This window comes from Callithrix jacchus, chromosome 17 (assembly GCF_049354715.1).
Source record: "Callithrix jacchus isolate 240 chromosome 17, calJac240_pri, whole genome shotgun sequence".
Taxonomy (NCBI): Eukaryota; Metazoa; Chordata; class Mammalia; order Primates; family Cebidae; genus Callithrix; species Callithrix jacchus.
The window spans coordinates 49,906,665-50,050,843 of NC_133518.1; the positions used below are offsets into that span (position 1 = coordinate 49,906,665).

The following is a 144,179-nucleotide window of genomic DNA, read 5'->3' on the forward strand; positions in this document are numbered from 1 at the left end:
CATGATCTCATTCTTTTTGTGACTGCATACTATTCCATGGTGTATATGCACAACATTTTCTTATCAACTCTGTCATTGATGGTTATTTAGGTTGATTCCATGTCTTTGCTCTTCTGAACAGTGTCTCAATGAACATTTGCATGCATGCGTCTTTATGGTAGAATGATTTATATTCCTTACTGGCATATACCCAGTAATGGGATTGCTGGTTGAACGGTAGTTCTGCTTTGAGCTCTTTGAGGAATTGTCATACCACTTTCCACAATGGTTGAATGAATTGACACTCCCTCCAACAGTGTGTAAGTATTCCCTTTTCTCTGCAACCTCACCAGCATCTTTATATATATATATTAAATTACATATATGTATATATGTATATTAAATTATATATATGTAAATGGAGGAAAGGGGTGATGTTCTATGGGTATCTGCTAGGAACACAGAACTGAGAACAGAGGTGGGAGGGCACCCCTGGGACTCTGAAAATTCCAGGTAGGATGAAATTGGAGGCTGCAGACCTGAGGAACAAAGGACTTGGACAGGGAGGACCTGATATAAACAAAGGTGGGTTTTCAAGTCAATTATACTTAAATTTCAAAAAGTGTCACCAGCCTTTTTGTGTGATATCATCACTATGGCAATAATGTGACAGATGTCTTCTATGGGTCAGGCAATGGGTTGGCTGCTTTGAATGCACAATCTCATGCCATCCTCTCCTAAGGCCTGCTACAGAGTTGGCATTACTGGATCCATTTACAACTTAGAACCTACCACTTACCTGGAGCCACAGAGTTGGAAGGGTCAGGAAGTTGGGGTCTGAAACCAGATCTGTCTGATTTCACTGTTATTCAGACTTCTCTCCTTTCCCTTAGATAAACTTTCAGCATTTCCCCATTGGCTCTAGTTTTCTAACTGTGGTCAAATAAAAAGCCAGATCCAGTCACAGGTCTGAATAAAAACATCAGTCTATTCACTCATTTTGCAGATTGGAAGCGGTTGCTCCAAGGAAGGGCAGGAAACAAGGAGGTCAAGGGAGCCAAGTGAACTAGGACGTTGCTTTTCATTGCAAGTCTAATGTCCCCTCCACTGCACCCGTTTCCCAGACTGGGCCTGCAGAACTGGTGATGCCGATAAGTGTGCCATGAGAAAAGTATCCTGCCATAAAGTAAGTCTGGGCATTATCGAGTTAAAGCTAAATAGAGCTTCTCACAATCTTCAATATATTACTGTGCATTTGATTTTCCAAAAGCAGGAATTAGTATGCTTGTTTCCCAAACGTATTAGACGAAGAGTTTGGTGGAGCAATGATTAGCCTCTTATCAAACTGGTGTGTTGTGGAACAGAGTTTGGGAACTCTGGCTTCCTTTGCAGAAGAATACTTGCTTTGAGGAAATACAGGCATTACGTTCAGCAGGGGTTTCAAGTAATGCCAACTGACCATTCATAAAGATGATATTTCTGGCAGGAAGGATGAGAAAATCCTGAAGTACTGCAGGAACTCTCATGTTTTTCCTGATAGATATGAGTAGAGACAGACTCCATGTAGAACAGATATTCTGAGTAAAAGACGGACTCTGCAGAACAGGCTTTGGGAGAAAGGACAGGATCTAGCTGAAGAATTCTGAGAATGAGGCCAGATATAAAAGAACACATAGTAAACAGATAAGGCTGCTTTACAGTACTCAAAGCACAAGGATGATATACCTTTATTTTTCTCAAAATCTGGCTTTGAGGCCCACCCACTGTGATCAGCAAGAAGTCATATACGAGATATATTTTTTATTTTTAGTGACTCTTTTTTTTTTTGAGACAAAGTCTCACTCCCAGGCCGGAGTGCAGTGGTGCAATCTCAGCTCACTGCAACCTCCACCTCCCAGGTTCAAGTGATTCTCATGCCTCAGCCTCCTGAGTAGCTAGGATTACCAGGGCACATCACCATGGCAGGCTAATTTTTTGTATTTTTAGTAGAGAAAGGGTTTCACTATGTTGACCAGGCTGGTCTCAAACTCCTGACCTCAAGTGATCCGCCCACCATAGCCTCCCAAAGTGCTGGGATTACAGGCATGAGCCACCCTGCCCAGCCATTTTCGGTGACTCTTACCCTTCCTTCTAGTCATACCAGCATCCGGAGCTTGTCTAGTCCAGAACAACTGGGGGAGAGCAAACTCTGCTCATAGTGGATCCCAAGAGAATCACTAGTGTAACTCCTGCTGTGTAGATTTGGACTCCAGCTTGGACTAGCATTGCCATTCCAGGCAGGATGCCAAAATGGCCCTCCCAGGGGTTTCATCACAGACAGGCCTCAGCTACAGGGACCCCTGAGGTAACCAGGGCCACTACTTGGTGTCCACAGACATCCAGCCTCCTTACAGTGGCTGAGATACTCTTCTTCCCAGCCTCAGTGAAGTTTTTTTGGCAGCTGGATACATCCTTTCTTCCCTAGAAGCCCAAACTTCAGGCCCACTCCCACTCCCAATTCATCCAATTTAGCTTCTTTAACCAAACTCCTGAAAGCAAGGGCCTGATAATGCTCTTCTGGGGTTTGGGGAGCCAGGTTGACCTTACACATTTAAGGAGAGCATGAGCTAAATATCCCCTGGAATCAGGAGGGAAAAAAATGCCTCTACTTTCTTTGGCTAATGAATCCATAGCAGGCACTCCTACCAGTTCCATTAAAAAAAAAAACGGCCGGCGGTGGCTCAAGCCTGTAATCCCAGCACTTTGGGAGGCCGAGGCAGGTGGATCACGAGGTCAAGAGATTGAGACCATCCTGGTCAACATGGTGAAATCCCGTCTCTACTAAAAATACAAAAAATTAGCTGGGCATGGTGGCGCGTGCCTGTAATCCCAGCCACTCAGGAGGCTGAGGCAGGAAAATTGCCTGAACCCAGGAGGCGGAGGTGGTGGTGAGCTGAGATTGTGCCATTGCACTCCAGCCTAGGTAACAAGAGCGAAACTCTGTCTCAAAAAAAACAAAACAAAATAAAACAAAACAAAACAAAAAAAAACGACCAGGTGCAGTGGCTCATGCCTATAATTCCAGCATTTTGGGAGGCTGAGGTGGGTGGATCACTTGAGGTCAGTAGTTCCAGACCAGCCTGGCCAACATGGTGAAACTCCATCTCTACTAAAAATACAAAAATTAGCCAGGTATGGCAGGGTGCACCTGTAGTCCCAGCTACTTGGGATGCTGAGGCACAAGAATCATTTGAACCTGGGAGGCAGAGGTTGCAGTGAGCCAAAATCATGCCACTGCACTCTAGCCTGGGTGACGGAGCCAGACTTGGTCTCGAGAAAAAAAAAAAGATGATTTTTCTCAAGAATGCATCATGTCACAAATACACAAGAGAGGCTATTATAATTGCTATGATTACATTTGCAGTAAAAGATAGGAAGATGCTAGAGACAAATTTGGTAAAGCAATGAAGTCAGAGAAGGGAGATTAATAAGACCCTGGTCCCTGTGGATCTTCCCTGCACGTGGGGCTGAAAAAGCCTTGGAGTGATTCGGACATATGAGTAAGAATGACTCTGTGTGATCGCCATTATAGCACAGGGGCCTGGGAAGTATTGTGTAGCTGAGCACAGGAGTCAACATGCTGTGAACTCACTTGACATCCACAATAATAAGTAACATAAATAATCACAAGCAGTAAAAAGGAAAAGGATAGAAAGACTGGCTGTGATGTTTAATTATTATTATTATTTTGAGACGGAGTCTCCCGCTGTCATCCAGGCTAGAGTGCAGTGACACAATCTCAGCTCACAGCAACCTCCACCTCCTGGATTCAAGTGATTCTCCTGCCTCAGCCTCCCTACTAGCTGAGATTACAAGCACCCACCACCATGCCTGACTAATTCCTGTATTTTTAGTAGAGACAGGGTTTCATCATGTTGGCCAGGCTTGTCTCGACTCCTGACCTCAAGTGGTCTGCCTGCCTCAGCCTCCCAAAATGCTGGGATTACAGGCATGAGCCACCACACCTGGCCCATGGGATGGTTAATTATATGTGTTGGCTTGGCTAGGCTATGGTGCCCCCTTGTTTGGTCAAGCATCAGTCTAGATGTTGCTGTCCAAGTATTTTAAAGACATGATTAACATTTAAATCTGCAGACTCTGAGTAAAGCAGATTACTTTCAATAATGTGAGTGGGCCTCAATCTAATCAACTGAAGACCTTAACAGCAAAAACTGGGGTTTCCAGAAGAAGTAATTATGTTTCAAAACCTCAACACAGAAACTCTGCCTGAACTTATAGCCTGCAGACTCAGACTCAAGACAGCAGCATCACCTAGTCTCTGAATTTCTAGCCTGCCAGCCTGCCCTACACTTTTTGTCCTTGCAATTCCCATAACTGCATGAGCCAATTCCTTGAACTCAATCTCTGTGTCCGACTGATCTGTTTCGAGGAGAATCCTCACTAATAAAAAAGGCTTATGCTATTTTGAATATTGTAGTGTCCACTAGAGATTAAGAATTAAAGAGATGAGAATGGAACCAAACTAGGTGCCCATATCTACTTTTTCTCCCCCAGCACCAAATTCCATAAAGTGGATGACATTTAAAAGAAAGGGGAGAATGGAGAAGAGATTCAGATGGAAAAGGAGGAGGAGGAGGAGGAAGAGGCAGTGCATTTCTTCATACAGCACAGTTCTTTGAGACAGGAATTGCAAAGATTTTTTTTCTCAGTTTGCCTCTTGTTTTCTGACTTTGTTTATAGTAGTGTTGTCATGCAGAAGTATTTTATTTCCTATAAAATAAATTAGAAAAATGAAGATATCCTCTAAAAGACAGAAAACAGATGGTATCAAATTAACAGAGAAGCAAGATCAGAGAAAACCACAGCCTAAAATACCCCAGAAAAGTCCTGCTTTTGGAATGGAAGTTGTTCTGGAACAGCTCCTAGTTCAGAGTCAATGGACCCAAAGAAAGTGACGGTACCCTGGGGCAACCACTGGGATATTCAATTTGGAACAACAGGCGGTGGAAACCCTTCCCTCTGCTGCTCTTATGCTGAGCAGGGGTTAGCAGCTGTGTTGTCTCTAGGTTAAAGCACTGACTTGGGCACTGAGGCCAGAGATGCAGAGTGATGTCCTGGCAGCAGGTCACTTCCAGGATAGACAAAAAACCCTCATGGCAAAAGATAAGCTAGAAAGGTTCCTCACACTCAGCAGAGGCACACTCTCATCACTATCCACAAAAATTAATATGGCTTCACAAAAACAAGGATGAGCAGATGATCAGTAGTCAGGAAGTATCTGAGGAAAGCCAATACCCTAAAAGAGATCAGTAGGCTAAGAAGCAGGAAGATTGGTGTCTGAGGAGAGAGTTGAGAGCAAAGAGAAGAGTTTAAATACCTCTAATCAATTGCTTCAGAATGGTTAAGAACATGGACTCAGGAAACAAACTGCCTGAAATCAATTTCTAGTTCTATCCTTCTCTAAGATGTATGGATAGCACTGGGGAAAGTTGTGCCTCAGTTTTCTAATCTGTAAAGTGGGATTTGAATAAGAGCAATCTCATAGAAATATTTTAAAACTTAAATAAGTAATTATGAAAAAACACAACTCAGTAATGAGCTAATAATAAGTACTCCAAACATGTTCAATACTGTATTATTGTTTTTTAAAAACAAGAACTGGCTAGAGTAGAGAAGCAAAAATTTGAGAATATAGAAATGAAAATAAAATGTATGGCAAATTTATAAACGAGAAAGATGAATGAGCAATATAATAGATTAAAAAGTGAATCTGTGACTGAGATTTTAGCCAGTGTGCCCAGGAGGTGGGGGTTTGTGTATGAGAGGGCAAGCTTTCTAACTGGCCTTTTCTTCTTTCCCTTCCCCTTCATGGAGGCAGAGCTTTTGACTGGCATGCCTGCAGGTGAAAGTGGGGGTAGAGATGGGAGGGCTTGGATCTGAGCTTTCAGTAGGTAGGGCCAGAAGTTTGTTTACCTGTGGGAGGATCAAGCAAATAAGCTGATTCATTGAGGATAATGGGAGCCAGGTTTTTGAGAAAATGAGGAAGGAATTGTGTGGCACTGGAATCAGAAGTACTGATGTGAACTCAGATTTTACAGATGTATACATGTATAGGTGAACATATATACACAGACATATACATGCATAAATACATTTGTTTCCTTACTTTGTCTCCTTAAAGGACCTACAAAAAAGTATACAATGAGCACACCTAGTTCCCAAATCTTGGCTTCTAAATGCCATTCTCTATGAAAAGAAACTGAGGCTGCTAAGAAAAAATGATTCCAGGGCTGGGGTAAAAAAGTACAAGAGGAGATAAAAATATTTTGTTTTTCTAAAAAGTAAGAAAATGCTCAGTGAATGAATACTAGAAACATATCAAAAGGACCCAGGAACCAGCTGCAAGGGGACCCACTGGCCAAATCTGGGACAACTCAAGCATAAAAATATATGTAATGATAGTAATAAATTATAATCCACCAAATAAAATTATCCATGAATTCAGTTGATATAAATATATCAATAAATAAATGGAAAAAAATGGAAAGTTCTCCCTTATGGTTAAATGCCAACTCAATATGGAAGAAATTCTAAAGTTAAAAAATCATCAGTGGGTAATCAAACTAGTAGATAAAAGTTTAATGAGGAACAGGAGATTTATGTAATCTCAAAGTGGTTCCCTCCAAATTTCTTATTAATTACAAGGGAAAATAACTTTACAGTGAGGAAATATATTGGAGAACACCTTAACCAAGTGTTTAAAGTTAACTCCACAGTAGTGGGCCAAGCCAATAGCGCATGATTCACTGAGAATATTATATCAATTCTACAATATTCCTGCCAAAATGTATAACCTGAATCTAATCATAAGGAAACATGAGGCAACATGGATTGAGCAACATTCTACACAATAACTGGTCAAGGACAAGAAATTTAAGCAAAACAAAGGCTAAGAAACTCAGATTAAAAGCAACTAAAAAGATATGACAAATAAGTGCAATTTATGATCCTGGATTAGATCCCGGACCAGGAAAAAACAGCTATAAAAACTTTATTGAGACAATTAATGAAATTTGAATGTGAACTGTGGATCAGAAAATAGTATTATATCAATGTTAACTGTCTCACATTTTGTTAATGGTACTAGGGTTATAAAAGAGAATGTCCTTGTTCTTATGAAATAAACAATGAAGTATTTAGGCTTGATGTATGCAACCTAGTCTCAAATAGTTCAGAAAAATGCCTATCTCCCTCTGTTCCTTCCTCCCTCCCTCCTTCCCTCCCTCCCTTCCTCCCTTCCTCCCTTCCTTCCATCTTCCTTCCTCTTTCTTTTTTTCTTTCTTCCTTTCTTTCTTTCTTTCTTTCTTTCTTTCTTTCTTTCTTTCTTTCTTTCTTTCTTCCTTCCTTCTTCCTTCCTCTTTCTTTTCTTTCTTTCTTTCTTTTCTTTCTTTCTCTCTTTTCTTTCATTTTAAAAATGGAGTTGAGGATTTCCTGGAGTTGCTGAAAGACACCAGTTCCAGGAATCTCAATATTTCCACTTTCATACATCCCAGAGAAACTGTAGATATCAGTTAAAAATTAAAAAAAAAAAAAAACTTTTAAAAATCCATAAGGAGGCCAGTCGTGGTGGCTCATGCCTGTAATCCCAGCACTTTGGGAGGCTGAGTTGTGTAGATCACTTTAGGTCAGGAGTTCAAGACCATCCTGGCCAACATGGAGAAACCCCATCTCTACTAAAAATACAAAAAATTAGTTGAGTGCGGTGGTGTGTACCTGTAATCCCAGCTACTACGGAGGCTGAGGCAAGAGAATCACTTGAACCTTGGAGGTGGAGGCTGCATTGAGCCAAGATTGCACCACTGCACTCCCACCTGGGTGACAAAGCAAGACACGGTCTCAAAAAAAAAAAAAAAAAATCAATAAAGAGACAGATAATGTATCAAAGTGGCAGTTAGAGTTACAATTAATTTTTCAAAAGCAATAATGGAAACCAGAAGACAGTGAAATATTTCAGTGTTCTAGCAACTCTGAATTCTGTAATGAGCAAAACTATGTTTTTTAGAACAAGATGAGGCATTCCTACTCAAATTAAAAAATGGAGAGCTTTAACTGCAAAAGATCACCATAAAGAAAAATTTCAGTCATAGATGAACTTCAGGCAAAAGGCAAATGATTCCAGAGAGAAGGTCTGAGATACAACAAGGAATGGTTGTAAGTGTAACTAAGCAAGCATTAACAAAATCAGGTAACAATAATAGTACTAAACTTGTGTGCATGTAGAAATAGGCTAGAACTAAAATTGTGGACAATAAGAGCAAATGGGTGGGGGTGGTGGTGGTGGTGATCATAAAGTGTTTTAACGTTCTCATGTTCTTCAGGAAGGGGGGTAAATATATCTATTAAATTTAGACCTTATTAAGTATGAGTTTAATATAACGAGAACAGATATTAAAAGAATAGGCATAAAGCATATGACTTTCAAAAAAAGTAAAGACAAAAAAGTGAAATGAGAAGGATAATCAATCCAAAGGAAGGCCAAACTTGGTTGGGGGCATGTGAGGAGAATAGCATAAGAAAGAAAATAGAAAATACGTAATGAAATAGTTGAAATAAATCCATATATACCTGTAGGTCCAATAATGTAGTGAACTGAATTCTCAAGTTAAAGACAAATATTGTCATATGTAATAAAACAAAATCCACACTTAACACATTGGGACACGGAACTGTTGAAGCTGACAGGATGTAAAATGATACATAGGCAAATGCTAACAAGAAGAAAGCTGGCAAGCTGGCATGGTTTTATTCACTTTAGGCAAAATAGACTCTAGGCAAAAAGCATCACTGGAGATAAAATGAGTCATACACAAGAATAAACAGCTCAAAATTTCCAGAAGACATATCACTTTAAAATTTCCATGTCACTAATAATATAGTCCCAAAACACATAAAGTTCAAACTGACAGAACTACAGGAAGAAATAAATAAATCTATTATCTTAAGGAGAAATTTGCATACAGTTCTCACAGTAAGAGATCAGGCAACAACACAAGAGAAAAAGAAAGAACATTTGATCAGCACAATGAAAATATCATTGTATAATGCATATTACATAGAACTTTGCTCCCAACTATTGTAGAGCATATATACTTTTCACAGGAAACATTTATGAGAATTAAATGACATGCTATACCATTAAGCTAGCTTTAACAAATTTTTAAAGATTGATATTTGAGCCTGAAGCTAATATCTGTGGAGCTTTTAGATTTTTTCTTTTGAGACAAAGTCTTGCTCTGTTGCTCAGACTGGAGTGCAGTGGCGCAATCTCAGCTCACTGTAACCTCTGCCACCAGGGTTCAAGCAATTCTCCTGCCTCAGCCTCCTGAGTAGCTGAGATTATAGGTGCCCACCATCAATGCCTGGCTAATTTTTATATTTTTAGTAGAGACGAGGTTTCACCATGTTGGCCAGGTTGGTTTCAAATTCCTGATCTTAGGTGATCCTCCCACCTCAGCCTCCCAAAGTGCTGGGATTACAGGCATGAGCCACTATACCAGGCCTTAGAATTTGACCTAGAGACAAAAACAGAACTGCCATGCTGGATTTGACCTAGAGATGAAAACAGAACTGCCGGCTGAATTGTGTCCCTCCAAAATTCATATGTTGAAGCTGTGGAAAGTTCAGTTTAGTTTCAACTAAAGAATTCCTAGAAAGGTTTATTGATCTGTTCTAAAATGAATTGTGATGGTGGTTGCACAGCTCTATAAGTATACTAAAACTCATAGAATTGTTCACCTTAAATACATGAATTGTGCCAGGCAAATTATATCTCAGGAAAGTTTATATATGTATCAACTTGAGAAGCTAGAAATCTATGGAAACCTCTCTGTTTCTATGAGGAATTTGAAAAACGTTCAGAAAGAGAATGTGAGCTAATAAAGCTAAACTATTTGGGGAGAAAAGAAGTCTAACTTTCAAGATCTCAAAGAAAACATTAGACTTAAGAGTACTGAACACAGCATAGAAACCAGGAGACATGACAAAGTGACATGCTGCGCTCAGTGAATTAATCATGCAATAGCTGAAACCCTGAAGGCTTAGAAGAGAATGAAATTGAAATACGGACTAATTCTGTTCCACAACAAGAACTGGAGAATCCCCAAGGTAAACAATTTAACACCTCAAAGATGTTGGACAAACAAACTCCATTAACTCTAACAGAAAGGGTTGGAAACCATTTCCAGTGCTAACTGAATAGTGAGATATCAGCTAGGCACAAGTGGGAGATCAAATTGAAAAGTTGTAATATGAAGCTCTTTGCTATATTCACCAGGAAGTTATAGTGAAAAATGCAGTGGACTGAATTGTGTCCCTCCAAAATTCGTGTGTTGAAGCTCTAACCCCCAATGTGACTACATACTTGGAGGCAGAGCTTTTTAGGGAAGTGATTAAGATTAAATGAGATCAGAATAGTGGGGCCCCTAATCCAGTTGAACTTCTATTCTTATAAGAAAAGGAAGAGACATCAGAGATTTCTCTTTTTCTGCGGGGACACACAGAGTAGACAGAGGTCATGTGAGGACACAGCAAGAAGGTGGCTGTCTATACACCGGGAAGAAAGACCTCACCCCAGAAACCCATCCTGGCAGCACCTTCTAGCCCCAGAACTGTGAGAAAATAAATTTCTGTTGTTTAAGTAACCTAGTTTATAGTACTTTGTTATGGCAGCCTGAGCTGACTAACACAGAAAGTAAATACAGACGCTTCTGATTAAAGATAGTAGACTAAGAACATGGAGTAATCTACAGTCCCTTCTAATATCCCTTTAAAACCACCATTAAGGCTGGGCGCAGTGGCTCACGCCTATAATCCCAGCACTTTGGGAGGCCGAGGCGGGTGGATCACGAGGTCAAGAGATCGAGACCATCCTGGTCGACAAGGTGAAACCCCGTCTCTACTAAAAATACAAAAATTAGCTGGGCACGGTGGTACGCACCTGTAGTCCCAGCTACTCGGGAGGCTGAGGCAGGAGAATTGCTTGAACCCAGGAGGCGGAGGTTGCGGTGAGCCGAGATCATGCCATTGCACTCCAGTCTGGGTAACAACAGTGAAACTCCATCTCAAAAAAACCAAAAAACAAAACAAAACAAAACACCATTAAGAGATTTTTTTAAAGGCATAAACAAACAAGGACAAAAAAATATGGCAGAGGAGACAACAGCAGGAAGATGTTCAAAGCTGGAAAGCAGGACAGTAACTTATTTCGCTGACCTGAAAAAGAGAAGCCCTAAGACAGAAATGGGGAAAGCAGAGAATAAATCCAAAAGACTCAGGAATTGGTAGCACCAGTTCACTTTGCAAGTTAGAATGAAGATGGTATTGAAAATGAGAGAGTTGTTTAAAGTTTAAAGAGCGAAAAGGTTGTTAGACTTCCAGATACCTTCCTGCTATAGTTTGGGTGTTCATTCCCTACAACCCTCATGTTGAAATTTGATTCCTGATATGGGAAGGTTGGGTAGTGGCACCTGGTGAGAGGTATTTGGGTCATGCAAGCAGATCCATTATGAATGGATTGATGCCCTCCCTAAGGGTGAATTATTTCTCTGTTAGTTCCTTCAAGCTCTGGTTGCTAAAAAGAGTGGCACCTACCCCCACTTGCTTCCTCTCTTGCCATGTGACCTTTTTGCACATACTGGTTCCTCTTCTACTTTCTACTGTTGAAGTAACCTCAGGCTCTCACCAGATGCAGATGCCCAAGCTTGAACTTTCCAGCCATCAGAATAATGAGCCAAATAAACCTCTTTTCTTTATAAACTTTCCAGTCTCAGGTATTCTGCTTTAGCAGCACTAAATGGATTAAGACATCTCCCCAACTGAGCACAGCAGGATGTCTGCACACCACCTCCCCAAATCTAGCAAAGTACCAGAGTTTTAACTATTGGAGAGGATAAAACTAAGGGCTAAGTTGAAGGCAAGGGTATCACATTAAAAATAGGAAGAGTTTGACCAGGCACAGTGGCTCACATCTGTAATTCCAGAATTTTGGGAGGCCGGGGTGGGCGGATCATCTGAAGTCAGGAGTTTGAAACCAGCTTGACCAACATGGAGAAACCCTGTATCTACTAAAAATACAAAATTAGCCAGACGTGGTGGTGCATACTTGTAATCCTGGCTATTCGGGAGGCTGAGGCAGAAGAATTGCTTGAACCCAGGAGGCAGAGGTTGCAGTGAGCCAAGATTGCGCCATTGCACTCCAGCCTGGGCAACAAGGGTGAAACTCCATCTCAAAAAAAGAGAAGATTTTGAGACATTCTATCTACGTATTGATTTTAAGATTATGGGTCCTTCCTTTCCCTTGGCTGCTGGAATGCTGATAATTGGGCCTGTACCATTTAGTCAAGAGATGGGGAAAATGTTCTGTGGGAAATTAGAACAGCCCAAAAGATATGTGGAAAGGTAAGGACACTGGGGGTTCCTAATTAAGTGGCCAGATGAGCTGCTGAGAACTTCAAAGTCAACAGATTCCATCCACATCTATACAGTTTCTAATTCAATTTTTAGTGCTCCTCTCTTCAATGAGCAACCAGGTGAGGAGGAGTTCAGAAACTGGTCTAACAAGAAGTCTGAGATAAAAATGAACAACTTAAAGAAAGCAAAACTAAAACTATACAGAGAAATAAAACCTTTTCAAAGTTTTTTAAAAGTATCTTACAAATATATTATTGCTATCAGAGCTGTAAGAGAAGGTAATTATTATGAAACAAGAATATACCATTAAAAAGGACATTTCAGAGAACAAACAAGCTCTAGGAAATTAAAAATGAGAGCAGAAATGAAAAACTCAAGAACAGTTATAAGATAAAATTAAAGAAATGACTTAGAAACATTAGCAGACAAAGAGATGCTTTAGCAGCCAGAATATAGGAATTTTAGAAATAAGATGGAAAACAGAGGGAAGTTATCATCAAGGATATAATTCAAGAAAACGTCCCAGAACTGAATAGGCAGTGTATGCAGATTGAAAGGATCCACAAAGCACCCTAGACAACTGATTAAAATAGAAACCATCAAGGTGCACATTAAAAACTTTCAGAATATCAGGAATAAAGTATCCCAACATTTTCCAGAGAGCAGAGGGCAAGAGGAGGAAAAGGAGAGAGGAAGAGAGGGAGAGAAGATTTTATGCAAAATCATAGTGGCATCTGACTTTCCAAAAGTTACACTGAAAGCCAGAAGACAGTGTAACCATGCCTTTGAAATTCTGAGGAAGTGTAATTTTTAACATAGAATTCCATGCCTAGTCGGTATTATGAATAAAGTGTTCATAAGATGTTTTAAATACAAACTTTCAAATATGCAAACTCTCAAAATACTTATCTTCCATACTTTCTTAGGGAAATGCTGGAAGAAGTGCCCACTGTATAAAGAAGGCAAATCAAAAAAGAGGATGGTATCCAGGAAACAGGGACTCTAAAAAGTTACACAGGGAGGTCCCTGCATGATGGAACATTGCTGGCTGATCACTTTGCAGCATCTAGGGAATAATGAATCCAAATGTCTAAGACGATGAAACTGATAGCTCAGTTGATGTATATGAATAGATCAAGAGAAGGTTTAAACAACTGAGGGATGAGTTTGGGCATGAATTATTGATGAATACATAGAAACCTAAGCAAGTGAAGTACATGCTAACTTTAGCGGGAAAAAGGGCTGCACAAGAAAGGAAAAGTTATTGTCACACGACTCAGCTGTGAATGGAATTTACAGAGTCATAACCATATAAACAGTGTTTATGGTACGATGGTAGTGAGACAGGCAGTTTACATGTATGTGGTATTTTGGAGGGTATAAAAAATGGCAAAATATACAGTTTCCTGCAGGGGCAAATCATGTTAACACATAATGCCCAAAATGGAAAAATCAACAAGTTGGTCATATAAATACATTATTTCAAGTGATAGAAGTGAACAAACAGTTAAAGGGGTTTAAAGCAGCTGCCAGGTGAGAATGGAGAACAAGTGGCAATGTTGTTTCTTTGTAATACACCTTGTAGAATGGTGGCTCATGCCTATAATTCTAGCACTTTGGGAGGCTGAGGTGGGCGGCTCACTTGAGGTCAGGAGTTCGAGACCAGCCTGACCAACATGGTGAAACCCCATCTCTACTGAAAATACAAAATAGCTGGACGTGCTGGCACATGCCTATAATCCCAGCTACTTGGGAGGCTGAGGCAGGAGAATCATTTGAACTAGGTAGGCGGAGGTTGCTATATTTGTATGTAATTTTAGTAAAAATAAAGCTAACGGGCCAGGCGTGGTAGCTCATGCCTGTAATCCCAACACTTTGGGAGGCTGAGGTGGGTGGATTATGAGGTCAGGAGTTCAAGAACAGCCTGGCCAAAATGGTGAAACTCCTTTTCTACTAACAATACAAAATTTAGCCGGGCGTGGTGGTACATGCTTGTAGTCCCAGGGGCTCGTAGGCTGAGGCAGAGAATTGCTTGAACACAGGAGGCGGAGGTTGCAGTGAACCAAGATCGCGCCATTGCACTCCAGCCTGGGTAACAAGAACGAAACTCCATCTCAAAACAAAACAAAACAACAACAAGAACAAAAAAAAAAACCCTAAGTTTTTAAATAAAGAAAATGCCTGAATAGTATTACAGCATAAAATAGAAACATTTAATGTTCTCTAAGCAGAAAGACATGACAGCAGATGTAGATGATTTGAAGCCAACATGAGAATGAAATGAAAAGAAGTTATCAGTTGTGGAAGACCTAAAAGCTTATGAGCAGAAATTGCAAATGTAAATAGATAAATAAACAAAATAAATTACAGAGAAAAGAGAAATATGCTGTCATGACAAGAAGATTGGTGAAGTCTGGCTTGCTGCTTCTGCTAGAACAAGCTCTTACTTATTACCACGAGGACTGTAGTAATTTGTTACAGCAGCAACAAAGAACTAACGACGGTGTCTCCCTCGATCAGTTGTACCCTTTCCTCAATGATGGAGACCTCCTCACAATTTAAAAGAACATCACCTAGGTTTTCTCCCGGAATATAGTTCCTGTCTTCTGAGAGGTCATACTAAATACATTAAATTAGGTTAAGACGAAGCCATTGAAACAAAGAGACCTCCAATTGATTGAATAAGATAAAAGTTTATTTCTCTGTCACACAAGAGTTTGGCCAGTCTCAGCTGACAGTAGGTTGCACTCATGTGGCCCAGGAGACTTCTGGGTTCATTTACCATGTTGCTCTTCTCCCTGGAGACACCCTGCTTACCTCAATAATCAAGGTAAATCATGGCCACGCATGCAGGAAGAGAGGAAGCAGAAATTGCACGTATCACTTTTGCTCACATTCTACTTGCAAGAATTTAGTGAAGTATAGGGAAGGCTGGGAAATTTGCACAGCAAAAATTCTATGAGTATGGACAAAAGTGAGAATGGATATCAGGATATCGGGAGACAATTTGTGTCCATCACATGCATGACCCACTCTAGACTCTTAAGCCTCCTCAACCCAAGAAAGTCTCATCACTTTGGCCCCACATCGTGCATCCCCATTGCAAGTTTCTCGTGGCCCCCCACCTCCATCTTTTGTGAGATGCTCACTTTCTTCCAACTTAGCAAAGATCCCTGGCTCCCTTGTAGGATAATTAAGAGGCTTCTGCAGGCTTTCGGCCCAAGACACTGAATAGGAATGTTTCTCATACTTCACATGCCAATATAAAATTTACTTTAATGATAGACATCGTTTTTGCAGAATTTCTTTTTCACCTTGGGATGACTGAAATTCTGCACATTTGAGCTAAACAATTCAACATTGAGGATTGTGATTTATAAAAATGCTTCTGACAAGTGAAGATTCCCTATAATACTGTAACTTCTCATCACTTGCCTAGTTTAGCTTCGGTTACTGCAGCTCATGCCATTTGTCAATTGTTTGAAGTGCTATGAAAAATGTGATTTTTAAAATGAAATGCTGAATAATCTGGAACTAATATCCAGATTAGCACTGCACAGTAGAAATGTCATAAAGGCCATAAACATAATTTTCTAGTAGTTAAGTCAAAAAAAGGTAAAAGAAACATAGGAAATAAATTTTAATAATATATTTTAACACAATATGTCTAAAATCTTATTACTTTAACATTCAACCAATATAAAAATTATCAATGAAATATTTTACATTTTTTTTTACTACCAAGTCTTCAGTATCTGGCGTGTATTTTACACGTGCAGCACATCTCAATTCTTACCAGCCACATTTGAAGTACTTGATAGCCACATGTGGCTAATGCCTGCTGTACTGGCCAGTGTAGCTCTAGATGATCTCAATGTGAAAGGTATGTGAAGCAAGAGGGAAGTGAAAGCAGGCTGAAGTTCCTGTTCTGTTTAAAGTTAGATGTAGTCACTAAGGAGCATTCAACAAATGTAATAAGTGGTGTTTGGTACAAATGGTTAGCCATATGGAAAAAATAAAATTGTATCATGGGCCATTCATAAACATAAATTCCAGATGGAGCTATTTTTTTTTAAGAGAAAAAAGTACAAAATACAAAAAGTATTAACTGGGAGCCCTTTGTAAGATGCAAAATGCAAAAACCATAAAGGAAAAGATGGCCAGATTTATCTAAAACAGAAATACAAAATTGAACTTAAGCAAAGAGCATCATAAGAAAAGTTAAATGACAAGGGATACAGTAAAAGAAAACATTCATAAATCAGTAAGAAGACAAATAAGCCAGCTGAAGAATAGAATATGTGGACAAATATTTCAAAGAGTAATTTGAATAGGGAACATGTATATAAGATACGTTTAGTGATGAGGGCAAGGCAGATTAAATAACAACAAGCTATTTTTCTTTCACTAGACTGTCAAAAGCAAAATGAAAAACACCGGCATATTACCTTGTGTCTCTCATTTATGCCACTGTTGGAAATGTATATTGTACAGTCTTTTGGAAGGCAATTCGGCAGAATCTATCGAAATTAAAACATAACTCCTTTCGACTCAAAGATTCCATTTCAGAGAATCTATTCTTCTAAACATCTATACATGTGCACAAACGTGTATGTGCAAGTATTTGAGGTGTATCACCAGAACTGGTGAAATCCATCAGTTCATCCCAACCAAAAGAACACCACAGGGGGGCCTCTGAATGCCCTGTCACGAGAACATCCTCAAGATCTCAACTTACTTGGATCAGTCAAAAAAGCCAGTCTTGTAGACCACTACTTTTTGTATTATTCCATTTCTATGAGACTGAAAAAGGCCACACACATACAATTGTGTGCTTAAATACATGTATGTGTAAGTAACTGACTAGAGAAAGGGCTCTCAGAACATACACCAAACTGGGCGGTGGGTAAGAGAGATGAGGGTGTCTGTGGAGGGACATATTTGTATTTTACTTCATGTACTTCTATGCTGCTTGACTCTTTTACAATGCAGATGGTTTCATATATTACTTGTGGAAGGAGAAGGTTTACAGAGAGAGCCGCATTCACAACTGCTCCGCAAAAGAAGAAGCTGATTTCAGGACTTGGAGCTACCTCTTCTCCAGCCCTGCCTGAGCTGAGTGATTGGGTCATGTCCACATTGTGGAGTTGTCTCTGGGTGTCTCTCCTTGTGGGCACCAGATAGATGGTAGGTGTTCTCAGCCCACACCAGAGGTCAAACATGGAACACTTGCCCTCTCTGTGTAACCTTGACCCCACACTCCCACCTACCCATCTACTCCACAGCATCTCAAGCCCAAGACTGGCCTTTTAAAGTATAAGTCCTGCTGATGGTATTTCCTGGCCATGCTGAAATATGTCTCCTGGAGGAGGAGAATAAGGGCAACCACTGTGACAAACAAACCAAAAGCAGAGGGCCAGTGTGTGGATTTTGTTGATGACTGTGGCTTTCATTTCCCCAAGGCAAAGAAACCAGAGGAGGCTGTGGTTAGGGTTTCTCATTTTTATGCTGAGGTTTTTTGGGAAATTTCAAAAGTTGCCACCCATACCTTATTAGGGGAGGGAGAGGAAACTTCCTCTTCAGGATGGGTCAAGGATTGTGGGAAGACCTTTGTGTGAGACCAAGTGTCATGCAGAGACAGCAAGAGAGAGACTGGGAATCAATTCCTTCTCCAAGGGTTTAATTAAAGTGTTGGGAATTTGCAATCTTATTCAGAAGTTAACATCTGAGTATAGATTTGAAGGAAGTAAGAGATGAAACCATGTGGATGTCAGACAGAAAAGCATTTCAGATGCAGGGAATAGCAGCAATGCAAAGGCCCTGAGGTAGGATTATGTCTAGTGTGTTGGAAGAACAGAAAGGAAGCCTTTGTGGTGTGGCTGGAGCTAAGGGAGTAGGCGGTGAGCACAAGATAAGGTCAGAGGGGAGGGAGAAAGGTGGAGCGTGAGAATTGCCTTGACATTAGAAAGACTTTGCCTTTTATTCTTGGTGAGTTGGGAACCACTGGTGGTCTGAAAGCCAGAGAGTACATGATCAGGCTGACATTTCACTTGATGCCTCTGGCCTCTGTCTGCCGTGTCGGGAACAGACTAGGGAGTAAGGGAGAAAGCAGGCAACTGCAACAGACCAAAAGAGAGACAGTAGAGCTGAGATATTTAATGGAGTGACCAGCAGCATCAGAAGCACCTGAAGGCTTGGGAAAGCAGATTGTTGAGCCCCAGCCCTGGAGCTGCTACCTGTTAGTCTTGAGGGGAGTCCAGGGAATTTCTGTAAGTTCCCAGGTGATGATGATACTGATGGTCTGGGCGCCACACTTTGAGAACTTATCTTTGTAACATTGATGAAAACGTTTGTTTATCAAAGTCCTCAAGGAAGCACATTGCTCGCTCCTGTGTCCGAAGAGCCCAATGTGATGCCTGCCACGAATCTTGATGGAGCTCAGCCTCTGGGCCAGGCCTGGTACTATTGAATGAGGTACCTGAGGATCCCAGGTTTGAAATGTTTGGAGGTAACCGGTGATGAAACTTTCACAGGAAGTGGTCATTAGGGGGAAAGGATTCCTTGTAATAACAATGACAACAGGTGTGATACCTACCCAGTATCTGCCTAGGTGTTTTACTTGTATTTGTCTCCAATTAAATCCTGTAAATGCCCAGGGAGTTGGGCATTATCCTGGGATTTTATGAATGAGGGAACCAAGGCCTAGAGAGTTTAATTTTCCCAAGACTGCAGGATTAATAAGTACCAGAACCCAGCCAGGCCTGACTGACAGCTAGCTCTCTGTGGTTACATCACAGGCTGCCTCAAGAAGTCACAGACAAGACCTAGTAATTAAAGAACCTCAAGAGATACGAGTTTCTTTTATTGCGGACAAGGGGTCTTTTAAAAAATGCCGAGAATATGCCATCCTTTACAAAAATGCTTCCCATCTGAACTGAGATTCCTGTTCACACAACATGTTTTCAGCCTCAAGCCCTTCCTGGCAGAAACCAGTAGCAGTGGCTGTCCCAACAGAAGTATTTGTGCTGATTTTCGTGGCTTTTAGCCTTCTCTGATGGAGCACTTTCCTTCCCTCTCTCTCTTCTCAGCTCCTCCGGTAGGATGAAGGGTGTAGGATTTTGTGCTGAGGCGCTGAAGCGCCAGCCTGTCTCTAAATGGAATCCGTGTATCTTGCTAGGGAGGGAGAAAACCAAGTTCCAGCACTTCTCTCCTTAGCCTCTCTTTTCCCCTACCCTTCTCGGAGGATAAAAATAGCTGCTTCCCAGGGCTTCACTGCGAGGGAGCAACTGCGCGCTGAAGCTGGGCCTAGCCTGAGAGCAGCTGCTCCCCAAGGCACGGGCCCCGCGGGGAGCCTTGGGGTCAGGGCAGGGGCCTGTCCGTAGGGACGAGGTGTCCCCGGCCGGGAAGTGGCACTTGGAGCCTCACCGAGAGAGGGGGCACTGGAGCAAATTTGACCGCGATGGTGGGTGGCTCGCAAAAATACATCAGGAGGCCCGGAAGTCCATGCACTGCCTGGCTCCACCGCCTTTAAGTACAAAAGGTGTATCTGTGGTTCTTAACCTCTTTGAGGGGACAAGGACTCCCTAGAACAAATGATGACATACCACCTCTCTGTGTCCACTAAGCATTCACACAACACACAGACACCCGGACACGGACACAAATACACACTGAGGCGCATACACTTTTGCACACAATTTCGTATGATTGGAAGGCTGTTGAAACCCGGCATGGACCACAGATTAACAACTCCAAATGCAGGTTGATTACAGTGATGCAGAACGATTATAAAAAATAAAAATTTGGCCGTGAGCAGCGGCTCACGACTGTAATCCCAGCACTTTGGAAGGCCGAGGTGGGGGATCACCTGAGGTCAGGAGCTGGAGACCAGCTGGGCCAACATGGTGAGACCCAGTTTCTACTAAAAATACAAAAATTAGTCGGGCGTGGTGGTGGGCGCCTGTAATCGCAGCTACTCGGGAGGCTGAGGCAGGAGAATCGCTTGAACCCGGGAGGCAGAGGTTGCAGTGAGCCGAGATCGCGCCAGTGCAGTCCAGCTTGGGCAACGGAAAAAGACTTTGTCTCAAATAAATAAATAAAAATATAAAACTAAATAAAATTTTGTAGCATGTAAAAGTAGGGTTACTAAAGTGGGCTAAGATCTTTCTGGAAAATATATGTAGCATAAATTCATGAGAATAGATACGGAAATGATAAAGTTCACTACCGATGGTAAGATAAAGTTTGATTTCTATTTAGTTGAGTTTTCTCACTAAACAGAAAAGCACGCTGCTCTTTCGCAACCAGAACGGCCACATCCAGGCGTTTCCGGGGACCTGGGGCGCCCAATAGGCTGCAGGAGGGGCCGGTGGCTCGTGCCTGGCCGGTCGGTCGGAGGAGGGTTACAGACAATAATAGACAAGCAAACCTTAGACGCGGTGGCCGCGGGGAAAGACTCTTGGGGAGAGGGTCACCCTACCCCTTAGCCTGCCAAGGGTATTTAAACCCCCAGCTCGCCGCCCAGAACGACCCGCACAGAGCGAACGGTGCGTGCGCGCTCCCGGGGAGGCGGCGGCGCGCACGGCGCGCGTCTCCGCGGGCAGCCCCCTACTCCGGACGATGCCGCCGAGTACGCGGCGGCGGCGGCGCGCTCTGGAGGTCTGAAGCCGCGGCTGGCTGCCACGGGCCGGCGGCGCGATGAGCTGGGCAGCCGCCCCCGGCTCAGGGCTGTGAGCGGCTCGGGGCCGGGGGTGGGCGGTGGTGCGGCGGACGGCCGACGCTCCATTTCGGCGGCGGCGGCGGCGGCGGCCATGCGCGCAGCGGCGCGGCTGAGGCGGCCGGGCCGGGGCAGCCTCCTGGGGGCCCGCGGCCTGAGGGCCCCGTCGCCGCCGCCGCCGCTGCTGCTGCCTCTGCTGGCGCTGCTGGCGCTGCTGCCCGCGCCTGGCGCCGCCGCCGCCCTCGCCCCGCGGTCCCCGGCGCTGCCGCCGGCGGCCGCGGGGCCCAGCGTAAGCCTCTACCTGAGCGAGGACGAGGTGCGCCGGCTGATCGGTGAGTGGGGCCGCCGAGGCCGGGGCAGGCAGGTCGGGCCGTAGGGGGCAGCTTCCGGCCGCCGGCGGCTCAGTCTGCGCGCCGTGGACCGCGGGCATGTGCCCTCCCCGCCTCCCGCGCCCAGGTTCGCCTCGCGGCCCGGCCTCTGCCTGCCTTGCTGGCCGGGAGGTGTGGTCCCTGCCCGGCCCCTAGCTCCGGGTCAGGCTTCGTGCCTTCCCCGTCACCCTCTCTGCCCCGCCGCTATAGATCCGGATCCACCCATTCCATCCTCACTGCCTCCCCAGCCCTTCTCCCTAGTCCTTAAGACTCAAGCGCTCTTACAACTTTTCTTCCCTGCCGCACCGAGTTTCTTTGACCCTTTCTATGGGTGTCACTCTAGGGCCTTCGATTCGAATACCTCGAAATTTACGTTTTAGACTGAGCTTGCAAACCCTTTGCTGTGGTTTTAATGCCCCAGTAGAGGCCACGCTTCTGTGCTTACCCTTTTATAAAAAAAAAAAAAAAAAAAGTGGGAGGGGTTATAAAGGCATCAAATGTTCGTGGCAATCTCCAAATCTTAGACCTAGATTTGGAGCATATGCTTAGATTCTAAGCATATTTTTAGTGAGTAAATCGCCAGGTAGCAAACCTTTTTAGTTTCAGTACCTTTTTGGTTTTTGCATTGGGTATGTTGGAGTTTGGACTGATCCTGTGCTTCTGGGCTACTCCCGCTTTGAGTACCTTGAAGGGAAACAAGAACTTAGTCTTGGGTTGGTTTGTGGTTCTATTTGCTTACTTCGCTTTGTTGTTTGGGGAATTAATTTGAAAAATTTCTGGGGGCCTGTGTTAGGACTTTGTGGATTCTGGAAATGAACCCTTAGACGAAGATCTGACGGGAATGACCCCCAAAAAGGAAGCCCTTGGTACCTAGAGATTTGCATTTTGTTGTTGTTATGGCAGTCTTTTTATTTCATATCAAGGTGGTGCTTCTGAGTGCTTGAGGGGGAAAATTATCCTCGGTTGCATCCATTATCTGTCAGTATTATTCTATTTTTTTTAAGTTCTACTTTCTTGAAGTGTGTTGAGATTGACTCAATGTAGAAATGGAATTACTTATAGCACTCTAGACATTGTTACTTTACATGTACGGATTTGTAGTTTTTAACCAAAGAAGAATGTTGGTTTCTTTTTTTTTTTTTTTTTTTTACAAAGTAAAAACTATGGTTTTTACAAAGTTGTGTCATTCTTAATCCTTCTTAGTCTAGCTGAATTAGCTGAATGTAGTTTAGCTGAATTAAAACTGCAATTGGGGTAGTACTTGGAACACAAGACTAAGACTTAGGAAAAATAATACAACACGATGCATATCACATTAATTTTAGAAATATTAATGTATAAATGCATGGTTTTGTAAAGGCTTTTTGGTTAAAGCCCTTAGCTTGTGAGTTTGTTTACGTGGGTAAACAAGTCGGGGTGAAGGTAGGGGACATAGGACAACGAGGGACTGACATTGATTGAATTCCTGCCATAGACCTGCTCCTACATGCTTTAACACATAATTTCTTCTAATTTTCTTGTGGCCCAGTGAAGTAGGTGGCATTATTCCAATTGTAAAGTTGAGGAAAATGGGATTTTTAAGTAACTTGCTCAAGGTCACACAGTTCATAATTTTTTACAAAGTGAAACAGTGTTGACATAGGCTGCAAAGTTTTATTGAATGAATTGAAGATATTGTCTGTGGAAGTTTGATTATAGCATGATGGAAAATAAATCATTGTTAATTAGCACTTGAAGTTACATATTTGTTACCTTATTCAAAGGTTGGCCTGGAACTAATTTTTTTTAGCAATGTTTGCAGTAGAGGAAGCTCCTAATTGATAAGCATCCAATTTATGCCCAGAAATGCTGTTGTTGGGGAGAGGGTATGAAGTATTGTTTCAGTTAACTCCCTTGTTTACCCCAAAGGCAAGAAAGACTTCTAGCAGTAGTTTCTTTAGTGCAAGTAGGGTTGACTTGTTATAGAGCATCTGTAGTCACTCCATCCTGACAGATTCAGGTTCGTACTTTCCATCCCTTCCCATCACCGTCATACATTCTACCTTGAAAATAATTCCTTGGCTCCTCCTGCTAGGGAAGAGCAAGTGGGTAGGGCTGAGATGTATACAAGGCACTCCGAGTTCTCAGAATGCAGTTTCTCACAGAAACTGTTTTGGTACTTAAGGCTTCTTGGAATAGTAGCTTTTCACCATATTTTATTTATTATTATTATTATTTTTTGAGATGGAGTGTCACTCTGTCACTAGGCTGGAGTTCAGGGGTGGGATCTTGGCTCACTGCAACCTCTGCCTCCCGGGTTTTCCTGCCTCAGCCTCCTGAGTAGCTGGGACTGCAGGCGCATGCCACCACACCTGGCTGACTTTTGAGATGGGGTTTCACCATGTTGGCCAGGATGATCTCGATCTCCTGACCTCATGATCCACCCATCTCAGCCTTCCAAAGTGCTGGGATTACAGGTGCGAGCCACCACACCTGGTCTGTACCATATTTTAGAATCACTGTAGGTTTTCGTCCCTTCTGAACACTAGCGTGGGAAATGAACCATTATTTTATAATATTTTTAAGGCAATTTAGAATTCCAAGTAAGAAACTTACAAATGAAGTTGATAATAGCTTTATAAATTGAACTAATTACCCTTGATATGAGAATAAGTTGTTTTAATCCAATCAATACATCTATACATATAGTTTTATGAAAACCCAGGAGCGCTAAATGGCTTTTAACAAACACAGTAGTCTCTTGCTTTTGGCTTTTTTATCCTCCAGGTGCTACTTTCCAGGGATAACTATTGCCTTAACTAGTTCTGTTTATTTTTCCTTTCTCTTTTTTTACTTTTGTAATTCTAAAGAATTGTAGAATAAATCTTTGACTTTTTAGTATCATAACTGAGCTCTTCCTCTTTCCTCCCTTAAATCCTCTGATGTAGTTACATAACTTTTTTTTTGTAAAAATAGCAGTATTTTTATTGTTGTGTACACATGTATTGCTAAATAGTGACTTATGATTGTTTTTTCTATTTCTATACATTTTGCTTTTCCCAGCACAATAATTGTATTTTATCAAAATTGGATTTTGATTCATTATCTATTTATCTTTGGCTCTGTTCCCTTAACTACTCCAAGAAATATGTTAAAAGCCTTTTGATTTTTTTTCCAGGTAACACATTAAGTCATCTGTCAATTCTACCTAGTTTCCCTTTAGAGACTTCTTGGTCTGGAGCATTCCATCCTCTTGCTCCGATCTGGACAGTAGGATTATTTTTTCTGGGACTTCTGTTCCTTCTTTCAGGTCTTGGAACCTCTGTTTCTTGAATCTTCTGTCTTCCTTTTTCTTGGCTTGCTTCATTTTGCTAATATATATGTATCCTCAGTAGATTCTTAAGAAGGAATGATGGGAGATAAATTACTTGAGGCCTTGCATGTCTGAAGATGTCTGTCCCATCATACTTTGTAGATGGTTTGGCTCAGTTTAAAATATTAGGTAGAAGATACATTTTTTTTTCATAATTTTCATGGCATTTTCACCGTTTTCTATCTTAAGGGTTTTTGATGAAACATCCAAGGCCATTCTGATTCCTCTTTTTTTCTCTGTTGTTTGAAGCAGGTTCTTTTTCTCTGGCATTCTGAAGTTTCACAACTTCAGAATTATTAAAATTAATTATTATTATTAAAAATAATTCCCACCCTTTAGTTTGTGTTTGTTTGTGTGTGTGTGTGTGTGTTTTCTTTCTGAGATGTCTGTTGTCTTGGTTATTGAACCCCCTAGAAGTGATCTTCGAGTTTTCTTAACCTGTCTCACCTCTTATGTATTTCTTTGTATTGGAAGGAGTGCGCAGGGGAGGAATTTCTCAATTTTGTCTTTCACAGCTTTCATTTAAAACATTTTAAGGATCACATTTAAAAATTTTAGAGTCTTTTTCTGTTTCCATTTCATTGCATCTTATTTGATGAATGTATTATTTTCACTTATCTCTGATGTGTATATTTTTATTTTTTCTTTGTGTTTAATATATTTTTAATATTTCTTCTGTTTTCTTCAGTGTGCCTGTTCATTTCAGGGATCTTTTCTATGTTTGTTTAAATCATAAATATCTGGTGAGCCTTACTGTCTATAATGAAGAGAAAGATCCTGAGTAGTTGATTACAGTTGATTGCACTTGGAATTCAGGTGGACTTTTCATCGGGAGTCTGCCCCGAATATTGACACCTTTACATCTCTTTTGGGGCCAATGTTTGCAAAGAAGAAACCTGCATCTCCTGCATCTGGGATACTTGGTGATATGCCAGCTGCCAGGATTTAGGTTATCTGGTTGAGGGAGGGATGGAGGCTGTAGTCTTTGACTTCTGGCTACAGTTCCCCTGCTACTGTGATTCAGTGTCTTCAGAAAACACTTTGGGTCTCCTGCTGGACCTGGGGGTCCAACTGCATTGAACACCTCTTTCAGTGACTCCCGGTTGTCTAGGCTGAGCCTCTGATCAGCCTTTGGCACCTCCTTGGTGCCTCAAGGGCTGAACCTCTTGGAGGTCCTGAGGAGCAGTGACTATTCCTTCAGCTGCTTTGCCATCTTGTAAAAGTTTGTAAAAAAAAAGTATGTTGTCTTTCCCTTTCTGTCTGTCCTTGTGGTTTAACGTCTCTGTGATTTTTTTTTTTTTTTTAACTATCATTTTAGAGGAATTTTGGAAGGAAATGGAGATGAGTGATTATGGTCATGTGGCAGTCTTTTTGTATGAATAGTATTAAGGGTAGTTAGTAGTAGCGGTTGTAGAAGTAGTTGACACTTTTAAAAATGCCATCTTTTTTGTCTGGGGCCTAGAGATCATCCCTGTGTTGTGTGCTGTTGTTTCCATTCTATAGAGGAGCATTAGTCTGCTCAGGCTGCTGTAACAAAGTATCATAAATTGGGTGGATTGTAAACAACAGAGATTTCTTTCTCACAGTTTTAGAGGCTGGGAAGTCCATCATCAAGGTTCTGGTAGATTTGATATTTGTTGAGAGCCCACTTAGATACTGCCCTCTCCCTGTGTTCGCACGTGGTGGAAGGGGCAAACGACCTCCCCTGGGTCTTTTTATAAGGGCTCTAATCCCATTCATGGGGATTGCTTGTATAAGCTAATCACCCCTGAAAAGTCCCTACCTGCTAATACCATCTCCTTGGGGGTTAGGATTTTGACATGCAGATTTTGGGAGACACAGAGATTGAGACCATCGCATTGAGAAAACAATAATCTTAGAGTAAGTATGTATGAATAACTAGCCCGGTTTTTTGGTACTAGTAGGGCATGCAGTCCTGATGGAAGTGTATCTGTTCTGAAGCACCAAAAGCTTCAGGAGCTTTTACACTCTGGTCGGCCTTCCTGTGTTCCTGAGCCCTGGTCCATCGCCTGCATTCACTCTTCTTAACAGGCTGCAATGTCGGCATTCATTTCTGCATTTTACTGATCAGGACCCTGATTCGGGGCCCTTTGGACTGTGAGTAGAAGGCCAGATCTTGACTCAGTTCTGCCTGAGACCTGAAATCATATTGCCTCTTTATCAGCTCTGGAGGAGTGCAATTAATCAAAAACTCAAAGGAGTAGAATCTGCAGGCCTGCTACCACTTTGCTCGTTTGTAGTCCTTATTGTTATGCTGATTATTCTTGGCATCCTTCCATGTTCTCTAATTGATAATTTTCATAGTACTGAGCTCTGTAGAATTCCAGTGCTTGTGAAGGTGGCATATGGCTGGGGCAGTGCCAGAGGCTTGGGAAGAACATGTTGGTGAGTGAGGGGAATGGCATAAACTGATTATGGCTACAGTGGTGGTGGTGATAGGGGTCAGGGGGACTTTTTTTTTTTTTTAGTTGGAGTTTCACTCATCACCCAGGGAAGAGTGCAATGGTGTGATCTTGGCTCACTGCAGCCTCTGCCTCTCGGGTTCAAGCGATTCTCCTGCCTCAGCCTTCCGGGTATCTGGAACTTCTGGGGTGTGCCACCATGCACAGCTAATTTTTTTTTTTTTTTTGTATTTTTAGTAGAGGTGGAGTTTCGCCATGTTGGCCAGGCTGATCTCGAATTCCTGAACTCAGCCTCCCAAAGTGCTGGGATTACAGGCATGAGCCACCTTGCCCAGCCAAGGGGACTTTTGAGAAGAGATCCCATCTCCCACCAGTTAGAAATTTACTTTGGATAACTTGCTTCTCTTTTTAAAATAAATACCTTCTGGAAAAGTTAAGCACGTTCACATTTTATTTAAAATCAGATCAATACTAATTGAGAACCCTGTGTCCCAAATAAGTCCAGAAAATTTTTTTGAAGCTAAACCAAGTACCATATACTGTGGTAGAACATGACAATTCAAAATTATTACATTCCTTTCCCTGAAGAACTCAGAATTTTGTAGGGGAGACTGTTGCATCTGTGACTATAACACTGAGATGAGAGTTATATTGCTGTTTGACATAAGTTATTGTAGGAGTGCTTACTTTTGACTGTGGAAAGGGCGGAGGGAAGAGAGGTTTAGAGAGCTTAGGAAAGTTGTCCCAGAAAAAAAAAGACATTTGAGCCTCATCTTGAAGGATGAATTTGATAGGCAGAAAAGAGCAGTTCATACCAGGCAGAGAAAGTAGTGTGAACAAAGGCTTAGAGGTATGGAGGCAGCTGTGTGAAATTGTGGGGTAGAAAAAATCTGATGTGGCTGAGGTGAAAAAATTAGCAAAGCCATGGAGCACCAGAGGATAAAGCTGAAAGGTAGGCTGAGGTTAGAGTAGGAATATGAACTCTTCTAGGTGAATTCTTCAGTGAGCTGCTGAAGAATGCAGAGTAGGAGAGTGCACAGTCCGGTCTGGGGAGTTAACTGTAGGGGAGATAACTTTGGCACCAGTGAAGAGGATGGCTTTGGAGATTGAAACGCTGGACCTGGGAAATGGGATAGAGCCAACCTTGTGATGATAAGAGGGATCAACTAAGGCAGTTTAAGGGGTGGGATGGATTTGTGAGGAATTTGCTGAGTTTGGAGAAGACTTAGTAGAAGAGACTTCAGGGTTAAAGAAAAGGGAGGATTAACAGAGGAATCTAAGGTTTCAGATTTGGGCAGCTGAACCAAAGGGCCCCTTCCTGGGAGAAGTGATTGGTTGAGGGAAAGAAAAATGAGATAAGCCTTGTGTTCCTCTCCTTCTGGCACCTCTCTCTCCTAAATCTCAGAGCCCATGCTTGTTGAGGGGTGGGGGAGGGTTTGAGGATGTCCTTTCTGCCAGTGAGTCTGGCATAACCAACCAGAGGGCCTAGATCCTGGGTGGGGTGTTGGGAGGTTAACACTCTGCAGCAAACCCTTAACCCTGGGCGTTTTGATGGAGTTAGTATTTATCTGAATTCATGTGTTCTTCATTGGGAGAGAGGCAGAGACATTGTGCAATTGTGAGTTTGAGGGTTGTTTTTTTTCTTATGCTACACATGTGAGAGAACTCTATCGAATTATGGTTAAACTTGTCCCCTATGAGTCACATCCTGAGTTGACTGGCCAGATTTCAAGGTGCTGCCTAAATGCTGTTTGGATTTTAAGGATCATTTTTGGGACAAATCAAACATGTGAGTATTTATTCAGGCACCTGAGTTGAGAAGTTCCATAGCATTACTTTTGGAGTTTTGATGCAGTTATGCCAGTGTTTAAAAAACCTTGCCAGCTACACATCCTAAAGCAAAACAGAAACTTGTACATGAAACAGAACTATTAGCTACTCTAAAATTATATCACACTTAAAAGTATACATTTTTGTGTGTTGTTCATGTAAATCAAGTACAATATTTTCTAATAAAAATGTTATTAAACAGCATTCATTTGTGAAGGACCTCTTAACATGTGCCAAAATAAATGTGTATGTATTGCTCAGTTATATAATAAACAGTTACTGAATGATTCTTTTTGTTTGCCTAGCAGTGATAGTGTTGAGTGGATTTCATAGGTCTCATTCTTACTCTTTTTTTGTTTTTGTTTTTTTGAGATGGAGTTTCACTGTTGTCACCCAGGCTGGAGTGCAATGGCATGATCTCAGTTCACTGCAACCTCTGCCTCCCGGGTTCAAGTGATTGTCCTGCCTCAGCCTCCCTGAGTAGCTGGGATTACAGTGGCCACCGCCACGCCTGGCTAATTTTGGTATTTTTAGTAGAGATGGGTTTCACCGTGTTGGCCTGGCTGATCTTAAACTCCTGACCTCAGGTGATCCGCCTTCCTCTGCCTCCCAGAGTGCTGGGATTATAGTCGTGAGCCACTGCACCGGGCCTCATTCTCATTCTTATAAAACTTTTAAGCTGGAATAGACAGCACACAAGTCTCTAGTTAGGGATCACCTGTGATCTAGGGAGGAGGAAGAGCATATCTTGCTGTATGCCAGGTACTTTATATGTGTTCTCTTTTATCAACCATAGGAAGTTGGTGTCATTGACCTTTTTTTTTTAAACAGATAAAGCTGAGGAGCTGAGGTTGTGGGCAATTACAGAATTTACTGTAGGTCACAGAGATGTGTGGGGCTATGTGACTCCAAAGTGCATGCTTTCTCTACTGTGCTGCCTTTGAAGGTTAACAGTTTACTTAGTCTTTAACCAAAATCATCTGAGAAGCTTTAACAGAATACAGATTTCTTGACCTACCCTGAGCAATTTGTTGAACTGATCTACTGATCTGAGATGGGGCTCAGCGAAATTAACCTTTTGAATGCCATGTTTAATTGATTACAGGATTTACAGTTTTTCCACATTTGAACATCTCTGAAATCAGAACCATGTTAAAATTAGTGGAGAGTCATCAGTTAACAGATAGTTTGTTTCTTTGTCAGTGACAAAAATCATAATGATAAACTTTAGATTAAATGAAATATCGTTTTATAAAAGGTGAGGCTGTAAAGGGAACTACATAGTTTGTCACCTTCCTTTTTTTTTTTTTTTTTGAGACGGAGTCTTGCTCTGTCTCCCAGGCTGGAGTGCAGTGGCTTGATCTTGGCTCATTGTAGCCTCTGCCTCCCTGTTTCAAGCAAGTGTCATGCCTGAGCCTCCTGAGTAGCTTGGTGTCCCCACATCTCAGCTTGGGACTACAGGCATGCACTGCCATGCCTGGCTAATTTATGTATTATTATTATTTTTTAAATAGAGATGAGCTTTCACCATTTTGGCCAGGCTGGTCTCAAACTCCTGACTTAAGTGATCCCCCCTGCAACCCCGCCTTGGCCTCCCAAAGTATACTGGGATTACAGGCCTGAGCCACTGCACCTGGCCTCCACCTTTTTTTTGTGTGGGTTTGTATGTGCTTGACACAGTTTTCAGAATTGTAAAATTCACTGTTGGTATTTATTATTTGCTTATGGTAATAGCTGTATAGTCATGTCCTTGCAGGGAAACCATAAAATGAATGAGGTGGTATCATCAGATTAAGAGCAATAGCAAGGTTACTTTTCAGCCAAGAAGCTGCAGGCAAGGAGAAATGTCAGTGGTTCTCAACCTTTTTTTGTGAAAGCCTTAGGTCCTTTCCCTAGAAAAAGGTGTGAATATCCACACATACTAAGTTTTGTATATGTGCTAGGACCTCTTAAACTTTTGGGGCCTTTGAGGGACTGCTGATGAAAGATTGTGGGTGCAACTGAGTCTCACAAAAACTGGTATATGTTATATTCTGTTTTCCATCCTAAGATCTGACCTCCTACATGAATTTTTTAAAAAATTGTATATATTAAGATTCACTCTGTTGTAAATAGGTTTTGACAAATTCATAGTGTCTTATACCTACCACAGTATCATAGAGAGTAATTTCCACCTTTAAAAAATCCCCTGTGGGCTGGGCACAGAGGCTGATGCCTGTAATCTCAGCACTATGGTAGGCCAAGGTGGGCAGATCACCTGAAGTCGGCAGTTTGGGACCAGCCTGACCAACATGGAGAAACCTCATCTTTATTGAAAACATGAAATTAGCTGGTGTGGTGGCACATGCCTGTAATCCCAGCTACTTGGGAGGCCGAAGCAGGAGAATCGCTTGAACCAGGAAGGTGGAGGTTGCAGTGAGCCAAGATCACACCATTGCACTCCGGCCTGGGCAACAAGAGCAAAACTCTGTCTCAAAAAAAAAAATCCCCTGTTAATGGGGCATTTGTATTTGTAAATACTCCTTCCTTATATTTTAAATAAGGTGCTTTAAAAATATATTTATTATGGAAAATTTCAAAAATTCAAAATAAGGCATAATAATGTAATGAACCTCTGTATACCCATCATCCAGCTTCAGCAATTATCAACTCATGGCCAATTCTGTTTCGTCTCTGCCACCGTCCCGCTACTCCACTCATTTACCCTCATTCTCCCTATCCTCTGCTTAGAATATTTTGAAGCAAATCAAGACATAAAAATATTTCAGTATGTATATCTGAAAGAAACTCTTAAAAAATTTGAAACAACCATTATTGCACATTATTAGGAAATAAACAAGAATTTATAAATGTCACATATCTAGACTGTTGAGCTTTTCCTGATTTGTAAATATGTACATGTATATATAGAGACTCTTGCCTACCACCTGGATCTACTCTTACCATTCTTGCCCCTCCCTGCACCACTTGCTTAGTTTCCTTGGTTCCCAGACTCTTTCTCACCCTAGAGTCTACATTAGATGGCACCTCTTCCTCACATTTCCCAGCTTTTTACGTGGCTGGTGCTTTCTAGATCTCAACTTAAAATGTCAATTCCCCAGAGAGGCTAGTCTTCCTAGGGCTGATCCCCAGTGCCTCTGTGCTGTCACACTGTTTTAAGCATCTGATACTTTTTGGTTGTTTCCAGCTCCTCATTTAGTGAAAGTTCTGTTTGAATAGACTTTTTAGGTTGTTCCACTTTATATCTTTAGCACCTAAAACAGTACCTGACATGTAGTAGGTTTTCATTAAAAGTGGAACAAATGAATAAACAAATGAATCATACTTATAAAAAAATTCACTATCCTGTGCCTTACTGGAGTCATCAGAAATTCTGTTGATCATTACCCATTGCCTGCTAAGTTACTATCCAAAAGGGAAATTTGACTGAAGCTATACTTACTAATAGAAGTTTATGTATGTTAATTTATTATTATTATTTATCATTTTTCAAAGCAAATATATGTTAATTTTTTATAGCTGCTTTTCTTTTCTTTTTGAGACAGGGTCCCACTTTGTTGCCCAGGCTGGAGTGCAGTGATGTAGTCATGGCTCACTGCAGTTTGAACCTCCCAGACTCAAGTGATCCTCTTGCCTCAGCCTCTGAATAGCTGGTACTACAGGTGTGAGCTACCATACCCGACTAATTAGAATGTTTTTTTGTATAGAGGAGGTCTCCCTATGCTGCCCAGAATGGTCTCAAACTTCTGGGCTCAAGGGATTCTTCCACTTTGACCTCCCAAAGTGCTGTGTTTACAGGTGTGAGCCACCGTGCCTGGCCTTGATAACTTATTTCCTTTGTAGTTGCCTAATTTGCCTCTGTTCCATTCCACTGCTGTCTCTGGGTAAGACACCTCCCATGTCGATTTCCATAGCTCCATACCCTGCACAAGCAGACCTGTATCACTGCACCTCTCATATTTTGTCTCACTTTACTGCACAGTGGCTACTTCATGGCTTGGTACAGAGGAGTCTCTCAATAGACTGTTGGCCCACACTACAGTTGGAGGATGTCAAGTATTCAAGAGAGATTCTGGCAAAAGCCTTTATCAGTAATGAATAGCTAGGAAATACAGTTTCTAATATTTTTTTTCCTGAAATGTCTAATATGCTATCCTATCCAGTCTATTTTCCATCTTATATACATTATAGTTTTCAGCTCTAGAAGTTTGACTAGGGTCTTTTTATGTTTTCCATGATTCTACTTAACTTTCTGACCACATGGAGTACAGCTATAACAGTTGTTTCAGTGTCCTTGTTTGTTAATTCAAACATTTGTGCCTGTTTGTGTTGATTTTGATGACATATCATGTTTACTTCCTGAAGTGGCATAGTTAGGAAAAGTTCTTAGTGCCTGCGATTCCTGGCTTTTCCTTGGGAGGAACAGGAGATTCCCTTCCATGTCTTCTCGAAGCTGATTTCTCAACTACCTATCAGGACCAAAAGGTTGAGCCTATCTGCTTTTCCTTAGGCAGAAAGAAGTCAGTCTGAAGGAAGGAGGGGAAAAAGGGTATATTTATGTTGTCTGCTGTTACTGATCATGTGTGTCTTCTTTCTCTGGAAAGCTTTCTTTAATCCTTATATTTTCTGTGTATGAGCTTATACTCTCAAGATAGTTCTATCAAGACACTTAAGGTTGCAGGACAAATATATGAGGAACATGCTGAAGAATGTGGCAGAGAATTACATGAAAAATCTTGTTTAATCCACAGATCATTGTTTGAATAGCTATGGGATTGAAGACTGACTTGCTTTTTCTATTAGGAAGGATGCCCTTGTTCTACAGTCTAATGTTTGTAATTCATCATCTTATAATGTAGTTAAACATTAGGTCTCAGTTAATTTTCTAGGTATAATATGACCAGAGCTAGATTTATTAGATTCTGATTAACAAACTGTTGTTTTATCGAGTTCAGCTTGTTACTTTCCATAAACTAGGAGCATTTGAAATAAGCGCTCCTTATTTATTTTCCTTTTAGCATTCATTAAAGTGTGTTCAGTGGTTTAATACATATTAAGTGATTTCATTTTTTTTCTCTGATTAATAGCTCATATTACCACTGTCTTCAGAATCTAGATTATCTTGACTAAATGAATTTTTACTTACAGTTTGACTGGCATGTGGAAACTGTGGATGATATCATAAAATAATAGTGTGCTGGCTAACACTTGGAAACCACGAATGATAACATAGAGTATTAGAATTTTGCGGCTGGGGAGGGACATTAACATCATCTGGTCTAACTTTTTTGTTTTGTAGTTGAGAAAATTGTTGCCTAGAGAAGGTGATTAAGTAACTGGTTGCCAAAGGTCATTCAGCTACCTAGTAGTGAAGCCAGGGGAGGAGAAGTAAGAACCGTGAACTCTGCTTTAGTTTCCCCCCTTTTTTTTTTTTTGGTGACAGAGTCTCTCTCTATTGCCAGGCTGGAGTGCAGTGGCTTGATCCCGACTCACTGCACTTCCGTTTTTCAGTTTCAAGCAATTCTCCTGCCTCAGCCTGCTAAGTAGCTGGGACTCCAGGCACTCACCACCACGCTTGGCTAATTTTTTGTGCTTTTGGTAGACACGGGGTTTCACTGTGTTGGCCAGGATGGTCTCAATCTCTTGACCTCTTGATCCACCTGCCTCAGTCTCCCAGAAGTGCTGGGATTACAGGCGTGAACCACCGCGTCCCGCCTGCTTTAGTTCTCTTTCTGTGACATCACTTTTGTTTTCTTGCCTTAACTAATGATTCTTGATATTTTCTTTAAAGTACCATTTTCTTTAAAAACCATCTTTGATGTAGTTGGCTTTTATTGACAGCCAGCCATTCATACATCTAATATTTAAGTAGTTACAAGTAAACTAAGATCCCAGCCTTGTTTGTAAGATGTGCAAGGTAATAGGAAGATAGGCATTTGAAACAGTGCCCTGAAATATGTTTTGTTAAGTTCTATAAAAGTGGCTTTTAAAATAAAGAGAGATGGTTTGCTGATTTGGCTCTAATGAACCATATGTGTACCTTTGAGAAGCCAATAGTGAACTTTTAAAATCATTTGGAAAAAATTTTTGGACTGGTAAATTATTATAAGAACTTGAGTGAGACAGGCCAGTTCATGTGGAACACAGGCCTTGAATTAAGTTTGAACTTAAAATTGTCTAGGGAAAAATGAACTTTTCTTGATGAGCCTTAAGCGTTTTGCAAGAATAACTTTGGTTTTTTAGCTTTGAATTCTGGTTGTTTAAAAATAAAATTATGAAAAAATGCCGTGCTTTCTAACAAGAGAGCAACATTTTTACTTCGCTGGAATTGGCAGTGGGAAATTTAAGTCTGGTTAATGTAACTGAACAGCTGGAGTATTTTCATCCTAAATCAGAATTTAAAAGTTTTATGCATTCTGATGACAAAATGCTACTTTAGTTCATGGCTATTCATTTTTGTTCTTGTCTGCTTTCCAGCAGAGCCCCCTTTTCTCTTGGCATCCTTGTCAAAGATTAATCAGCCTAAAATATATAACTTTATTTCTGGACTCTCAGTTCTATACCATTGGTCTGCATGTCTGTCATTATGCCAGTACTACACTGTTTTGATTAAAGTAGCTCCGTGGTGAGCTTTGAAACCAGGAAGTGTGAGTCCTTCAACTATGTTTTTTTTTAAAATTGTTTTGGCTGTTTTTGGCTGCTTACAATTCCATATTAATTTGAGGATCTGCTCTTTCTCTTGTGCAAAAATAAGGGTTAGAATTTTGATAGGGATTGTCTGTAAATCACTTTGGGTTGTATTGCTATATTAACAATATTAAGTCTTTCAGTTTATGAACATGGGGTGTTTTTCCATTTATTTAGGCCTTTAGTTCTTTCAGCAATGTTTTGTAGTTTTGAGTGTACAGTTATTCCTAAGTATTTTATTCTTTTGGGTGCTATTGTAAATGGAATTGTTTTCTTATTTCCTTTTTGGTTCATTCATTGAGGGACCAGCTCTTACTATGCATTATACCTCTGCTTTCCTACTTAGATTGTTTTGCCTCAAGTCAGTGTCTCAGCATCCTCTTCTCTTTTGATTTCTATGGTCTTTACTTTTACAACCTTCGACTCATTAGGATTGTTGGGGTCACCAGACCTCTACAAAATGATCCTCAATGACTTTATTTCCCTGACTCTGATTTTTATTTATTCTCTCCCTTTATCCGAAAGGGATATTAGAACCTACCCTGACTTTTTTTTCCTTTGACCATACTGCTGTCCCAGTTCCCAGTTTTCTCTTTTTTCCAAATAAGGCACTCATTGGAATGACTACTTTAGAACTGATCTGTCTCAGCCCTTGGAATTTCATAACTGTGGCACCCCAACTTTCTTTCATAGTCACTCCCTTCTACTGGAACCAGGCTCTGTTTTTTAGTCTCATAAAGAGTTACCCTACTCCCGGCTTGCTGCAGAACTGGCTCATTAAAGCATTACTGAATAAATGTTTCCCTCACTGCCTCTCTAACTGTTTCTCACTACTCACTTAACCTCTGTGACGCCTAACACTCCTCAACAGTAAGTAATAACCCCTGCTGTCCACTATCCCTTCTTTCAGACTGCATTTGATTGATGTTGTCATATTTGAAACACTAGTCATTAATAGTAATTAGAAACAAGTAGGTTATATAGCCCCTAGCTTTGTGTCTTTTACTTTTTCTTTAAAAATTTTTCAAGCATATGATGGGGAAGGAAAGAAAAAGGAGTTTAAATTAAAAGATATAAAGTATGATATTCTCTATAGAGTTCATCTTTTTAAAAAACATTTAAAATTCTCTTATTTCATTAATTTTATTTCCTCGTTATTAGGGTGAAATATACTCATAGACTATTTGGAAAATATTCGTAAAGAGGAAGAAAAATGCCATATATTATTTAACCATGCGTTGACAATTTTTGGTAGATGTATTTTCAAGTTCTTGTTTTTTCTTTGTGTAGTTGAAACCATTTGTGATGGTTAAGAATATAGGTAACTCTTTGAGATAGATGGTACTTAAAAATGTGTATGTTAAGTCTTACCTAACCCCCTGCTTTCTTCCCATTGCCCAGTGGTCGTATTGTGACCTATACATTTTCTCCTTTAAGAAATGGATTGTGCTTTTCCTTGTAGCTGATCACATTTTGTACATATCTTACAGATGATTTGAAATAAGTCACGTTTCCTATAGAGTACCATCTTGATGTATATATTAATTATGGCTGTACCTATAAACTATATCTTTTATGTTGCTACAAAACAATTCCCGGCCAGGCGCGGTGGCTCACGACTGTAATCCCAGCACTTTGGGAGTCCGAGGCAGGTGGATCATGAGGTCAACAGATCGAGACCATCCTGGTCAACATGGTGAAACCCCATCTTTACTAAAAATACAAAAAATTAGGTGGGCATAGTGGCATGTACCTGTAATCCCAGCTACTCAGGAGGCTGAGGCAGGAGAATTGCTTGAACCCAGGAGGCGGAGGTTGCTGTGAGCCAAGATTGCGCCATTGCACTCCAGCTTGGGTAACGAGAGTGAAACTCTGTCTCAAAAAAAAAAAAAAAAAATACAAAAAATTAACTGGGCACGGTGGCATGGGCCTGTAGTCCCAGCTACTCAGGAGGCTAAGGCAGGAGAGTTGCCTGAACCCAGGAGGCGGAGGTTGCGATGAGCCGAGATCGCGCCATTGCACTCCAGCCTGAGCAACAAAAGCGAAACTCTGTATCAAAAAAAAAAAAAAAAGAAAAGAAATTAAAAAAAAAAGAAATTCCCTATCTTCTCTATCCCCTATTAAAAACAAAAGTTTTTTAAGTCTCTCAGTATGTTTTAGAGAAATTTTTTAGGGAGAATACCTAATTGAGGTGTTTCCTGAGGCCTTCAGAGTATCTATTTTGCATTTGATGAGACTTCGTCTGGAGATAGAATTCCTTGCCTGCTTCCTCTTCTCCTGAAAATTATAGCTTTGTTCCATTCCCTCTTGTCTTCAGGGTTTTCCATGTTATTCTCATTCAGATAGCAGGGGTAATCCAATTTTATTTCAGTCCCATTGTCAAATGTTGCATGTGGCAATTCTTTTTGGTCTTACCTTTTGGTCTCTCTCTTCAGTTTAGAGTACTTTGCCAAATTTTGTTGTTTGGTTTAACTGGGTATTTTAAGGGAAAGTTGGAGGAAGGTGTTTTAGTCATTAATAATTTATCATTACTGGTATTAACATTGTATACCAAAAATAATGTCTTTACAGATGTGATTTTTTAAATTGAATTTTATTTTTTGAGGGCCTTTTCTCTAGCTCTTATCCACCCTCATGGATTATCTTAGACAGTAGTTTGTTGCATTTTTGTATTAATGAATTGTTGCAGCTGTATGCATATTTCTTTAAACATGTTTTTGAAGACTTTTATTGTTTTTCCTGTTTAACTTTCATAGAAAATTTAAGAGAAGAAAAAGAATAAGAGCATATAATAAAAATCACCCATAATCCCCCATTTATATTCAACCACTATTAACATATTTTGCTATTTTCTTTTTTTTTTAAAGGGGACACACAGAACACGCCTATGAACATATATTTAACTTTGATTCAATAGATGTTTATTGAATACCTGTCACATGCATGAACTATTCTAGGTGCCCGTATACAGTTTGTATGTTGTAATTTTTATTTACTGTTACATTCTAGGCAAAACCCATTATACTACATTATTTATAACAGGTTTGTTCATGGCTTCATAGTCTTTTTTCAGTGTTTTTTAATCATTAAAACCTGTCTTCAAAGGGGAAGCCCAGTATGTTAGATAGATGAACAGGGAGCAGTTTAGTTGAAAGGATATTATGACTTGGGATATAACCTCTCTCCTCCAAAGAAAGATAAACTGTTGTTCTCTCTTGTGGATGTATTAATCATTGCTCTGTTGCTGGTAGTTTATGTTATTTCTTTTCTTCAATTTTTGTTTTGATTAATAAATTTGTATATAAAATTTGTGTCTGTTTCGTTTCCTTAAGACAGATTTTTAGTAATGGAATTACTGGGTTAAAGAGTGTAAATATTTATAAAACTTTATATAGTGTCACAAATTACTTGTCATACCCTCCATAACACTCAGTGTTATTTTTAAGTAATATAAACATTTCTATTATAACATCAAACGCATTCCATATAAACCCTTCAAGTTTACCTATTCACTAAAAATAACAGGATTTATGGGAAAAATAAGGTTAAGGGCAAACCACTCAAGACCTCTGCAATTTTCAAACCAGAGTACTAACAAAAGCATAATTGGTACCTTATGAGATAACTTGGGCAGCCCAGTGAAACCACTTAGCGTGGCTCATGTTGCCTCAGAAGGTAGTTAAAGATATTAACATATAAGGTGTGGTCTTGAGACTGTACAGATGAAAGTCATTTTCTAAGCTGATGTGGTTGCCATAAAGGTGGGCACCAGAGGAAGTACAGCTTGCTGTGCAAAGGATGGGAATGCTCCTTTGAGCTGGGAGTCCTGAGTACAGGTGCTCATTTTAAATATTCTTGAAATAGATCTGAGAGGGCTCCTGCTTGGCAGCAACAAAGCTAAATGAGAGTCTTTTTCTTTCTCACTGAAAGTTATAATTCTTTTCCTGCCATTCCAGATCCCCTTGCTTAGGAAAATTAATATGCAAACCTACTTCTTTGTTATACTGGAATGGTCTTATTTTCAAACCACTTCACAGCTGGTGTTACAGAAACATGTCTCATGATATAACAGGCTGTATAATTTGATATGTGAAAATTTGAATAGAATTCAGATTTGAATAGAATTTTAATGGTTTCTTTCAAACCTTTTCAAACTGGAAATAACTACCTTAGCTAATAAAGAATGGAATGTCTATTTCAAAACAAGTGTTTTCAAAACCTGTAGTCAGAAAACAGCAACTGTGTTTAATGACTATATTGCAGTTTCAACACCTCAGTTTATGGTAGTGAATTTCAAATTTATAATTTATTTTGGTGGTCATTAGGCGTTCATAGAGATTTGGATCACATGGCTTTAAATTGTCAGCAGCTTATAAATATTTGTTGAGGGTAGAAGCATCATTTTGTAGTGAGTCACTTGTGGCAATGGCTTAATTTAGGATTATGTAGCATTCAATTATAGCACCAGAGAGGAGAGGAAGTAGAGGAGTGAGTTCAAGATTGGGTGTTTTTTTTCCTGAGTGATTGTGTATATCTGACGTAGGCTGTGGTGGGAGAAAGTGGAGGTTACCAGTAAGAAAGTAGTTGAAGTAAGTGAGGTTGAGGCCTGTAAGAAGAAATTAAAGTAAATAGTTGGTACAGTAGAATGGGAGAAACAAGAGGATTATAGATACTGGAGGCAGAAGGACACTTGGAGCAGCTGTTTTAATTGTAAAGGAAGGAGCTGAAGAGCTACTAGTTGAGATACTGTAGTTCAAGATTTTAGAGGTAGAGAAATTTGCATATTGCTGCTGTCTATAGAAATGAGTTACTTTGGTATGGATGAATATTGTTGGAGTTGAGGAATAAAAGAGACATTGAAGGGCAGGTTGAGAGTGGGTTAGTCTCAAGGACATTGGGAGTCTTCGCTAATGAGACATAGAAGAGGGATGTATAGAACTTTTATAAACTGGTCTCAGAATCTTCAGTGAATAAAGTAGCTGACATACTGGGAAGGATAGAGGGTGGCATAGTTTGATGGCATGATTCTAAAGAAACAGAACTTTTGGTAAGGATGCTCAAGCAGTCATCTGGAGTTGCCATGGCGATCCAGGGTCGTGCCCACTGAGGTCAAGAGAATGGGCCCGTTGGGCTCCACAGGGCCAGGGGAAAATTGTACTTCAGAAGAATAAGGAAGTTGGTGAAGTCAGAGTGGTATTAGGGGGTGGCAGTATAGAAGCAGATCGTCAAAGGGGGATCGGGGCGGACAGCCAGGGTGCTAAGTCTGCCAGCACAAGTTGAGGTCTAACTAGGTTTTAGAAGCCTGAGAAAGTTGGCTGACTGCAGTCTTTGCTCTACCTTCAGTTGAAATGTCGTGAAGCTGCTCTCTGATGTGTTCAAAGAGAATGTTCTGTTGGTAGTTTCTGTTTGGGCTGTTAAAACTAGAGAGACCTTGAGCAATTTTGGGAGAACAGATGTTCCCAGGAGGTTGGGAAGGAATTGGCTGTATCCACCAGTCTCCTTGAGAATTAAGATACAATTTCTAGTAGGACAAAACCACAAGTTATCAAATGACTGCATGTATGACTGGAGGATATGCCTACCCTTTTATTTTTTGGTCTTGCTGCTTACAGGTCCTTTTTGTTTGTTCTGTTTTTTTTTTTTTTGAGATGGAGTCTCACCTGTCACCAAGCTGGAGTGCAGTGGTGTGATCTCGGCTCACTGCAACCTCTGTCCCCCAGGTTCATGCGATTCTCCTGTCTCAGCCTTCGGAGTAGCTGGGACTATAGGCATGCGCCACCATGCTCAGATAATTTTGATAATTTTAGTGGAGATGGGGTTTCACTATGTTAGCCAGGATGTCTTGATCTCTGACCTCATGAACTGGTTGCCTCTGCCTCCCAAATTGCTGGGATTACAGGTGTGAGCCACCACTCCCAGCCTTACAGGTCCTTTTTATCTAGCTTAACATGGAGTTGAATTTACAGAACTCTTAGATGCTCTTGATACTTTGAACTGTGTCTGAAAAACTTAAATACTTAAACATTGTTTTTTGTTATTACCAATAATCACAATAAATTATTGTATATTAGGAATGGAGTGCTTTATTTTCCTGTGAAAGGTGTTTTGAAGTTTATGTATGAAAGTTGGTGATCATTTAAGATTAATTTTTTCTAAAACTTTTCATGTTAGTACAAGTAGTATGCTATGATTTTGCAGTCTTCCTGAGATAAGCAAGGAGGGGTAAAAATTGTTGAGTGTCAATTCCTTTTTTTCATCTTTTAAAAAATTTAGGTAAACTACATGTAATGAAATACACAGATTTTAAATGTTCAGTTGGTTGAGTTTTGAGAAATGCATACACCTATGTAACTACCACTTCAACCAAGATATAGAACATTTCCATCACCCCAGAAATTCCCTGGTGCCCTTTTGTAATCAGTTCACCAGTCTCCCTTCCACTCCCCTTTCCAGGGTAACCACTGATCTGATTTCTATCACCATAAATTACTTTTGCTTATTCTAGAACTTTATATAGGTGGAAATACTAGTATATACTCTCTTGTGTAGTTTCTTTCACTCATACAGTCTGTGAAATTCATCCCCATTGTTACAAAGTCCCTTATTTTCATATGATCAGTATTCCATTTATATACATGCCACAGTTGGTTATCCATTCATCTGTTGATGGATGTTTGTGTTGTTTCCAGTTCTGGCTATTGTGGGTAAAAGGGATATGAACATGACCAGGTGTGGTGGCTCACACCTGTATTCCCAGCACTTTGGGAGGCCAAGGTGGATGGATCACTTGAGGTCAGGAAACCAGCCTGGCCATCATGGTGAAACCCTGTTTCTACTAAAAATATAAAAATTAGGCAGGTGTGGTGATGCATGCTTGTAATCTCAGCTACTCAGGAGGCTGAAGCAGGAGAATCACTTGAACCTGGGAGGCAGAGGTTGCAGTGAGCTGAGATGGTGCCTGGGCAACAGAATGAGACCATCTCAAAAATAAAAAAGGTGACGGGGAGGGATATGAATATTTGTGCATAAGTCTTTTTGCAAACATATGTTTTCTTTTGGATAATGACCCAGAAGTGGAATTCCTGGATCGTAGGTGTATGTTTAACTTTACAAGACACTGTGTTTTCCAAAGTAGTTGAACGTTTTTATATGCTTAGCAATGTATAGGCATTGTATACTAGTTACTCCACCTCCTTGCTGATGTTTAATGTTAGTTATTCTCTTGGGTGCTAATGACTGTCATTGTGGTGTTCGTTTGTATTTCTCTGATGACTAAGGATGTTTACATATGTTTATTGGCTATGTATATAATTATGAAATACCTGCTCACTTTTTGTCCATTTTATTTAAATTGGTTTAAAAAATTTTTTGGTTCTTTATATATTTTACAAACAAATCATTAAAATTAACCAACACCTCTCGCTTTTCCCCAGACAAGTTCTTTCTTAGATATACGTGTTGGGAATGTTTTCTCCCAGTTTGTGATTTTAATTTCATTTTCTTAACAGTGTCTTTTGTGGGAAGTTTTAAATTTTGATGAAGACCATTTTTTCAGTTTTTTCTCATTGCTTTATGTTCTGTGTCACCTGTCCAGGAGATCTTTGCAGGTTGTGAAGATTTTCTCTCCTTTTTCTATCCTGTTTTTTTTCTTCTTCTTCAGCCTGAGGGAGAGCAAGGGAGAGAGGGATGGACAGACAGAAAGGAGGGAGGGAGGGAGAGGGGAGAGGGGAGAGGGGAGAGGGGGAAAGAAGAAAGAGAGAGAAAGAAAAGAAAGAAAGGTGATAGAGTGTGAGGTGGAGGGGGGAGAGGAAAAAGAGAGGGAGGAGAGGGCCAGGGAGCCAGGAGCAAGAGTGGCAGAGCCCGAGAGGGAGCGCTCTGCTCTGGCAGACAGGGCCTCTTCTATCTTACGTTTTCTTTTAGAAGCTTAGTTTTGGCTTTTAAATTTAGGTTTATATCCCAAATTGGGTTGTATATGATATGTAAGATAGGAATCAAGGTTTATTTAATTTTTTTACTTACAACCCTAGGTAGAGTTTTTTAACATTTATTAATTTTTTATTTAATTTTATATACACATTATAATTATACATATTTATAGGGTTTATTTGGTGTTTTGGTACATATCTCTGCTGTATAATGATCCAAGCAAGGTAGTTAGTATATTCATCACCTCATACATTTATCATCTCTTTGTGGTAATAACCTTGAAAAGCCTCTCTTCTAGCTATTTTGTGATATACCGTATTTTACTGTTAACTAGTCACCCTGCTGTGTGTTAGAACATCAGAATTTATTCCTCTTTCCTAACTGTAAGTTTGTACTTACTGACCAACTTTTCCCCTTTCTCCACTTTCCCCTCCCCTCCTCAGTCTCTGGTAGTCATTCCTCTACTCTACTCCTGTGATACACATTTTTTTTTTTTTTAAGATTCCACGTATGAGTGATATCATGCAGTATTTGTCTTTCTGTGTCTGGCTTATTTCACTTAGCATGATGTCTTCCAGGTTCATTCATGTTGTAGCAAATGACAGAATGCCCATTTTTTTTTAAAGGTTGAATAATATTACATTGTGTACATTTACCGTATTTTCCTTATTCATTCATTCCTTGTTGGACAATTAGGTTAATTCATATCTTGGCTATTGTAAATAGTGCTACATTAAACATGGGAATGCAAATACCTCTTCGACATACAGATTTCATTTTCTTTGGATATGTAACCACTAGGGTGATTGCTGGATCATATGGTAGTTCTTCCCCCCGCCCCCCCGTCCACACACAGAGTCTTGTTCTGTCTTCCAGGTTGGAGTGCAGTGACATGATCATAGCTTACTGCTGCCCCGAACTCCTGGGCTCGAGCCAACCTCCCATCTCAGCCATCTGAGTAGTGAGGAATGCAGGCATACACCACCATGCTTGGCTAATTGTAAACATTTTTTGTATGTGCAGTGTCTTGCTACGTGGCCCAGACTAATCTCACACTACTGGGCTTACGTGATCCTCTGATCCCAGCCTCCTACACACTGGGATTCCTGGCGTGAACTGCTGTACCAGGCTTTACTTTTAATTTTTTAAAGAACCTCCAAAGATTTTTTCATAATGGTGTACTACTTTACAATCCCACCAGCAGTATAATAGCCATCCTAACTGGAATGAGGTAGTATCTCATTGTGGTTTTAATTTTCATTTTAAGATTTATTTTTTCCCATACATTTATGCATCCAGTTGCTTTAGCATCACTTGTTGAAAATACTTCAGTTGAATTGCCTTGGTTCCTCTTCAAGGCATTTTCATTTTCAAGATTGTTGTTGGCATTTAAATTTCATGATTATTTTTTCAAAAAAGCGATTGATATTTTGATTAAGAGTACTGTGAATCTGCAGATCAATATGATAGACTTGACATCTTAACAATATTGAGGGGTACCTAAGAGAATGGTACAGTGTGTCTCTCCACTTTTAAAATTTAAATTCTCTAATTTTTCTTAGCCATGTTTTATAGTTTTCAGTGTAGAGATCTTACATAGCTTTAGTTAGAGTTATTCCTAGGTCCCCTGGTGATTTTTAATATTATAGTATTGATTTTTAAGTTTTATTTTCTAGTTGTTGCTAATATAGAAATACAATTGATTTTAAAATATTGGCTTTGTATCCTGAGACCTTGCTAAATTCACTTGTTAGTTTTAGTAGTATTTTCGCAGATTTCTTAGTGTTTTCTATACATACAATTATGTCATTTTGAACAATGACAGTTTTACTTCATCCTTATGCTTTTTATGTCTTAATACATTGGCTAGGACCTCCAGTACAAGGTTGAATAGAAGTTGTGGAAGTGGACATCTTTGTCTTGTTTCTGATCTTAAGAATAACGATTTAATAATTCATCATTGAGTGTGATATTAGCTGTAGGTTTTTTTTTAATGTTCCTTACCAAACTGAGAAAGTTTCTCTCTGTTCCTAGTTTGTTGACAGTTTTTGTCATTAATAGGCTTTAGAATTTTGTAAAATTCCTTTTCTGTATCTATTGAAATGATACAGGTTTTCTTTTTGTTAATGTGGTAAATTATACAGATTTTTAAAAGGTTAACCTTTCATATATACTTGGCCATGATGTGTTAATCCTTTTATATATTCTTGTATTGAATTTGCTAATATTTTGTGGAGAATGTTTGTGTCTATGTTCATGAGGGATGCTGTTCTGTAATTTTCTTTTCTCATAATGTTTTAGTAAGGTTTTTGTATCAATATAATGCTGCTGGCCTCATCAGAGGAGTTAGGAAGTGTTCTCTTTGACTGTTTTTGGATAGAGTTTATGTAAGATTGGTGTTATGTTTTCCTTAAATGTTTGATAGAATTCACTAATGAAGCCATCTGGACCTGGAGCTTTCTTTTGGGGTAGGTTTTTAATTGGTTGAAATTTTTATTTCTTTTAGTTTGGTAAATTATGTTTTTCAGGGTTTTTTCTGTTTCATCTAATTTGTTGATTTTGTTGTCATAAAGTTGTTTATAATATTTTTATCTTTTTAACATCTTTAGGATTTGTAGTAATATTTCCTCATCATTCCTAGTACTAGTAATTTGTGTTTGGTGTTTTTTCTCTTTTTTCCTTGGGCAGTCTTGTGAAGGGTTTAACTATTTTATTAATCTTTTCAAATAATACTCTTTTGGCTTCATCCTTAAAATCTTCATAATATGGTATTTTATCAGGGAAGGTAGCCTGTATGATTTTGGTTTGAATCTGTTTTTGTATTAATTTTTTTTTTAAATGCATGTGGTCTAATTCATGATTAATCCCCTCTCACTTTTTCATGTCCCATAATTGTATGTTCAAGTCATCTGTGTCCACACTAAATTTGTATCTGTTTTGATCTCTTTATTTTTTAAAGAGAGAGGGTCTTATTGTGTTAACACACACTGGGGTACAGTGATGATCATGTCTCACAGTAACCTCAAATTCCTGAGCTCAAGTCATCCTCACTCCTCATCCTCCTGAGTAATTCGTACTACAGGTGTGCCCCACCACTCCCAGCTAATTTTAAAAAAGTTTTTTGTAGAGGTGAGTTGTTGTTGTGTTGCCCAGGCTGGTCTCGAACTCCTAGCCTCAAGTGATCCTCCTGCCTTGGCCTCCCTTAGAGCTGGGATTACAGGTATAACACCATACCCCACTTTTTTTATCTTTTGATTTCTGAGAGGATGTTAGTTTCCAGTTGTGATTGTGGATTTGTGTATTTCTTTTGCCTTTTTGTCCTGTTGGATTTTGCTTTCTATATTTGAAGGCCTTTTTTCAGTTTATTACTGTATCTTCTTGTGGTTTTTATTAATATGACCTCATTTGTTAATTTTATCTTCATACATTTACTAGTATGAAACTTTTTACCTTGAGTTCTAGTTTGTCTCATGTCAATACTGCCTCATTTACTTTTTCTTCTTTTTATTTACCTGATATATATTTCTAAGTAAACATCACCTGTCTAGAGTAAGACTAAGACTTAAGAAAAAAGGCAAATTTATGTACAATTTCTCCTTTAACCCTTTTCTCTAACACCACCAGTCCCTCTTTCCTGGATGTTTACTAACACTTCCTGTCCTGCCAGCAAGGGAGAGCCTTTTGCAGAAGGGTCTACATTTCTCTCTCTGCTTTCAGTATCCTTTGTAGGATAAATAAAAGCAGTGCTACCCAGCTAGTACAGCAGCTTTCCCCTATGTAGCACGCCTTAAATTTCATTTCTGAATTAATGATTTTATTACATCTAGTTTGGAAATGAGAAAACTAATTTTATAGGATAAATACCTGTAGCAGAGTGATTTGTTTCTAGGTCTGTATTCTTAGGAGGTGCGAGATTCACATCTTGACCTCTCTGCATACTATGAGATTTCAGACCCCATAGTCAGGCTCAGTAAAATGTGAAATTTGGCTTTTGGCTGGTCTCTACAGTCTATTTCCCCCTCTAACTTGTGGACTATATGTCTTGTGTGCTACAGGGACACCTGGATAGAACTTTAAATAACCGTAAATCAATTCAAGAAAAAGTTACTACCTGCTTTTAGTCTTTCAGTTCCTTGGATGATCATGGAGAAATCCTCTGTGATTTATTTTATTTTATTTTATGTTTCTCGAACACTCAATTATACCTCCCTCCTCCCTTTTTGTAAACAGTGGGCTAGGCTCAAGCTCACTGCCTTCTTGGTAGGGATCAGACTTGAGCTAGAGTTTAGTACATTTGTTTTGTTTGTGTTTTTTGGTAACTTTTTTTTTTTTAACAGTGTCTGTTGATTTACCACTGAAAAGTAGTGATTAACTTTTGCCTTAAAAATTTTTATTTTAACAAATTAAATTAGTTTTAAAGAAAAATATTAAATACAGTTGGGATAAAGGTGTGACAAAATTGAGAGCATGATACATATTGGTGATCGTATATGCCCTGGTTGAGAAGGTGGTCTGTTAATGAGTGAAACGGGAGTCGCTTCTCTGGCATTCCAGGCATTTCATTTATTTTTGTTTTGTCTGTAGTACTAAACTCTTGATTAACAAGTGTTTATGTTTTGTGCAGATAGCTATGTCCTGCAGATGCCATGAAAAACGTGGTTTTCATTTTGTAGTCTGGGTAGGGAAGACAGTATGTGCCTGCAAAGCACCTGATGCGAGGGTATACCATGGTAAATGCTATCAGAACAGCAAGGACCTTACTTGTGTTGTCAGAGGAAGAAGAGGTCATTTCTGGCTGGGGCTTGAGGCTTGGCTCGGGCTTATGTTTTATCCGAGGTGCCTTTCTCTCTTTCATTTTGAATCTCCCTTCCTAAGTCCACATAAATTTTTTGGGAAAAGGGGTATTTCTTTATAGCTGTTACTCTAAGAAGCACTGTGTCCAGAAGAAAGAACATCACACTGGCCCTCAGAAGATGGTGGCTGCCAGAGTTCTGGTTCTAGTACAGCTGGATAACTGCTTAACTGTTTCAACTCCCAATTTCTTCATCTTTCTTGGTAATAATAAAACCCTGTGTCTCTGTTATTTCATAAGGCGGTCTATATGAGGGCCATTTGTGATGTTTATTTGCTTGCATCAATATTATCTTCACTATATTATTTGTATTTGAAGTACTGATAGGGATGATTTTGAGGGTATTTTAAGTGTTTAATTATTTTTTTCCTATTTTTTTTCTAGGTCTTGATGCAGAACTTTATTATGTGAGAAATGACCTTATTAGTCACTACGCTCTATCCTTTAATCTGTTAATACCCAGTGAGACAAATTTCCTGCACTTCACCTGGCATGCAAAGTCCAAGGTAAGACCGTGGCTAACCACAGACATCATGACAGGGTCACCCAGCCACAGAGGCAGGGGCTGTGTTTGGGGACTGGGCTGCCTGTACCAAAGGGTCTGCGGGTGATATAATATAATAGTACTGAGTTTTTTCAGATTTGTATTTCAAATCTTAGGCCTATTCCTCTAAAATTTCTCAAATCTTTTAAAACGAAGGTGGCTGTCATTTAAGTGATTAGCATATGACACCATACTTACATCCTTTTGGGCTCTGCAAACAAAGATCTAGACCTAACTTAAAAAGGCTACAGTTGGACCCAATAATGACCGGGCTGCTGGGTGGAATGTTATGTGTAGGGTTGAGGATTGGTGAGGTAGGTCTTTTAGACGAGTTTGACAGAATGGATACAGTTCTCCCACTCATGGAGAAACGGTGTAAGAAAGGTACAGCAGATGTAGCCCCCCATGTGTCCTGTGCTGAGCCTTCTTTAACCACAAGGGGCTAAACCCAAGCACTTGAGAATCTCTTGCCTGGGTTACCTGTTGTTGAATTCTTCACATTTCATGTGACTGCCTGGGTCCCTTAAACATGCTAAGTTTGGGCCGGGTGCGGTGGCTCACGCCTGTAATCCCAGCACTTTAGGAGGCCGAGGCGGGTGGATCATGAGGTAAAGAGGTCGAGACCATCCTGATCAACATGGTGAAACCCTGTCTCTACTAAAAATACAAAAAACTTAGCTGGGCATGGTGGCGCGTACCTGTAATCCCAGCTACTCGGGAGGCTGAGGCAGGAGAATTGCCTGAACCCAGGAGGCAGAGGTTGCGGTGAGCCGAGATGCGCCATTGCATTCCAGCCTGGGTAACAAGAGCGAAACTCCGTCTCAAAAAAAAAAAAAAAACATGCTAAGTTTTCTCCTACGTTAGAGAGTCAGAGGGTGAGCATGGAGCTGCCTCCTTTTCCCAACTAACTTCAGTTTCTTTTATCAGCTTTATATATAGGCTTTTGAATAATATTTTATTTAGGAAATAAAAATAGTCTTGCTACTAAAAATAAGAATACCTACTGTAGAGTTTTAAAAAAGTTATTATAGAGTAGTGTCTGTCATTATATTTGCTGCAAGTTTTTCAAATTGGCCACTTTAATATAGTTTTTTTTTTAAATATTTTTTTCTACTTAGAAAACAACAATGATTATTGGGAAGATTCAAATATTACAGAAATATTTTAAGAACTGTAAGACTCCGTAGTTCTGTACTAAGAAGTAATTGTTTATAGTTTTTGGTATAACTTCTTCAAGTCCTCCTTTTTTCCCTACCAAATAACTTATCTGGGCATCTTTCTTTTTCTCTTTCACTCATTTTCTTTAGTGGTTTTATAATGTGATACTGTATGGATGTATGATACATTGCTATCTGTAAATTACCTCTTTAATGGGACACATGGATTTTTAATAGCATTTTATTATTTCAAACAAGGCTTCCCTTCACTGTTACACACAGTTTCCCTCATTTCATTTTGTAGGCAAAATCCAGGTAATGAGATGATAAAAACAATTGGTAGTTCATCTTTTATTGATGTTTCTACCTTTGCTCTTTCTTTTATTTAAAATTTTTTCAACCTTTGCTTTTGATGACTACAGAAACAGAAGAAAATGTGTAAACGTGTGTCCCTGTGTGTGTATATGTTTATATATGAGTATATGTGTGCATGTATATAAAATTTTAAGAACATCTTTGTTTAGAAGTTTTTGTGCACTTGTGGCCTTATTTCTGAATAGTAAATTAGCGCTAAGAAGTAAAATGACTAGGCCAAAGTGTGTGCATATTTAAAACTTTGATAGATACTGCCAAATATACCAATGAATAAGAGTGCTTCTTTTTGATCTTCATTTCTGAATCCCAACATTTTAAGTCTACTTGTTTCCCTTCCTTTCTTCCTCTCCTTCCCCCTCTCCATACGTCAGTGTGTATTTTCTAAAAAAAGGACATTCTTTATATAATCAAAGTACAATAATCCAAACCAGGAAATTTGACATTATTATCATGTTATTATCTAATCCACAGTAGTCACATTTTATCAATTATCCCAATAATGTTCTTCATAGCTAATTTTTTGTCTCTTAGTTCTCTGTGAGTCTGGAACAGTTCCATAGCCTTTCTTTGTGTGTTTTGATCTTAACATTCTTGAAACATACAGGCCAGTTTTGTAGAATGTCCCTCAGTTTGCATTGTCTGAGGTTTCCTCATGATTAGATTCAGGAGTATCTCTTTGGCAGTGATGCCACAAAGGTGCTGGTGCTGTTCTTCCCAGTCCACAAGATGCCAGTTTGTACCATTGACTGGTGGTGGTCACTCCAAACACTCTCTTCACCAGATTTCTCCCCTGTCACGGTTTTCCCTTTATAATTAGTAAATAATTTGTGGAGAGAGAATTTGAAAGTAACTTAAAAAAAAAAAACTCTCATTCCTCATCACCCTTTCAACCACTAGATTTTGCATCTGTTTTTGGAACTAGTTTGATTTTTCCGGCCAGTGCTGTGGTGAGGGTAGTATGTTTCTTCTCACTAGAAGAAGTCAGACCTATACTGGATAACCATTTGATAAGGCTGTTATAGAAGGAATTCAAGTATTTGTGGAGTGGTGGTTACTAAATTTTAAGTTCCTTTGCAACTCTGAAGTCCAGTGTTTCTGTGAGCATCTTTCAGGAAGAGAAGCCTCTTATATTCTTCAAAACATTGATAACTAATTCTTTGTTATTATTCTTACCTTTGATGTTGATACATATAAGAACAAATAATACATGTATTTCAAAATGGTGAAAGATTTATTAGAAAATTCTGTTCTAGGTACTTCTGTTGACTTTGAACAGGGTGTGAATATTTCTGGGCACATTTAGGAAAAAAGAAGACTGATATATCACGAGAAGGTTTCCTGGGCAAGTGTATGGGTAGTGATTTGTGAGTACAAAGGCAATGTGGGAAGTGTAGCAGTCAGGACTGAAGAAAATAAAACCTTTTACCGATTCCTTGAAGACAATTAATATACACTGTTTGTTATTTGGAGTGAGTTCAGGGCCCTGATGTTTCTGGTAATGGGGGTCTGAGTCTTAGGAGCCTGTTCCAGAAGGAAGTTGGAGTGGGAGAGAGCAGATAGGAGGGGGTCAGGTGAATATATATGTTTAAAGGGGAAGCAGTGTTAGCATCGTACATTTTGGTTCAGGAGAAGCCTTGGTGTAGCTATGCTTGTACTCCCATATCATTCACATTATTTTATAGAGCATAATTTCTAAGTTACTTCTTTGGCAGGTATAAATATTATCATTGGTGTACATTTGGGCTGCTACTGCTGGTATGATATTCTTGGTGGGGCAGCAATTTCCTGATGTTTTTTGGAGGATATGACCATTTATTTACATGTCCAGGCCAGAAATGTAGAAGGGATCCTAGTTTTCTTCCCCTACGCTTTCTAAATCTAGTTGATTCTCTCTAATACTTATATGTTAAATTTATTTCCTACTTCTCTTGTGACTCAACACCTCATCCTTAGTTTGGGCCTTCATTGTTTCTTCCTGGATTCATTGTGGTCTTCTGGCTGGTCTCCTTTCCTCTGGACTGACCTTTTGTTGCACCATCCACAAAGCCACCCTAGGCTTCTCTGTTGCTATCAGAATAAAGCTCTTGATTTCCTAGGAGGCCTTTATCATCTGGTCTCGACCTTTCTTTTCTGCCTTCTATCTAGACAGTCATTTAGTGCCATTTTTGTCTGTATTGGAATCTCTTGAATGCCCTGTGATCTGTCACCGTGCTGCTGTTTGCTACAAATGCCCTTTCTTCATTCTGTACCTGATTAACTCCTGTTTACCTCATAAAACTGTGACCTGGTGTCACCTCTCCTCCAACTGTGTCGGGTGCGCTTTTCTGTCTATGCAGTGACCTTCTCTCTCATAGCCCTAGTTATATTTTAAGAAAATTGTAATAGTTGATTTTCTTTTCTGTCACCCTCCTAAATGCTGAGCTCCTCAAAGGGAGTCCCCTGAGCTTGGTCTAGCATGTGGTACCTACTGCAGAAGAGATGTTCAGGTACAAGCCACAGGGCAAGATCAACAAATGGGGAACTTCCAAGCAGTTAGGGCTTTTCAGAGTTGGAATGTGCGGCTCTAGGAGTGGTGACTCTCCTGTTTCTGGAACTGTAAAAACATATAGGCTAGGACACTTGATAGTAGTTTAACAAATGGTATTTTTCAGATATTTTAGTGAGGTTTTAAGTTTGGAAAAATGAGTGGTTTGAATATAAACTTAAACTGATTTCACGAGTTCATCTGTAACAGGTATAAAAATTTAGAGGAAAGTAACCATCTTATAATGTTTAGTAAAAAACTAAGGAAATATGTGTGTGTTAATCTAGTTTCAGGCTTTAGCCACTATTGCAGTTCCTAATTCTAGGTGATTTTAGCACAATGTATTACATTTATTTATTTTAAAAATTAATCTTATGAGTAGATAATATATGCACATAGTAAAAATTAGAAAAGACATATACAAAAAGGGTATACAATGAAAAATAAGTCCCCTACACCTTCTAGTACCATCCCTGAGCAATCCAGCTACTTAGATCCTCTTCCCTGAGTCAGCCACTGTTGCCTGATTCTTGTCTTTCCTTTAGAAATAGTTGGTGCATATATAAGCATCCATGTGTATATGTGTGTATACGTCTTTGAAAAACTAACATACCACATACTTTTCTGCAGTTTGCAGAGCACTGAACAGTATCCTGGTCAAGGATCTGTCACTTGATAAAGAGTTGCACCTTTTCCCCTTTCAAATGGCTGTATTATTTATTATTATATGGTTGTACTTCGGTTATTGATCAGTTCCTATGAGGGAATTAAGACCCAGATTTGGAAAGGGATTTGCTTAAGATGGTTGAAGTAGGGGTAAAGATGACCTGAAATGAGAAAGTCACACATGAGGGCAGGGGAAGCTTGATGAAGGGTTTGTCACCTAATAATTTAGCCCTGAGGTGTAATCATGTACTTTCAGAAAGAAGGCTGTGGCTCTCAAGCTCTGACACAAGCTCAGAAACTCTTGGTTTTTGCTTTTTAAGGTTTTGCCAGAAGATGAAATATTTGTTTCCAGAGATCTGCAGGCTCCCTGGTATATATGTCAGTTCAACATTGTAGATATTTTAACATTAGTTTTCATATATCACAGCTTCTGGCAATAGCGGTGTTCTTCAGTGTTTCCACTGTTTTGTCTTGCCGCCCAGATTGTGGTCTCTTCGGAGGCTTGAAGCTGTCTTACTCTTAGTGAGTGGTCAGGAAAGACCATTGTGTGAATTGCATTTTGAGATGGGAGAGAACTCCAGTATTGCTTCTCTTTCATAAGACCACACACTGAAAAGCAGGCTACTGATAGGCTTTAACAGATAATTAGTTTCTTCCGTATTCCAGAACAGCCCCCAATATCTAGGAAAAACATGTAATTGTGTCTGTTAAGTGTCAGTAGTTATTTTAGATAGCCAAAAAGCAGAAACTTGCCAAAATGTAGCAGAATATTTCCACTACCCACCCCCACCTTGTGGCTATTCTCTGCTTTCAGGAACTCATCATCATTGTCTAGGAGGAGTTGCAGGGAACTTGTCCAGAGTTCCAGCAGCACCGCTGGAGGCCAGTGACTGTGCCCTGTGCAGAATAAGGTTTCTATGAGAAAGGCATTACTTCTGGTAAATTCAGAGAAATTAAAATGTTGTTTGGCTGTAGACAAGTGTTTTCATCACTTTAAATCTGTACTCTCTGTGTTCCAGAAGGAAATGGCTTAACTTACTAGCTTCCTATTTGTAATTGCTGTTTATTTCCAAGTAAGGGAACATTAGCAAAAATGTTTATTTTTTAGTTTATTCAAATGTTTATATTTTTTGTAGTTTTTTTTTTTGAGACTGAGTCTTACTCTGTCACCAGGCTGGAGTGCAGTGGTACGATCTCGTCTCACTGCATCCTTCGCCTCCTGCGTTCAAATGATTGCCTGCCTCAGCCTCCCGAGTAGCTGGGATTACACGTGCCTGCCATCATGCCCTGCTAATATTTGTATTTTTAGTAGATCAGGGTCTTGCCATGTTGGCCATACTGGTCTTGAACTCCTGGCCTCAAGTAATCTACCTGCATTGGCCTCCCACAGTTCTGGGATTACAGTCATGAGCTACTGCCTGGCCTGTAGTTTCCTTTTTGAAGTACTTTGGCTCACTCTACATTCTGATAAACAACTGCTGTTCAAATCTCTTTGTCCCAGTAGACTACAAATTTAACTTTTGAGCAGATATGTTTCTTTAAAGGATGATTGGCAAGTGAGAGTCCTTACAGATTGATACATGCCAAACTAGAGAAAATTGGACTTCAATAATTGGCAGTTTCTTCTCTAATCCCAGAAACTGTGGGTTTAAAATTTGTATCCTTAAGACTGGAGAGGGAGAAGAGAGCTACCTTGTGAATGCCTCCCGTTTTCAGACAGTTCCTCAAAAAAGGAGCCAGAAAGCGGGCTTCCACCCATTCATGCTTCATATTCCTCCAAGCTGCTTGGAGAAGGCCAAAGGGCTGCCTTCTCAGACCTCTTCCTCAGCCCTTTGCACCTCTCCCTGTCCCCTCATTCAAGCCAGCTGTACTCACAACCTCATTTACCTCCCTTCTTGCCTCCTTTTTCCCTTGCCACACTGAGACGCTCAGGTGCCAGTCTTACCCCTTTCTTAGAACTGCAGTTAGGGCCCTTGACCCCTTTGCCACACCCTCTCTGCTTACTTAGGGGTTCTGGTCTCTGGTCCTCTGCCTCTTTCCTTGTGATAACGGAGACCTAGAATAAAGGAGACGGCAAGTTTCGGGGGAAATAGTAAGTGTAGCTCTGAATTTGTTAAGTTGGAGGGCTGTAGGATTATTAGGTAGATAAGTCGAGTAGGTAATTGGACACTTGGGAGAGATTGAAGGTAAAAGAGAACAAGAGAGAGAAATTAAGATATCCCATCAGTGGTGAAACGGACTAGAACTTAGTGTACTTAGGAGAGAAGGATTTACATTTGGCATTTGGATAGGAAAATGGATCTTTCTTTGAGACTGGAATGAAAAGAATGGATGCTCTACCAGATCTGCCTGGTGCTGGAAAAAAAGGCAGAAAGGGAGCTCCTCTGTGCTAGTGGAAAAGGACAAGAACATTGAGGGTGAGGAAGTGGGAAGGACCTGTGAGGTTGGAATAAGACTAGGGAAGAGAGGGCCAGTGAGGAAGGGGTTGCTGAGTGGAACTAAGGGCCTCCCCTGAGCCTGGAGGTCGTTGTTGTGTAAGAGCTTCTCTGTAGGATGGATTTCCTTCAGCAGTGCTGAGTGGCAGGAGTAGACTAAGGGGTGGTCAGGATATTGGAGCTGCTGTCTGAGAGCATGGAGGGAGTGAACCAGCTGAAGGTGCCAATATAATTGTCAGTAATGTTGCCTTCTTTAGGGCATGGGCTGTGGGGAACTTGAAACTAGGTGTTCATGGCTAGACTGGAGAGAAGGGAAGTGGCTTTAACTGGCTACTGCATCCTGCTATGAACACAGTCCTGGCTCATAAATGTGCCTTGTAAATGTTGGCTGACTTGGAGTGGTGGAGTCAGAGAACTGGTTTTATAGGAATTAGAGGTGAGTGGTGAAAGGTGGTGATGGGATCTTTGGTAGAATGGCATTTTTGCATTTGTTTTAGTAATAAAGTAGTTCTTTAGTGTGGCAGGATATTGAATACTGAATATTGAAGCCAGGGAGAACATGGCAGGAGACCAAGGCCTCTGCAAGTCCTGTGTGGGTCCCTGGTGTTGATGGCATGAGAAGTCACCATTATGAGTAGAAGTTGTGAGCTTTGGCTGGGCTCTGTGGCTCAGGCCTGTAATCCTAGCACTTTGGGAGACCAAGGCAGGTGGATCATTGGGGGTCAGGAGTTTGAGACCATCCTGGCCAACATGGTGAAAACCCGTCTGTACTAAAAATACAAAATTTAGCTGGGCATGGTGGCGTGTGCCTATAGTCCCAGCTACTCAGGAGGCAGAGACATGAGAATTGCTTGAACCCAGGAGGCAGAGGTTGCAGCGAGCTGATATCACGCCACTGAACTCCAGCCTGGGTGACAGAGTAAGCCTTGGTCTCAAAGAAGTTGTGAGCTTCAAAGTAGAGGGGATTTATATGAGGGCATGAGGAAGGGATGTCTGCGAACAGGCCAAGACACTAGGTCTGGTCTTGACCTAGTGATCCTAAAGAGTGCTGACCCTTTATCTAGGCTCTGAAGGTCAGGTATTATAGGAACTGAATGATAGGCAGGGGAACAGATGACTTTTAAGGAAAGTCAGGTTGTAGAAGAAGATTGGAAGATATTTGTGAAGAAGCCAAGAGTGTAGGAGGCTGTTCTGAATAGGGAGGTTCTTAGAATGGGGGTAAAAACAGAAGGCCTGCAACAGTGTTCTTGACAGACCCAGGGGGGTTTATGTCAGAATCCCTGGGGCCAACAGTAGGCTGATGATTATGGAGAAGTGCAGCCTGGCAATCAGGTGGCTATTTTGGAATGACTTCTGATGCCACTGATGTCTGCATTTATCAGAGGGGACTGGTGCCAGGCTAACAGGTGTATTGCATTAATGATCCTATTGGATCCTCATAACATGTTGTGTAACCCTCATTTTGCAAAAAAACGAAACTCAGAGAAGTTATTAATTTACTTAAGGGTCACATGGTCTCAAGGTTCCAAACCCAGTTCCTGCTGGCATTGCTGATTTCTTTTGTGCATCTATCCTTCATGTATGGTCCTGTTCGGAGATAGCTTGAGGGTCGGGATGTAGTTAATGCATTCTTTGATGTTGTATTGCTGGAAAGCTTGCTCATTCTCTGTCCAAACTTGCTTGGCTGTGGCTCTCTAGCACCCCCTGGTGGCAGTAGTGGTATTGTGATATGCTAAGGTGAATGTAAACACTTCCTAGCCAAGGTACCCCTAAATCAGTATTGATGTTGACTTCAACACTGAATATTGAAGGCAGCAAGAACATTTCCTTTGTTGGGAATGTGGCACTGACCAAACACAGCCTTTGACAGTTTTTATGTACCTATCTGAACTGCAAAAGAAGAGTTTAATGTTTGCATACCCCTACAGTGTTTAGCTAAGAGATTTTAAATAGAGTGTGAAAGGAGAAACCCAAAGGGGATTCAAACTCTGGATTGAGCCCTCCTTCTTATTCATGGATAACATTGCCTTCTGCCTTATCCCAAGCCCAAGGGCCATCTCTTCTCTTACATCTGTGATATACTGTTTCCCTCTTTTCTTTCATCTCTATTATGTACCATTTCATTAGTTTTATACACATATGTGAATGTCTCTCATTTAAAAAGGAAGAAAGAAAAACTTTGGGATGCCCCCCACTTCACCATCTGTCTCCCATTCTTCCTAGTTAAGTTTATTAAAGAATGATGTATTGAACCTCTTCGCACTATTTTCCCAACGTGCTGCCTCATGGCTCTGCAGATTTCAGCCTGCCACCAGTGACACCTTCGTGACCACTGCATGGGAGAGGGATACCGAACTTATCAAGACCCTATGGGCAGGACGGAGAGTGATGTGAACAATACGGCCTCTTTGAAGGTCTTGAAGGTGGCAGCCATTCTGAATTTCAGCTATTGCTTTGCAGTTTGAGCTGCTGCTTTCGTGAACTCTGTAGCAACAGAGCCATAATTATTTATCAATGCTGATTGGTTTTATTAAGACACATTGGGTAGGCAACGTGTTGATAGATAACATTGGTGTTTTAGAGACCGGGTTGGTTGCCTCTCTTCCCTTCTGGATTCTGAATCACTTGAGAATTAGATCCAGAGGTTAAATAGGGATCTAAACATGAACTTTCTTTTTGGTGAAAACCAGACTAGATGATGTGACTTAGATGTTCCATGAGAAATCTACCTTGGAATCTGCTTATTGTGTGAGTGGGTCTGCAGAGCAGACCTTCTTCCACCAGCCACAAGGAGGCCCTCCGAGCTTGGCTTTCACTTATCGACCAGATAAGGCATTTGTGGCTGTTTATAGTCTGTCAGTTACATAGCTCACCTCCTTGATTCTTCCTATCTGGCTCTCCATGGCTTCTCTGTCAGTGCTGCATAGTCCTCAGCAGGATTTTTGATCCTAGATGGCAGTTTTACAGAAGAGTGGTGGTCCTGTTTTGGACATAAAATAGAGAGTGGCTTACTGGGTTGAATTTTTATCCCACTGAAAATTCCTAGGAGTGTTTCTGATAATTTGGATTTTTTTTTTTTTGGTGGGGGGAGGAAGGCAGGAAGGGAGGGAAGAAGGACGGTAGGGAGGAAGGAAGGGATGAAGGAAGGAAGGGAGGAAGCGGGGAGGGAGGGAGGGAAGGAGGGAAGGGAAGGAAGGAAATCAAGCAATGAGAGAGACATTGCCGACCTGGATCTAGAGGTTTACAAGTTGATTTCTTTTTTTTTGAGAGAAGGAAAGAAAAAAAAAAAAATAAGTAAAGGAGAGGAAGAAAGAGGAAGAGAAAGAGGGAGAGTAAATGGAAATATTGCTTTATTTTGAAAAAAATTGGGTATTAATAATGGCCAATCAATGTTTCATTTAAACTTATGGGTAGGTGTGATGTGGTATTGACAAGAATGTATATTTTGTGTATTTGAAGTGGAGAGCTCTATGAATATTTATTAAGTTTACTTGTTCCGGATCTAAGTTCGAGTCCTTGATATCCTTATTAATTTTCTGTCTCATTGAATCTAAGTCTCGTATCTGGGTGTTAGGATCGTTAGCTCTTGTTGTTGCATTGATCCTTTTACCATTATATCTTTGTTGCTTTAAAATCTATTTTCTCAGATACGAGAATTGCAACTCCTGCTTTTTATTTATTTATTATTTATTTTTGCTCTCCATTTGGTTAGTAAATCTTTCTCCATCCCTTTGTTTTGAGTCTTTGTGTATCCTTGCATGTGAAACAGGTCTGGATGTAACATGCCATTGGGTTTTGGCTGTGTCTTTTGATTGGGGGATTTAGTCAATTTAAATTTAGAGTTACTGCCATTTGATGTTGACTGGCTGTTTTATCCATTCGTTGGTGTAAATTCTTCTTTATGTTGGTGCTCTTTACTTTTTGGTGTATTTTTAGAAAGGCTAATACTGATTGTTTCTTTCTGTGTGTAATGCTTCTTTCAGAAGCTCTTGTAAAGCAGGCCTGGTGGTAATAAAATCTCTGAGTTCTTGCTTGTTCATAAAAGATTTTATTTTTCCTTCAGTTGTGAAGCTTAGTTTGGCTGGATATGAAATTCTGGGCTGAAGGTTCTGTTCTTTGAGAATGTTGAATATTGGCCCCCACTCTCTTCTGGCTTGTAGAGTTTCTGCTGAGAGATCTGCTGTAAGTCTGATAAGCTTGCCTTTGTGGGTAACATGACCTTTCTCTCTGGCTGCCCTTAGTATTTTCTCCTTTGTTTCAACCCTGGTGAATCTAACGATTATGTGCCTTGGGGTTGCTCTTCTTGAGGAATATCTTTGTGGTGTTCTCTGTATTACCTGGGGTTGAATTTTGACCTGCTTTGCTAGTTTAGGAAAATTTTCCTGAATAATATCCTGAAGGGTATTTTCCAGCTTGGATTCATTCTCTCCGTCGCATTCAGGTACACCTATCAAACGTAAATTTGGTCTTTTCACATAGTCCCACATTTCTTGGAGACTTTGCTCATTCCTTTTCATCCTTTTTTCTCTAATCTTTTCTTCACGTTTTATTTCATTAAGTTGGACTTTGACCTCTGATATCCCTTCTTCTGCTTGAACAATTCGAGTGTTTAAACCTGTGCATACTTCTCGGAGTTCCTGTATTGTATTCTTTAGTTCCATTAATTCACTCATACTCCGCTCTAAGTTGTCTATTCTCAATAGGATTTCATCAAACCTTTTTTCAAAGTTCCTAGTTTCTTTACGTTGGGCTACAACATGTTCTTTTAACTCACCGAAGTTTCTTATTATCCATTCCTTGAAGAGTGATTCTGTCATTGGGATGCGCTCGTTCTCCATCAAGCCTTGTTCCATTGTTGATGTGGAACTGTGATCATCTTTAGAGGGAGAGGCGTTCTGATTTTGAGTATTCTCAGCTTTTTTACGCTGGTTTCTTCCCGTCATTGTAAATTTATCCTCCTGTCTCTTTGAAATTACCAACTTTCAGATTAGGTCTCTTGAGTGGACGTCCAGGTTGTTAGTTCCCAGGGCCAGAGCAGCAGCGTTAAAACTGATGGTGCTTTTCTGCCCAGGATTCTCCTGTTGGGCTTCCTTCTTGTGTCCATAGTAGGCGACTCTGCCTTCCCGGGGCTCCAAACCTCTGTCAGAAGGGAAACCGGTCCTGTTTACTCTGCACGGAGCGCTCTCGCACCGAGGTGCCCTCACAGCGGCTGCGCCGGGCTCTGGTGTCCTGCTGGGGACCCGTGCAGGTCCTCCGAACCTGTTTACTTTGCTCCGAGAGCTGCCGCGCCGAGGTGCCGGTGGAACCGCTGCACCGGCCACGAGAGTCGCGCTGGCCACTCGTGTGTTTCCTCCACTGGGGGATCTCCTGCTCCGTGAGCGACCAGAATTTGTCTGAAAGTGTGGCGTCCTCTAGTTCTCCGCGCCTTCCCTGAGAGCTGCAATCCCGGGATGTTAGCGATCGGCCATCTTGGATCAGCACCCCAATTTGGATTATTTAATAGCTAGATTGTTTGTACATATGAAAGTCTCATGCATTGATGAATTAATGAGCTAATTAATGACGTCAAGCTGATAGTATCCTTTCTGTTACCACAGGTCCATTTTATTTCTCTCTATTTTACAGGTTGAATATAAGCTGGGATTCCAGGTAGACAATTTTTTGGCAATGGACATGCCCCAGGTCAACATTTCTGTTCAGGGGGAAGTTCCACGCACTTTATCAGGTAAGTAAGATTCTTCCAAGACAGAGTTAACATACTGTTTTAGACTGCATCCCCTATGTTCCCAAAAGAGCAGTTTAACTGCTGATGTGTAGTCTGTATTACTTGATAGGTGTAAGATGTATAAATACTGTGAAAAGTAATTTTTGTAAATATTTGCACTGTGTTCTTAAACCATTCTCTCTTTTCTGTTCTTCTGGAACTATCTGTGCTTAGCCATCTCTTGTCTCCTTTTCTGCATTGCTGGTACTTACCTCCGCATGACTCCCTGTGCTTGATCTTCTTCCTCTTTGATTAGGCCCCACATTCCACCCTTTGGCCCAGATGATCTTTGCACAGTAACATTTGACCTTGTGACGTGAAGCCTGTCAGCTGAACAGTCCAGACTCACCACCTTGTGCAAATGAGGTTTGCCTTGTGTAACTGGATCCTTTACCATCTGCCCCTGCCTGCCTGCCTAGTCTTGTTGCTGTACTTGCCTCAGAAGTCGAGCAGTTCCAGACTACATGCAGTTCTAATCTTCAAGCCTTTGCATGTGCTGGTCTCAGGATTTGGAATATCTTTTCCTCTTTCTGCTTGTGAACTCTTTCCTATTCATCCTACTCATTCTGCAAGACTCAAGATCTGCACTGTCTTTTTCCTGTCCCCTTCTCTTCTTTCATTTGTTAACTTATATTCTTTCTATCCCTTAGAACCTAAAATTTAACTGTTTTTGCATTGATTACATTATCTAGCAATTCCCTTGATGCTTAGCATAGAGTATGGCACAGGATAGCCACGCAGTGAGTCTGAGTAAATTAATAAGTATCTTATTTACTCCAATTTAACTATTTTTGAGCTAGCTTCTTAGACTCTTGAAGTTGTGATATTTGTAAGAAATGGAAAATTTTTAAAAATTGAAAGTATAGGCCACAATAGTGTGGTGAAACTTTTTCTGGCAGTCTTATTCACTGTTATCAGTGACATACATTAATCTAACTAAGCTTTAAGAAAGCACAGGAAAGCCGCTTAAATTTTTATGGGCAGTAAAGTAATTTAGAAATGCCCATAGCTTTAATGCACTCATACAGATGTTAGGATGATATATTTTAAATTTGTAGGAAAAGAATCTTAAAGTGAAAGATTGGGGAGAAAATTATATGCACTGAAGTCTGTTATCTCATTGCTACAATTACGGATGAAATCAGTTTCTATTGAGAAAGATGTTTTTAATTCATAATTGAGAATTTATCAGATTCATTTACACGTTTATATATAATCTTTTTATTAGGAGCAAGCATACTTGCATTTTGGTAGCAAGTTATCTTTCCTTTTAATCATGTAATTTCTGTTATTACTATTGCTGATATGTCTGGTGAGGTTTGCCTTATGATCCTTTAGCTTTAGTGTATTGGAATAGCAGGACTTAGGAGACAAAGTGATAATTAAAAATGATGAGCAAAAGTTGAAAATAATTATCTGTTCATTGATGTCTTGGTTTGTTCTTTAATACTAACTTTTATATCCATAATGAATTAAATGCTTAATGTCTAGAGGTGTGGTAGTCTGAAGATCTCTAAAACCTTTTGTTTAGTTACTTTGTTTAAATGTCTTATTTTTAGTTTTATTGCAGCAACAGTAAGTAATTTTTAAATGTTTAAAAGAATAATTTGGGGCATTAATGCTGATCTTTAGAAAATGTAAAATATTTTTCTTATCTTTTTTAAACAGTGTTTCGGGTAGAGCTTTCCTGTACTGGCAAGGTAGATTCTGAAGTTATGATACTAATGCAGCTCAACTTAACAGTAAATTCTTCAAAAAATTTTACCGTCTTAAATTTTAAACGAAGGAAAATGTGCTACAAAAGTAAGGAATTTATTTACCAAAATGTGTTTTACATGTATGTGAGAAGGTGAAAAATAGATTTTGTTTTTTCACAGATTTAATTATGACCAACTCTTGATTATAGTTGCAAGTGAGAAAAGAACACTGATAGATGAAGTTTTGAGATAACCCCAGGTAGTCGGTAGCCAGGAATCTCACTCAGGTCTCACTGAGTCCATGCTTTCTCAAATTTTTGTCAGAATTGCTAAGATCTTTTTCATTAGGAATAGTGCTAAAATGGTTGAAGAGGTAAAGAAATAAGAAAAATATGTTGGGACTTCTGAGTAACTGTACATTAACTGTGTTTCCCTTACCAAGTTACTTTTATGCAGAAGCATTGCTCCGGGGTCAGATAGACCTGGGTTGGAATGACAGCTCTGCTCTTTTCAGGGTATTGGTACAAGTTACTTAACCTCTCTGAGGCTCAGTTTTTTCATCTGTAAAATGGGCATAATACCTGTTTCAGAGGTTTGTTGTTTTTTACAATTAATTAAATCTAGCCTAAAACTTAAATACTGTAAGTGGGTACTTAACAAATGTTAGTCATTTTTGGTTTTGAATTATGTGTTACTGAAGAAATAAGAGTGGATATGAAATAGTTCCAGCATGCTAGGTCATAGATGAAAGAATTTTAGAGTTCTCTTTACAAGTTTAGGCCAACCCAATCACTGTAAGTTTTATAAAGGTAAAGTGACCCAAATTTACAGGGTCACATAGGTAGAGTTGGTTAGTATCTAAGATAGGGGGAAAAATCCTTAAAAAAACCAACCAAAGCCTGAGTGCTTACTGTTTTCTAAGGGCTTTACAGGTTTCACACCTGTTTAATCCTTACAGCAACCCTAGGCAGTGGGTTCTCTCATTGTTTTCATTTCAGAAAAGGAAGCTGAGCTTCAGAGAATCTTAACTTGCCAAGATCAGATAGCTAAGTGATGCAGCTGGGATGCAGATCTGTTCTCTTAGCCTTTTTGTTAAGCTGTCTTTTAATACTTTTCCCAATTGAATTCAGTGCTGAGTGTTATAAAAACACCTAACAACAAGTGAGTTATAATGGCTAATGTCCAGGTACATGCCAATAAAAAAGCTGCACTACATTTGAATAGACATTTTAAGAAAGAGAAGTTAGCATCTTTTAGCTTTAGTGTTCTGATACAACTTACAGTTCTACTATATTCATTTATGTAACAACTTCCATGTAATTTTAAAGACAAAGGAGATTTCAGAGACTCTTTCTAGTCCAGTGTAGTCAGTATGTGTTTGATATAAGGAGATTGGACCCTACGGCCACCTAGGCTATCACAGCTAGCCAATGAAGAGTGTAAAACATTCAGTTCCTGATCCACAGAGAAATGTGCAGTGACTGTACCCTGGTGCTTCATCTGTTAGTCTTAAAGGCAGAATGATAACCAGACATGCTGTGGCCTCTGGATCCCACTGCTGCTAATATCTGCTAAGGTTAATGATAAACTGATATTCAAGGTGATTACATACCTTCTCCATTTTCTTTAATATATGTGTGAAAATTAACATTACAATTCTGTGTTATAGTAATTTTCTATTCTGTTTTAGACTTAAGATTGAATATGGCCCTCTATATTTGTTGGTCATAGTTTTGGCTGCCCTGGTCATCCAGTTCAGGCTCATGACTCTTACTTTATTATGTGACCCTAATGTACTGACTTACTGGTTTGCCAAATTACTATATTTCCAAAACTCTCTGCAACAGAAAATGCATCTGTACTATATGGAATGTTAGAAGGTCAAGAAAAGTTTCCTTTATCATAATGAGGATGAGAATTATGGGTTAAACAGTTTTGTGACCTCATAACTCCTTTTATGGAGTCACATTCTACGAATGTGCACTGTGCACCTCCAAAGAGACTATAGTATGTGGCTTTTCCCAAACTTCTTGACCACAGGAACCCTTTTTCATTGAGCATCTAGAAGTAACACCCTTTGGCTAACACTGGTATGGACAATTGATTGATGGCTGTAGTGATGATTGTCAGAATAGTAACATAGCTTTCATTATCTTGCAACAAATACCTGGTGCTAAGTTCCAGTAATGTTCTGATAATTATAGTAATTAAGGATTTTCATGGAAAAGATAATTTCTAAAGCATTGTTTATCTCCTTTTAAATTTAGAACTTGAAGAAGTAAAAACTTCAGCCTTGGACAAAAACACTAGCAGAACTATTTGTAAGTGTTACTGTTTTATCTTTCTCCATTATTAGAAATTAAAAATGGTTGATTGAATGTAAACATGATTGCATGAAGCTTAGAGGCCTCATGGTTTCTAGTTTGTCAAATGATAATGACACCATGCTATTTATTTTGCTGGTGCTTTGTAGACAGGTGGATAGGTCATGAAACTTGGAATATTGAATATTTTGAGAACTAAAATTTATACATATTTTTTACAAGTAAGCTAAAGTTTTACAAGCAAGAATATCATATATTGAGCAGTCGTAATTCAAGTATGTACATGAAATACGTGTAAGATCTTTATTAGCAGAGGGTTATGGACCTAATCTTTAGCTAATTTCATCCAGGTGAAGATGCAAGCTTACAGATATGTTATTTAAACTTACAGAGCAGATATGCAAAGTAGATGATTATTTTTGGTATTGGTTATGTTTAGATATTATTACAAACTGCTTTTTTATTTTCTGACATGGAGACATTGTCAAGTGTTACTCTTACTGTGTTGGTGTTAATAGCACTATCTTAAAAGGATGCTAGACTCTCTTGATGAAAGTAGGCTTTAAAAATTGTTTTTTCGAAAATTTCAAGTATATAAAAGTTCAGAGTGCACTTTGATGAACTCCTGTTTGCCCATCCCCTAACCTCAGTGATGATCAACACTTTGCCATTCTTCCATTGATTCCCTCCTTTTGTGGTTGGTTAGGGGTGGGGTAGAGTATTTTCAGGCACATCCCAGGCATCATACTACTTTACCCATAAATATTTCAGAGTGGATCTCTTTTAAAAGGGCCTTAAAGAAAATCCCACAGTTACCTAATACCTATTCATTTAGATTATTACATGTAAGAAAATTAACAGTTGCTTAATATTTCCAATAGATAGTCCATGTTCAAGTTAACTTGATTGTCTTAAAAATGTCCCCCTGCCAGCCCCCTGCCAAATCAAGAGCCAGATGAAGTCTATACAACTGGGTGATGTGTGTTTTGTAATAATCAGAAACCACCAATCCTTTTATTAATATTATTTATTAAAAAATTATATCATTTCTCATAGAATTTCCCACATTCTGCATGTTCCTGAAATCATTGAACATATTTTTTTCTCTCCTATAAACTGGCAGGTAGATTTTGTACTTGATTAGATTCAGGACCAACTCTTTTGCTAAGAATAGTCCAAAGGTGGTACTCTGCTGACTATTTTGTCTTTTCATCACCTTAGGAGGCACAGAGCATCTGCATGTCTCAAAGTGGAAAATTTTTTTGCCAGTAAAATAATGTGACATGTTATCTACTTGCTAGAATATTTCTGAAAAGAAAGAAGAAACATTAAAAAAAAGTCACTATTGCCAAAGTTTACTTTTAAAATTCTGGTGACATTGCCCATTTCTTTTATGCTAGTGGGATATTATTTCTCACAAAAAGCAGTATTGCATATTCTTGGTCTCTGTCTGTCTCTTCCTTGCTCCCTCTCATCTTCTCACCCTTTCTATTTATTCATCCATCCAACACTTTATGGAGAGTCTCTGGTGTGTTAGGTGGTATGTCTGAGGCAGAGGACTAAACTGTAAGCCAATGGACCCCATCCTCAAGGGTTTAAATGTAGTAGGAAAAATACACAAGACAATGGGCAGTGATAACATAGTATGGCAAGCTACGATAAGGCAAGTACAGGGGGATTTGGGAACCAAGGATAGCTTCCTGAGGACAGTGACATCTCTTTTGACAGCTGAAGGGGGATCAGATGGTGGCAAATGAAGGGTGAATGAGGGACTGGGAATAGTGCATAGAAAAGCCTGGAATATGGAGGTAGTTGAGCAGGGTACATACTAGGGTGATCTCCCTAGTAGAGCAGTATTCTCTGCTCTGGAAAGTGTTTGGACAGTGCTGCCAGCACATGCTTTCAGAACTTTTTTCTGCCCCTCCCAAGATTGAATAGCTTTCCCATGGCTTAAGGTAGTTCTTGATAAAAGTCATGCCTTCATTCAGGCTACAGCCAAGTCTAACTGCCCTAGAAATCATCTGGTCTCTTTGCATTAATCTATTCTGATTTATTGTTTGTTGATGGAAAGTTTAAAATTTAGGAAACAGTTTTATTTGTCTTATTTCCATGTATTTTTGAAAGGTGTAACTTTTTATCTTTTATCCTGACCTATTCCCAGAACTCCAAACTTGTATGTCTGTCAATTTAACATCTATGCATGAAGATATGAGGTACCTAGTTAGTAGACTAGGTACTCCAAATTTAACCTGAACAAAACAAAACTTGATTTTCACATTCCTCAGCCTGCTTATTTTTATATTTGTAAGGATATCCTTATCCAAGTACTCGCTTAAGCCAAAACATCTCATTCTTTCTCTTTCTACTTTGGTACAATCCGTTAGTAAGGTCTGTTGACTATGTTCCCAAATCCATTTACTAATCATCTTCACTGTGACACTCTTGCCCAAGCCAGTGCTCTCTCCTTGAATTACTCTGCTAACCTTCTAATTGTTCCCTGCTTCTGTTCTTGCTCCCCTACACGGCATTCTTCACAAATCATGCAGTCATTTTTTGTTAAGTGACTGTGTGAAATTGCTTTGCTTGAAACTTTGCAATGATCCCCCATCTCATTTAGGATAAACCACAAACGCCTCAAGTTTTGTTCAGTGGAGTTAGGATGTGAGTACTCATGATCAAATCTTGCATAAATTTCTAGTCACACCAATTCTGCTTCTGTTTGCATCTTCTACTCTGCTCATGTCATCTGTATCTTTGTTTCTGTGTGTTTCTTCTCAGTTTGCTTCTCTCTCTCTCTCTCTCTCTTTCTGTGTATGTGTGTGTGTTGGGGGGCTTGTGTCTATGTCATTGGGTTATTTTCCCTGTGCTGAAGGCTTTCCTTTTGTCTCTCTTACTTTAAATATTTACTTATTATTTTTGAGACAGAGTCTTGCTTTGTTGCCCAGGCTGGAGTGCAATGGTGCAGTCTTGGCTCACTGTGACCTCTGCCACCCAGGTGCAAGCAATTCTTGTGCCTCAGCCTCCCTACTAGCTGGGTCTACACATGCGCGCCACCATGCCCAGCTAATTTTCATATTTTTAGTAGAGATAGGGTTTCACCATATTGGCCAGGCTGGTCTCAAACTCCTGACCTCAAGTGATCTGCCTGCCTTGGCTTCCCAAAGTGCTGGGATTACAGGCGTGAGCCACCATGCCTGGCCCCAAATATTTTTTTAAAACTACAGCAAAAACATCAAAAAAATGATGTGAACTTAAACCAATGTGCTACTGGTAACTGATCTTACCAAAGAATGGGCAAGGAACAGGATACTTATTTGTGTATATTGGGTCACTAAGCAGTCATAAATGTTTAAAAAGCTAAATGTGCTTTTTGTTTTTATTTCAGATGATCCTGTACATGCAGCTCCAACCACTTCTACGCGTGTGTTTTATATTAGTGTAGGGGTTTGTTGTGCAGTAATATTTCTTGTAGCAATAATATTAGCTGTTTTGCACCTTCATAGTATGAAAAGGATTGAACTGGATGACAGGTATTGTACATATTTTGAGAAAGAAAAAAAAATGAAAGCTGTTATTTGTATATGTGTGGGAGTCCATACACACAGATGTGCAATGGTGCAGCAGAGGGAGGGGGGATGACCAAGCCCCAGCCAAAGGAAAAATAAGATCACATCATCACTGTCTCTGTGTTTCTCTGATTTTATTTTTCTTTTTTAAAAATTTATGAAGTCAGAAATTAGTTTTTTAGTTGTTGGGGAAGAAGTGGAGAACAAATATGTTTTTTCTATCCCCTTTGACATGACTCTACTTCAGACCATTGCCTTTTCAAAATGGCCCTGTTTCTTCTTTCTGGTTCTTCCCTTCATCATTCTCCCTCCCTCTCTCCCTCCCTCCATCCAGTAAACATTTATTGAGCACCTGCTCTGATCTAAACCATTGATTCTCAACCTGGTTACACATTAGAGTCAAGGAGAAGCTTTTAAATAAAACATACTAGTGGCTGGGCACGGTGGCTCACGCCTGTAATCCCAGCACTTTGGGAGGCCAAGGCGGGTGGATCACGAGGTCAAGGGATCAAGACCATCCTGGTCAACATGGTGAAACTCCATCTCTACTAAAAATACCAAAAATTAGCTGAGCATAGTGGCGCGTGCCTGCTACTCAGGAGGCTGAGGCAGGAGAATTGCCTGAACCCAGGAGGTGGAGGCTGCGGTGAGCTGAGATCGCGCCATTGCACTCCAGCCTGGGTAACAAGAGCGAAACTCTGTCTCAAAAAAAAAATAAATGAATAAAATACTAGTATTTGGGTCCACCTTCCAGAGATTTTGATGCAAGTGGTTTTTGGTAGTATTTGGGCATCACTATTTTTCATAAAGCTTCCTGGATGATTCTAATGTATAGCCAGTTTGAGATATATTGGGTTAGATACTATGTTAAGTGCTGGGAATAGAAAGAAATAATGATATACTTCATAGTTTCAAGATTTTAATCTTTTACATTAACCCATAATTATAAAAGTATGCAATTTGATGACTGTGTTATGTATAGTAAAGTGTGGGAATACACAAAGGTGCTTGTCCAACCTTGGTGAGTCAGATGACCAGGAGGACATTATAGTCAAGTTGGGATGAGAGGTACAGATGGAATGATAGGTTTATTTTCATAACACACACTTCTTCTCTCCTCAGTGACTCCCAGTTGCTGACTGAAGACATCCCCCAGCTTTGTAACTTCTTTGAAAGCCCTCCTTTATGTGGAGATGTGTCATCCATACTCTTTGAATCTTTTCTCCTCTTGTTACTGTATCTTTACTTGTGCTGCAGTCAGATGACTGCCCGTTCCTCACTTTTGCTCCGTACTTTGCCCTTCAGGATTTTTGTTCCATGTTCTTCCCACATGCCTCCATGCATTTTCCACTTGTCCAAACTTTGCCCATTCTTCACATTCCAGCTCCATTGCTGTCTCTTTCATGAAGTCTTTTCTGTGCCTCCCAAATACCCATTTCTCTTTGTCTCTCTCTCTCTCTCTCTCGTAGCAGTTATTGTGCTTTTTCTTCTATAATTTTTTGTGTAGTTTTCTTACCTTTAGAATGGAAAAAGCTTACATTCTTAAGGTAAGAAAATGACAGGGAGCAGTGTGTCTTACTCATTGTTGAGTCACCAGTCTTAACTGGTCTTAACATATAGCTGGTAAGCATATTTGTGCATAAGAATACGAAGGGGAAGGGAACTAGTTGGATTTAGTACCTTCCCCTAAGTACTCTTTGTCCCCACTGTTTTATTTTCCTTTTCTGTGTGGAGAAAGAAGTTAAAAGGGATATGAATGAGAAAGGAAGTACATATATGATGTATATGATGTGTTTCAGAATATGTTTTGTGTACACGGTGGTGTTGAAGTTAGGTTTAGATTTTACAGAGGAAGAAACGGCATTTGGAAGCACTTGAAGGAACATTTTGATAGGACTTTGAGAGAGGATACAGGTAGAGAGGTGACTGAAGAGCATGTCATTTGGACATCAGTCTTGATAACCCAGAGAACTGCGTTTTCCTTGAATGCTTGTGTGTGTGCTAGGGCTCTGAGTCCACATAGGCCAGAATTGTGCGAGAACTTTCAGATTCCATGGGGCATCTACCTCTGCCTGCTGAAATAATTAGTTATCATCCATGAATTGGTTTTCCAGTTCTCTGTAGTATTCAGGCAAAGGTTTCCAGACATTACCTGAGTAAAACTAGCTTCTATTATCACTTGTTTTCAAGAGCGTAGCCGAGTGGTCAAGAGCATGGACTCTAGAGCCAATCCATCTCTGTTTGAAGCCTGGCTGTTCTGTTTACTAGTTTTATGAGCTACATGGAGTAAGTTATGTAGCCTGTGTGTGTCTCAGTTCTTCTCTGTAAAGCAGAAATACACACCTCGTAGGTATGTTGTGAGGTTTTAATGAAATAATACTTTAAGCTCTGAAAACACAGCCCTACATATAGTAAGTGCCACTTTTATGAAGTTTTTAATGATGTTGCAGTATGCTAGTAATGAGGGATAAAGTTCTTCAGCTCTTTCCTGTCCTATTAACATTTATTACCTGCCAGGCAAGCTAACAGTGACGACCAGAAAGCCCCCATCCAGTTATCCAACAGCAATTAAGAGACATCTGCTGCTTCTCTCTCTGCATAGGGGCCACTGGGATTACCATTTATTGTTTTCTGTTTACCAGTACTGTACCAGGTACTTTACATGTATTATCTTCACACTCACAGCCACCTAGAAATAGGCTTGAGGAGATTAAATAGCTTTTTCAGGATTGCTCTTCTAGGAGCAGGGCAGAGCAGGAGGGACTCAGTATTGTAGTAGCTGTGTGTTAATAATTCACTATCATTGTATAAAGTACTTGCTGTGTGCCAGGCACTGCTCCTGTGCTTTACATTCATTAACTCCTTTAATCCTTAGGCGAGGATTTAACTCCTTTAATCCTCAGGTGAGGTTTGATGGAGGCCATGGCTCCGTGGAATTCCTTAGAAAGGGATGATAGTGTTCTTCCATTCCAGGCACTCAGGAGCCACTGCTTGTTATAAACAGATCTCCTTAGAGGCCGAGAATTAACACTGCCTGAGATGTGCTCATACCAGGGCAGTTGGAGCTTGTGTGTGGCTTTCCCTCTGCTAACACTGCAGATTGATCTTTCGGTCTCTGTGTTATGCCAGGTGAGTCTGTCCTGGATAGGCAGAGCTTCTCTTTACATTCACCCTGAATTCCTGCAGAGGGTTGGTCTGCAGTGTGTCTGTACTGTAGTCTTTCCCTGTTAGTTTGTGACTATGGGAAAGTTTATTCCTCTTTTGTGGGATGCTTGAACTTGTTATTTTGCAGCATCTTCACGTTTCACTTCGTTTCCATTAACCCCACCACCCTTGCCATTACTGGTGACAAAGTTGCCCTTTATTTATCTTTGATTCTATATCTATTGCCTAACAGTGTCTGACACACAGTAAGATACTCAGTCACTATTTGTTGAATGAAGAATGAATACAGGGAGGCAAAAAACCATTTTGTTATACACTAATCATTCTTTGCTTTTTTCAATGTATATCAACAGTTTGTGTCAAAAACGACCATTGTCTGGTTTATGTTTTCTGTTCCAGGGAAGTGTGGTTTTCTCTGTTCATTGATTGACTCAGCTCATTAATTGAGCTCTCACTGGGGCTCACTTTGGCCCACTTGGGGCTTACTGTGCCAGGCACTGGTTTAAGTGCTGGGGAAAGAGAGGTGAATAAACAGGCACTTGTCCTTGCCTTTGTTGAGTTTATAGTCTGGGTAGGTGGGACAGACATTAAACAAAAATCCCGCTGGAATGTAGGGGTCATAATCTTTGTCTATTGCATTCAATGCTCTGTCTCTAGCACCCAGCACAGTACCTGACCTGTAGTAGATACTTAATAAATATTTGTAGAGTGAATAGATGAAGTGGAGTTACAGAGAAAAATAGAAACAAATTCTGGCTTCATTCTTAAACAGGGTAATATCTCCATACATAATTTTACTTGCTTTTGAAAATCAAATGAAATAATTTATTTAGACTGGTTATAAACTGTTAAGTGCTAGTAAATGTACATTTTAATCTCATTTTCTACCTCTTGTGATATAGCTGTGTAGGTGTTGACTTCAGTGGATGCCAGGGGTAGGTCTTGCTTCTTCCTTAACAGTAAGTCTTAGATTCCAGAAAAAAATTTTGTTCTGACCACTTAGCATAGTGCTTTGCTTATTTTAGGGACCCATTTAATATCTGTTGAGGGAATGAAAAATGGACATAGGTGTCCCTGTTAACACCTTTGTGTGCTTACAGGCCTTTCACAAATTCTGAGGTAGCACAAGAGTGCCACCTACTGTTCAATTAATGGAGAGAAATGGGTCTGTGCACTCACTCAGTGATGTTGGTTGCAGATAATATTTAAGTAGTGCTTTCACATATCTCATGTAATTTCAGCCTCACAAAAATCCTGTGAGGTAGATTATCTCAATCCCATTTATTTCCTATATTTCGTTCCCTTTTGAGAATGGTAATGCTTCTCTTCCTTCCCCATTATTGAATTCTGAACTTCTAACAACTTTGCTATCTGGTCTGATCCTTGAGTGGTACTCAGCTGTAAAACAGAGCCATGTTCTTTTTGTTCTAAGGACTGGGGATGCTTAATATTCACATAATTAATATAAGTATAGTAGTATACTATAAATTAGTAATAATAATTTAAGGCACTATCCTAAATGCTGTTTTTATTTATTTTTCATGTAATTGTTGTAGCAATCTTATCAGAGGATAGTATTATGCACATTCTGTCCACAGGGAGTTTGAGGTTCCAGAGGATTAAATAGTTTGTCCTAGGCCATACAGCTAGTAATCGATGGTACTGGCAGTTCTGACTTCAAGGTTTATGCTCTTCATCTTTTTCTGTATTGACCTATACCCACTGCATTATAAACTCCTATAGATCAATTCTGGAATCACATTGAGCCTCTGAAGCTCTTCCAGCACTCTGACCAGATGATAGCCTAATGAATCTTTACTATTTTCTCTTTGAGTTGCAAAGTATCTTCACAGAGTTGCTGGGGAAACAGGGCTAACTGCAGCATCACAAGAAGTAGTATTAGGTTGGTGTAGTAATTGCAGTTTTAATTGCATTAAAAGCAATGGCAAAAAACACACTTTGCAGTTACTTTTGCACCAGTCTAATAGATACTCTACAATGATGGACATCTTCAGGGAAGGCATGCTGGGGGCCATTTCATTAGGCAAACATGTATCTTGAGATCCATGGTTGTGCTGAGCAGAATGGCTTGCATATTGTAGGTGCACTCCAAATGTTTATTGCAGGACATTCCTATCTTAATTTTTGCTGTGACTTTCTACAAGTGTTTTGGTTATAAAAGCAGATAATAGTATGTTGTATTGTTAGCCATAGAAGGGTTACATAAGGACTTACAGTCCTCATTGCCTGGATGTTATATATTTATATTTTTCAGATGTGTGTATGGGCTTTTGAAATTAATAAAATACACATTCATATGTAAATGTTATAGATTACATAGCAGCCCTTTGTCATTGTGTGTGTGTGTGTGTGTGTGTGTGTTGTTTCAGAGACAGGGTTTCACTGTGTTGCCCAGGTTGACCTTAAACTCCTGGGCTCAAGTGATCTACCCATCTCGGCTTTCCAAACAGCTGTAGTTATTAGCTGCAGTTAAAAGCTGCAGTTAGGTGCAGGCTTGACATTGCACCTAGCTTTATTATGTATTTAAAAAAATTACTGGTTTTTGAAAATACAGAACTATTATGTGGGGAGTGGTCAGTTAAAAGATTTTGCATCTTAAGGAAAGTTGGAGACTGATTAGGCAGTGTTGTTCATGTAGCTAAGAGAGGCAATGAAGGACTCATCCTGCCATCTGGTTTCACTCTTCATGCTAAATTTCTATGTTTCACATTTCCACTGCTGCAAAATTATAAGAACTAAGACAGTGAGACTCAAATGTGCCCAAGAGACAAGATTTCTCCCCATTGAAAAGACAAACTACATGTTTGAGCAGCATTAATTTATAATAATCTTGAACACAGGTTTACAATTATTTGAACCTATCATCTTCTGAGTCTCCTGTATTATTTTAAAAATATGGTGTAATGTTTCAAGTACTAGAGATTTCCCAGAAGTTGCATAAAAAGGAGGGAATGGGTAAGCAGAAGAAGCAAATGTATCGTGATTAAACAAACTTGAACCAAATTTGATATTCCTGATACTCCTTTTTTTTGAGACAGACGTCTCACTCTGCCCAGGCTAGAGTGCAGTGGTGTGATCTTGACTCACTGCAACCTCTGCTTCCCAGATTCAAGCGATTCTGCTACCACCGCCTCCCGAGTAACTGGGACTACAGGCATGAGCCATCATGCCTGGCTAATTTTGTATTTTTAGTAGAGATGGGGTTTCGCCACGTAGGCCAGACTGCTGTCAAATTCCTGACCTCTGGTGATCTGCCCACCTTGGCCTCCCAAGTGCTGGGAATACAGGTGTGAGCCACCACACACAGCCAATACTCCTTTTCTAAGTTTTGAGCATGTTGGCACATTTGATTTGGTTGGCTCCTCCCTTATCTGTAGGCCATTTGATACTGGGCCATCATTGAAAGAGGCCTGTCTTTCTTGTTCTTTTCTAAAAAGCAGTCTAATTGAATGGCATGGGCTCTTTTTTTGAGAAATGATCCATATGTTCCCTAGCATATCTTTGTGTGAGGTTTAGGACAATTATCTGATGTATCTGAGCACTAGTACCTGCATTTCTGAATAATTTTGATAAGATGAACTTGCTTAGTGATTTTGGAGATAGAAATGAAAAAAAAATAGAGCTCTATGAGTTAGATTAAAATTTCAGTGTGGAATATCATGAATTATTATGATCTCCATCAGGATTTTAGGCTGGTTATAATGGCCATGTGCATTTTGTATGTATGGAAAGAGGAAATTTCTAATTGAAACTGACTTGTCAAATATTTCTCTCAAAAATTGCTTGCAGCATTAGTGCCAGCAGTAGTTCCCAAGGGCTGTCTCAGCCATCCACCCAGACGACTCAGTATCTGAGAGCTGACACACCCAACAATGCAACTCCTATCACCAGTAAGAGTTAATTTAATTCTAAAGCCAGTTTACTAAAGTTGTCTATGCTGTTTGCCAGTAGTACTGGAATGGTTAGTGTACTTGTGGGACATGTTGTGTAAATAGTATCTAGAGTATGCAAAATGAGGTATGCTCTTCAACTTCTGCTTCTAGAACATTGAATGAAACATTCTAAAATTGAGGTATTGAAAATGAAATTTAAGTTTAATTGCTAGAATTGGTGTTGCTTTGGGGAGATTTCCCAGAAACTTTAGATTATAAGGAATTGTTTGATGGTCTTACAGGCCATGGTAAAGACTTTACATTGTTTTTCAGTCACAATAAGAAGTTAAGTACCACTGGAGAGTTTAGAATGTCGGATCTGATTTCCTTTTTTGGACTGGCATTATTTATTCTTTAGTAAAATAAGATTAAGAATATCTGTCCTATACCCAGTGCCCTGTTGTGGTTTTTCAGTACCTGTCATGAAAATAAAAATCCAGGATTTTTTGGAGAAATGGCTGATTCCAACTCTGGGTCAGGAAGTGAACAGTATAAACCTGGGACATGTTGCTAAGTCAGATCAAGGAAAGAGCTAAGACTTGAAGAGCTCCCACTAGCTAAAGTTGGGACCATTTGATCATCAAAATGAATAATGACTATAATGAATTAAAACTTAAAATGTGTAAAAATCCACAAATTTGTAATAATTCCTTATTTAACAAAATTGTTCATTCTGAGAGGTGACTAAGGCTCCAATGAATACATTACTCTACCAACTGGCTACATGTACTGTATTTCAGGGTAACCAGATGGTGCTGGTGGTTGAGCAGAAATGTTTCTTTACAGATGATTCTCAGCTAACAAATGTGGAAGGAATGATATAATTAGAAAAATCACATGTGCAACTCTTGATAAAATAGTTGATTCAGAAAAAGATCATCAGTGATTAAAAGGAAAATGGGAAACTTTGCCATTGAGGGATCAGGCTTTCACTACCTGAATCCATGGATGAACTCAGCATTATTAAAAGTAGGGGAACTAGGTATTTCGTACCCAAGGATGTGATGTACCATTCATGAAGTATTCTTGTGTTTCCCTACTGCACCACTACAGGTTAACCTGGATCTAATCAAGGTTCTAGACCTGACTTACAGTTTATAGGAAATACTACGGGAAGGAGTAGATGCCAGACATTTTCCAGGGTAGCTGACCCAGTTTCTTCAATAAGATAGTGGCAAGAAAAAAGGAGGGGAGAAGGCATTCTAGAGTAAATGAAATTTAAGGGGAATAATAGCAGCTACCATTCCCTCTAATGAAGAAAGAAATATATGCTTTTTAGTAAACATGATCAATGTGAAAGTAGTTTAAACTACTCAGAAGAGGCACATGTTTGCTTTTAATGTTTAGATAGCAATCTTTGCTCATTAGAATGGATTCTTAATTGTTATATGTGACCTCAAAGAGGTAGATAATTGTTATTATATATGCTAAAAAAAAAAAGAAATACATTTATTTGTCTTTTAAAAGTTGTAGTTGCCATCAATAAGAAATTTACTTGTTTGTAATTGTGGCCATTACCTTAAGGAGCTAGATAATTTACTTACCTATATGTGCTAAAAACAAACACTTGTTTTAAAGGTCAATAGAAATGTATTTGTTTATAAATAGAAAAAGAGGAAGAAAAAATATTTGAAGGCATAGTAGCCAAGAATTTTCTAAGATAACAGAACACAACAGACCACAGATCCAAGAAGCTAAGAGAACTCCAGGTAGAATTAAACATAAGCATTCATGTGTACTCACACACCTAGACATATCATAGTCAAATTGCTGTGGATCAGTGGTTTCAGGTGTTGTCAGCCTGCATCTATTGTAAAGTTGCCCAAAACCTTTCATGTGGTTCTCCTTGTAACCATTGATGATCATTGTGTAAGCCCACTGATTTTGGCGGGGGGGGGGGGGGGGGGGGGGGGGGGGGGGGGGTCCTTCCCAATATCTGCTAAAGCTAATAAATCATTAGAGATGCCATTCCAACTTCTACTTGCTAACACCAGATTTTCCTTTTATTCTAACATTTTTTTTCTTGAAGTGAAAACTAATTTTTGGCTATAAATTGTTTTTGCTGTCATTGTATTAAGAATGAATGGGAATTAAGGGAACTTAATAAATTTGAATCTCACAATGGTTTTACTAGGTTGTGGTAATACCAGAATAATTAAATTGATTATGTATTTTGTTTGAAAAAGAAAATCTTTTTCAAACAAAGGAACGTTTGTTTGAAACTTTTTGTTTGTTCAAACAAAACTTTTCAAATGAAGAGATGTTTGAAAAAAAAAACCAACTTTTCAAATGAAGAGATGTTTGAAAAAAAAAACCAACTTTTCAAATGAAGAGATGTTTGAAAAAATCTTTTTGAAAAGTTGGTTTTGTTATGAGACTATATTAGAAAATCTTTTGGGAGAAAAACTGTCCATAAGAGAAATTAAATGAAATTTCACTGGTCAAAGCTTGTTTCATTTGGCTAAAAGGCAATTGAAGTGGTGGTGGTCATGGTAATGCTATTTTTAGGATTTCTTGTTGCAGCTCAGAATTTTAACATTTTGGAGTAATATTGTGGTGGGTGAGAAGACATTTCTTTAACATTTAGTGTGGCCTTCAAATAACTCTCCTAGTTTATACATATGCCTGTTTCCTGTTAGGATTCTTGCACTCATTCCTGTGACTTGCGTCCTGGGGTTCTAACTGAACTAGTTGACCGCAGTACCATAATAAGGGTATTTATATTGCTTGGTTTGGCTTTGTTGGCTCCTCAGGTTATCCTACCTTGCGGATAGAGAAGAACGACTTGAGAAGTGTCACTCTTTTGGAGGCCAAAGCCAAGGTGAAGGATATAGCAATATCCAGGGAGAGGGTAACTCTAAAAGATGTACTCCAAGAAGGTATTTATTATCTCAAAGTCAGTTTTTTAAGTTTATTGTTACCACTATAAACACTTTTTTCAAAAATTAAAAAAATGTTATCTCATTTTGTGTGTAAGATAAGGGTAGGAAGCAGTGTGCGATTTTTCTTTTATAAAAATGATTTTTATTTTCTCATTCTTTAATTTGCCTTGTACAAATTTGGTGCAGTTCTTGATTTTCAAGTATATTAAGGCATGTATATTAGTGTTTGCTGTGTTTAAGGTATATTCTCTGTTTAGTTTTTATTTAAAATGATCACTATCTGGCAGTTCTCTTTGAAATATTCTATTTTGTTTCCTCTGTGTCAGATAGCGTGGGGATTGTAGCAGAAGGAACAGACATAGGCTCTGGTTTTGGTCCTAAGTTCTAATCCCACATTTTATTCTCTGTGTGACTTTGGAGAAATCACATAATGTTCTCAATCTCCAGTTTCCTTTTCTATAAATTTGGACTGTGTTGTCAGCTCTTAGACTAGTTATAAAGACTAGATGAAATTAGATACAGTAAATAAACTAATACATAATAGTGTTTTCCAGGTGTTACTACTCTTCCCTTTCCCTCTCACTGGCCCTTGCTTTCCTTTTTGAGTTTGAGGGTGTTGATAAGGGAGATGCTGAAAGAAGAGGACAGAAATTAATAATAAAATACTGCACTGAGCTCTTCATGTTTTTACCCCCACCATAATTGAATTTGGAATGCTTTGGATACCTGTGAATCCTCCTTTGGTGGTTGGGACACATTTACGTTAATCACAGCTAAGTCAGGGACTTAAACTGTCCCCAGTAGCAAATGGTAATTAATGGAAGCATATTTTCTGGTATGTTTTTCAATGCATGATTGCCACTTGTTATAGTTGTCTGTTTTCTAAGCATAACTGATTTGCAGATCTGTTTGCAATCTGAAGAGAGTAAGTAGACCAGGTAGCGTTTCCTAAAGAATAAAAAAAAGAGAGAGATCAATTAATAATGTTATATTTGCAGTTTCTTTTGGTCTCTGAGTGGGATAAATAGGCAGTCTGTTGTAATGGTATGATTTGAGAAGAAGGAATTCTGAACCAGGTAGGGTTTTTCTTTTTTGGTCTTCTCAGGCCCATAGTAGTTTATTTTAAAATTCTTTTGATTTCAGAAAAGAAAATATGGTGCCTGATTAACGTTTAATCAGGTCAGGTTCACTGGAAATCTGATAAATGCAAATAAAACAATAGTTACATGCTATTTTTTTTTTACATTAGATTGTGAAAAAGTAAAAAGATAATCTCTAGGTTGACGGATATGGGGGAAACACATGCACTTTTACATTGCTGATAGGAATATGAATTGCTGTAACATTGTGGTAAAGTAATATGTACATATATATTTTTGTATATGTTCCTTACATCCATTATTTTTAAGTGTATGTAAATCTATGTTTGGGAGTAATATTTTTAAATGGCACTAGGTACTGGGAAGAGGAGATGAGATTTTGCAGTGCCACAGTGCAAGAGAGTGTTCAGTCAAGCAAGGTGAACTTGGGTGGAGAGAGAAGGGAAAACCTTTGTGAGGAAGACAGGTCAGGGTTTGTAGCTCTATGTATTGACTCAAGTGTTTGAAGATATTCACTCAGCTTCAAGCAAAATGTCTTAAATAAAGATTATCCAAAGCCTTTTCTGCCTCGAGCGTAGAAGTTCCTCTGTCTCTAGGCCACAGTGAGACCTGATAGATGGGTACCAACAACTCCATCTCATACAATGAAAGGCATTAGAGCAAGCCTATTTGTATGCTTGCTATCTGCAGCAAAGTTAAACTATTTGAAGACTTATCTTTTAAATTGTGAAAGAAGGAAAGTAAACAATTTTCTAGTGAGAAAGAGTAAAATGAGATTCATTTTCAATGATCATCTTGTTTGGGAGCTTTTTATGGGCAATTACAAAATAACTAATAAAATCTGGAGGGATTTTAGGAACACATTTTACCAGTGAACTGAAGTCTACTTGGCTTGTCTGAGACCTTCTGAGGAATGAGTGGTAGAAGGATCAGAACCCAGGACTGTCTGGATCCAAACCTTGTACCCCTTGGCCTTCCATTGAAGCTGCTTTTTAAAGCTCTGCAGCAGAGAGGAAAGTTCATTTTTGTCTTTTTGTCGTTGCTCTGAGGCTAAGCCTAGAAACTCATAAATGCCGTTGTGGATCCATCATTACTGAGCTCCAGTGCTCCTGGCTACATTATAAGTTGATTTAGTATAATTCAGAAGATTTTTCATATACTTAGTTTAAGATACAGTGTTTCCAAAAGCAAGTTAAGATGTGTAATAGTTACAAAAAAAAAAAAAAAAGATTTGGGTCTTTTTACTGTAGGGTTAGAGTAACGTTGTTGATCACATATGCCCTTGTTGTTTTTGTTTTATATTGTACCAGAAAGTTTTGTACTGTAATTTTATGAAGGTTATCATATGATCTCATTAATTATTACTTTTCCTTTTAGGTACTTTTGGGCGTATTTTCCATGGGATTTTAATAGATGAAAAAGATCCAAATAAAGAAAAACAAGCATTTGTCAAAACAGTTAAAGGTGGGAGCTTTTTTCCATAGTATTTCCATGATGCTCTTCTGTCTTAGGTGGCTCGTGCCAGCAAAATTCTGTCTCAGTTTTCCAGTGTCTCAGTCCATGTTAATTTAGCTTTTAAAAAAAATTTAGCTTGTATGAGCCTAATTTTTTCGGATATTTGGATTCTTCTCACGAGGTATAGAAAAACAGAAGTCTGCTAAATTAAGACATGAGACATTTGTTAGATATTACTCATTTAATTGCATGTCAAACTGCATCCACTTGATTTCGTTGTTACTATATCTAATGTTGGTATACTTTTACACATATAGCCATAGTTGGAATTGCTGGCCTAAGGGTGTGTATGTTTAAAATTTTAATAAAGGTCAGGCGCAGTGGCTCACACCTGTAATCCCAGCACTTTCGGAGGCCAGGGTGGGCAGATCACCTGAGTTCAGGAATTCGAGATCAGCATGGTAAAACCCCATCTCTGCAAAAAATACAAAAATTAGCCAGGCGTGGTGCCTCGCGCCTGTAATCCCAGCTACTTGGAAGGAAGGCTGAGGCGCAAGAATTGCTTGAACCTGGGAGGCGGAGCTTGCAGTGAGCCAAGATCATGCCACTGCACTCCAGCCTTGGTGACAGTGACACTCTGTCTTAAAAAAAATTTAATAGATATTGTTAGATTGTCCTCTAAAAGAGAGCACTGATTTATATTGTCATGAGCAGAACACCTGTTTTCACATATTCTTTTGGGCCAGCATTTGAAATGTGACACCTACTTTTTAAATTATTGATCTATATAAGTTATTTAATTAAAGATTCTCTATCGAGATACTGTAGTGTTATTTATGCAGGCATATGGCTTATTTCCTATTACTGGTAGATTAGCAAGACTTTAAAAAAATTAGAATTTTAATTATTTACAACAGATATTTGTAAAAGCTTAAATAATTCTGAATTAAGGGCTGGGTGCAGTGGCTCACAATTGTAATCCTAAAGCTTTGGGAGGCTAAGACAGGAGGATTGCTTGAACCCAGAAGTTCAAGATCACCCTGGGCAATATAGAAAGACCTCTGTCTCTACAAAAAATTTTAAAAAATTAGCTAGGTGTGGTAGCATGTGCCTGTAGACTCAGCTACTTAGGAGGCTGAGTCAGGAGGATTACTTGAGAGCCCAGGAGTTCAAGGCTGCAGTGACCCCTGATGATGCCACTGCACTCCAGCCTGGGTAACAGCAAGATCCTGTCTTAATTTTTTAAAATGATAATAATAATTCTGAGATAAGTCTTATTTGCTCATTTAAAGAGAAAGAAAAGTGTGATAATTTATAGGGTACTTAATGTCTGCCAGGTCTGATATAAATTGAGAAGACAAGGTAATAATTTCAGAAAAACAAATTTAGCACTTTCCCTTCAGAAACTGAAGGGAAAATTAAATTCAGTTTTATGAGTAGAAAGCGATAAAATTTTACACAGTTTATGAAGTTAATTTATAAGAACGGTTTCTAAATTTACTTAAAGGAATACATAGAAAGTATGAAGGGTTTCTGTTTATTGTTTATAAAAAGTTGGGTTCTGCCAATCTAACAAAAAATCTTTGGAATTGTTTTTAATTGAACAGAATTGCTTGTTTAAGGCTGCTACAAATACTACATGTATACTCACCTCTTTAATCTTTTCTAAACAATGGTTTAACTTACTGTATCATTTATATTTATTTTATTCATTCACCCCTTCCAAGCCTCAAAAACACTTTTAAAGGGTAATATTTACATTAGGTCCATGCCTTCTTGTCCTTTTGGCTAAGATCAAGTGTAAGTTAGGTCTCAGTAGGTTTTCTAACTAGTTTTGAAGGAGAGTTTCCATATTATTTTTTGTAAATGTAAAATTTGAGCGATAAGGTTATTGAACAACAGCCTTTTGTTACTCTTTTCTCATTTTTTTTTAAAAGGAAATTCCTTAATGCAAATATTTCTTCTAGGGTTTGTAAGTGTTCTATAGACTGTGTGGAATTGGGCTTATATTGACTTGTTCTGAATTAAGGAAGGAGGTTTTCAAACAAAATTGGGTTGATTTAGGGTTGGAGGAAGGGATAAAAGGAAATAATAGTGATAAGAAAACACAGTGAGGATACTTGGACTGTTTCACGAGATAAAACTTCTCTTTCCGTATATGCTTGACTTGTAGTTACTATTTGTTTCTGTGCTCTACCACTGTAATTATGATGTTCTATCTGAGCTGTGCAGAAATAAGAGAAAGCACAGTGAGCCCATATGGGGGACAGACGGGAAGTGCACTGACCAGGATACTTGCCTCAGATTTGTTACAGAGAGCGTGCCACATGTCTGTCTCTGAGATTGATTATTTTGGAATGCTGATTTCATGGTTTTAGTTGTAGCCACGTAGAGCTGACCAAGGTCTTTCACAAATCTCTATGCTTTGTTACATGTTACACAATTAGAAGTGTAGCATAAAATACAAAAAAAAAAACAGGTGTTTTAGAAAGCACTGACCTTTGCCTTTAGGCATAAGCAGAAAATTGGAGTTTGCCTTTTAAAACTATTCATAATTTTACAGAGAGACTTTATAGATATTCCAGTATAAATTTCCAGAGATTGAAATTGGCAACCCGAATCTTGCACAGTAAATATAGTGAAATTGAATTCCATAAAATAAATGGATCAGTTTGGGGTTATTGGTATTAAGTTCTTATTTTCTTTATTATAGCTACTACATTTTTAGTTTTGTAAGTAAGCAAATGTTTGTTTTTAAAAATCATTTTGTGCATCCTTGTAACTTTTAGAATATATTTATAGTATCCTTTTCACATGTGTACATCTTGAAGATAGACCTTTTATTATGTAAAATTAAAAGACTAGGATGAGATTGGGAAAGGAATCCAGCAAAATGAGTTTTTCTTACTAACTGGTTAAAGTTATTTTATCTTTAATTGAGTATTCTTAGATCACCATTCAGTTCAAGTGTCCTTTGTTTTAATAGAACATGCTTATCAAAATTAAAAACTTGAAAAAAGTATGTACAAAATGACACATCTTGAAATTACCATTTGTTGTACTTGGATCTCCTTACCAGTTGAGGGAATGGTAAAGTCTTTTTAACTGGGCGAGGACTTCCAACTATTACTAGCTTTCAGTCCTGAAAAGATCCTACTAGCCCCTAGTAGTCCTGCCCATAATTTCATTAGAAGTTTTTTAGGTTATAGAAAGAGTAATAAAGTCACATTCTGCCATTTATTAAGAAATCCCAAGTTTTAAGCAGTTTTTAGACACTTAGAGTTTATTCTAGCAGACATTGGTATGAAGTATCTTTTCCAAAGAAGTACTAAATGTTTTAGATCCTTGGCTTTTTGTCTACCCATTTTACATTCCTACAAAAGTCTTAACTAAGAAAAGTCGCTTGGAAAGGGGACAGTAAGTAGCAAGTAATGGAAGTGAAACAAGAGGAAATGAAGTAGGAATGAGATTCCAGTGGGTAGATGTGGAAATAAATGAATTTTGAGATTTCTCAGCTTTGATAGTTCCACATTTAAGGACCAAATATGACAATCATAGTATCTGAATTCAGTGGACTGGGTTTTATTGTTGGTTCAGCATTTTCCTAGGTGGGTCTACAATGTGAATCTTAGCTTTGCCAGTCTTTTACATTTCTTTCTTCCTCTTATTACATTGGTCTGAAGCTTTATAAATTACTATCTAATTAATTTATTTATAGACAGGGTCTCACTGTGTCACTCAGGCTGGAGTGCAGTGGTATAATCATAGCTCACTGCAGCCTCAACCTCCTTGGCTCAAGCAATCTACTTAACCCCAGCCTCCCTGGTAGCTGGGACTACAGGTGTATAGCACCACACCCAGCTATCTGTCTGTCTGTCTCTCTGTCTGTCAATGTATGTATGTATGTATGTAGGTATGTATGTATGTAGGTATGTATGTATGTATGTATGTATGTATGTATCTATCTATCTATCTATCTATCTATCTATCTATCTATCTATCTATCTATCTATCTATCTGTCTTGTAGAGATTGGGTTTTACCATGTTGCCAGCCTGAGCTTTACAAATTATTATTATTGTTCTTCCTACTGATGTAAAAATTCGTTATGAATTTCTTTGAAAGGGTTTTTAAGAATATACTATTATGTTTGTTTTAACATTTAAAAACTATTTTTTAAAATTCAAACTCACTTCTTATTTGTTTATTTTTATTATGTTGAGAGACGGGGTCTTGTTCTGTTACCCAGGCAGGAGTGCAGTGGTGCAGTCATGGCTCACTGCAACCTTGACCTCCTTGGCTCAAGCAATCCTCCATCCTTAGCCCTCTGAGTGTCTGGGACCGCTAGTGTGCACCACCATGCCCAGCTAATTTAAAACAACTTTTTTTTGTAGTGATAGAGTCCTCTGTGTTGCTCAGGCTGGTCTGAAACTTCTGGCTTTTAAGTGATCCTCCTGCTTCAGCCTCCCAAAGTGGTGGTATTACAGGTGTGAACCACTGCACCTGGCTGCATTTTCAATTTTATAATAGAAATATTCTTTTCAAGCAGTGGAGAAATTCCTTTATACTGTTAAGGTTATGGGCCCTATATGATGAGGAATCCTTGTGGATTTGGCAAATATTTGAAGGCTTAAAAATTCCTTTGGAGGTGTAGACTTAAAGATATTGGTAAATTGCATTATCATGTTTTTGTTTCAAAAAACTTTGACGTCAGAATTCGTTGTAGTTCTGTTTTGCTACTTTTGACCAAAAACCATGAGTTCAGAAGCTAAAAAACTAAAGTGGCTGAATTCTAATTTTGGTTATCATATGAAAGTTAACTAATTTTTACTCATGTATTATTAGTTCTTTTTGTTTGTTTTTAATCACAGAGAAGTAGAAAGAAGAAAGCAAAAGAATAGGCCGTAAACTCCAATCATAACTTTTGTAGTCATTTTATGCTTGTAATGTTTGTTAGGTTAGAACATATAAACAGAACAGAAAGGTACATAATGTAAATTCAATCATCTTGAAAAGCAGCCATCATATGTAAACAATTCCTTAGTATGTAAGAAATATTAAGATATGAAAACACAAGTTGTATCTTGTTTTTAAAATTTAATATATTTTAGAGCATCAGTACCTGTCTCATTTTTTAAAAAATAGCCACATAGTACTCCGGTGTGTCAATTTAATGAGTTCTCTGTTAATGGGTACTTTAGTGCTTGAGTTTTTTGCCACTGAACAGTGCTTTTGTTACATTATACATAGATGAGCTTTTGTGACTGTGTCTGTAACAGAGACTGTTACAGACTGTGTCTGTAGCAGTGGGATTTATGATGCAAGGTCTATCTGCATTTAAAAATTTTGTTACATGTTACTTTCTCCATCTACCCAAGGTACTATTGATGAGCCTGTTTTCTCATACTCTTGCGCAAACTCTTTTTTTTTTTTTTGAGACGGAGTTTCGCTCGTTACCCAGGCTGGAGTGCAATGGCAATCTCGGCTCCCCGCAACCTCTGCCTCCTGGGTTCAGGCAATTCTCCTACCTCAGCCTCCTGAGTAGCTGGGATTACAGGCACGCGCCACCATGCCCAGCTAATTTTTTGTATTTTTAGTAGAGACAGGGTTTCACCATGTTGACCAGGATGGTCTCGATCTGTTGACCTCGTGATCCACCCGCCTCGGCCTCCCAAAGTGCTGGGATTACAGGCTTGAGCCACCGCGCCCGGCCAAAACTCTTAATAGTAGGTAGCGGATATTTTTATGTCTCAGTTTGACAGGGGAAATGGCATCTACTGGTTTAATTTGCATTTCTTTCCTTAGGACTGAGGCTATAAGTTGTTTTGTAATCTTGTGATTTGTTTTTTATTTTCTCAGTAAACTGTATGTTTATATTCTCCACCTCTTTTTCAATTTTTTTCCTTACTGATTTATTTGAACTATTTAAATAGTAAAAAAGGAAGTAAGCAGTATATATACCTCATGTGTTACAGATTTATTGCATTTTCTGCTTTGTTTATGGAAACTTAATTGAATTTCTAATTTTGATGTAAAAATTTCTGGGAAAGTTGACCTATTTAATGGGACTGCAGTAGAATTTTTGTCTAAATCTATTTAGATTGACCTGTATAATGAAAACCTACCTACCTTGTAGTTCAAGATAATTATTTACTAATAGCAGAAAATGTTAATGCCATATATGTTTAGTATTATTATTCAAGACAGTTTTTTTTCTTTATATAGATCAAGCTTCTGAAATTCAGGTGACAATGATGCTCACTGAAAGTTGTAAGCTGCGAGGTCTTCATCACAGGTGAGAGGAGAAACCACCGGCACTTCAGTGTTGAGCATGGCAACACTTGATGCCACATTTTTATTTGCGGAACATTATGATGACTTCTGAATCGAAAGCTTTGTAGAATAACTTATTTTTTTTCCTGAATATAAAAGTGAAATGCATTCTCATTGCACAAAACTTACAAATACAAGAAAGAAAACAAAGAATAATGTTTAAGCCCACATCTGGATACTCATAGCTAATCTAGCTAATCTTTCCAGAAACAGTTTATACTTATTTATGTGCATACGTCCCCTTAAAAAATAGGATGCCGGTATACATATGTTAAAAATATTTGTTGTGAGATTTTTGAATATATAGGACCTCAAAGTATGATAAACATGAATAAATCTACCTTCTAGATGCAGTGATAGTTAACATTTTGCCGTATTTTCTGTGTTGTGTTTGTTTATGTATTATCCATCTTTATCTAGAGATTTATATCTCTGGCTATATGTATCTGTATATTTGTGTGTAGAAATATTTTATAGTAAATTAGACACCTCAGTGCTTTTAATGCATGTCCAGCATGTATTTAAAAAACAAAAAGAAGATACTTTTCTTTATAATCATAATACCACTGTTGTCTTTGACAAAGTTAACATGCTTCTTAATTTAACAAAACAATGTATCTGACTTTTGATGTCTGTAACTGTAAATCCATGTAGTCATTTAAAAAGGCTACATAGTAATCCATTGAATGGATGGTACCACATTTTATTTAATCAATTTCTGGTATACAATCATTATAGCATAGTATGACTTTTTAAAAATACTTACAGTTCTGTAAGTATTTTTTAAAAGCTTGGTATTGGTCCTGTTCACACAGCTATAACAAAAAATTTTACCTTTTAGAGCCAGAAGCAATTTAAATATAACATCATAATGTGTGACAGTATCAATATTAGAGCAAACGTTTTTTAAAGCACTGTATAGAGGCAGCATAACATGTATGCCTACTTAAAATTTGACCACATATGTTGAAAAATAGAACTGTGGTCATCCCTGTTGGAAGATGTTTATGGGCTTCTGAAAAAATATATTTTAGTTTCTGTATACTTTAGATAGTTCCTTGAGTTCTATTGAAAAATAAGGTGACTATCCAGGGCCGTAGTTTTGAATTTGGTTATATTTTGGTTCATATTCAGAAGAATTTGAGGACCTAAAAAGAAGGAAGCCACGGTAAGATCAATAAAATGGTAATGAAAATGAAAGTGAGTTTTTTGGTATCGTGGTGGTAGAAAAGAAAACAAACGAGCCAGCAGTAAGGGGAACACATATTTTTTACTGTGATTGAACATAAAACAGCTCTTAGCTTCTAGGCAACCGAGGGTGAAGGAAATGCTGTAAGTTGATAATCTTAGTAGCAGAAGGGAAAGAAACAGTTGGAATATTGTCCTTTTTGGCAGTGTTGAAAGTGCTTAATGGTCTATTACACTGACTAGGGAGAGGAGCCAAAGGTGTTTAATCCTAATATATAATGTTAACCTATTACTTAGGTACCTAGCCAATATTCTTACCCCAGTGAAAGGTTTACCTCTCTTCAGCACAGAGGTGAGTAGCAGGGATAAATGTAGACAAAGCCAGGATTTTCCCAAGAAACAGTTTTATATCCACTGTAGCCCTAAAGATGCCTTGGCTGAAAAATGCTCTGAGGAAGCGTTTGCAGCCTTGTGTCTCATGCAGGTTTAGATTGTAAGGTTTTGCAGCATCCCACCAGGATGAATTAGCAGTCTCAGGGGGTCCTTAGGGAATGGAATGACAGGACATTCTAAATTGAAGTTATTTGATACTGGGCATTCGGTACTTGAGGAAAGTCTTGTAAAGATAAGTTGTTTGATTATGCTTAATTGTTCTTCCTTCTATGAGGTGTTAGCAGGACTCCTAGTTACAATGAACAAAACATTGTCAATATGTAGAAAGTATATTATTCTTTCCATTCACTGTAGCAGTTCATCTCTTTTTTGTTTGTTTGTTTGAGTTGAAGTATCACTCTTGTTGTCCAGGCTGGAGTGCAATGGCATGATCTCAGTTCACCATAACCCCTGCTTCCCAGGTTCAGGTTCAAGTGATTCTCCTGCCTTGGCTTCCTGAGGAGCTAGGATTACAAACATGTGCCACCATGCCTGGCTAATTTTATATTTTTAGTAGAGATGGGGTTTCTCCATTTCGGTCAGGCTGGTCTTGAACTCCTGACCTCAGGTGATCTGTTTGCCTTGGCCTTCCAAAGTGCTGGGATTACAGGCATGAGCCACTGTGCCTGGCCAGTTCATCTTATTTTTAAGGTGACCAGGGCCTAGCACACATTTCAGTTTGATCCCTGATATCTGTAGACTATTCATAGTTATATGTATATATTTGTTTGTTCATTCTTTTATTCTAATGCATTCAGTACCCATTTTGCACTTGGAACTGTGCTAGGCAGAAAGAATATAAATGAAATTATTTTCAGAGATCATATTATAGAAATTATCAAGCAAACTCAATACATTCAGCAGGAAAAGACACCTGTTTTCAGATTTTACCTTGTTAGCTGGCTGTGGTATATAATACAGCCTGTTTGCTTCATGTTTTAACATTTCATGGTTAAGGATTGTACAAGTATTTAAGTGTTTTAAAGCGTTTTGAAATCATTTCTTTTCACACATTTTCCCACTGGATTTTATAAAAGTAATTTTATTATAAGTTAAAATAGCTGTATAAATAAAATATATCAACCTACTTTAATTTCACGGAAGTACTTCATATCAGAGTACTCTTGATCTATTTCTGCTTGTAGTTTGGCCCTTTCATTGGCCCAAGGATGCCCAGTGGTGAGCACTTCTTATGCCAAATGCCTCAGAGCTCTCCCTCTGTAAGCACCCTCAACAAAACTGAGAATTAGAGGCAGTTGTTGTGTTAAGCCCCACAGAACCTGCCCTTCCTCTACCTTCTTTCTTCTCTGTAACACTTCCTCTTGCTTTCATTCACTCTACTTAGAGATCTGGACTTTCCTCTTTATTCTCCTTTCTGTTACAAAATGGGCAGAATGAAAAGCAGCCATTTGTACTTTGAAACATTTTCATAAAGTCTGTTACCTGTATTAGTGGGTTTTTAATACTGTGGTGGTGGAATAAAAGATTTGACCCCATCCAGCAAACCTAATGGATAAAATGTCTTTAACTCTGCTAAATGAATTTCAGTCACAAAAAAAAGAGACAGAAATAAACTTTGGTGGGTTAGAGATTGGGCAACAGTTTTTACCCTGAAATCATAGCATGCCCAAGTTAATCCTAAGTGTGAACCTGTAGTCATTTTAGTGTTCATGGGAGCTGGTGTAAAGAAGGCTCTGTAATCTCCCATGTGATCTCCCTTGCTCCTCTGGGAGAGAAAGTCTGGTGGTCCAAGGGAATGCAAAGGGTGTTGAATCAGATGAAGATCTGATTTTTTTCTCCATGTACTTGGTCTTTGTCCTTGGCAGGTTACCTAAACTTTATCTCCCAGCATGGGTTTCCTTGCATATAAAGTGGAACTCCTAAGTCGTTGTCACTACAGGTTTGCTGATCTGTAAGTCCTCATTTTCCCACTTCCTCAGGGTTAGTGCTTTCCATGTTAGTAACTCCTGCAAATATGAGGGGAGTGCATAGCTTTGCCACTTGTGCACTAGTGTTTGTGCCACAGTTTTATAACTGGGGTTTAAAAAGTGATACATGCTCAATTGAGACAATTTTTAGGAAATACAGGAAATAAGGCTGAAATTATAGTCTCACAATGACAACTCAACTCTGCATATTTCTGTGCAGACCTTTATTATTATTTTTCTCCATTTTTGTAATTACCTTGCAAATGTGAATTCTGTATCTTTCTTATAAGGTTTTACTCATATTTTCATATTGTTATTCTTTTATTACTTTTGAACATTCGAGCTGTTTGGTACTTTTTAGTACTAATATTACATTAACTATCCTTTTTCATTAACTAGCTGTTTTATGTTTAATGTATTTCCTTATTAAACATCCTTAGAAGAAAATTTACTAAGTTAAGGAGTAGGAATGTTTTAAGGCTACTTGTTTCTGTTATTTGTTATTAAATGTTTGTTTTATATAGCATAGAATACAAAGTGTTGGGTGTAAAAATTGAGTTTACCTTTGTTTTTTTCTTCTAGCAATTTTTAATTTAGTAGGGAAAATGATATAATTATGTAAAAAGTTACATAACCTTGGGAAAAATGAAGAGTTATTTCCAGATGTCAGTGGAGGAGGTGTTATTAGATAATAGGATGAAATGTATGTATGCAAGCCATAGAAATTAAAATAGGAAGTGGATTGTCCACCACATGCTTGATTTCATTTTGCCTATCATAGTAACTTTTTATGGTTGGTGGGGTCCCTATGTTATAAGTATGGAAGCCAAAGCCAGGAGACAGATGGTCACAAATCTAGGATTCAAAAATCAGATTCTAAATCCAGTGACCAGCTAAGAACTTTGTGGTTTTGCGGCAGTTTCAGCCTTTTAGAGACCTTTATGATGATCCTATTCTTGACCGCAGTCTGGATTGGGCCTTTTTTTTTCTTTTCATGTGTGATAATGGAGTGGAATATTATTATCATAATACACTCATGGGCAAGTCATTTTTTAGATGTCTCTGATTAATTGCCCTTTGGAGTAAAGATACAGTGTGGTTAGAGTGTGCCTTCAGAAAATCCAGCCCACGAGAAGCAACTTAGAGTTTATGACTTTTCCTTACCAAGAATGTGCATATATGGGGAACACTTAAGTCTGGTTTAAAATATAGAGCACTCATAATTTTACATTTTTAATGGTAATCATCTTTTTAAGTATTTGGGGGATTTTGTTTTGTTTTAGATTTCTTTATTTTTATTAGAAATAAGCTCCTAACATTTTGGATTCCTTTGTCTTTCTCCCAATTTTTTGTTATTTTATAGAAATCTTCTTCCTATTACTCATGTGTGCATAGAAGAAGGAGAAAAGCCCATGGTGATATTGCCTTACATGAATTGGGGGAATCTTAAATTGTTTTTACGGCAGTGCAAGTTAGTAGAGGCCAATAATCCACAGGTGAGAAAAATTTGCCCAAATACCAATTATTTATCAGTAGTTTCTGATAATGTCTTTGAAAGTAACTATTAACATTCCTAAATATAAACTGTTTAAAGGCCTACAAAAAAGAACCTCAAAATGAACCACAAGATATTTATAACCTGTGTGTTTAAAGGAAAATGTTAGCTTATGTTCCTGCCTTGAGGCTTACACTGTGCTGATGCTGAAGTTTTCCTTATATTTTCATTGTGTACTTACTCATAATCAACTCAAACCCTTTGTAATAACATCTCAGGTGTTTTCCTGATAATTACGGGTACTTGTCCTAGATTTTCCTCTTAGGAATGGAAACAGACTTTCTGGAGCCATTTGGTTTATTCTGTACCAAATAACTGGAGGTCTAGATTGTGGGAGGTAATTGGATATATTGTTAATATGCTTGGCTGTAAGATGGCAGTCATCTAAGAGTTTTTCTCTTTTGTGCTTGTGTACATAACTGAAGCAAAGGTCAGATACCAAGTGTATTATGATGGTAGGGGTAGTAAAGTGTAGTGGGTATTTTGCTGTCTGCTGTCTCTGGTAGCCCCATTAAGTTGCTTTAGGATATAATAATATACTTATTATAGTTGCCAGGTGAAAATGGGTTCAAAGGCTGCATTGAGTATTTGACTTACTATGTATAATATGCTTTGTAAATTGACAAGACTAAAGCTGGGATTCTCAACAAGTGGTGAGAGGCTGTGACCCATCTGCATTACCTGGGGAAGGATTATATTCCTTAGCCCAGAGTACTGGCACACACCTAGAAGAGCATATCAGCAGAAACAGCTGGAGACTTATACTTTGTTTTTTTGTTTTGTTACACTGGATCTCAGTCACCAAGGGTGGAGGGCGGTTGGGTGATCACAGCTCACTGCAGCTTCAACCTCCCATGCTTAAGCAATCCTCCCACCTCAGCTTCCTGAGTAGCTTGGACTACAGGAACATGCCACCATACCTGGCTAATTTTTTTAAAAATATATATATTTTTTTTCATAGAGACAGGGCCTCCATATGTTGTCCAGGTTGATCTCAAGCTCTCTCCTGGGCTCAAGTGATCCTTCCACCTCAGCCTCCCAAAATGCTGGGATTGTGGGCATGAGGCACTGCACCTGGCTTACACTTGTGCTCATTTGAAAATGATCCTGAGCAGAGAATCTCCTAATACAGACTACTGTTTTGAGAGAAAAAAAATTATTGAATAAAAACATTTAAATATCACCTTGAGAACTCAGTATTCACTGAATAGATTTATTGAGTAGCTGCTGTATGTGCTGGATATTGGGGAGATAAATCTAATAGATGAAAGGAGACAGAGAAGTAAACTGTAGTTTACAGAGGAATAAGGGCTATAGTTGTTATAAATATAGGGATATATGGGAACATATTCTTGGTCAAGAAATGGCTTTTAAAAATTCTGTGTGTAGGTTTAAAGCAGTATTTTTGGATGGAGTAGGAATGTGGAATAAAATAAGAAAGTGCCATCATCTGTGTGTGCTATTTGCAAACCATGTCCTTTTTTTTTTTGTTACCACAGGCGATTTCTCAACAAGACCTGGTACACATGGCTATTCAGATTGCCTGTGGCATGAGCTACTTGGCCAGAAGGGAAGTCATCCACAAAGACCTGGCTGCGAGGAACTGTGTGTAGGTGCCATGAGCTTGATACTGTCACTTGATGGAGAGTGCTTCCTGGATTTGGGGTTCTCTGGGAGTCACAGTGGGACTTGTGTTGTATTTAAGGGTGGTGGTGATCCCTACTTTTTAATACTCTGATTGCATTTGATGTTCATGTCTTTACTTTTCAGGATTGATGACACACTTCAAGTTAAGATCACAGACAATGCCCTCTCCAGAGACTTGTTCCCCATGGACTATCACTGTCTGGGGGACAATGAAAACAGGCCAGTTCGTTGGATGGCTCTTGAAAGTCTGGTTAATAACGAGTTCTCTAGTGCTAGTGATGTGGTAAGTGCTGGGACCCCTGGATAGAAAAATAATAGACAAACAGCATTCTGTTTTTAAATGTTTTACCATTTTTGTCTTTTGAAAATAATCTGCTATCTGTTCCCTGAAATTTTTCATCCAGAAGGCAAGTGTAATTAGCTGCCAGTCAACCAGTTTATGGAGAGGAGCTGTGATCCAGACCATAGGCCAGCACTGTGTATAATCTCATTTCATCTTCACAGTACTGCTCTGACAGGAGCACTGTTTTTTGTTGTTGTTGTTTTGTTTTTGACGGAGTTCTGCTCTTGTAGCCCAGGCTGGAGTGCAATGGCACGATCTCAACTCACTGCAATCTCTGCCTCCCAGTTTCAAGTGATTCTCTGGCCTCAGGCTCCCAGGTAGCTGGGATTACAAGCATGTGCCACCACACCCAGTTAATTTTGTATTTTTAGTAGAGGCAGGGTTTCACCATGTTGGCCAGGCTGGTCTCGAACTCCTGACCTCAGGCGATCCACCTGACTCAGCCTACCAAAGTGCTGAGTTACAGGCATGAGTCACCATGCCTGGCAACAGAAGTACTATTAGCCTTAGGAGGTAGGCTTTGGTATCCCAGTTTTAAAGGTGAGGATTTTGAGACTCAGAGAGGTTACAGCAATTTCATTATTTTTCTTTCCTTTTTTAAGAGACAGACCAAATCATTGCCAGATCATAAAGATGTTTTCTTTTATTCAGATGACCTCTTCTAAGTGTTATGGCCCATAAAATTTATGGATGTAATGCACTTCCTGTTGTCAGTTTCTGGGTGGTTCTGCCCACTCAGCCAGATCATAGTTGAGTCCTTTATACCTAGTGATGTATAGTTTCAGAAGCCACATTCACCTGTGGATATTTTACAGCCATTTTAAATTTGTCACTTCTTAGTCTTATTTGGAAGACTAAGTGTAATTTATTTTTGTATCTCTTGCCTGTTAGACTTTATTATTGCTGTTGAATGTTTAGGGATTAGGTAAAACTTCTGCTTATAGGGTCCCACATATGTTCACTCAGTGATAATCTGTTTGTGTTACATGTGAAATTCTATAAAATAATTTGCTTCTGAGTTTCAACTGTAAGAATTGGGCTTACTGTATCATTTTTTCTTGTGTCTCATATTTTATTTATAATTTAGGACTGTACTTTTGTTTCAAAGTGTGTATGTTTTAAGGATTAGTCTTTTAATCATGTATTACTGTACGATAATTAATTATATTAATTGGTATATACTCTTCTCCTCAGTGTATGAGTTTTCTGAGGCTGTTGTAACAAATTACTACAACCTCAGTGGCTTAAAACAATAGAAATAGAGTCTCTCTTGGTTTCCTTCTGAGGCCAAATGTCTGAAATCAAGGTGTAGTCAAGGCTGGGCTCCCTCCAGAGGCTCTCATGGAGAAGCAGTCCTTGCCTCTTTCAGCTCCTGGTGGCTGTTGGCATTCTTTGGCTTGTGGTTCCATTTCTCTCTGTTCCAAGTTCATACCACGTTCTCCTTCATGTGTGTCTGTCTTTCATACTCTCTCTGCCTCCCTCTTAAAAGGATACATACGATTTAGAATTCATCTACATAATCCAGAATAAACTTTTCCCCTCAAGGTCCTTAACTTAATCACATATTCTGTCCTAAAGGGATTTACAAGTTTCGGGGATTAGGACATGGACGTATCTTTGGGGCTACATGGACATATCTTTGGGGCTGCCATTCAGTTCACTGCAATCAGTAACTGAAATTATCTAATATTTCTTTACTGAAAAACTGATATTCTAATTTAAAATCCTTAGAATAATTTGAGAAAGGAGAAAAATTCTCTTATTAACTCAACTACTAAATAATTTTCTTTTTCCCTTTTAGAAACTATGTGCTATTTGACATTGATATGGTTTGGCTATGTCCCCACCCAAAATCTCATCTTGAATTGTAATTTTCATAATCCCCACGTGTCAAGGGTAAGACCAAGGGTGGAGGTAATTGGATCATGGGGACAGTTTCCCCATGCTGTTCTCATGAGTCTCATGAGATCTGATGGTTTTATAAGCACCTCGCTTTTTTCCCGTGCTTTCACTCACTGCATCCTGCAACCCTGTGAAGAAGGTGCCTGCTTCTTCTTTGCCTTCTGTCATGATTTTAAGTTTCCTGAGGCCTCCCCAAAAAAGCAGAAACAATTCAACCTTTCCTTTATAAATTACCCAGTCTTGGGTATTTCTTCATAGCAGTGTGAGAATGGACTGATACAGATATATTGCTCTTTTTACATACCAAATATTTTGATAAAATGTGTTCTCTTAGTATGAACGAGCGATTTACTTACATAATTTTTAAATTTTTTAAATTAAAATCAAGGCCTTCCATTGTATATATCTTCAAAATACTTTGTTTTAACTCAAGATAAACTATTCACAAAGAAACAATTCATCTGACACTTGTGAGATGAGCAAAGTAAATATAAATGATTATAAGAAGCGATGGAATCTGCTTCGCAGAGCAGTCACAGAAGCTAACAGTGAAGGACAACCTGTTTCATGTTGTCCACAGCCTCTCCTAACCAGAGAGTGTGAGGCATGGTGGCAGGTGGGTGGCAGGATGAGGGAAATACAATCAGACTCTTGGATACTGAATTCCAGGGCTCAGCTTATAGAGCAGTGGGGTACTAGTCCAGATCTGTTTTTCCAGAACTTTGATGAATTACATGTCTTTCTAGCATTAATTGTCTAGAAGTTAAATGTACCAAGTAAAGCAGTACAAATATGCAAAGCAGCTTATATACTTTAAATGGCTACTTAAAGAGAACCTGGGCTTTATTTTAGGGAGAGAAGGGTTACATTTTGGTTTTGATTTTTTTAAAATAACATATGAAGGGAAAGCAGAGTTTGATTTTAGGCCAGTGCATAGCTGCTATATTGAATGACAGTAAGGATTGGTTCTATTCTTTCATAAGGTTTTTGGTTTTAGAGTTGCCAAATCTTTATTCAGAAATTCTGAATTATAGTTGGAACTGTTTACCAGCTGTTCATTGAGCAAAGCTGTTTTCATCAAGTGGGAAGGGGGCAGGAGAAATCAATTCGGCTTTGGTTGCAGAACATAATTTTAAAACATTAGTTTTGAATTAGAGTAGTGTGGTTTTCAAATCTACTCCTTTAGTAAAATCTCACATCTAAACATTTTTAAATGTAGAAGAGTCAAATAAACTTTTCTTAGTGTTTACTTCGAAAATTTTATTCCATAGTTGATTTAAAAGATGGATTCACTTGTCTCTTTGGGATGTTATTTTTTTTTATTTTCAGTGGTTGATTTAAAATTTTTATTTTGTTATTTATTGAAATATAGTTGCCTTTGCTGAAATGAGATGGCAGTTGTTGTGGTGAACCAAAACTAGTTTGATGGCAGAAAATGGAAGATAATTCTTAGATGATAATCTATAAGTATTTCATATAATTTGAAGAGATTGGACATTTTTTTTAAATTATTCTCTTAGAAAAAGGAGTTACTGATGTATTTCAAAGGAGAATGGAAGATAGCCAGTAGTGCTGTTTGCTTGCACAGTGGAGGCCCCCAAGATATGTATTACCTTTTTTTTTTTTAGACACAGGTTCTCACTCTATCACCCAGGCTAGAGTGCAGTGGTACACTGGTGCAGTCATAGCTCAGTGCAGCCTGTAGCCCTGGGCTCAAGTGGTCCTCCTGCCTCAGCCTCCTGAGTAGCTAGGATTACCAGTGTGTGCCACCACACCTGGCTAGTTTTTTCTTAATTTTTTGTAGTGATGGAGTCTCGCTGTTTTGCCGAGGCTGATCTTGTACCCCTACGCTCAAGCGATGCTCCTGCCTTGACCTCTCAAAGCACTGGGATTACAGGTGTGAGCTACTGTACTCAGCCTATATTACTTAATTTATTGTATTTATTTCTGTGTAGCTATACCATTGTATAATTAAGCAATGATAGGAATTATTTTTTTGTAATATTTATGATCAAATATTTTGTAGGACCTCCAGACTGAAAAGTTGGATAATATACTTCAACAAAGGAGGCTCTAAGTAATAATAATACATATCCAAGCAAGATGCTCCAAGAGCATTGAGTGTCTTCAGCTGGCTATTAGCTGGCAAAGTTCATGTTGAAGATACATGGTTTGGTTAGGCAGAACATTTCAAATTATATCAGAAATAGTTATTTTTATGGTTATGGCATTTTACAGGATTTCACACATTTTATAGAAGAATCTGCCATCAGAATGCAGTTAAACTTAATAATTAGTTGCTTGTTCATGTGGCAGTTTTATTTTTGAATATCACCATTAATTTAATGGTGAGCAGCTTAACGAGAATTAGTTAGTTATTACAGATAAAAAGCTTTGTATTCATTCTCCTCCTCCACCGCCTCTTCCTCCTCGTTGTCTTCACCTTTCTCTTCCACCTTTGTCCAGGCAACTTTAGCAGGACCCTTTGTGCCATCAGACTTCCCTTTAGATTTGCAGTTAGCAACGTCCTTCTCATATTTCTCCTTCAGCTTTGCTGCCTTTGTGATGCAAAGCTGCTTTCCAGTGTCACTTAAGTTATTCCACCTCTTATGTAGCTTTTTTGCCACATCTCCAATAGAGATGCCAGGGTCTGCAGAGTTAATCTTGAGGCAGAATTCTGAACAGAACAGGAAGAATCTGGATAATGGCCTTTTGAGGGCATTGAGGTCCTTTTTGTTTTGCCTCCCTTAGATGGTCCATAATCCTTCATTTCTGAATCATAGCATATTTTATCTGCTTTTGCCATTTCATCAGATGTAGACTTCTCTTTACCTGACATTGTCTTCCACTTCTCAGTATACTTTTTGGAAAATTTTGCAAAATTGACAGGGATCTCTGCGTTTTTCTTCTTAGGTTCTCTGCATGCCTGCAAAAGAAGGCATAAGCAAACATCTTCCCTTTTGGTTTTCTGGAGTATTTTCTGAACTGTATTGTTCATTAGTCTGGGCAGTACAGGGCACATGACACATAGCTTGGTGATTCCCCAGTCTCACGCAAGCTGCCTCCACAAGGGCCACCTCAACATCATAATTACTTTCAGTGTGTTTTGGCATAAACTTACTTGAAATAGCTGTGTGACCCAAATTCTTCTGAGCTGTACTTAGCATGTGATGTTAAGAATATTCTTTGATTTGCATTTAACATGGTTAACTCCTAGAAAATGTTCACATTTTTCTTTTTTAGATTACGAATTTGTTTTCTTATGTCTGTGTGTGTATATACACTCGCACGCACACACATATGTACGTATGTATATATCACCTTTGCTTTAGATAATTGGAATTGAAAGGACTAGGAACACCCTTCTGTTTTCTGTGACTAGGATGTGACTATTCATGTAAAAATCCTTTTAGTTTTTTATTGAATTTTTTTTTTAATTCTTAAAATATTTTAAAGCTCACATGTTGAAGATTGCTTTTTAACATTTGGGTTGGAAATGTGTACACACAATCATTATATTCTGTTGCCATTTTTTCTTTATGGGCGAAGTTGGGGGCTTAAGTTACATTTAATGTTCTATTTTTGGACACTTCCACCAGAGTCTATACACATGTAAAACACATATTTTTAGATGTAAATGTAGCGCCCAACAAATGATACTGCTGCCTTAGAAGAAACATTTTCTCTGTCCTTTAAGACATCTTAACATTTTTGCATTTTTTTTGTTATTAAGCATTCTGTATGATTTATTTAGAAATACATTAATGTTTTCCATCATAAAAATAATACATTGCATCTCTAGGTTCTGTTTTCAGAATTTTTACTGAAGGGATTTTGTATTTCTGTATGTCCAGATTCTTATGTTAACATAAACTTTAAACTGTTGAGCTTAAGAACTAGTTATAAATGTCTTTCTATTATTCCAAGATATGACATCATTGTAAGCATTCTTAAGAATTTCTGGATATTGTTTTTATTGTGTTTTCATCGGATGTGGATACCACCATAAATTTTTTTTATGTGACTTTCTTTTCCTTTATTTGAAAATAGAGTTCTTGATTTACATCTTCTTTGAATTATTTAGCTAATTATAGTAGCTAACATAATTCTGCTCTTAAGAACTACCTTCTATTAGGAGATTACTAAATGTAATCAGGAGTACACAGTTAGGAATTTCTTTATTGGTTTTCTTGTCTTTTTAGTATTACATTGTGTTTAAGAAGCATTTTCTTAAAACAAGTCAAGGAAATAACTTCCATGCCAAATATTATCAGCATGGTTTATGGCAATGAAGAGATTCTTTTAAACGTATTTGAACAGTTTTTAGGGGATAGGGCAAATCAAAATGTGTTGCTTGTGCCTTTACATTATTTATTTTGTGGATATTAATGATTATTTAGAAGAAAAAAGGAAATCATATGCACATTGCTGCATATGACTCTCTCACTCCCTGTGTGCCCAGTGCTGTGGAAGGAACCCAGTGCTTGTTGCATCCTGAGCAGGAGCCTGACATTGATAATATACTCATGAAGAGTAATCTCCTGAACTACTGTTGTGTGAAAGAGATAGCTAGAGTTATGGAGGATACTTATTATTTTTTAAAGTATAGAAAACTTTACTCATTATTAATTTTACAGTAATACATAGATTCCTAATATTTTTTCTTTATAGTTGCAGATTTTATATACAACAATCTTGGAACTATTAATTATGTTCACATTCAGAGGAATTAACATTAAAGACCTGAAAAACCTAGAGGTGCAAGGATTACTTCAGACTTTAAGAAATACAAATTTAAGATTTAATATTAATGTTAAGAAGACATTTACTTTTACTTAATGGTATTGTTTTATTCATCCTAATATTTCCTTGGAATGAAGAATAAATGGATTTAAGTTAGGAAGAGTTACTGTATTTTCAGAGGTGAGCACTTGCTGTCCTGTGATCAAGTAGTTATGCTGGGTGTGTTTTCTGTCGCTGGCTCTCCCTCAGGATAATTTACCGACATGATCTTGTAAACAGCTGTTTATACTCCTTTAGAGACTTGTCCTTACTCTGTTTAATATTCCCTTCAGATAGCCCTAGTGTTCTGATGGAGTAATGTCCATGCATCTGATACAGTGGCAGAAAGTACCATAAATAACAGATCTGTGTAATGGCCTGGGCAGCATCTAGCATTGGCTCCTCTGTCTTTCCTAATCACAGAGATTATAGGGCAGATTTATAGCAGAAGTAGTCACTTTTCAATCATGTATAACGCTCTGCTTAAAGATTGCTGATGTTCGAAGTTGAGTTGGTGTCTTAGTGTATTGGGGCCACTATAACAAACTGCCATAGACTGGATATCTTAAATAGCAAACATTTAATTCTCATAATTCTGGAGTCTGGGAAGTCCAAAATTAAGGTGCCAACAGGTTTGGTGTCTGTTGAGAACCCCCTTCCTGGTTCGTAAATGTTCATCCTCTCTCTGGGTCATCATGTGGCATAAGGGTGAGGGAGTCTCTGGTGGTCTCTTCTTTGAGTACCAATCCCATTGATGAGGGCTGCACTTTCATGACCTGACCACTTCCCAAAGGCCGCAGCTTCTGATACCATCACTTAGGGGTTAAGATTTCAGCATATGAATGGTGGCAGGGAAACAAACATTCAGTCCACCACACTGTGCCACCGGCCTTCCATAATTTATGTCAGTCTCACATACAAAATACATTTATTCCATCCTAACAGCCCTAAAAGTCTTAACTTGTTCTAGCATCAGCTCTAAAGTCTTAAGTCCAAAGTGTCATTTAAATACCATCTAAATCAGATATGGATGAGCCTCAAGGTACAGTTTGTGCTGAGGCAAATTCCTTTCTGGCTCAGAACCTATAAAAGCAAACAAGTTATGTCCTTCAAAAATACAGTGGTGGGACAAGTAATAAATAGACATATTCATTCCAAAGGGAAGAAAGAAGAAAAGAATAATGCATCTTAAATAAAAAGCTGACTGAACAGACAATATTAAACCTTAGGACTTAAGAATAATTCTCTTTGGCTTAGTACTCTACTTTTCAGGTTCACTGGGGTGGGAACATCATTCCTCAGCTAGGTGGGAAGGTACCTCAGTGGCTGTTTGTCAGGGCCCCACCCCAGAGGCACTGAGGTCCTTTTTTGGCACTTGTGGCCCACCAGACCTGAAGAGGCATCTCAGAGGAGGCATGTCCCTCTGGACATTTATTCTAGGCCTCATATAGGGCATCTATAGAAAAACCTGTAGCTAACATATTTAGTGGTAAAAAGCTGAATTCTTTTTATTTAATATCAGGAACAAGACAAGGATGGCCACTCTTACCACTTCTGTTATTTGGCACTGTCCTTGAGGTTGTAGCCAGTACACTAAGGGAAGAAAAAACTGGATAGAAAAAGTAACTATTTGCAGACTAAGATGATCATCTATGTAGAAAATTCAATATGATATACAAAAAAGCTACTAAAACTAATAAATGAGTTTAGAAAGATTACAAGATACAAGATCAGTGTACAAAATCAATTTGAACACTAACAATGAAAAATAAAGTTTTAAAAAAGTTTCTAAGAACATAAAAAATATGAAATTCTCAGGAATAAATCTGACAAAAAACGTGAAAGAGCTATACAATACATTGCTGAGAGAAATCAAAGAATACATACACAGTAGGAGAGGTACACCCTTTTTGTTGGTCAGAAAACTCAAAATATTAAGATAATTCTCTCCAAATTTGAAAAATATTATCAACATTATTAGTCATTCATTAGGGAAATGCAAAATCAAACCACAGTGAGATACTATTGGCTTGGCTAAAATTGAAAAGCCCGACCATACCAAGTGTTGACAAGGATATGAAAGAACAAGAGCTCTCTTACACTGCTAGCAGAAATATAAAATGGGTTAGTCACTTCAGAAAACAGTTTGGCAGTTTCTTAAAATGTTAAATATATACATATCATAGTCAGTCATTTTGCTCTTAGATAAATGAAATCATGTTCTTACCAATACTATATACAGATGTTCACAGCAGCTTTATTTTTAATAGCTAAATCTCAACATAATTCAAATGCTCATCAAAAGGTAAATGGGTAAACAAACTGCAATATTCATATAACAAACTATACTATTCAGTAAAAAGAAATGAACTGTTGGTACATGCTACATCATAGGTGAATCCCAGAATCATTCTGAGTAAAAGAAGCTAGGAAAATAGCATGCAGCTTGAATAATTCTCTTTATATAAATTCTAGAAAATGCCACTCTCTATAGTGACAGAAAGCAGTTGTAATCCGTACTTGGGGACGGTAGTGCTGGTGGTAGGGAGAGGTGGAAGGAAAGGATCAAAGCAGAAAGAATCTTTTGGAAGTGATAGGTTCCTTATCTTAGTTGTGGCAGTAGTTTCAGGAGTGTTTATGTATGTCAGAACTTACCCAGTTGAATACTTTATATGCAGTGTCTTATATGTCAGCTGTACTACAATGAAAATAAATGAAGACTGTTTTTGCTGTCTGATCACTGCTGCTAACATTTCTAAGAATACTTTCTATATTTGCCTGATCTTAAGACCCACCAAGGACTTTTGTTTAAAATGATGTGATCCAGGCCTGTCGTGGTGGCTCATGCCTATAATTCCAGCACTTTGGGAGGCCACAGCGGGTGGGATCACTTGAAACCAGGAGTTTAAGAGTGGCCTGGCCAACATGGTGAAACCTTATCTCTGTTAAAAATACAAACAAATAAATAAATTAAGTAATGTGATCCAGGCTTCAGAATTATTAAGATAGGACTGGGGAACTGTACTTTTTAGCAAGCACCCGGGGAATTCTTCTCCTTAGTCCTTATAAAACACTTAACCCAGATTCATTTAATTGCACTTTGGTAATCTGCAGCCATATCTTTATGTGAGAAGGGGATATTAGGTTTCTAATATCAACAGAAAGGCCTACCCATGGAACACCTGATGGTACTTCTACTGTGGTCAGATAAAATAATTTAAAATTGAATGGAATTCTTTTCCTTTCAGTTTATAGTTTACTGAGGCGAACCTTGCAAAGTTCTTGAAGTAATGACTGGAAATGTCTTAATTCAGTAGCCCCATCTTTAGTTAATGCTACGCTAAAAGAAAAAAGGAATTTTACTTACATACTTTTTGACAAGTCACATTCACATATGTTTTAGTGGTAAAACCATTTTACATCTTACATATATAGAAGCTATAAAATAGCACATGTTCTGGGAAGAGGAATAAGATGAATAGAAGAACATTGTTATTTCCCTAAATGTTCTTTAAATGGAGATAGCCACAGTCTTTCTTAAAACTCTGGAAAGAACAGCATGACCTTCTTGTTGCCCCTTTCCGCCGACGTCAAACAGAAGGAAATTATAGAATAAGTCTGTCTAAATTTTAAATCGTTCAGTTATCAGAAGACTTTAGAGAGCAAGTTTTCCACAAATCATTCTTGTGCCATTTGTCTTGATTATTTTTTTAAGGGTCAGTTCGCCAACATGTAATTAATCACTTTTGTTAGTTTTTAAGGAAATGAAACTGCATTGTTCCCTTTGGCGTGACTGTTCTTTTTTATGGCGTCTTTTAGTGTTCTGGTTGTAATATGAAAACTTTAGGTAAATGATGGGCAATAATAATGTGAACAAAACAGTGAGAAAGGAGTAATTTTTAAAAGCTTATATACGTTGCTGCTGTAATACTTATGTTCAACTCCAGATCTCAAATACCACCACCATTACTGTCAAAGTCCCTTTTAGTCAGGGGTGTTATAGTGTTATAATGTTGGTGGATGGTGTTATTCCCTGTGTACGAAGTGTCAGTATGTACTTGTCACAAATTCCCATCCTTTCTTCTTCCAAAATCTGCTTTGAATGGATCATTTCATCTCAGGGGAAGGGATGGGAGCACCCTTCCAACCAGTTTCATTTCTTTGGGCTCTGTTTCATTTGTGCAGGGAACTACCTTCTCTATGGAAAATGGACTTGATTTTAAAAATTAAGCATTACATTTACTAACAATTGTCAGTATTAAGATTTCATATAGCTCTTGTTAATTCTCAGAAAAAAAATTGCATATAGAGTAAGGTTTTAAAGATAGGCAAATAACTAGATGTGAGCAGGCACCATCCTTTAACATTTATTAATTTGAAATCATTTTTTCCATTTTTAAGCAGAATAGAATGTCCCGGTAGGTATAAGGGAAATTTCAGTAGCCTCCAAGACTCTATGGAGATTTTGAAACTAAACATACTTCTCCGTCTTTCCCCTGCCCCTCTCCCCTCCCAGAGCATAGACTTCAAGGCTGGGCTCTGCTCCACCTTTATGATCACTGTTAATGAAAAAGATATCAGGTTCCAAAAGGCTGAACACCTGGTTTTGGTATTTAGAGTAATGCTGCTGTCAAAGTGATTGAGATATATTCCTTCCTCTGTGTTCTGAAAGTTTATATAGGGTTGGGTGTGTAATCGGTTGAATTGTGTTCCGCCTGTCCGCCAAAGAAAAAAAAATTGAAGCCCTAACCCCCAGTACCTCAGAACATGACCTTATTTGGAAATAGGGTCATTGCAGATGTAATGTTAAGATGAGGTCATACTCAATTAGGATGAACACTAATCCACTCTAAGAAAAGAGACACACACATGAGAAAATGTCACGTGAAGACAGAGGTGGGGGCTGTAGGGTTGCAGCTGCAAACCAAGGCATACCAGGGGCTGCCTGCAACCACCTGAAGCTGGGAGTAGACAAGGGGAGATTCCCCCTACAGGTTTCCCGCTGACACCTTGTTTTGGACTTCTAGCTATCAGCACTGTGGGAAAGTAAATTTCTGTTGTTTAAGCCACTTGATTGTGGTATGTTATGGTAGCCCTAGGGAACTAATATATATTTATATTTTCTTTCAAGTTTGATAGAATTCACCAAACAATGTGGAGTTTTCTTTGTGGAAAGGTTTTGAATTGTGAATTCAGTATCTTTAATAGATGTAGGGCTATATAGATGTTCTGTTTACTTCTGTGTCTTTAGGTAATTTGTATTTTAAGAAATTTGTTTATTTCATTTAAATTGCTGAATTTGTTGGCATAAAACTGAATTGTTTGTAATATTTTTTGATGTCTAAAGGATGATCTCTCCTTCGTTTATGATATTTTAAATTTTTTGTTGTTGTTTGGTCTAATACAGTGGTTCTTAACTGGGGCAGTTTTGCTCCAGTTAAGGGTATTTGTCAGTGCCAAGGGAATTTGGCTATGTCTAGAGGCATTTTGGGTTGTCAAAGCTTGGGGGATGTGCTACTCCAGGAAGGCTGCTAAACACCCTGCAACGCACAGGACAGCTTCTCACCACAAAGAATCCTCTAGCCCACAATATCAGTAATGCTGAGGTTAAAAAAGCTACTCTAGGCTTTACAGTGTAAACCTTCTATTTTCCGAAAATATTATATCATTTGGTGTTTAATGTAGGCACCTTACAATACAGTGTTTCCACTCATCCCCCTTCCAGTCTTCATACTGTTTGTGGGTATATCTTTCAATTCTCTGTATATTATAAACCCCACAATATCTTGTTAGCTGTTTTTGCTTTAAATAGTCTATCAAGGAAATTTTAACACAAGAGAATAGGTTCAGTTGTTACTAATATGTTTTCAGTTCTCTTTATTCTTTGTGTCAACCCAGATTTCCATGTGGTGTATTTTTTTTTTTCCACATGAAGAACTGCTTTTATACACCTTACAGGTCTGCTGGAGACATAGTCTCCCTGCTTTTATTTTTCTGGAAAACTCCGTATTTTGTCTTCATTGTTGAAGTATATTTTGGCTCAATATAGAACTTACTATGACAGTTCTTAAAATATGTCATTTCATTGTTTTCTTGTTTGCATAGATTCTGGGGGAAATGTAGCCATTGTTCACTATTATAGGGCTTTTTAAAAAATTTGTCTACAAAGTAAGTATTTTAGGATTTTGTTACTGAAAAATAGTAACCTAAAATTTAATGCAGTATACTTAGATTTTACAAATAGACTTGTATTTGACTTGTGTTTGGTATTTTTCTTTTTTTTTTCTTTTACTCATTAAAATATGCATTTTTTGGCAAGCTATTCCTCTGATCCTCAGTTTCCCCATCATGGTAGCACAAGTAAAACTGAACTACCAATGATTCTCACAGGTTTATTGAGGAAATTAAATGTACTGAAGGATACAAAATGCCTCAGACTTGTAGGTACTCACAAACCTGATACTGTAGTCTACAGGTTTCCCCTTCCCTATTCAAGTTCAGTTATTCTGACCTCAGGGTTCATACATGGTAACAGATCAGTGGACATACCAGATCTGAGTCCTTTTCAGCCACGTGGCAGCAGCTTTGTGTAGACATGTTGCCTGCTTCCCACCTCCTGCACACTCTCCAGGAGCTGAGTACAGCCAGGAATTGGCCAAAATGGGGAGCCCCGCTCAGACTATGAGTGGACACCGTTGCCACTGTTGACCATTCCTGTTCCTTTCTGTAGTTTACATACTGATTTTAAATAAGTCTGATTGCTAACTCAGGCAAGTTTGGAAGTTATTTTAATCTGTTAATTTAAAACTTTAAATACAGTAAAAATCCATGACTTTTTATGTTTCCCCTCATTTGCATATTTCACTTAGGATGCTTTTCCCTTTAATTAGACTAGAATTCTTTTCATTTTCCACTTCTCAGTTATGCAGACTAGCTATAATATTTAAAGGTACAAATTCTCATATTAGAAGAATCTTAGACATAATTTATAATACATAGCTTGTAATCAACACTAAACTATTACTTCGAATGGATCTAATTGCAGAATTTATAATACTAATATTGGATGAACTTTTTTTTAATCTTGGCAAGAGAAAATAACCGTATGATAGACTTCTTTTTGTAAATAACATTTTGCTTTTCTGAAGCCTGAGTTGAGCTGCTATTTTTTGTCCTGTAGCTAGCTGTGGGCACTAGCCCCCTCACCATTGTTTTAAATGTCCCCTCATTGTGCTCCTGCTCCTTTCCTAGTGGGCCTTTGGAGTGACGCTGTGGGAACTCATGACTCTGGGCCAGACGCCCTACGTGGACATTGACCCCTTCGAGATGGCCGCATACCTGAAAGATGGTTACCGAATAGCCCAGCCAATCAACTGTCCTGATGAATTGTGAGTTTTTCTGAGCTTGAAGGCATGAACTTTATTCCATTTACTATATTGGAATAAAGGAAAATGAGCAGGTTTCCATATTCAAACAGAGCTTTCCCTTTGAAAATAATGACTGTTTGGATTTAAATTAGACTCTTGTAAAGAACCATAAAGTCAGGGTGATTCAGTCACTAATTTATGCATTTGACATTAGAACTTCTTGCATTTTATTTTATAGTGCATAATCTAAGCACTATAAATTAGTCTGAGAGGACAGACTAAGAAAATGGATGTACTAGGAAAATTGGCTGAATATTATGTCAGTTTTTCTATATAGAGTGAGTACTTGACTTTTGTAGTTATAAAGTAGTTATAAAGGACACAGTAGTTATAAAACACCTTTCTTACTGTCATTTTGCCTTCCCAGTTGGTATCAGCTGATACAGGGAAGATGATCTGGACTAGTGAGCAAAGTAGTTGCTTTCTGTTTCCTGCTTCTATCACATAGCTTATCTTGTCATGTAATGAGAATGGGATAAGCAGGAGGCTATTGAGGGTGTTTAGACATACAGATGAGTATCTTCTCAGTTCTAGAACCCCCTGAAGGTTTCTGCATCATGATAAGGTGGCAGCTTTTGTACTGATTTTACTCTAGATCCAGGGTTTATAGACCTTAGATAAAACGTTCTCTTCCTCCAAGATCTTTTTCTTAATTTAACTACAGGAAAACACAGGTGTTCTTTTGACTGTGTTTTAGGTATTTACATGAAATCTCTGTATATTTGCTGAAATATTTTGATACGCTGTCATGAAGAATTGAAATTCACACATGTAATCCAAATAACTTATTTTAGCTTCTTTCTAGAGCTGCTAACAAATAGTAAAATGGATCCGTTTTTAATATATCATCCTCTCCATACCCACCCGTAGACAGACAACATAACTGGCATCAAACTGACCAAAAGTTTAGGAATATTGTGTCATTACTAGCCCAGATTTTCATCTTCATCACTCTGCAGGTTTGCTGTGATGGCCTGTTGCTGGGCCTTAGATCCAGAGGAGAGGCCCAAGTTTCAGCAGCTGGTACAGTGTCTCACAGAGTTTCATGCGGCCCTGGGAGCCTACGTCTGACTCTTCTCTCACAGTCCCATAGCATCAGGAGGAAGGTGCCTGTCGGGGCTCACTTGAAGCTTGTCACAGATGCTTCGTATCGAATACAATGCCAGCAGAAGCACATTTGTCATTTGTCTTCCGGATCACCGTGCCTTAGGAATGCTTTAGAATCTGAACTTTTTAAGACAGACTTAATAATGTGGCATATTTTCTAGATATCACTTTTATTAGGTTGAACTGAAAGGTTTTTGTAAATTTTTTGGCCAAAATTTTTTAAAACGTAAGTTACTTTGGATTAGGGGTACATTCTTACAAAATAAATAATTATGGTTTTTAAAATTGTTTAGACACAGATATTTGGAATTAGCTATATTAGTGCCAACTGCTTTTTATTTTTTTACTTCATTAAGGTGATGTAAGTGACTCACCTTTAAAGTTTTTTTAATGTTATTTTTTATCACTACTCTTGGAAATGGTTTGTCTTCAAGATGCAATACTTAGGAAAGGAAAAACAGCATAAAAAGATACTGGTTTACCTTGTACAAGAAAAGGGCAATGTTAGAGGAAGAAAATTTAAAGAAAAGCTAGAGGAAAAAAATTTTGTTAAATACTTATTAGAAAGCAAACTGCCCTTACATGGAAAACTGGTTTTTTTTTGTTTGTTTGTTTTGTTTTTTTTTTTGTTTTCTTGGTGAAAAGGAATTCTACTTTCTTATTTTTGGGAAAGCAGGAAGTGAGTTCATTACATTTTACATTTGGCAGAAATTAGCCTTTCTGTGAACCAGAAGTGGTTTGGGGCAGATCTGTAGTAAGCAATTGTGATTTTATTTATTTTTACTCTCTGGGAAAGGAGATAATACAATTCCAGAAAGTGAACTCATATTTCTAAGGTTAAGATTCCTTTTTATTGCACCTAGAATAGTGCTATGCACAGAGAGGGTGCTTGAGTTGACATTTAAAAAAAAAATGTAAACTGGTAAATTTTGTGCTAATCTTCAAGGCTGGCTTAAGTATAAAATTGTTTTTTTTTTTAAACACTTGAAAAATTAAAGGATTTGTTTTATATTATGCTGGTGTTGAAATTATTATTCATAATGAGTGATTGGTTATTGTGTCTGGTAAGTCTTTGAACATGCAACAACTAGACATTTGTGTTTTATTTCATGATGTTTCAGTTAAGTTCCAAAGCCCTAACACAGTTACAGCTGGCTCAGAATCCAGGTTCTCATAAAAAGTTGGAATTAATGTTATAAGGAAGTATCAACCCTGAAACATTTCTCCAGAAACAACAAGTAAGGGGTATGCATGTATTTATGCTCAGTTTTAGTTGGCCTAAAACAGTTGAATGGGCCTCCTAAACAGGCCTGCAGGTGCCTGCCACTGCTCCCATCTTCACAGGTACATAAGGGGGAATGTGCAGCAGTTAGAGGCTTTTGCTGTTTTTAAAAAAGCTTTATGAATCAACAGCACATCTGGAAAAATAGCTCACATGGTACGTGGTTTTCCACAAGTAAGCCAAGGGCATGATTTTCTGTGTACCATTTATTAATAGTTCTTTGGTTTTGTGAAATATGAAGCCAGTCCCTGGAGGACTGTTTTTTTAAAAAGCTCCTTTGACCCATTTTTAAACTGTATTTTCATTCATAACCTGCATTCTTAGATGGCATTCAGTCAGCACTTGCAGCAGTTACTGTATATTTTGTACATGGAGTGGTTCAGCTCAAGCATCCTAATATTCAGGGCATTCTTTTTTTGTGTTCGAGTGGATGCATTGTTTAGAAATCACAGTTTATTAACATGTACAAGATCTATTTTTTTAAAAAAAAAGTACTGACACCTGACTTCCATCCCCAATTAGCAGATAGTAAGAAATGCCCTCAGTTTGGTGGATGGTATGGTGCCTGTAACCTTCGCTTTTTGTGTTTGTGAGCACTTTTATGTATGTCTTTTTATTGCAGTAGATTTTTCTTGCTGAGCTACTTAGAGTCTTTGACATGGGAAGGAAAGAGCAGTTATAAGATTTCTCTGACTAATCATCTTCTAGTAGTTTTGTTGTAGATTGTGAACATTACTGAAGTTTTACATTTTACTAATTGTACAGAAAATATAATTTTTATGGAAAAGAAGCAAATTGACAAAACACTTGTGATATTAGCTGGCTTTGGTGACCTAGAGGTCCATTCTATTCTGTTCTTTCTTGTAGTCTTCCTGCTGTAAGAACTTTTTAAATTTATTGCTAGAAGGAGGACTGAGTTGTTCATTCAGTATATATCTAGTGAATGTTTACTGTATCCTGGCTCTTAGGTTAATGTAGGGAACAAGATAGATGAGGTTCTTTCCTTTCTAGATCTTGCATTCTAGTTAGGAAAAGCAGATAATGAACATAAATAAGATTTTGATAAATACTATGATAGAAATAACAGAGTGATACTAGAGAGTTTAACTTATTTTAGATGTCATAATAGCCAAGCTTCTCTAAGCAGGTGGCATTTGAATTGTGATCTGAATGCTAAGAAGCAGCCAGCCATGAGAACACAGAGACAAAAGGCACGTAATTGCAGAAGCCTTAAAGCAGAAGCAAGCTGTCCTCCAGTCTTAGCCCTTCCCATTCATTCTCTAACCGCTGCTGTTAGAAAAAGAGAAAGGTAGCTCACGTGGCTAGAATGTAGTTAGGGAAGGGAGTGGTACAAAGAAGCAGGTCTTAGTAAGCTGTGGTACACATTTATATTTTATGCTGAATACAATGGTAATTCATTTGAGGATTTTTCAAATAGTGATATGATCTGATTGGTCATTTTGAAAAGCTTATGCCAGCTCCTCTGTGAAGATTGGATTGTGAGAAATCGAAGAAGTAACAAGACCCTTTAAGAAGCTGTTGCATAGTCCAGGAAAGAAAAGATAGTGGTTTGGACCACTTTGAGTAGTGGAAAGATACAGAGAGGAGGGGCAGATTGGAATACATTTTGAAGATACACCAGGGCCTGGATCCATTGGATGTTTACAGTGGGGTGAAGAAGGAAATGGGGAGGTCAGGAATGACTAATTGGTTTGGGGCTTAAGCATCTGGTTTTATGGCAAAGCTATATACTGAGATGGGGAAAAATCTAGGAGAAACTGAATTTTGCATTGGCCAGAGAAATCATTACTTTGGTGTAGACTGTGTTTGAGCTGCCAATTGATCATCTATATGGAGATTTTTGATTGACAGATGAGAGTCTGCAGCTCAGGGAAGGTCTCACTGAACATATGAATGTAGCAGTATAGCATATAGACTATAAAGCCATGGTACTGGATGGAGTTGCTAGGGGGAAAATGTATAGATGGAGAGGAGATCCTAGGACTGAGTCCTGAGCACGCTAACCTTCAGTTCCATCTAGTGAAAGAAGAGATAACAAAATAAAGACTGAGGAGAAGCCACTGTAATTGATAAAAGCATCAACAAAAAAGTGAAAATAAGGTGTTGCAGGAGCCCAAGGAAGGACATGTTTCAAAATGGAGATGCCTCCATCAGACTTGGCAATATGGAAATAACTGGCAGGAGCATGGAGACTGGAGCAAGTTGAAGTATGGACACAAGTGGGGACGTGAGGACCTCCTACAGTCAGCCCTGCTGTGAAGGGATATGGAGCAATAAGTAGAGATTAAAGGGGTTTTTCAGGGGAAGAGGGACAGGGATGAGAGTGTTTTCCAGACGAAGGTACAGGGCCAGAAAATGTTTCACAGGCCCATGGGATTGATCCAGTAGAGGGAGAAAAATCCCTTTGGGGTATGGGCCACTGCTCTTCCTTGCATTTGGTCCACAAGCATGAAAGCCTTTTTCACTGTGGCCCTGAGCCCCTTTGTTGTGTGAGGGTTGTGTGTTTATTTGGGGGAGAAATGTGAGGGAGGTAAGGTAAGGGAGATGGTACACAAAACTGTCACCGCCCCATTACTCAACAGTCTGCCTCTGTTGAGGGGCTTCCCTGGCAGTTTCATTGTGCTTGCAGCTGTCATGTTTCCTTGCCCAGATTGCCCCATAACTGCTCCTCTGGCCTTGGCCCTGAATCCCTCTAGCTAGCAGCTGCCCAGGTAACACTTTCCAAAACAGCTGCTGTCCCTGCCTGGAGTCTTCAGACCTAGGTCAAATCTCAACTGAGCTCTGCAGTTTCTACGGCTCCCTACTTCTGGCCTGAGCACATCCCTCTGCTCCAGGTGCTTTCCTTTCGTGTGCTGCTCCTTCCCTTTCTCTGAGAAGGCTGAGCTCCCTGCCCTGCACCCCCTGCCTTTGCAGGGGATGACGGCCAGGGTCCAGGGGTCCCAGAACGCTCCTCTCACACCTTACTGCTCTCCTCCAGGCTTTGTAGTTGCTTTTCCTTGGGTTTGAACTTTAACAAAGGTAAGAGGGAGGTTTATTTTCACCACTTGGCTGTGAGTGCCTTGAGGATAGGAGCTTGAGTTTTACTCAGCTCTGAATCTCCATTGCTGTACTGTGATGTGCTCCACACATGGCAGGGTGAATATTTAATGAATCAACAAGGGAAAATATCTAAATTTTGCACAGGAGAACAATTAGAGAGGCTTAAACAGAAAGGAAGTCTTGTAATTCCTTAAAAGCAGTATCTCATATTTGAAGAGTTCAAGTTTGAGGCAACATAAACTGATAAAGTTTGAAATAATAAGCAGTTGGTAGGAAAGATCATACATATCCTACCCCCAAACTGGCTTAAGTCCACTCCCACTGCCCCCAGCTATCACCTTTTTATTTCATTCTACCTTTTTATTTGGCCACGGGAATAATAAGCCTGATTGTAAATTCTGTTTCATACTCCCACAAGGTCAACCTTTTTTTGGAGTTAAATATGACAATTATTCCAAGTCAAGTAATTCATTGACTTTAGTAGAAGATTGTTTTCCAGGTGTTATTCTTTCATGTACCTTACCCCCATCTACAGTAGATGAGAGATTGTGGGTAACACCCTCCAGGGGCACTGAGGAAGGAGAACTGTGCAGACCCCAGGCACAGTTAATGCCTGAAGCATAACTCACTGCTTACTATATCTAGCTTATATATATAATCATACTTAGTCCCATATCATCTTTCTATATAATCATATAGGTATTGTAGTCGGAGCTGTACTGACACATTTAGTGCTGATTTATATAATCCTTCCGTATAACCATATAGTAGTTTGCAGTAGGAGGAATGCCTAGAGCAGTCAGAACAGAAGCAGTACATGGGAAAACAGCTAGACCAGGACAAGAACCAAAGACCCAGGTGGTGGTGTCCCTGTCTGAAAGGGCAAATGCTATATGGCAGGCTTGGAGCTAGAGCCTCTCCTCCTGATAAAGGAGTTGTAGTACCTTGCATCCAGTTCCTGGGGAAAGTAGGCCTCAGGCCTGAGATCCTGGAAATAATCAAGGGTGAAGAACCCCTCTGGTGTGACCAGTCACGGCGGCTGTACACCCTGTCAGTCTTTTCTCGCTTCTGTGCTAGCTCAAATCATCCTCCCATAAATATCTTAAGAGAATAGCACAAGTCTGTCAGCTCCCACTGCATTGGCTTATAGTATCCTTCTATTAGAAATCCTTTGAAATCTCCAGCCCCCAGATAAGAAGTGTTGCGCATGACACCTGTTGCACACAGCCCACCTCCTCACCTCAGTGACCTAATGGGGGTGGACACCTTTTCTGTGCACGAGCCTCTACTACTGTGCACGGCACAGACCCCTACTGCCCACGGCCCACCTCTCTGCCCAGGTGACATAATGGGGTGGCCCCCTCTCTTGTGACTTATGTGATTATGTATGCCCCATCACTAAGCCTATAGATGATGACCTCACGACCCTGCCCCCTGCTTGTACCTAATAAATACAGATGCTTCTGGGCATTTGGGGTGCTTGTTAATCTCCACTCACAGGTGGCATGGCCCCCCAAGTCCAGATGCTCTTCACCAGTTCTTCAGTGTCCTGTCTCTTTACTTCTCGGATCCTGCACCTCAGCATAGCATAAGGAACACCCCACGATCCTGTGAGGCCCTACAGCCCTACATCTGGTGCCCAACTTGTGGGTTCCTTATTGTTGTGTCTCAGCCTAGCTGTTGGAGTTTTTTCAATGAACAAATTCAGTGCAGGATCCCTGGGCGTCTGGTAGGAAAGGTGGTTTGATTCCTTGTAACTGTCACATATATCTCGGGGTAACTATGGGACAAGCCGGCTCCAAGTATGCCTATCTTTCCTTAAAACTCTTTTAAGACATGGGGCAGTGTCCCTCCCTTCAGAGAAGCTTGTTCAGCTCTTTGAATTAGTAGAATCTCTACGCCCATGGTTTCCAGCTGATGGATCTCTTGAATTAAAGGACTGAGATAATATAGGTAATCAATTTAGAATAGCTAGAAAGGCAGGGAATGTGGCAGCTCCGTCTGCCCTAGAAACTTGGGCCACTGTTCACACGGTACTTGAAACCTTACCATCAGACGATTTGATTATGGATAATTTTCCTTTACTTTCTGCAGAGGAAGTTGAAGAGGTCTTAACTAGCCTTTTTGACTCTCCATCACCTCAACCTGTCACTCAGTGCAACACTGCTACCTCTCCTGCCTCTCCTATTGCTGCCGCTCTGTCTCCTCCACCCGTTGCTGATCTTACTGCTGAGCTACAACTCCCTGTTTATTCTCCTTCTTCTCCTATGACTTCTTTGGAGTCTACAATGGTTGCAGCTGTTCCCAATAATGTGATGTATCAACAACCGAGCAAGTCAGTTCCCCAGGAACAAAACTGTCCAAAAGGACACCCACTGGTTTGAAGAAATGCATCTGCACTTTCCTGTCTCTCCTGCCCCTCCTTTTCCACCTACCGGGTGAAACAGGGCAACCCCAAAACCTGTCATGGTGCATGATCGAGCACCCCCAAAATCTGTCACGGTGCAGTGACAAGCACGCCCAAAACCTGTCATGGTGCAGAATCGAGCACCTCCAAAATCTATCACGGTGTGGAATCGAGCACCCCCAAATGCTGTAATGGTTTGGCGTTGAGCACCCCCAGATGCTGTCATGGCACGGAGATGAGCACCCCTAAGAGCTGTCACGGTGTAGAGATGCGTGCCTCCACTGACTCCCTCAGCATTAATTCCGGCACCCCCAATATTTCTTCTTTCTCCTTATACTGTGCAATCCTGCTCTCTGTTTCTCAAGTCACTACAGGGAATACTATTGAAACTACACAGGCTTATCTGGTTATAGTTCACCCCCATTACAGGGAAATAATATGCCAGCAGTTAATAATCAGCCTGCACCCTCTATTCCCCCACTCCACTGCTTCCTAATGCTAATGTGCCTGCTGGTAATGGGGAGGACCAGCCTCAGCCAGAAGCGCCCGTTCAGCCACAGGTCCCACCCAAACAACGGCCACCGGCTTTCACGGCCATCCTTAAATCTGATCCTTTTAATCACAATCAAACCTTAGTACATACCATGACTTGGCAAAGCTTTACGCTTCCTTTTCTTAAGTACTTTAAGGAATCTGTTAAGCAATATGGAACCAATACCCCCATTTGTTTGTGCCTCTCTCAAAACCACGGTGAAAGGACAACAACTCCTTCCCTCTGATTGGGAGACTCTCATGCAGTCAGTACTCTCTCTCTCTCAGTTTTTACAATTTCTCACACAGTGGAGAGATGCTGTTACAAAGCGGGTCTGCCTTAATGCTGCCACTAATCTGCCCATCCTGATTACACTGGACCACCTTTTGGGAGAAGGACTGTGGGCTTCTGTGTCTTATCAGTCTACTTTACCTGATGTGGCTATTGACCAGCTCTGTCAGTGCTGTCTGGATGCCTGGGATAAAATCCAGAAGGACGGAACATACATCCTTCTTTTATAACCATCCGACAAGGCTCTCATGAGCCTTATCCTGATTTTCTAGCCCACCTTCAAGACGCGGCAGAAAAAGCCATCCCAGACCCTAACAGCAGAAAGGTCATTGTTCACCTTATGGCATATGAACAGGCTGACTGCCAGGCAGCTATTCGCCCTATAAAAGCAAATCTCCCTGGGTCTGATGTCCTTTCTGCCTATATTAAGGCCTGTGAAAGTGCTGGCAGCACCACTCACACAGCCATGGCAATGGCTCAGGCTATGGCAGGCATTCAAAAATCACAAAATGCCTTTTGTTGCTGCCTCATTTGTGGACGGCCAGGATATTTCTGCAAGGTGTGCCCATACTGTCCTGACTCATACCACCTCCATTAGCCCCCAACCTCATAAGCATACCACGAATGGTTCCACCTGCTTCTACACCTAACACAATTTGTCCTCGTTGTCGGAAAGGTTATCACTGGGCCACACACTGCTGTTCCCTTAAGGACCTGGAAGGCCGAATTATTCCTCTTCTTCAGGGAAATGGGAAACGGGGCTGGCCTCAGGCCCCAAGAAATTTTGGGGCGACTTTCCCTCGCAGACCCAGATGGGAACACATGACCAATCCACAGACTCACCAAACATTTCAACCCACAGCTCATAATCAGCTCCCTCAAAACTCTGCATTCCCAGTACAGACCAGCAATGTGCTTCCAGCTCCCCTGTCACAACCTTCACAAAACCTCTCCGCATTCTCTTACAACCCTTGCTCTCCTCCTCCTTCACAGGGTCACCAGCAGTAACTCTCAGCTCTGTTGAACATACTTCCTTGTTGCCTGTTGAGCCCCGTCAGTTGGTACCCACGGGTGCTTTTGGCCCCTTACTGGTTGGCACTATTGGACTTATTCTTGGTCACTCCAGTGTCACTTCACAAGGCGTCCAAGTGCGTACTGACATTGTGGACCTGACTGTTCCAGAGAGATTTACATCACCCTCTCCTCTCCAGTGCCGTGGCCTGCGGCGGCTGGAGACCATATTGCTCACTTACTCCTATTGCTTTACTGTCTTTCACACACTCCTCTGCTTCTCATACAGGCAATTATACAGACACTCTCAATGACAACACTCAAAAGAAATTTGCCTACTGGGCTAGTGTTATTTCAGATTCCCACTCCATGTGTACTATCAATATTCAGGGAAAAAGATTTCAGGGAATGGTGGACACAGGTGTGGATGTTTCCATCCTTGCACTGTGTCAGTGGCCTTGGCAATGGTCTGAGGGCCATAATTGCTCTTGTAGGTGTTGGTCAAACATCTGAGGTTTATCAAACCTCTTCAATCCTCAGCTGTGTCAGGCCAGAGGGACAAATGGCTACTATTCACCCCTTAATACTCCCATTCCTGTTAATTTTTGGGGACGTGATTTATTACAACAATGGGGTGCTCGTCTCTCCTTTTCTGAAGCTGTTTATAGCTCACAGAGCACCAGTATCATGGCCCGGATCGGTTACACCCCTGGTTGAGGCTTGGGAAAACATGAACAGGGCATACGGAAACCTATAAATCCTATCCAAAAAATAACACCCTGGGTCTTGGTTACCCTTCAAAGGAGCAGTTGCAGTAATGTGTCCAGAACCCATAGCTCTCACTTTGTTGTCAGAATCCCCAAAATAGGTTCCCCAGTGGCCGCTGTCTCTGTCAAAGCTGGAAGCCCTTCATTCTTTAGTACAAGAACAGTTAACATTAGGACACACTGAACTGTCCTTCTCCCCTTGGAATTCACCTGTCTTTCTAATACAGAAAAAATCGGGGAAATGGCGAATGCTTACTGACCTGCAAGCAGTTAACAGAGTCATTCAACCCATGGGAGTGTTACAGCCAGGTCTCCCAACCCCTTGAATGATACCAGACTCCTGGCCTTTACTTATTAAAGGATTGCTTTTTCGACATTCCTCTGGCTTCGCAGGACTGTCATGAATTTGCTTTGAAAGTGCCCTCCATAAATAATGTTGCCCTGGCAATGAGATTCCAATGGAAAGATTTGCCACAAGGTATGATCAATAGTCCTACAATTTGTCAATTCTATGTGGGAAAAGTTCTTTGCCCAGTTAGAACTCAGTTTCCCCAATGCTACCTGATCCACTATATGGATGATATTTTGTGTGCAGCCCCTACATGTGATATTCTTATTGCTATGTATTCTATGCTTAAGCAGCTAATCACAGCAGCTGGCTTAACTATCTCCCCAGAAAACTCAGCTCTCTACTCCTTATCAGTATTTGGGGATGCAGTTAGCAGACTGCACAATTTTTTTTTTTAAATTTTTTATTGGATTTTAGGTTTTGGGGTACATGAGCAGAGCATGCAAGACAGTTGCGTAGGTACACACATGGCAGTGTGCTTTGCTTTCCTTCTCCCCTTCACCCACATTTGGCATTTCTCCCCAGGCTATCCCTCCCCACCTCCCCCTCCCACTGGCCCTCCCCTTTTCCCCCCAATAGACCCCAGTGTTTAGTACCCCCCTTTCTGTGTCCATGTGTTCTCATTTTTCATCACCCACCTATGAGTGAGAATATGCGGTGTTTCATTTTCTGTTCTTGTGTCAGTTTGCTGAGGATGATGTTCTCCAGATTCATCCATGTCCCTACAAACGACACAAACTCATCATTTCTGATTGCTGCATAATGTTCCATGGTGTATATGTGCCACATTTTTCCAATCCAGTCTATTATCAATAGGCATTTGGGTTGATTCCAGGTCTTTGCTATTGTAAACAGTGCTGCAATGAACATTCGTGTACATATGTCCTTATAGTAGAACGATTTATAGTCTTTTGGATATATACCCAGTAATGGGATTGCTGGGTCAAATGGAATTTCTATTTCTAAGGCCTTGAGGAATTGCCACACTGTCTTCCACAATGGTTGGACTGCACAATTAAGCCACAGCTAGTGGACTGCGGCGAGACAGCTTACAGACCTTGAACGATTTTCAAAAACTTCTCGGTGACATTAACTGGATCTGACCAGTACTAGAAGTTCCTACTTATGCTCTCTCTAACCTGTTTTCTACACTGAGAGGTGACCCTAAGTTAAACAGCAACGCAGTATCTCCCCTGAAGCAGAACAAAAATTACGCTTTGTGGAACAAAGAATCCATGAGGCTCAGGTATTTAGGATTCAACCCGCTCAGCCTTTTGTTATTTTATTTTTTGCTACTCCCCACTGGCCTACAGGGGTAATTACACAAAATGATCACATTACTGAGTGGTGTTTTCTGCCTCATGCCACCACATCAGCTTTCAGCCCTAATAGACAGGCTCGAAGCAGGCTTTTCTGCTTCTCAGGCCTAGAAGCACACAAACTAGTTGTTCCCCTCTCTCAGGGCCATTTTGTTCACTCCATGTCTTGGCAAGTTAATCTGGCAGGATTCCCAGGCATTATTGATAATCACTACCCCAGTGTGAAGCTTTTTCAATTTCTCTGGTTGACTTCCTGGATATTACCCAAGGTTACCCGGGAAGCCCCCTTAGAGGGAGCAGCAACTGTCTTTATGGATGCCTCCTCTAATGATAAGGCTGCTTACACAGGCCCCAAAGAAAGGTTATTCACACTCCAGCTTCTTCTGTTCAGTGGGCAGAGCTGATAGCAGTTATTGCAGCCTTGGAAGATTTTCCAGGCCCTCTTATCATCATTTCAGATTCTGCCTATGTAGTACATGTTACTTGAAATATAGAAACTGCTTTTGTAAAATTCCTGTCATGATTCTCTTCGATCACTCTTCCTTTGCTTACGAACGGTTATGAGATTTAGGACCCCTCCCTTTTGCGTTATACACATTAGAGCTCATACATCTTTGCCCTGCCCGTTAACTGTGGCCAATTCTCGGGCACATACTTTGGTAGCTACGGCTTTACAAGAGGCCTGAAATGTCCAAGAATTACCTCATATCAACGCCTCGGGTCTTAAAGACCGTCATGCCATTACTTGGAAAGAGGTGAAAGGAATTGTTCGCCATTGTCCTTCTTGCCAAATTATCTCCCTCCCCTCACAACTGGCTGGCACCAACCCTAAGGGGCTCGCTCCCAATGCCTTATGGCAAAGTGATGTAACTCACTATCCTGTCTTTGGAAAGATTTCTTTCATACATGTTTCTGTAGATACCTTTTCCCACTTTATATGAGCTACCTGCCAAACCGGGGACATTAAAAGACATACGCTCTCATGCGTATGTTATGGGTAAACCTACAAAATTAAAAACTGATAACGGACCAAAATACACTAGTAAATCATTTCAACGTTTTCTAGAGGAGTGGAATATTCAGCACACCACTGGCATTCCTTATAATTCACAAGGACAGGCCCTGGGGGAGAGAGCTAAGAGAACTCTCAAGAACTCCCCAGGCCCGACTAAACCTGGCATTGTTCACTGTAAATTTTCTCCATCTCAGCAGATCTTAGCCTCACACGCCGAAAAACACTTCACAGCGGTTAAACACAACCCCCAAGAAGGGAAACGAGTATGATGAAAGCAGTTATCATTACAGAATGAATGTCTAAACCTCTTACAACCGTGGGTAGAGAATTTGCTTGTTTCCACAGATAACTCTCCTGATCCTGTTTGGATTAACAACATGCTTCTTCTCACCACTGCTACCCTTCCCTTCCTCACCCTTCTCCCGGCTGTCCTGTTACCGTACTTCACAACAAGACTAAAGGAGTACCTACTTGCCCTGAGACTCCCAGGGCCCATCCTACATTCACAGTGTTTCTTGGGACCACTGCGTTGCACCCACTGAAACAGTTTTGGGCCCTGTCAAGAATGCTGTCATTGTTGACTGGGCCCCAAAAGGCTTTTACTGTCATGACTATACTGGACAAGCCTCACACTGTCTGCAGTATCCTGTCCCCTTCTCAGATGACATGGCACACTCACCATTGCCTTCCAGTCCTCACCTGGGGACATCTCCTTTTCCTTACACACAGTCTCACTTCTGGCATCGTCTCACCTCGTCCAAAAATGATTCATCCCTTGGTTGGACATGAACACCCTGAACTGTGGCAACTGGCTGCTGCCTTAACCAGACCTCAGTGTTGGAACGGTTCCTCTACCTCCCACCTCCATGACTCCAGCGACACTGCCTACCGCCTCAGCCTCCTTCCTAAGAACTTGGTGCCTCTTCGCAGCTGCGATGAACCTCCATACATGTTATTAGTTGGCAATTTTTCTATTTCTTTTGTTCTTAATCCAACTGATTGTAAATTGTTTTCCTGCTTGGATGCTACTTTTTCTCCTAACTCAAATGTGCTGTTTGTAAGAGCGAGGGAGGGAGTTTGGATTCCTGTCTTGTTACACTGCCCATGGGAATCCTCTCCCTCCATACGTATTGTCACTCAAATCATCACGGGCATCTTACGTCGCACCCGTCACTTCATTTTCACTTTGATAGCAGCAGTCATTGGACTCATTGCTGTCACAGACTAGGCCATTACTGCTGGTGTGGCCATTCACAACTCTATCCAAACGGCTCATTTTGTTGAACATTGGCAAAAGAATTCCAAAACTCTCTGGGATTCCCAGTCTCAAATTGATCAGGAATTGGCTAACCAAATTACTGACCTCCGCCAAAGTGTTATTTGGCTCTGTGACAGGGTATGGAACCTTGAACACCGAGCTCAGTTACAGTGTGACTGGAATACCTTGGATTTTTGCATCGCTCCTTTTAGTTACAATTCTACACCCACTCATGGGACAGTATACGTCGTCACCTACTGTCCTGGAATGATAACCTCACACTGGACATAAACAAATTAAAACACAAAGTTTTGAGGCCTCTCAGGCACAGCTTATCACTGTCCCAGATTCAGAAGCCATACAAGGCATTGCTCAGGGTTTGTCTGCTTTAAATCCCTCTGCTTGGTTCGCAAAGTGTGCTACACCCTTTGGCGGTCTCTCTTTGTTCATGACGGTGCTGGTTGTTGTTTGCCTCTGTATCCTATTCATCATGTGTTACTGTGTTCCCGGATTCCGTAGACAACCGTCAACAACTACAAGCGATGATGGCCATGACTGTTTTTGTAAATAATAAAAAGGGCAGAAATGTGGGTAACAGCCCCCAGGAACACCGAGGAAGGAGAACTGTGCAGACCCCAGGCACAGTTAATGCCTGAAGCATAACTCACTGCTTACTATATCTAGCTTATATATATAATAATACTTAGTCCCATATCATCTTTCTATATAATCATATAGGTATTGTAGTCGGAGCTGTAGTGATACATTTAGTGCTGATTTATATAATCCTTCCATATAATCATATAGTAGTTTGCAGTAGGAGGAATGCCTAGAGCAGTCACAGACAACCAGACAACTGGGATTGCTTTACTCCCCAGGCCCGACTAAACCTGGTATTGTTCACTTTAAAGAAGCAGTACAAGGCCGGGCACGGTGGCTCAAGCGTGTAATCCCAGCACTTTGGGAGGCCGAGGCGGGTGGATCACGAGGTCAAGAGATCGAGACCATCCTGGTCAATATGGTGAAACTCCATCTCTACTAAAAATACAAAAAATTAGCTGGGCACGGTGGTATGTGCCTGTAGTCCCAGCTACTCAGGAGGCTGAGGCAGGAGAATTGCCTGAACCCAGGAGGCGGAAATTGCGGTGAGCCGAGATCGCACCATTGCACTCCAGGCTGGGTAACAAGAGTGAAACTCCGTCTCAAAAAAAAAAAAAAAAGAAGCAGTACATGGGAAAATAGCCAGACCAGGACAAGAACCAAAGACCCAGGTGGTGGTGTCCCTGCCTGAAAGGGCATATGCTCTATGGCAGGCTTGGAGCAAGAGCCTCTCCTCCTGATAAAGGAGTTATAGTACCTTGCATCCAGTTCCTGTGGAAAGTAGGCCTCAGGCCTGAGATCCTGGAAATAATCGAGGCTGAAGAACCCATCTGGTGTGACCTGTCACTGCGGCTGTACACCCTGTCAGTCTTTTCTCACTTCTATGCTAGCTCAAATCATCCTCCCATAAATATCTTAAGAGAAGAGCACAAGTCTGTCAGCTCCCACTGCTTTGGCTTACAGTATCCTATTAGAAATCCTTTGCAGTCTCCAGCCCCCAGATAAGAAGTGTAGTGCATGACACCTGTTGCACATAGCCCACCTCTTTGCCTTGGTGACCTAATAGGGGTGGACCCCTTTGCTGTACATGATCCTCTACTACTGTGCACGGCATGAACTCCTACTGCCCACGGCCCACCTCTCTGCCCAGGTGACATAATGGGGTGGCCCCCTCTCTTGTGACTTATGTGATTATGTATGCGCTATCACTCAGCCTATAGATGATGACCTCACTTATGACCCTGTCCCCTGCTTGTACCTAATAAATACAGATACTTCTGGGCATTTGTGGGGCTCGCCAATCTCTGTTCACAGGTGGCGTGGCCCCCCGAGTCCAGATACTTTTCATCAGTTCTTCAGTGTCCTGTCTCATTACTTCTCAGATCCTGCACCTCAGCACAGCATAAGGGACACCCCATGATCCTGTGGGGCCCAATAGCCCTATAAGAGACTTAATTTATGGTTCTAGAAAATAAACATGTAAATACTTGTTTGTTAATAATTTTTTCTACCTTCATTTTACCTTTAATATTTCAGGATAATATTGGTCTTAATTCTCTGGGACACACAAACATCCAGCATAAGTATACTGACAACAGACATTTTATATGTAAGTGAACTATATGGGTAAGCCTCTGCTTTCTCCCTGTTAGCACTGTTTTTAAGAAGTTAAGGCTAACCAGGTCTATAGGTTTTAATGGGAGATGTCTTCTAAGTTTTCAAAGATCAGATGTTCTTGTTATACTGATAAAAACTTACTTAAAAAAATAGGAATTGATGATGTTCAATGTTATTCTCTTTGAACAAATATGTCATTTGTTCATACTTGGTTTCTCAGTATTTCAACACTAAAGCATGTTTTAATGATTGGTCTTTAGAGGGGTGAGCACTCCCCTGGAGATATATCACAATTGGGGAAAAATATATAGTTTGAAAATCAATTATTTGCCCTTAAAAAAAGAAATCAACTCTATGGTGCCTTAAGGTTACATTTTCAATCAACTTTTTTTTACTTCTTTCTGAGTCTTTTTTCTCCTTTTGCCTTCTTGGCTCTAAGAATAAGCATAGGCTGATATTAGATAGGTTTGTATCATTAGGGATAGCATTTAGCTGCAAGTAATGGAAAAATTTAACTATGCTCATTTAACCAAATGCAGGTCTGTTTTTCTCCCATAACAACTCCAGAGAGAGAGAAATTGAGGCTAATTCAGTGATCCTAGTGTGCCATCCATTGCCAGTCACCTCCTGGTTTGCTGCTCTGCTGTCTTTAGCATGCTGTGGTTCTTAGGGACCCCAAGGGCCTAGACCTTGCTCCAGATAGGAAGATGAGCAAGGGCAAAAAGCAAGAGACATGAGTTAGCTGAGTCCTTTTTGTGAGGAAGCTACTAACTTCCTGTAGTATCCTTCCATCAGTAACTTACTATCCTGAACTGTAGCATATGAGCATTCCATGTGCTACAGGCAGGTATGCCAGGAAATTAGATTTTGTTATTTTTAAAAAACAGCTTTATTGAGGGGATCCAGGATGGCTGAATAGGAACAGGTCTGAATTGCAGTTCCCAGTGAAAATGCAGTGGGTGAGTGATAACTGCAGTTCCAAACAAATTTTTACTGCCCACAGACCAGGAGATTCCTGGGCAGAAAAGCACCACGAGCCTCCAGCACAGCCGTTTCAGCCAGTGCAGTGGGTCTCTGCACAAAAACTCACACAAATCTGGGCGCCTTTTCAACTGGTGACTGGAACGCCTGGGAGACAGAGTCACCTGTTCAACTGAAAAAAATGGGGCTGAAACAGGGAGCCAGGTGATCTGACTCAGCTTGTCCCACCCCCACAAAGACCAGCAATCTAAAATGCTCTGGATTGAGAGTTTCTCAGCAAGCACAGCTGGACCTGGGATGGTCCACCTCTGTGAGGGAAGGGCATCTGCCATTACCGAGGCAGTCCACCACTACCGAGGCAGTCTGCCATTACTGAGGCAGTCCACCACTACCGAGGCAGTCCGCCATTATCGAGGCAGTCCACCACTACCGAGGCAGTCCGCCATTACTGAGGCAGTCCACCACTACCAAGGCAATCTGCCATTATAGAGACAGTCTGCCATTCTGAGGCAGACCGCCATTACCAAGGCAGTTCTAACTATACCCCTATAAACAAAACTGCAAGGAGGTCCACACGCAGCTGGGCAGAGTCCATGGCAGTTCAGCAGCATCTCTGCTGGCAGACTGTGACTAGACTACCTCCTCACTGGGCAGGGCATCTCTGAAAAAAGGCAGCAGCACATCAGGAACTAATAAATAAAGCCCCACCTTCCCAGGACAGAGCACCTGGGAAAAAAAGGCAGTTATGAGTTCCACTGTAGCAGATTTAAATGTACCTGCCCAGCAGCTCTGAATGGAACAATGGAGCTTGCAGCTCAGCACTTGAGCTCCTATAAAGGAGAGACTGTCTCCTTAAGCAGCCACCCAACCTCCATATATCCAAAAAGTCACCTCATAAAGGAGAGCTCAGGCTGACATCTGGTGGGTATCCTTCTGGGATAAAGATAACAGAAAAAACTAGCAGCAACCCTTACTGTTCTGCAGCCACTTCAGGTGATCCCCAGGCAAGCAGGGTCTGCAGTGGACCTCCAGCAGTCCTACAGCAGAGGGGCCTGACTATTACAAGGAAAACTAAGAAACAGAAAGAAATAACTTCATCATCAACAAACAGGACAACAACTCAGAGACCCCATCTGAAGATCACCAACTAAAAAAGACCACAGGGAGACAAATCCACAAAAATCGGAAGAAACCAACATAAAAAGGATGAAAACACCCAAAACCAGAATGCCTCTCTTCCTCCAAGTGATCACAACTCCTCACCAGCAAGGGAACAAGACTGGATGGAGAATGAGTCTGATGAATTGACAGAAACAAGCTTCAGAAGGTGAGTAATAAGAAACTTCTCTGAGCTAAAAGAGCATGTTCTAACCCAATGCAAAGAAACTCAGAATCTTGAAAAAAGGTTTGATGAAGTGCTAATGAGAATAAACAGCTTAGAGAGGAATATAAATGAATTGATGGAACTGAAAAACACAACATGAGAACTTCATGAAGCAAACAGAAGTTTCAATGTCTGAATTCACCAAGCAGAAGAAAGCATATCAGAGATTGAAGATCAACTCAATGAAATAAAACAAGAAGGCAAGATTAGAGAAAAAATAAAAAGAAATAAACAAAACCTCCAAGAAATATGGGATTATGTGAAAACACCTAATCTACATTTGATAGGTGTACCTGAATGTGACAGAGAGAATGAATCCAAGCTGGAAAACACTCTTCAGTATATTATCCAGGAAAACTTCCACACCTAGCAATGCAGGCCAATATTCAAGTCCAGGAAATACACAGAACACCACAAACATATTCCTCAAGAAGAGCAACCCCAAGGCACACAATCATCAGATTCACCAGGGTTGAAATGAAGGAGAAAATGCTAAGGGCAGCCAGAGAGAAAGGTCAGGTCACCCACAAAGGGAAGCCCATCAGACTCACAGCATATCTATCAGCAGAAACCCTACAAGCCAGAAGAGTGGGGACCAATATTTAATATCCTTAAAGAAAAGAACTGTCAACCTAGTATTTCATATCCAGCCAAACTAAGTTACAAAAGCCAAGGAGAAATAAAATCCTTTACGAACAAGCAATTGCTCAGAGATTTCATCACCACCAGGCCTGCTTTACAAGAGCTCCTGAAAGAAGCACTAAACATAGAAAGGAACAACCAGTACCAGCCACTTCAAAACATACCAAATGGTAGAAAGCATTGACACAATGAAGAAATTGCATCAACTAACATGCAAAACAACCAGCCAACATCAAAATGGCAGAATCATATTCACACATAACAATATCAACCTTAAATATAAATGGGCTAAATGCTCCAATCAGAAGACACGGACTGGCAAATTGGATAAAAGGCCAAAACCCATCAGTGTGCTATATCCAGGAAACCCATCTCACAGGAAAGGATACACATAGGCTCAAAATAAAGGGATGGAGGAAGATTTACCAAGCAAATGGAGAGAGAGAGAGAAAAAAAAAGCAGGAGTTGAAATCCTAGTCTCTGATAAAATAGACTTTAAACCAACAAAGATCAAAAGAGACAAAGAAGGATATTACATAATGGTAAAAGGATCAATGATGCAACAAGAAGAGCTAATGATCCTAAAAATATACGCACCCAATACAGGAGCACCCAGATAGATAAAGCAAGTTCTAAATGACTTACAAAGAGACTTAGACTCCCACACAATAATAGTGGGAGACTTTAACACTCCGCTATCAATATTAGATAGATCAAAGAGACAGAAAATTAACAAGGATATCCAGGACTTGACAGACCTGGACCAAGCAAACCTAATAGACATTTACAGAACTCTTCACCCCAAATCCATGGAATATACATTTTTCTCAGCTCCACACCACACGACTTACTCTAAAATTGACCACATAATTGGAAGTAAATCACTCCTCAGCAAATGCAAAAGAATAGAAATCATAACAAACAGTCTCTCAGACCACAGTGCAATAAAGTTAGAACTCAGAACTCAGAAACTAACTCAGAACCACACAACTTCATGGAAACTGAACAACTGGCTCTTGAATGCTGACTGGATAAACAATGAAATGAAGGCAGAAATAAAGATGTTCTTTGAAACCAATGAGAATGAAGACATAACATACCGGAATCTCTGGGACACATTTAAAGTAGTGACTAGAGGAAAATATATAGCAATAAATGCTCACATGAGAAGCAAGGAAAGATCTAAAATCAGCACTCTATTGTCAAAATTGAAAGAGTTAGAGGAGCAAGATAAAAAAAACTCAAAACCTAGCTGAAGACAAGAAATAACTAAGATCAGAGCAGAACTTGGAAGGAGATAGAGACACAAAAAAATCTTCAAAAAATCAATAAATCCAGGAGCTGGTTTTTTAAAAAGATCAACAAAATAAACAGACCACTAGCCAGATTAATAAAAAAGAAAAGAGAGAAGAATCAAATAGATGCAATAGACAACAATAAACGGGATATCACCAGATACTACAAACCACCATCAGCGATGACTATAAACAACTCTATGCACATAAACCAGTAAAGCTGGAAAAAATGGATACATTCCTGGACACTTGTATCCTCCCAAGCCTAAACAAGGAAGAAGTTGAAACCCTGAATAGACCAATAACAAGGGCTGAAGTTGAGGTAGCAATTAATAGCCTACCAAGCAAAAAAAGCCCAGGTCCAGATGGGTTCACAGCTGAATTCTACCAGACATACAAAGAGGAGCTGGTACCACTCCTTCTGAAACTATTCCAAACAATCCAAAAAGAGGGAATCCTTCCCAAATCATTTTAGGATGATGTTGAGACCAACATCATCCTGATACCAAAACCCGGCAGAGACTCAACAAGAAAAGAAAACTTCAGGCCAATATCCATGATGAACATAGATGCAAAAATCTTCAATAAAATACTGGCAAACTGATTGCAACAGCACATCAAAAAGTTTATCCATCATGATCAAGTAGGCTTCATCCCGGAGATGCAAGTCTGGTTCAACACACTCAAGTCTGTAAACCTAATTCACCATGTAAACAGAACCAAAGACAAAAACCACATGAGTATCTCAACAGATACAGAGAAGGCCTTTGACAAAATTCAACAGCCCTTTATACTAAAAACTCTCAATGAACTAGGTATTGATGGAATGTATCTCAAAATAATAAAAGCTATTTACAACAAATCCACAGCCACTATCATACTGAATGGGAAAAAACTGGAAGCATTCCCTTTGAAATCTGGCAGCAGACAAGGATGCCCTCTGTCACCACTCCTATTCAATATAGTATTGGAAGTTCTAGCCAGAGCAATCAGGCAGGGAAAAGAAATAAGGTGTATTCAATTAGAAAAGGAGGAAGTCAAATTGTCTCTATTTGCAGATGACATGATTGTATATTTAGAAGACCCCATCATCTCAGCTCAAAATCTCCTGAAACTGATAAACAACTTCAGCAAAGTCTCAGGATACAAAATCAATGTGCAGAAACCACAAGCATTCCTATACATCAATAACAGACTTAAAGAGAGCCAAATCAAGAACGACTGCCATTCACAATTGCTACAAAGAAAATAAAATACCTAGGAATACAACTAGCAAAGAATGTAAAGGACCTCTTCAAGGAGAACTACAAACCACTGCTCAACAAAGTAAGAGAGGACACAAACAGATGGAGAAACATTTCATGCTCATGGTTAGGAAGAACCAGTGTCATGAAAATGGCCATACTGCCCAAAGTGATTTACAGATTCAACACTATCCCCATCAAGCTACCAATGACCTTCTTCACAGATCTGGAAAAACCACCTTAAACTTCATATAGAACCAAAAGAGAGCCCACATAGCCAAGTCAATTCTAAGCAAAAAGAACAAACCTCGGCCAGGAGCAGTGGCTCACGCCTGTAATCCCAGAAGTTTGGGAGGCTGAGGTGGGTGGATCATGAGGTCAAGAGATCAAGACCATCCTGGCCAACATGGTGAAACCCCATCTCTACTAAAAATACAAAGAATAGCTGGGCATGGTGGCATGTGCCTGTGGTCCCAGCTACTTGGGAGGCTGAGATGGAAGAATCCCTTGAACCCAGGAGACAGACATTGCAGTGAGCTGATACTGTACCACTGCACTCCAGCCTGGCAACAGAGCAAGAATCCATCTCAAAAAAAAAAAAAAAAAGAAATAAAGAAAGAACAAAGCTGGAGGCATCACGCTACCTGACTTCAAACTATACTACAAGGCTACAGTAATAAAAACAGCATGGTACTGGTACCAAAACAGAGATATAGATCAATGGAACTGAACAGAGGCCTCGGAGGCAATACCACACATCTACAACCATCTGATCTTTGACAAACCTCACAAAAACAAGTAGTGAGGAAATGATTCCCTGTTTAATAAGTGGTGTTAGAAAAACTGGCTAGCTATGTGCAGAAAGCAGAAACTGGACCCCTTCCTGACACCTTACACTAAAGTTTACTCCAGATGGATTAAAGACTTCAACTAAGATCTAACACCATAAAAACCCTAGAAGAAAACCTAGGCAAAACCATTCAGGACATAGGCATAGGCAAGAACTTCATGACTAAAAACACCAAAAGCACTGGCAACAAAAGTCAAAATAGACAAATGGGCTCTAATTAAACTCCAGAACTTCTGCACCACAAAAGAAACAATCGTTAGAGTGAACCAGCAACCAACAGAATGGGAAAAAAATTTTGCAATCTACACATGTGACAAAGGGCTAATATCCAGAATCTACAAAGGACTAAAAGAGATTTACAAGAAAAAAAAGAAACAAACCCATTCAAAAGTGGGTGAAGGATATGAATAGACACTTTTCAAAAGGAGACGTATATGAGACCAACAAACATATGAAAAAATGCTCATCATAATTGGTCATTAGAGAAATGCAAATCAAAACTACATTGAGATACCATCTCACACCAGTTAGAATGGCGATCATTAAAAAATCTGGAGACAACAGATGCTGGAGAGGATGTGGAGGAATAGGAATACTTTTACACTGTTGGTGGGAGTGTAAATTAGTTAAACCATGTGGAAGACAGTGTGGTGACTCCTCAAGGACCTAGAAATAGAAATTCCATTTGACCCAGCAATCCCATTACTGAGTCTATATCCAAAGGATTATAAATCATTCTATTATAAGGATATATGCACACGAATGTTCACTGCAGCACTGTTTACAATAGCAAAGACCTGGAACCAACCCAAATGCCCACTGATGATAGACTGGACAGGGTAAAATGTGGCACATACACACCATGGAATACTATGCAGTCATAAAAAATGAGTTCATGTCCTTTATATGGACACAGATAAACCTGGAAACCATCATTCTCAGCAACCTGACACAAGAACAGAAAATCAAACACTGCATGTTCTCACTCATAGGCAAGTGTTGAACAATGAGAACACATGGACACAGGGAGGGGAGTATCACACATTGGAGTGTGGGGGGACTAGGGGAGGGACAGCAGTGGGGGAGTTGGGAAGGGATAACATGAGGTGAGATGCCAGATATAGGTGATGGGGAGGAAGGCAGCAAACCACATTGCCATGTATGTACCTATGCAACAATCCTGTATGTTCTTCACATGTACCCCAAAACATAAAACACAATAAAATATTTTTAAAAATCATCCTAGCCTACGTGCAAGGGTGAGTAAAGGCTTCTTAAACAAAAAACAAAACAAAACAAAAAACCCAGCTGTATTGAGATTATAATTCTAGTATCACTCATTTAAAGTGTATCATTCTCAGTGATTTTTAGTGTAGTCACAGAGTTGTATAATCATTACTACAATCTTATTTTTATTCTCCCAAAAAGAAACCCTACACCCATTAGCAGTCACTCCCGGTTCCACCCTCACCCTTAGCCCTAGGCAACCACGAATCTACTTTTTGTCTGTACAGATTTGCCTGTTCTGGACCATTCATATCGATGGAATCATAAAACATGCAGTCTTTTGTGTTTGGCTTCTTTTATTTAAAGTAAGATTTTCAAGATTCCTTCATGTTGTATCATGTGTCAGTGCTTCATTCTTTTTTATTGCTGAAAAGTATTCTGTTGTATGGATATAAACTCTTCATTCACCAGTTGATGCACACTGGAGGAAATTGAGGTTTGAGTTGATCACATTCTTGTCATGGACAAAACTGGGCTTCTTTGGTAAAGAAGGGGTGATGGCTATTGGTGAGCAGCTAGCAATGTCTGCCCCCTGTGCAGAAATGTGCTGGTATCTGGCTTCCTTCAGTGATTTATTTAATGCTTCAAAAGTTCTGTCAGAGAAAGTGTAGTGATTGTGAAGAGTCTTAATAAATGTAGGGAGTGTCCGGTCAGCTTGGTGTTTAAGTTGGTGAGTCCTGCCATTATTTGAAACGAAAGCCTGGTAGGAATTACTACCTCACCTTTGGCCTCTAAGTCTTTGTCCAGAAAATTCTACTGCTGTCTTCCATTGTGAATGCTGTTACTTTGGCCTCTGGCCCACCGTTTTCCACCTGCTCCTAATTCTGCCACCACATTATAGATTTGAGCTTGCAAAGTTATTTATGTTCCCTTCAATATTTGGCATACAGTATCTGCCACTAGGTACCTTTTTCTAGCTTCATGATATGACTATTTAGGGCCTTTGGAGGCAAGCCAGAGATTGGCTGTGTGTCTCCATTGAAAGTCTTATTAAAAGAGCTTAAACATTTATTTAATGATATATAGATTTATTGTACTATATTTCATATGCTTTTATTTCAATAATATTTGCATTCATACTAGGCGTTTTGATTTTTGAATTGACACTATTTGGTCACAGCATTACTTAACAGGCATCTGAAGAACACTTTGGGCATTTTCTCCCTAATTTAGAGAACAGGATACCATCCTGGAGACTCTATGATGAATTGGTCATGGGCCCTCATTCTAAAAAAACACTAGAATTAATATCCTGAAAAAATTCCTGTAGCCCAACGTGGCTCAAGCCTGAATGGGTTTGACTTCCCCATAATCTCTTTATCAGGAAGTGCAGTGCTAGATAAATCTGTGTTTAAGTTTTGTGCTGGGATCTCTAGGCAGTGTCCCTCTGGCCTTTGCTCTTCCTCCTGCCCCAGTCCCTAGAATGACCCAAAGAGAACTCAGCTAAAAGGATGGAGGCAGCTTTTTTTGACCTGACAAGCATTCTTGGCCAGCAGAGCAGGCTTGCCTTGTGGTAAGTACTCCCTCAGGGTTCTTCTCATCTCTTCTGGGAAGGCAGGAAGAGGAAGAGACAGGAACTTGGCACCGCCGGGCTTTGTGGAAACCTGGACTGACTCCCACTGAGGGGCTTCCCCTTCTCCATTTTCCTCTGTGTCATCTCTGGACCTTTTATTCTTCAGCATCCCTTTGCTGCCAGCCTCACCTTCTGGCTCTTGTCCCTATGTCCCTCTTAAAGGAACTTCATTCCCTTTCGCAGAATGTAGTACTTCAAGTGCATTTAAACAACATATTAAGACTTAAAGCGGATATAAAGATTAATTTTTCCCATGGCTACCTTAGCATACCATCACATTTTAGAGATGAAAGGAGTGTTACCTATTTTATTTTATAAATAAGGAAATTGAATTCCGTATCACTTCCTAGACACAAGATTGAAAATAGGCTCTTTTTCATGTTGGCATGTTTTTAGGAGGTAATTGGGATTCCCCAGGAAGGAAAATTAATCTGTGGAGTAGTCACCAGCATTCGAATAGTGGGCATTTTAATACATATGTCTGTCAAATGAGTGGAAGTTGATATTAGATTTGTGGGGAGTTTGATATTATTGGAGCACAGTGTTTAAAGCAGAGGGTGGCAGAAGATTCAAAGAGTACATGGCAAATATGCCGTGAGAGGCAAACATATTAAAAAGTTTAGACTTTGTTTTGGAGGCTGTGGAGATCCAGTAAAAGGCTTTCATCAGGTAGTGATGCAGTCACATCTGTTTTAGCAGTGTCAGCAGCAGGTGGCCATTGCCTACTATACAGGCCTCGTACTAATTGCTTTACATGCATGATCTCATTTAATCTGACAACACTTGTTACTAATTTCCACTTTACAGTTGAGGAAATGGAGGTTGCGATGGGTTGCACAGGGAGTCCATAGTAGAGCTGGGATTCTAATCTAGGGGGTCTGACCAGAGCACGCAGAGGACACCTGTACCATGGGATGAGGGGAAAGAATTGCAGGAGTGGGCAGGATGTGTTCGGAGAGCCTGCTTAGTGGGATCAACATTGAATGACATGAGACAATATTGTTGGTTCAGAGCGAGAGGTATTGGATAGGAGCCTGAAAGCCTCATAAGACTGCGAAGGTTTTACTAAGGGAAATCTGAAAGGGAGCTGACCACGAACAGTGCAAGTGAGGCCAGCTGAGGCTGGAGACAGGAACTCACAGCAGCCCTGCCCTGTCTGGTTATGGCATTTTTCTCCATGAATTTGGCTGTGATAGAATCTGCTATAACAAAGAGTGGATTAAGTAAGATGAATGTTTGTTTCTCCCTTATATGACAGTCCAAAGGGAGGAGAGTGGCCCAGGCTGGTGGTGTGGTTCATGTTCCAGAACCATCCAAGGTCCCAGTTCCCTTCCATTTTGTCCTGCCATCCCACAGGCCACGTTAATGTGGCTGCATGGCCAGTGCTGAGTCTCTGCCACATTCCGGCTTCTGGAAGGGGGCAGGAGCAGAAGTAAAAAGCAAGTAATTTCCTTTCAGACAAATAACAGAGATGTTGTACACATCACCTTTGCTCCCATTTTATTGTCAAGAACTCAGGCACCTAGCTGCAAGGACTTCCAAAAAAGGAGTCTAGCTGGCAGCCGTGTTCCCAACTAAAACTATTACTATGGAAGAAGAAGAGAATGGATTTGAGGGGCCAGCTAACAGTCTGCTACAAAAGAGAAGGCTGGCTGTGGGGTTAATGGAGGTTTGGAGTTTTTCTGGACAGGTGTGAAGATCGTGGGGCAAGGGAGTTTTAGGGTGTTGGTGAGATGCAGCTCAGGTGGACAGCCATGAGCTCCAGCTCGGCATGGTAGTTAGGTGAAGAGATTGAGGACCTGGAGGGCTGTGGAGTGGGACTGAGGGAGGAAGTGGTTGGAATGGGATTGGTCATTTGTGGCTAGAGTAGGAGCTGGGCTGAAGTCCACAGGTGGCATAGTTCTGAGAGATGACAAGACCTGTAGTGAAGAAGCCACGATTTGGGAAATCAGCCATGGTGAGGTGGAGGTTTCCAGAGTTAGAGCAGGTACAGAGCATGTTTGGTGTTCCTGCACAGCAGTCAGACTGCCTCCACACACTCATCCCACACTTGTCCCGTATCCCACCTCATGTCCACGTGGGTATCTCCTCCTCACCTATAAAACTCACTCCCACTCTGGCTACCAGCTGGCACCTTCCTCTGCTTATTTGTGGTTTGTAACTTAAGCTTACATATGGCCAGTTGTATTAGTCAGGGTTCTCTAGAGGGACAGAACTAATAGGATATACATACATATATATGTATATATAAAGGGGAGTTTATTAAGTATTAACTCACATGATCCCACAATAGGCAGTCTGAAAGCTGAGGAGCAAGGAAAGCCAGTCCGAGTCCCAAAACCGAAGAACTTGGGGTCCGATGTTTGAGGGTGGGAAGCATCCACCGGAGAAAGATGTAGGATGGAAGGCTAGGCCAGTCTCTCTTTTCACATTTTTCTGCCTGCTTTATATTCTAGCTGTGCTGGCAGCTGATTAGATGGTGCCCACCCAGATTAAGGGTGGGTCTGCCTTTCCCAGCCCACTGACTCAAATGTTAATCCCCTTTGGCAACACCCTCACAGACACACCCAGGTCAATACTTTGTGTCCTTTGGTCCAATCAAGTTGACACTCAGTATTAACCATCACACCAGTTCCAGACAGGCAATCTGACCCCACTCATCACATCTTTTCACACTGGACCGTAGCTAGCAGGTCACTTGTAGGACAGAACAGGCCAATGGCTGCTAACCCAGTTGCTCCCCTGCCGGCTTCAGCACCAAGCCTGTGGCCCCGTGGGTGCAGTGGTGGAAAGGTGTACAGTCCTATCGTGGCTTTAGCTTTCTGCCAGCCTTTGGGTGTCGGAGGGGTTTTTAGAGAGATGCAAGTTGACAGTGTCTCCTTACCACTCAGGAACAATACGTTTATACTACACCAAAGGGATCTGATAGCTGGTTAAGAATTCAGTCCTCAGTCTGTTCGTTAAGCTAGAACAGTTGAGGAGATCTGCCAGGCCCTGGGAATGAAGAAGCCAAGGAGGCCGTCTTGTCCTTACAGCCTGGTGGGGGTGGCAGGAAGGAGTAAGGTGGGGGTCTGAGACACATAACCAGCCCATTACGGCACAGTGTGTGTGGGAGGAGAGGCTCTGAAGCTGTGGCCACTGCCAGGGTTTCAGCCCCAGAGAGCCTTCCTCAAGGGACTGTAAAACCTAGGAAGGCTAAGCACATAGGGAGGGCATCTCCAGAGACACAGGTGATCCCTGGAGGGGAGGCAGCCCTCTGCCCCAAGAGTGAACTGCTTGAGCTGCCACCTCTCGGGCGGGGTGCTACTAGAGTTTGTGTGTGGTAAAGGGTCATGCATGACCGTCTGTTCATGCACGTGGCCATCGCGTCTGTCTTTGGTTACGGCTTTCTCATCGGACACAATAGCATGGTGAGAGACTGCATCCTGAACCTCATACTTCCCTGGTCTCAGGGTGTGACTGCAGCTTTGCACACACCCTGGAGTGGGCCTCATCCTGAGGGTAAGGAAATCACTTCTGGCACCAACTAGAAAAGCTTTATTTTCTTAAAACTTTTTTTTTCAAAGCCCAGTCTTTTAATCCAACAATCAGTTTCTTGGAAAACAAATGCTTTATTTCCCAGAGGTAAAAACAAACAAACAAAAATGCTCCTGTGGAAAACTGTATCATGTTAGGTCAGTGGGAGGGATTTCTTTTTTCAGGTTAGTGAGAGAGGTCTGGCCAGTTCTTCAGGTCCAGTTGGCTATCCCTGCTTCCAGGGCAGGAGCTCAGAGTTGGGGCTGGGCCCAAGGTGGTCCCACCAGGGAGGGCCTCCCACTGCCACCCCAAAACTGGGCTGAGACTTTGGCCCCGAATCTGTCAGGGAAGCCCCAGCAGAGACTGGACCTGAAAAGTGTCCCCTCTCACGCCTCCATCCTGTCATTCAGAGGCCCTGTTCACCCTCCATCCCCTCTCAGAATCTGCTTTCTTCCCTGAGGTTTCCCAGGCTTGGAGAAAACACACCTGGGAGTCACACGCTCACCTAGTGCACTTCTTATTCAGAAGCCTCTCATCCAGATGACAACATCCAGTGCCACCAGCCTTGCTTTCTCTCTTTCCCTCACCCCATACAAAAGCCACTACTTAGACACCTGCCTCCACTTTCCCATCTTCTCCTCACTCCATCACCATCCCTCTGGACCACACAATCCTTCCTCACAGGGATGCCTCCACCTCCCCAGCTCCAGCCCATTCTCTTCACAGCTGTCATTGCCATCCCATGATAGGGAGATCCAAGGGTCTGTCTGGGTCATCACAGTGGGCAAGAATGGCACAGTTTGACTTTCCTGGACAGCTAGAGACTCTCACAAGGCTGGGCAGGAATTCAGGAGGAATTGCACAGGAAGCATCTCCTCACTGCCCTGGAAGTTGTGGGTGAGGAGAGGAAGCCTCAGATACAAACCAAGAAGCCAGAGGGACTTGCTGGGCTGGGGGCTGTGGGGTGTTTGCAGAAAGAAGCCGCCACCTGCTGGATGGTTGCCTCTGCAGACCTCAAAGTCTCCATGGCTCTAGAAAAAGGAGGGCTGAACCCAGCGTGACCTCAGGCTCATTTTCTAAGCAGCAGATAAGGCCAGGGGCCCTCCTGAGTTTCTGCTATGATCCATCCAGCTGGTAATCAATCCCACAGACTGTCATCACTGTCGCCCTTGTCCTCTCCCTTACCCTCCGACCCTGCCTGGCCCCCTCATCTTCTCCTCTCCCCGGCCCTTTCCCCTTTACCCCTGCCTTGTCTCAGCTCTAGCCAGCAGCCCCGTCTATCCAGGGCTCCTAGTGAGCCCTCTTTCAGAAGAATGTTTTCATCCGTCTGTCCCCGCTGTGAATACTGCTATCCCCTTCCACCCCGGATTCCCCAGACCTTGCTCTATTTATGGTCTTTCCTACCCGTGATTGTCCCATCTTTGGTCACTCCCTTCTTGTCTACCTATGATTGAGGCCATGAGGGCCCTCTCCCCTCCATTCCCCTGACCTGGGGCCAGTGCCCTCACTTTCCGGAGCTGCTCCCTCTGCAGGCTCCATACTGCAGCTGCCAGATTCAGTGGCCTTTTCTCAGTGATCCTCCTGACTACTGACCACATCACCCTGCTTCAAACCCTCTCTTCAACACTTCTCTCTTGGAGCTATTCTTCCTCTCACTGTGCACAGGCTTCCATCTCTCTCCCACTCCCCAGAATAGAAGGGGTTTAAGGTTCCTATCCCAGTCTTCTCCCTCACATCTGTCCCTCAATGACTCTATCTGTGCTCAGATACCTACTCTGTCCCCAGTACCCTGCACCTGGTCTCTGGCCCAGGACCTCTAGACATATGTTCCTGACACTGTCCCCTGGATGTCACACAACCACCTCAGCTAAACTCATCCTCTCCCTTCCCTGTCCTCTACCAAGGCCACCTAGGAAGCCATCTTCACTCCTTACGTTGTTTTTCCTGAGTCTTCCAGGGGTAGGGCTTGGGGTCTCTCTGACAAGCTTTGTCCTGCCGCCAGTCCTCCTGAGTGTGTCTGCAGGGTTGATGGGACCAGCCTCTCTTACCCTCTCCACTCCCTTTCCCAGACGTCGGCAGTAACATCCTGTTCGGGCCTCCTGTCTCCATTTTCCTGGAGGCTACACTGGCTGCCAGAGTTTCCTTCATTTTCCTGTTTTGAGTGTCAATCAGGCATTTTTTAAAGGACATTCATAATATTTTCCATGAGAAAGGTTTTCGTTCAACAAGTGTGGATCCATAAAATCATGTGAAAAAGAGTTTTTTGTTTTGTTTTTGTTTTGCCTGGTTTATGCTGTAAGCTCTCCAAGGGCAGAAGGACCACTCTGCCCCCTTCTTTGTGACTTCCTCTATCACTTAGGCTTTATTAAATATAATGATTTCTGGGAGTGAGAGAGTAATTTCACTGACCGAAGAAAGGTAATCCTACCACGGCTTACCCGGAAATATATACATATGGAATTCATTACTGAAAGAGTTTCTACTGACAGAGAAAAAAACCTAATGTATTCAAAAGACTTGGAGAAAGATCTGCCAGAGACAGAGTTGGTTTCTAAGACACATTCCCAGAAGAAATACAGACATGGACATACCCTCGGTGTTTACGTACGGAGAGAGATGGCCACGTGTTGGGAGTTTTAGCACCAGCCCCATGGAGGGAGTGCCTTTCCCCTAGCTGTGACCCTATGGCAGTGGTCAGACTTGTAGTGTTTATTTACTCAACCTACGCTTGTGTGTGTACCCGATCCAGCCAGAGTCTCAGAGTCGCTTTTCTAGGGGTGATAACAACTTCAGCCCAATGGCCTTGACCTCTGGAACCAGACCTGAGACCACAGGGCGCCGGCTGGGGCTGGGCTGCAGCCTGTGACCATGAGCCACTAAGGAAGTAACCCATGAACTAAGCCCCACCTCCTTGCCCTATTTCACCAGCATGAACATCACCTAGAATGTCATTCTGAAGGCTTAATGCTGCTGGCTGACCTGCCATGAAAGGCGGGCACCAATACCTGTGAAGGTGATTTCATGGCCAATGACACTTACCTTGTTCTTTCTCACCTTGGGAATTAGGTTCCTTGATTGATTTTTAAGTTAAAAAAATTTTTTTTGCAGTGAAATTATAAAGCACACAGTGCCTTTGTTACAAATACACTTTCTTATCTAGGCACAGGATACCAGGAAGTTGCACTGAAATTGTTTTTGAAGATTGAAGGAAAATATTATTTTATAACTAGTGTGCATTGCTACAATTAGCATTTGATTCACTTCCCGTTGTCTAAGAGAAAATGTCAGGCTGTGGGTTTAGAATCAGAGTTTATTTTTGGGTTAATTAAACTCTAACAATAACAGAGAAAAGAAATATTTTTGAAAGCTAATATTCTCCTTTCTATTTTATCTTCCGTGTCTCTTAACCTCTTTTTAAAAATATTTTTCCTCTTTTTAACTTCCTGTACTGCGGTCTAGGTTTACTTTTCTAACCTACCTTCTGATCCATCAGTTATTTTTTTTCAGTTTGGTCTTTCTGCTGTTGAATGCATTTGGGTTTAAAGTTCAATGTTTGTATTTTTCATTCCTAAAATTTTCTTTCAAAACTTATCTTTTTAATCTCAGTAATTGCTTAGGTTTTTATAGTATTTATTGTTTCTTTAATCATTGCAAACATGCTTTTTAAGTCATCTAGGTCTGTTAATTACATTTCGTAAAGTTCTTGGAATTCTTTTTTTTTCTTTTTGAGGACAGAGTCTCCCTCTGTCGCCCAGGCTGGAGTGCAGTGGCACTCACTTCAACCTCCGCCTCCTGGGTTCAAGTGATTCTCCTGCCTCAGCCTCCTGAGTAGCTGGGTAGCAGGCATGTGCCACCATGCCCAACTAATTTTTGTATTTTCAGTAGAGATGAAGTTTCACCACGTTGGTCAGGCTGGTCTCAAACTCCTGACCTCGTAATCTGCCTGCCTCAGCCTCCCAAAGTGCTAGGATTACTGGAATGAGCCACCACGCCTGGCCAAGTTCTTGGAATTCTAAAACTGTTTGTGCTTTCAATGACTCTCATTCACGGTGGCTTATTTTCTCACATGGTCCATAAGTTTGACTGTGACCTCACATTCTCCCCCACCTTATTTGTGAAAATTCCTTGGGGCAGGGCTGGCATATGTGCTTCCAGGTAGGTTTTCCATTTACTCCCAAGGTGGGTAACCAACCCAGAACCATTTCTAATGCTAATTTATCAGCTGGTAGTTTCTTTGGGCCACACCCACATGGATGGTCTAAATTCAAACTCCAACCCATGCGACTGCTGGCCTGTGATTTGACCATAAGACCCCACAAGCCAAAGCAGACACATTTCCTTGCCTCCCTTTGCCAGGGATGGATTATTTCTCCTAGTCTATCCTTTCACTGAGAACGTAACTCCTTATTGCAGCGATTTCAGTTTCTTCTTGGATTACTCTGGCCTTTTTCATTCTTGCCCTTCTCAAACTGCCCACCACTTGATCTCACCACTTTTCATATCTATTTAAGCTTCTCTTCTTTTTCCCATCTTGATCAGCTTTAGTCCCTTACAATATTCACTTCATTGCAAATGCACTGAAGTCTCTCATGTCTTCATCTTTGATAAATATTCACCTAGCCAAATTTCACTCCTGGCAACCCCAACTGCCTGCATTCTCTGTACTAGTCAGTATAGGCAGATTAACATTTCTGGAGAAAAGTATACACCTGGGCTGCTGGTTTCACCTTTTTTTTTTTTTTAATTGGGTCACTACCCAGGCTAGAGTGCAGGTCCACAATCACGGCTCACTGCAGCGTTGACCTCTTGGGCTCAAGCCATCTCCCATCTCAGCCTCCCGAGTAGTTGAGACTACAGGCACGTGCCATATGCTTGGCTAATTTGTTTTGTATTTCATAGAGACAGGGTTTCACCATGTTGCCCAGCGTGGTCATGAACAGTTTTATTTTTTTTTAAAAAGTTTCATGCAGTTAATATATATTTAGGTATGCCCACAAATTTACCATTTCATTAAGCAAATTCAGTATATCTTTCTCTACATACTTCTA

General features: G+C 39.9%; 1 protein-coding gene across 4 annotated transcripts; it reads left to right on the forward strand.

The window, feature by feature from the left end:
• The first annotated feature begins 21,056 nt into the window (after positions 1–21,056).
• RYK (receptor like tyrosine kinase) lies at positions 21,057–111,865 on the forward strand. 4 transcript variants are annotated; one of them, XM_035278558.2, is made up of 15 exons: positions 21,057–21,495; positions 48,986–49,107; positions 61,928–62,027; positions 63,735–63,869; positions 66,031–66,084; positions 69,473–69,617; positions 76,629–76,729; positions 79,516–79,650; positions 82,131–82,217; positions 88,433–88,502; positions 93,452–93,584; positions 95,143–95,252; positions 95,414–95,573; positions 109,569–109,705; positions 110,704–111,865. In XM_035278558.2, exons 1-15 carry the CDS (start codon positions 21,258–21,260, stop codon positions 110,813–110,815), a joined length of 1,839 nt encoding a protein of 612 aa, XP_035134449.1. In that variant the 5' UTR covers positions 21,057–21,257; the 3' UTR covers positions 110,816–111,865. The 4 variants fall into 4 exon arrangements, with proteins under 4 accessions (XP_035134449.1, XP_035134450.1, XP_035134451.1 ...); XM_035278559.3 differs by having other exon boundaries at positions 79,525–79,650; XM_035278560.2 differs by lacking the exon at positions 21,057–21,495 and adding an exon at positions 46,944–48,804.
• Positions 111,866–144,179: the final 32,314 nt, after the last annotated feature.

What these genes read in the sequence shown, in the direction of transcription:
- RYK (XM_035278558.2), top strand. Translation starts at nt 21,258, where the DNA reads ATGCGCGCAGCGGCGCGGCTGAGGCGGCCGGGCCGGGGCAGCCTCCTG. An exon ending in ATTTGTCAAAACAGTTAAAG is followed by an intron (nt 82,218 to 88,432) that starts GTGGGAGCTTTT and finishes TTCTTTATATAG; the next exon opens with ATCAAGCTTCTGAAATTCAG. An exon ending in CTGCGAGGTCTTCATCACAG is followed by an intron (nt 88,503 to 93,451) that starts GTGAGAGGAGAA and finishes GTTATTTTATAG; the next exon opens with AAATCTTCTTCCTATTACTC.